General features: G+C 43.0%; 1 protein-coding gene across 2 annotated transcripts; it reads left to right on the top strand.

The window, feature by feature from the left end:
- The first annotated feature begins 10987 nt into the window (after positions 1 to 10987).
- PRAG1 (PEAK1 related, kinase-activating pseudokinase 1) lies at positions 10988 to 85833 on the top strand. Of its 2 annotated transcripts, none has more exons than XM_054498566.2 (6): positions 10988 to 11137; positions 15931 to 16347; positions 19658 to 21519; positions 60489 to 60646; positions 72901 to 73652; positions 82498 to 85833. In XM_054498566.2, exons 2-6 carry the CDS (start codon positions 16018 to 16020, stop codon positions 83614 to 83616), a joined length of 4221 nt encoding a protein of 1406 aa, XP_054354541.2. In that variant the 5' UTR covers positions 10988 to 11137; positions 15931 to 16017; the 3' UTR covers positions 83617 to 85833. The 2 variants fall into 2 exon arrangements, with proteins under 2 accessions (XP_054354541.2, XP_054354542.2); XM_054498567.2 differs by lacking the exon at positions 10988 to 11137 and adding an exon at positions 11174 to 11815.
- Positions 85834 to 144179: the final 58346 nt, after the last annotated feature.

The following is a 144179-nucleotide window of genomic DNA, read 5'->3' on the forward strand; positions in this document are numbered from 1 at the left end:
GACTACTCTATTTCAAGGATGAATAGGTCAAAGAAACATCATTTTTCAACAGGTGTTGAAACTATTAAAAATGGCAAATGACACATTCTTTTTAGATAAATAAAAACTTTCCTTTTCCTGCCACTAAACAGGCAGGCCTCAGGAAAACTTGATTTAGAGCATCGGTTTACCTTTGCAAGTAAATCGCCCCAAGAGATGGTCCATGTCATGACATTTTCACAGCTGGATTTTGGCACAATAGGTCTCAGAGGTAACATCACACAGAAGCCTTCTGGTAGAAGTCAACAAAAACCACCCAGAGGTCAGGACGGACTGAAGCCTACTGACCTAGTAAAACCGAAAATACACAGCTGCCTCCGGAAGGACAGAGAGAAAAGCAACATTCAGGGATGGGACTGTTGAGCCACAAGAAAACCTGTGACAATTTTTCATCTATGGTTTATCAAACAGCAATAGGCCTGAACTTTAAACAGTTTACTGACAGAAACATATGTGGCCTCTCTCTCTACAATTATAGTTTAATTATATTAACTACGATAGTAACTAATTGTAATTATGTGTGTGTGGACGCGCGTGTGTATATAACATAATAAAATTCATCATTTTAACCATTTAAGTACACAGTACATTGGCGCATTCATTAGTACATGCACATTTCGTGCAACCATCACCCGAATACTTATCATCTTCCCGAACTGAAGTTCTGTACCCACTACATGCACTCCCCACTCACCTCTCCTCCAGCCTCTGGCTACCAACATTCTGTCTGCATACATTTGTCTACTCTAGGTCCTTCCTATACATGGAATTATACAGTATGTGTCCTTTTGTGACTGACTTATTTCACTTGGCATAATATTCTTAAGGTTCATCCATGTTGCAGCATATTAAGCATGAATAATACTCCTTTCCCTCCCTTCCTTCCTTCCTTCTTCCTTCCTTCCTTCCTCCCTCCCTCCCTCCCTTCCCTTCTCCTTCCTTCCTTCCCTTCCTCCCCTCCCCTCCCCTCTTCTCCCTTCTCCTCCCCTCCTCTCCCCTCCTCTCCCCTCCTCTTCTCTTCTTTTCTTTTCTTTCCATGGTCACCCCTGTTGCCCAGGCTGGAGTACAGTGTTATGATCAGGGCTCACTGCAGCTGGGCTCAAGGGATCCTCCCACCTCAGCCTCCCAAGTAGCTGGGACTATAGGTGAGTACCACCACTCCAGGCTAATTTTTGTATTTTTTTGTAGAGATGGGTTTTCGCCATGTTGCCCAGGATGGGCACAAGTGATCCTCCCACCTCAGATTCCCAAAGTGCTGGGATTACAGGCATAAGTCACGGCGCCTTGCTGCATTCTCTCTCTTCTTATAAACGGTGTTATTGAAATATAATTTACATATAAAGTTCAACCATTTTGAGTGTACAATTCAATACTTTTCAGTAAGTTTGTCAAGTTCTGTAATCATTGTCAAAATCCAGTTTTAGGACATTTTTATTCTGCAGTAGGATCCTTTGTGTTCATCTCCAGCCCCATATACCTTTACCACCCCCAGCCCTAGGAAACCACTACTCTACTTTCTAGATTTGTCTTTTCTGGATATTTCCTATAGATGGAATAATACCATAAGTAGTCTTTTGTGTCTGGCTTCTTTTTCTTTCTTTTTTTTTTTTTTTTTTTTTTTTTCTTTTTTCGAGATGAAGTTTGACGCTTGTTGCCCAGGCTGCAGTACAATGGCATGATCTCAGCTCACCGTGACCTCCGCCTCCCGGGTTCAAGCGATTCTCCTGCCTCAGCCTCCCGAGTAGCTGGGATTATAGGCGTGAGCCACCATGCCCGGCTAATTTTGTATTTTTAGTGGAGATGGAGTTTCTCCATGTTGGTCAGGCTGGTTTCGAATTCCCGACCTCAGGTGCTCCACCCGCCTTGGCCTCCCAAAGTGCTGGGATTACAGGCTTGAGCCACCACGCCTGGCCATGTCTGGCTTCTTTCACTTAGCATAAGGCTTTTGAGGTTTATCCATTCTGTAGCATGGATCAGTATTTCATTATTTTTTATTTCTGAATAGTATTCCATTGTATGGGTACATCACATATTGTTTATTCATTCACCAATTGATGGACATTTGGGTTGCTTCCATTCTTTCGCTATTATAAATAATGCGGCATGAATATTTGTGTGCAAGTCTTTGCGTGGACATGTTTTCATTTATCTTAGGTAGGTACCCAGGAGTGGGGCTGCTGGGTCAGACCACAAATTTATGTTTAACCTTTACAAAACTGTCAAACTGTTTTTCCAAAATGGCTGTACCATGGAGAGGTTTTCTTTCGGGTAACTGAACAGATTCTTCAGATGAATTAGTTTTTCCCTTTGGGACCCTTCCTAATGTGAAATACTTTTGCTTCTTTTAGACTGTGACCTCAGCTCAGTCAGAAAGCCAAGCAGTGGGAGTCATGAATTAATTCCTTAAATATTTCTCATTTTCATATTCTTAACTCACTGCTGAGTTCATATTAAAACCAAACAACCTTGAAAGCTCAGAATAGTGTTGTGAAGGTGAAGGATCAGGGCCGGGTGCCGTGGCTCATGCCTGTAATCCCAGAACTTTGGGAGACCAAGGCGGGCAGATCACCTGAGGTCAGGAGTTCGAGACCAGTCTGGCCAACATGGTGAAACCCCTGTCTGCACTAAAAAGAAAATATAAAAATTACCTGGGAGTGGTGGTGGGAGCCTGTAATCCCAGCTACTCAGGAGGCTGAAGCAGGAGAATCACTTGAACCTGGGAGGCAGAGGTTGCAGTGAGCCAAGATCACGCCACTGCACTCCAGCCTGGGTGACAGAGTGAGACTCCATCTCAAAAAAAATTTAAATTAAAATTTAAAAAAAAGAAAGTGAAGGATCAGACCTGGATGATCCCTAATGTTTCCCCCATCCGTTAATGCATCTCTAGAAGTGTCTCTAGAAGTGTTTGTGGACCAAGAGTAGTCTCTTGATGGGCTTTGAGCTATGTCTCACTCCACACTATCTGAAAGTAGAGGTAGAGTTTCTAATCATTCACGTGCCCATTCAGCTAAGGAACCAGCCCTTTCTCCTGACCATAGACCCTAACATTTGAGGAGGAGGGAGCTGTAGATGAAAGGAAGACCATTCTCCTTGTAGGCCAGATCAAAGCTCCCATAGAGAGAATAAAGGGATATCCCACTTTCCTACTGTAGTGAACTGCCTGGCATTCCACCCATAGCAGCCACTAACATGTCTCCTGTATGCCACTTTCTTATGAGTTGATTTTTGGAAAAATATTAACTTTCTAACTAAGAGCATTAGTGTATATCAATCATTGGCATACTTTACATTTTTTTTTTTTTTTTTTTTTTTTTTGAGAAGGAGTCTTGCTCTGTCGCCCAGGCTGGAGTGCAGTGGCACGATCTTGGCTCAACGCAAGCTCCGCCTCCCGGGTTTACGCCGTTCTCCCACCTCAGCTTCCCAAGTGGCTGGGACTACAGGCGCCTGCCACCACGCCCAGCTAATTTTTTGTATTTTTAGTAGAGACGGGGTTTCGCTGTGTTAGCCAGGATGATCTCGATCTCCTGACCTTCTGATCTGCCCACCTTGGCCTCCCAAAGTGCTGGGATTACAGGCGTGAGCCACTGCGCCGGCCGGCATACTTTAATTTTAGTACCTTTACTCCTTTGCTAGGTTTTTTGTTTGTTTGTTTGTTTGTTTTTAAACAAGGTCTCACTCTACTTTCAGGCAGGAGTGCAGTGGCGCGGTCTCAGCTCCCTGCAACCTCCACCTTCTCAGCTCTCTGCAGCCTCCACCTCCCTGGTTCAAGTGATCCCCCCACCTCAGCCTACCAAGTAGCTGGGACCACAGGCAGTGCCACCATGCCAGGCTAATTTTTTTTGTATTTTTGGTAGAGATGGGGTTTTACCATGTTGCCCATGCTGGTCTCGAACTCCTGGACTCAAGCAATCCACCTGCTTCAGCCTCCCAAAGCACTGAAATTATAGGCATGAACCACTACGCCCAGCCCCCTTTATTAGTTTTTTAGGGCTACCATAACAATGTACCAAAAACTGCATGGCTTAAAACAAGAGAAATTGTCTTATAGTTCTGGGGACTAGAAGTCCCAAATCAATGTGTCAGCAGGGCCAGGCTCTCTTTGCCAACCCTAGAGGAGAAGGCTTCCTTGCCTCTCCTAGCTTTTGGTGTTTGCTGGCAGTTCTTGGTGCTCCTTGGATTGTACCTGCATCACTCCCGTCACATGGCTGTCTTCATGTCTCTCTACAGATGAACACTAGTCATTGGATTAGGGCCCATCCTAATGACCTCATTTCAACTTGATTACATCTGTAAAGACCCTACTTCTAAGTGGGTCACATTCTGTAGCACTGGGGGTTAGGACTTCAACATACCTTTTCTGGGGGGTTAGGTAGGGGGAACCACACAATTTAGCCCATAACAGTAAAATTTTGAAAAAATGACGTTTGCAAAACCTTAATGTATCTGTCACTGAATGCACACCTACCTATAGTTATATATTGATATGGGTTGGCTGTGTTCCCATCCAAATCTCATCTTGAATTGTAGCTCCCATAATTTCCACATGTCGTAGGAGGGACCCAGTGGGAGGTAATTGAATTATGGGGGTGGGTCTTTTTCATGCTGTTCTCATGATAGTGAGTAAGTCTCATGAGATCTGATGGCTTTTTTTTTTTTTTTTCAGACGGAGTCTTGCTCTGTCACCAAGCTGGAATGCAGTAGCACCATCTCGGCTCACTGCAACCTCTGCCTCCCAGGTTCAAGCGATTCTCCTGTCTCAGCCTCCTAAGTGGCTGGGATTACAGGCACCCACCACAATCCTGGCTAATTTTTGTATTTTTAGTAGAGATGGGGTTTCACCATGTTGGCCAGGCTGGTCTCAAACTCCTGACCTCAGGTGATCCACCTGCCTCAGCCTCCCAAAGTGCTGGGATTACAGGCATGAGCCACTGGGCCTGGCCCTGATGGTTTTATAAAGGGGAGTTTCCTACACAAGCTTTCTTTGCCTGCCGCCATGTAAGATGTGACTTCACTCCTCATTTGCCTTCTGCCATGATTGTGAGGCCTCCCCAGCCCCAGGCGGAACTGAGAGTCCCTGAAACCTCTCCTTTGTAAATCACCCAGTCTCAGGTACATCTTTATTAGCAGCGTGAGAACAGACTAATACATATACAAAAGGGGAAAAAAGTGTTTTTCTTCTTCACCACTGACATCTGTGCTCTATGGTGCTTGAGCACAAAAGAAAGATCATAACAACCTTGAACCTTTGGCTCTCAGTCCTGTGTGGTTTGAGATTCTGACATCTGCAGTTATTATTTAAATAATAGCTTTCAGTTTGGGCAAAAAAAAATCTATTCAGTGCTTGGAATATGATACTAGAAATTATTTAGAATGTTTTATCTTATGTAGCGCTTCCTAGAATTAACGTCTGAGAAGAATGGGATGTTGGATATGTTTTTCTTAAAAAAGGTGGGACATGAGGATGTGATTCCATAATCAAAGGACAGGGATTAACTGATAAGATATGTGAATTTCCACACCTCAGAGAAGAAAGAGATAGCTTTGGGGTGGCAAATGAAAGAGCCAATTATCACTCTGAGAGGAAAGAGAGGAGTGGGGCTGTGTGCATTTGCTAGACCAAGCTCTAACTGGCTTGCTGAGAATGTTATCTCCTAGCAGGACAGAAGGAAGCTAGAAAGGCTCATCACAGCAAGTTTTTGAAAGATCTTTTTCTTTCCCTCCCTACCCAGTCCTCTCCATGGTGGTTTTGGGACCCAAATTGCCACTAGGGCAGGCTTAGCTTTCAAGCCTGGAGCAGATGCCCAGGATGTCCAGGGCACCAGCCTCTCCCATCTGCAATTACCCTCCTCCCCTTGTGAAATACTCCCTTTTGTTTTGTTTTGTTTTGTTTTTCTTTTTGGAGTCAGTGTGTCACCCTTGCCCACAGTGCAGTACAGAGGCACGATCATAGCTCACTGCAGCCTCAACCTCCCAGGCTCAAACAACTCTCCTGCCTCAGCTTTCTGAATAGCTAGGACTACAGGCACACGCTACCTGTATGTGCCTGGCTAATTTTTTAATTTGATAGAGACAGGGTCTCACTGTGTTGACCAGGCTGGTCTTGAACTCCTGAGTTCAAGCAACTCTCCCACCTTGACCTCCCAACGTCCTGGGATTCCAGACATGAGCCACTGCACCTGGCCCAAATACCCCTTTTTTTCTATCAGCATCCCTATCAAGCCTACCTCATCCATTCCATTTGTCCTCCCATCTAATTCCTTTCTTCCATAGGGTCCTTTAGAACCTCCTGCTACTATAAACAAAGTCACTAAGAGCTTAAGCTTGTCTCAGACACTCCCTGGCTCATGCAATTAACTGGAACCTGGAATTTCCGTGATAACATCTCTTTCCTTTTTGTCCTCCACAAGAGATCTCTCTTTAGGCTGCTCTGCATTTAAAAGGTCTGGAAGGGAAGGGGTCATGCTTCTTTTTTTTCTCATGGCCTCTTCTGTATTCCTGGGTCCCCCTCTTCGCCTCTTCCTATCACTTTCGTGCCTTCTTCACAATACTCCTCCAACCCCTTCATTTGTTCTGGGGGCTCCAAACACCACTTCTGGCAGGATGACTTCGTTCACTGAATGGTGGCTACACATTTCCAGCCCAACAGACCACAAACTGAATTCTGTGACTTTCCTGTTTGTAATAATGATACCATCATTCTACCGGTCTCTAGGGGCTAAAACTCTGCTGGTCACCTTTGATTCCTTCCTCTCCGTCAGTAATAGCACCTACTCCAGTGTTTCTGCGAGGCTTACATGAGAAAAGCCAGGTATATCATTGAGCACACAGGGCGTGAGGCTGAGAAAGTGCTCCATAATGTAAGGCACTATTCGTTAATAGATTATTGCTCACAGTGAATCTGCGAAGTAACCAATCCCCATTTCTCCCTCTTCATGTCTCTCAAAACCACACACACCATCCATTCTTTCTGTTTCCCTCGCCATGTTCCTTATCAAAACACATCAACTGCCATCTGGACCAGGGATAGGAACGCTAAGCCAGACTCCTTGTCTCCAATCTCTTCTCCCACTTCCTAATCCATCTGGGATACAAGATCCAGAGAAAGCTAATGAAAAACCACCGTAGTGATGTCATTCTGCTGCTCGGAAATGTCAACATTTTCTTGATGGCTTACCTGGAAACCAAGTTCTTTCCTTCTAGTGCCACACTCCGTTTCCAGGCCTGTCTCCAATAACCACCATCCAGCCAGGCTAGAATGCAAAACCTCTGAAAAGTCTTCCGCCTCTCCCACGTCCATTCCTTTGCAGATACCATTGTCTCAGTCTGGAAAGTCCCCATCGTCCACAGATTGAAATCGTTCTCATCTTCTAAAGCTCCCCTCCTCTATAAAGCCACTTTCTGTGTTTCTTCTGTCTGTTTCTGCCTTGAACCCCCACAGCCCCTGCTTATCTTCCTCTGATAGAGCTTATTTTTTTTGGCTCTTACTCGTCTTTATTTTCCCAATAGGACCTCATGCAGTACTTATAAGTAGAAGGCACTCAATACATATTCGCTGAGAAAACTGAACATCTTTCTCACTTTTAGGTGAGATGCATGTCTCTATTATTGGAGATGTATTCTCTGGCTGAGGAGATAACATGCGTGGGATTTTTTCAGCTCAATCTTCATACTCTCTGGCCCCTCTCGAATACCCAGCTTGTATTTTTGCAGTATAATTTAATGGCATGCTCTTCCTAATCCTGCCATTTTGCCTAATTCCAAACTACCTTACTTTACTCACCCCAAAGCACTCCCAGACTTAACCTCTTGTCCCAATTTCCTAAAATATAACTGCTCTTGTACAGAATGGTGCCGCTGGACTAAAACTCTGACGAGGAATTGCTCTTCTTCAAGTTCTGGGCTGTATCAGGGAGCCCACGCCCTGCAGTTTAAAGTGTCATAAAAATGGACTGATAAGTAGCTAGAAGCAGAATGCTGTGTCTACACAAATTACACTGCATTGCAGGCTGCAGTTTGGAAGTTCAAGCAAGAATTCTTTATGAAAATGCATGAGCTTACCGTAGCTTGACTGAGGATATCATATACTTAACAGTCACTGGTAGAGCACTGCATAAGAGTGTGGGTATTTTACGTGCATCTCAGTGACTCCTTTGAAGTGTTTCTTGATTCTTTTCATTAGGCAAGATGAAGCCGTCTCTATGGCTATGTTGCTGACTTTTAAAAAGATGCACATTATATGTCAGCAACTACAGTATAATGCATTTACTTTGTGTGAGCACAGCAAACCACTTCAGAACACACTTTATTTTGTAGACACACTGAATTAACCCTTCAAGTACGGCCCCATGCCACAGAACTACAAGGCTTGCCACATTATGGCTTTCTCTTATAATTATGCTCTCTAGTCTGTTCATGTATTAAGAATAAATTAGGGGGTGGGTGCGGTGGCTCACACCTGTAATCCTAGCACTTTGGGAGGCCAAAGCAGGCAGATCACTTGAGGTCAGGAGTTCAACACCAGCCTGGCCCAACATGGTGAAACGCTGTCTCTACTAAAAATAGAAAAATTAGCAGGGCATGGTGGTGGGCGCCTGCAATCCCAGCTACTCAGGAGGCTGAGGCAGGAGAATGGCTTGAACCCGGGGAGTGGAGGATGCAGTGAGCCAAGATCTTGCCACTTAACTCCAGCCTGATCGAAAGACAAAACTCCATCTCAGGAAAAAAAAAAAAAAGAGAATAATTTAGGTAAAGAGAAGAAAATAAAGTGTAAAAGTAAGTGCCTCTTTTATGTGTTCAGCACAGCCTTTATTCTGTGAGGTCAGTGTCCCTCTTACAGAGGAAAGAAGTGAAACATTTAGCCTGAATTCTGAGAACCAGGAACTTCTCAAACATCTTAGTTTGCCCTCTCCCAGTGTAAATGAATTGCACACTTTCTGAAGTCAACTTTTGTATTTCTGCAGTGCAGACCACTTTGTACCTACCTGTTTAATCAACATCTTCCCCTCTTGAGTCTTGGTAGGGTCTGGATCCTTCAGCTCTGTTGGATGCTCTCGAAGTGTAACCAAAGTTTTCCTTCCTTTTTTTTTTTTTTTTTTTTTGAGACAGAGTCTTGCTCTGTTACCCAAGCTGGAGTATAGTGGCGCGATCTCAGCTCACTGCAACCTCCACCTCCCGGGCTCAAGCGAGTTTCCTGCCTCAGCTTCCCGAGTAGCCGGGATTACAGGCACCCACCACCACACTCGACAAATTTTTGTATTTTTAGTAGAGATGAGGTTTCACTATGTTGCCCAGGCTGGTCTTGAACTCTTGACCTCAGGTGATCTGCTAGCCTCGGCCTCCCAAAATGCTGGGATTACACGTGTGAGCCACCGTGCCCAGTATTTGTTCAAATGATTTCTCTTCACTTAGGGAAGAGAGAAAAATAGGGCTGGACTACCTGCACTTGGCAAGGGTGGAGTGGCAGAGTAGACTTGCCTACCAGCGAAGCCAGAGAGCCTTTGGTTCCAATCTTAGTACTACCACTTTCCCTGGCAAATTGTGAGGCCCCCTGAGCCTCAGTTTTCTTATCTGTAGAATGGGGATAATGATGCTCTCCTCATAGGATTGCTTAGCACTGGGTAGGTCCTTAAGGAATGTCCATTGCACTCCCATCCCTCTACAGCTTCTCCCAGATTCTATCCATCCTCTTAGGAGGCATGGGTGTCACTGGAACATGAGGAAGAATTCCCTGGATCCTTTTTTCCCTCTCCTCACACAGAAGCCAAATCTCAAATACACATCTTCCCTCTCTGTCCACACCCACAGCAGCAAAGAGGAGAGCCAGGGATCTGGGCATGGGGGTGGGGGCCCATCTTCCTCCTCTCAGCGGGTGGGGGCTCGCAGGCTGACTGGCAGAGGACTTTCATTGGAGTCACAATAAACTGCCTTTCTGGGGAGGGGGTAGAGGGAAAGAAGCCGCAGGTGTTGTGTTTTTGGGGGAGGGGGGTCCTCTTCCTGTTGCATTTCACTGAATTCTCCCCACCCGGCACGGCCCTGGGAGGTGACCGTAGCCCTGGCTCCCCGAGTAAACACCCAGGTCAAGCTACAGGACTGACTAGGTCTTAAGCTATTATACTCCCAGTTAAAATATTTTTTAGCCCGAGGACTATCTCGAACTCCTTCTAGCTCAGTGAATGACTCACTGGAGACGGTGTAAACACAGGTGTATTACTGGCCGGCGGAAGACTTGGATGTCCCAGCATGGTAGAAGGCCAGCTCCCTGCAGTGCAACGCTTGCATTCTACATCCAGAAAATTAAAGTTCAAAGAGGTTAAGCAATTTGCCAGAGGCCTGCAGTCCAGGGACTGAGCGGAACCTGGAATCCGCCACCGCGACTCCCAGCCCTGCTCCCTCCGGCGCCACCCTCTTCCCAGGGGTAGGGAGAGCTGAGGCTCGCTGTGCTCACGTGGCTTTCAGAGCCCGCCTCGGACCCTGACCTGTATTCCACTCCCGACCCCTCACTTCCTCGTTTCCCCTTCCTTTTCCCTCTCTTCCCAGGGTCCCGCAGGGCCGGCTGGATGAAGTGATGCCTGGCACCTATACACGCATGATGGCAAAAGGAGGATTGCAACGCCAGAGCTCGCCCCTGCAGGGCTGTGCAGGGTCCCCACTGAGGAGGGGGTGCAAACGGGTGCTGGGCTCGGGGGTCAGCCCGCGCCAAGTCTGGGGCTGGGGGCGGAGCCTGCCGGCCCGCGGCGGGAGGGTGGGCAAGAGAGCGAGGCCCGGGGCGTGGAGACTTTGGAGGAGTCGGGCCCCTGGGGGTAGGAGACCGCCGGGTGGGAGCGGCAGGCGCGAGCCGGGCGGCGGGGCGCGCGGGCCAGGCGGGGCCGGGCGGCGACAGGGACTGCGGAGGTGCGGCGGGAGCTGGGGCGGGCGGCGTCACCGGAGGCGGAGGGGGCGGAGCCGCGCTCGCAGCTGCCACCCGGCCGCCGGGCCCAGGCAGACGCCACCCGCCCGCGGCCGGGCACGCACCGCGCGCAGACCTTCAGCGAACAATGCTGCGGCCGGGCGGCTGGCGGCTCGGAGACCGACGGAGGGGCCGTGGGAGCGCAGCCCCCAGGTGAGCCCGCGACGCGCTCTCCAAATGCGGCCTCTTTTTGTCTGGCGAGCGTGGTCGCAGAGGGGAGCTTTGGAGGGGCGCTGCGATCGCCGAGCGGGCGACCCCCCGGGTGACAGGCGGCCGCTCGGGGAGTGGGCAGCGCCGGGGCCGCGTGAGCCCAGGGTGGTGCCCGAAGGTGCAGGGAGGCGCCCGGCCGGGAGGACCGAGGAGGTGGAGGGTGTTTTTGATTCATTCGAGAATCGCGCTCTTTAAAACGGGGAAACTTTCCTACGAGTTCCAGGAGGGAGGACCGACTGTTAGGTTGGTTTCTCTGGTCTTGCTGCTCTGTTTGCGGCCGGAGGCTGAAGCGCTTTGAGGACTGCTTTCCACCGCTAGAGTATTGTCAAGGGGCCGAGACGGAAGGCCGCCTGGCTGCTGGGACCAGGACCCGGGGGGATGGTTTGGGGGTCCAGGATAGCTCCCAGGTATGCAGCAGCGGGGCTCCAGAGGCAACGAGATGATGCCCTTTTCCCCGAGCCCTGGCTGAGCCCTCCGAAACGCATGCTGTGAGCACGTTCTTAACCTTTGCTGGTATCCGGGGACACACACACTTAGAACATAGAATCCTCTGCTGGGCATGGAGGCGGCCGGGCATTCGCAGAGGAGAGCGCCAGCTCACGGTGTGTGCGTTTCTCTCAGGTAAGCTCTCCCTGCACATGGTTTTGCAGAGCCGATAGCAAAGCCCAGTGGTCTAGGGGCGAGGAGTTTTGCGATGCATTCAGTGTGGAGTCAGGTTCAGAAGGCTTTCCTGATCACTGGCCTGAACTATCCTTAACAACTCCTCTCCCCTTCCCTTTCTGAGAAGAAAATTTGACAGGAAGCCCTAGGGAATTCCGCAGTTATTTTTCTCTCCTGAGGTCTGGTTGGTTTCGACTGTAGTGGGTGCAAAACCACATTCCTCCCTCTGAGATTTTCTTTCCTCCAGCACTGGAGGAAGAAAAAAGAAAAGGAAAAGTTGGGTGAATATCATAATTTACCCTCTGCGTGAGTAGGGAGGTAGGGGGCTAGTGGGTGGTAAAGTTGTCACTTTCTCCTTTCTGCCTGGTCAACCCTGGCCAGTGGAGTGTGCTGAAGTTCAGACACTTTCCACACATATTTCTTTCCTTTTTCTGGCGTTGCATTAATTTAACTGTAACCTACAGAAAAAAATTTTAGGTGAATGTTTTCTGCAATTCTGTCACTTCAGGATAAGGCATAAGCAACTTCTGATGTAAGTCTGAGGGGGTATTTTGGGCCAAAATATTTAATCTTAAAGATCTGGCCACCTTGATTCTTCAGATTCTTTTTTGAAATGGGGTGGGAGTGTATCTGACAGCTTCAGTCTTGCAAACTGTAGCCACAAATCTAGTGCAGGAGTTTGCAGAGGCAAAGACATTTTTTTTCATGACTTGGATCAGAAAGAATGCTGAGCTCTTTTTTCTGATCTGACACTGCAGCCTCCTACTGAAATGGGGGGATTTGCATAATTCTGGGGGCTGCCTCCCCTCAGAGGTAAGGAATGTGGGCTGGGAAGTGCCTTCCCCATGCTGTGGAGAGCTGGCACTGCTGCACCAGGCAAGGGGAGGCAAGGCTTTGTGGGTGCCACTTGTGTTTCTCACCATCTTTTACTTAAAACAAATAGGAGATAATTCCAGGCACAGAAGTGCAACAGGAAAAGAGTTTTGTTTTGTTTTGTTTTTTTTTGGCTCCACACGGTGGTAAATTCTGTTTGCTGCAACTGAGAAACCAGTTTTAACAGGATGCAGTGAGTCAATGACAGTGGGAAGCCCAGGGCTTCATTTGTTCTTTTCTTATTCAATGACTTCCCTTTAAAAATCTTTGCGTCTGTCCGTCCCCGGCAGTCGTGTGATGAAAGTTGCCTGTCTAAACATCCAAGGATTTCAGAGCTGAGGATGGAAGCAAAGAGTGCTCGTAAACTGATGAGACATTCTCAAGGAAACTTCCCCCACGCTAGCAATCCAGATCCTTCCACACTCCCAGGGCTGTGCAAAGGTTGGGGAATCTTAGAAAGTAGGGCCTCTGGTACCAATGTCACCCCTTCCCCAAAAACGAGTGTGTGTTCTTACTTGCCTGTTAAGGAGGCAACATGTCGCCAAGCAAAACTGCTGCTTTGTGAATCTGTGGTAGCCCCTGAGGAAGTGGTTGGGCACCCACCTCCTCAGATAGCCCAGTGTCAGGAGGAGCTGTGGGAACTTGCAGAGCCCACACAGAGCTGGTTTCCAAGCTGTCTTCCTCCATCCCACGAAGCAGGCATGGGAGCATCTGCCTGCAGTGGAGGTGGGCTGGACAGTGTCCTTTCTGTGGCCTAGAAGGTATAGGCAGTCTTTACCCATCAGCGTCCCAGGAAGGGACCTACTGCCTATTCCTGAAGGCTGGAATACTTCCTCTGCTTTTTCCCCCTCCCAAAACTTAGCAGCAAGCCTACAGTTCTCTGTGGCCTGAGATTATAAGAGAAAGACAAAACCTGGCTCTTTCCTCTGCTTGTTGACGCCCAGTGACCTCTTCTGGAGAACTTGGCAAAGAAGGAACCTGCTACTTGGGCGTATTTGGAGGAGGAGAAGAACCTAGCTAACAGTCTTCTTAAAGAAAAGGACCTGTGAGACCCTAACAATGACTGCTAAAAGATACTTTTCTTTTATTTCAGAGGATTTATTTGGCTTAAAGATGCAGTGGGCTTTATTCTTAACTTTTTTTGTTGTTTTTTAGACAGGGTCTCACTCTTGTTACCCAGGCTGGAGTGCAGTGGTGTGATCATGGCTCACTGCAGCCTTGACCTCCTGGGCTCAGGCAATCCTCCTACGTCAGCCTCCCAAGTAGCTGGGACCACAGGCATGCACGCCTACACCTGGATAATTTTTTTAAATAATTTTTATTTTTGTAAAGACAAAGTGTCTCTGTGTTGCCCAGGCTGGTCTCAAACTCCTGGGCTCAAGCGATCCTCCTGCCTCGGCCTCCCAAAGTGATGGGATTATAGGTGTGAGCCACCACTCCCAACCGATTTTTTTTTTTTTTTTAAGATGAAGTTTCACTCTTGTTGTCCAGGCTGGAGTGCAATAGCGCAATCTCAGCTCACCGCGACTTCTGCCTCCTGGGTTCAAGCGATTCTACTGCCTCAGCCTCCTGAGTAGCTGGGATTACAGGCATGCGCCACCAGGCCCAGCTAATTTTGTATTTTTAGTAGAGACGGGGTTTCTCCATGTTGGTCAGGCTGGTCTCGAACTCCTGACCTCAGGTGATCCCCTCGCCTCGGCCTCCCAAAGTGCTGGGATTACAGGTGTGAGCCACTGTGCCTGGCCCCCAACCCATTTTTCACTTTGGAGGGAAAAGAGGCACATGTAGCTTAAGCACTTGTTGAATGAACACCCCTGTCTATGAGTGTGGAGATAAGAGAGAGCACTTCCCACAAACACTCTGGAATGATTTTTGGGGTACCCGGCTCATTCCACCTGGTTAGTCCTGTTGACAGTTTAGAGATTATCAAACTTAAGGCAGGTCCTTATGGGAGGAAAGTGGAGAGAAAACCCTAAAGCAAAATGCCCCCTACTTAATGAGAACCTGTTCACCCTTATGTTCTTAAGGAAGATTTTTCTCTTGAACATTCTTCTTATGGGAAGTCAGTTTATTTTAAATAGGCTAACAAGAGCCAGGAGCAACGCGCAGATCACCACTGCAGTGAGGAGCCACCTGCAAAGTTGGCTTCTGTTTCTAGAATGGGCAAACTCTCTGCGTCTATGGGCTGGTCCAAGTTATTGTTTTTGCCGTAGTTTCCCCACCTGTAAAATTGGGACAACAGCTACCTGATGGAATGATTTCAAGGTAATTTGTTAATGGCTGCAACCCTTTGAGCTCCTTCTCAGTGGTGAATTTACAAGGGACCATTGTGCAAATTATCACTTGCAGTTTTACTCTCAGAAGCAATGAATTTTTTGAGCAAGCCAATTGCCTTCTCTTCAGAGCCATCACTGGGAAATAGCTCTTCGTTAATCTCTTCTCTCTCTTATCATCTATCCAGCCACCTTTGACCATGAGTTTGTCTTGCTACTGGTTTGCCCCTTTGGCCTATAACACCCAGCATTGTGGACCTCAGCAGCACAGGGTCAAGTAATGTATATTAAGGAAGGGATATTTCTCAAGATGCCAGACCTTTCCATAAGGTCTAGAGGACAGGCCAGCACCCCACTTCTCCCCTTTCCCAACCATTCCTATCTCCACCTGGTTGGAAGTGTGGATTACACTGCACCTTTCAGGGCCTAAACCTGCCTCCCCTCTCACACAGTTCTTGGTCAAAAATTATTTTCCAAAAGCCATCGTTTTTATTTGCGTACTACTTGACAGTTCTTGTTTCTCTGGGTCAGCGTCCCGGACTCTAGGCCCCCGGTGTTAGGGAATACATGGATGAGGTACCGGCTTCTCATCTTAAACCCTATGTGATTTCTTCCCATAACTGCCCCAAACCTCCAAGGATTTTAGGGGACTCCCCACTCAGGATTTTAGGGGACTGAAATGTCTTTTATGTACTCTTTTAAAGCAACAAGGCTATGTTTAGTTTTTACAGCTTCTGATAAGGCCACACCACCAGAGAATGTTTAAGAGCCTTGTGGCAAATGGGCGAGGGTCCCAAAATAAACAGGATCCTAATCTTTACCTTTTTCTCCTCCTTCTCCTCCCTGATCAGATAATGAGACTCTAATTGATAATGCACCCATTGTCTGGCATGGCAAATCTCTAATCAGGAAAGTTTCCTGCCTTTCTAGGAAGCCGCTCTGTGACCCACCTCTGAATCCCACAAGACCACACCAGAGAGCCGGGCGCAAGATGAACCAGCACCCTGTGGGCTCAAGATGCACCAGACCCTCCGCCTGAACCCCGAGAGCCCGAAAATGTCTGCGTGCAGTGACTTTGTGGAGCACATCTGGAAACCCGGGTCCTGCAAGAACTGCTTCTGCCTGCGGAGCGACCACCAGCTGGTGGCCGGCCCTCCCCAGCCCAGAGCGGGCAGCCTGCCCCCTCCACCGCGCCTGCCTCCCAGACCTGAGAACTGCCGCCTGGAAGATGAAGGTGTGAACAGCTCACCTTACTCCAAGCCCACAATTGCCGTGAAGCCCACCATGATGAGCTCCGAGGCCTCTGATGTGTGGACAGAGGCCAACCTGAGTGCCGAAGTCTCGCAGGTGAGGCTGACTAACACTCGTGGTATTTTAACAGGGGCTGCTCCTGTTTGAACACTTGGTGACTGGCTGGCAGCCAGGGAGGGCTGTTCCAGCAAGAAACCTGCAGGATGGCTTCCTGTCAGTTTGCCCTGAGATGGCTCCTGCCTGGGATTCGCTGTAGCTGCTCTCCTTTCTCTCTGTCCCTTTAGGCTAAGAGCCGTTAATCCAGTCCCCCAGAATTTCCTCCTGTGATTTGCAGACTGTGTAGGGCAGACAAAAAATGAAGCTTTTTTTAAAAAAAAGTTTTAAGTTTTCTTAGTTGATCATTTTAAATATATATACAAGTAGCAGTAATTGCAAAGTGAATCGCGTGCACCCAATACCCTTCAATATGAACTTCAGCAACCATCAACTCCTGACCAATCTTATTTCACCTCCCCCATACTGACCCCTCTTCCCTATGATTTTAAAGCAAACCCCAGATATCACATCATTTCAATATATACCTTTCAAAGATAAAGTCTTTATGAAAAACATAACCACAATACCATTATCACACTTAATTTTTTTTTTTTTTTTTTTTTTGAGACGGAGTCTCGCTCTGTCTTCCAGGCTGGAGTGTAGTGGTGCGATCTCGGCTCACTGCAACCTCTGACTCCCTGGTTCAAGCGATTCTCCTGCCTCAGCCTCCTGAGTAGCTGGGATTACAGGTGTCCACCACCATGCCCAGCTAATTTTTGTATTTTTAGTAGAGATGGGTTTCACCACGCTGGCCAGGATGGTCTCGATCTCTTGACCTTGTGATCTGCCCACCTCGGCCTTCCAAAGTGCTGGGATTATAGGTGTGAGGCACCACTAATTTTTTTTTTTTTTTTGTCACTCAGGCTGGATCTCAGCTCACTGCACCTTCCGCCTCCAGGGTTCAAGCGATTCTCCTGCCTCACCCTCCCAAGCAGCTGGGGCTATAGGCGCATACCACCACACCAAACTAATTTTTGTATTTTTAGTAGAGACGAGGTTTCACCATGTTGGTTAGGCTGGTCTCTAACTCCTGACCTCAAGTGATCCACCCCCCTCGGCCTCCCAAAGTGCTGCGATTACAGGTGTGAGCCACTGCACCTGGCCTATTTTTTTAGTTTTTAATTTTTATTTTATTTTATTATTTTTTTTGAGACAGTCTCACTGTTGCTCAGGCTGGAGTGCAGTGTTGCAATCTCGGCTCACTGCAATCTCCACCTCCCAGGCTCAAGTGATCCTCCTGCCTCAGCCTCCTAGGAAGCTCTGACACTAGAGGTACATGCCACCATGCTTGGCTAATTTGGCCTTTTTTTTTTTTTTTTTTTTTGGTGGAGATAGGATCTTGCTTTGTTGCCCAGGCTGGTCTTAAATTCCTGGTCTCGAACTCCTAGGCTCAAGTGATCCATCTGCCTCAGCCTCCCATAGTGCTGGGATTATAGGCATAAGCCACCATGCCTGGCCCCACACTTCAAAATATTAGCAGTAATTCCTTAATATTATCTAATACCCAGCCAGTACTCCTATTTCCAATTTTGAAGCTTGGATTTTACCAGCTTTTTTCTAGGGTCACTAAAAACAGTTACACCCTAGAGGCTAGACCATTCTGCTCATTCCACAGGTGACCTTTACGAAGTCAGAGGGCACATAGCCCAGGTCTGCTGGCGTCTGCTGTCTTTAGACACATTTAGGAAGCTATGTGGCTAAGACATATTCCAGGAACTGCTTGCTACCTGTTTGACCTCTTTGCCTGTTCTAGTTTTCTTGACCACTATGGTGAGTAGGTCAGGAAGGCTGTGTGAGCATATATGAGAACTAAGGTCAATTCTAAATCAGGGGAGGTTTCATTGAGGAGAGGCATTTCCTTTGGTTGCAATGAACTTGATGTCCCCTTCCTGGCTGCTCTGTTTTTTCCTAAGCTGGTTACACACATTCTCCAGGCCATTCTCAATACCTTCAACCTTCACCAACCTGAGCCAGGGACTCTTTAAACTCAGAACCGCCTGGGAAAGAAGCCAGAGCCAGGCCCTGCTTTGAGGCTGCTTCTAAAAGTGGGGGTAAGGGAGGACTTTAGACCAGAAGGAGGAGGAAACGGTGACTTCAGGGATGGTAATGACCAGTCCACATCTCTGTCTCATAGCCCAACGAGTCCAACTACTCGCACAGGCTCAGGCTGAGGTCACTGCTGTAGGTGGGAGAAAGAGGGCCTCTGACATAGTGGGAAGCAAAGCACAGAAAGAAGCGAGGAAGCCCAGATCCAGTTCAGAAGCCACCCCTCACCCTGATCCAGCTCAGAAAACACCCCTCACTCTGATCCGGTTCAGAAGCCACCCCTCACCCTGATCCAGCTCAGAAACTACCCCTCACTCTGATCCGGTTCAGAAACCACCCCTCACCCTGGTCGGGTTCAGAAACCAGCCCTCACCCTGATCCACTTCAGAACCCACCCCTCACCCTCCTGTTCTGCCCACACCCACCCACCCAATGTGTTTCTTTTTTCTTTATTATTATTATTATTATTTATTTTTTTTTTTTGAGACAGAGTCCGGCTCTGTCGCCCTGGCTGGAGTGTGGTGGCGTGATTTGGGTCACTGCAACCTCCGCCTCCTGGGCTCAAGACATCCTTCCACCTCAACCTCCCAAGTAGCTGGGACTACAGGCGCACACCACCACGCCCACCAAGTTTTTGTGTTTTTTTGTAGAGATGGGATTTTGCCATGTTGCCCAGGCTCGTCTTGAACTCCTGGGCTCAAGCAATCTGCCCTCCTCGGCCCCCCATAGTGCTGGGATTACAGGTATGAGCCACGGCATCTGGCTCCAGTGTGTTCAGTGTGTTTTAAAAACACTTAAGACTTCGATTTCTTCAGGCATGCACTGTGATTGGGTTATCAAAAAACCCACAAACTCAAAGCAAAAATTAAACAAAACCCCAAGCTCCATTTTCCAATCCAGTGGAACAACTTCTCTCACCCAGCAGCTAGTTGTAAGGGAGGAAGAAGGCAAAGTGTTCTTTTTCAGAGTTATATTTTTCTTTTCCTACTTCACAGACTTAAGCCAAAAGCATTACAATCCATGGGTGGGAAGCGCAGCTCAGTGTCTGGGAAGACAAATGGCTCAGCGGGTGCCCCAGCAATGATCACAGGGCCGTGGGGAGATGAGAAGGTGGGCGTGCACTGAGTCCCCGGCCCCAGCGCCCCTGCACTGCACTACAGAAAACAATCTACAGTATCATTGCCCTTCCCTCTCACTTTTCCTCTCTCTCTTTTTTCTATGACAAGTTCTAATATAAGTCTTTTTGCGTTGGCCTTGTGTGTAGGTCATCTGGAGACGTGCCCCCGGCAAGCTCCCCCTCCCGAAGCAGGAGGATGCCCCCGTCGTCTACCTGGGCAGCTTCCGAGGTGTACAGAAGCCTGCTGGTCCCTCTACCTCCCCTGATGGCAATTCTCGCTGTCCCCCAGCTTACACCATGGTTGGCCTGCACAACCTTGAGCCCCGCGGCGAGAGGAACATTGCCTTCCACCCAGTGAGCTTCCCGGACGAGAAGGCTGGGCACAAAGAAAAACCTTCATTTCCTTATCAAGACCGGCCCTCCACCCAGGAGAGCTTCCGCCAGAAACTGGCTGCCTTTGCTGGGACCACATCTGGCTGTCACCAGGGCCCTGGGCCCCTGCGGGAATCCCTGCCCTCGGAGGATGACAGTGATCAAAGGTGCTCGCCCTCTGGGGACAGCGAGGGTGGAGAGTACTGCTCCATCCTGGACTGCTGCCCTGGGAGCCCTGTTGCCAAGGCTGCCTCCCAGACTGCAGGTTCCCGGGGCAGGCACGGTGGCAGGGACTGCTCACCCACGTGCTGGGAGCAGGGGAAGTGTTCCGGGCCCGCAGAGCAGGAGAAGCGGGGCCCGAGCTTCCCCAAGGAGTGCTGTAGCCAGGGCCCCACTGCCCACCCATCCTGCCTGGGCCCCAAGAAACCGTCCCTCACCTCGGAGGCTGCCATTTCTTCCGACGGCGTCTCTTGTGGCAGCGGCAGCCGCAGCGGCAGCGGCGCCAGTAGCCCATTCGTCCCCCACCTCGAGAGTGATTACTGCTCCCTCATGAAGGAACCTGCCCCAGAGAAGCAGCAGGACCCTGGCTGCCCAGGGGTGACCCCTAGCAGATGCCTTGGGCTGACGGGGGAGCCCCAGCCCCCGGCCCACCCCCGGGAGGCTCCACAGCCTGAACCCATCTATGCTGAGAGCACCAAGAGGAAGAAGGCAGCTCCGGTGCCTTCCAAGTCACAGGCCAAGACAGAACATGCAGCGGCTGCGCAGGGCCAAGGCCAGGGTCAAGGCCAGGGTCAAGGCCAGGGCCAGGTATGTACAGGTAATGCCTGGGCCCAGAAAACAGCATCTGGCTGGGGCCGGGACAGCCCAGACCCAACTCCCCAGGTGTCAGCCACCATCACAGTCATGGCGGCCCACCCGGAAGAGGACCATCGGACGATCTACCTGAGCAGCCCTGACTCTGCAGTGGGGGTGCAGTGGCCACGAGGGCCTGTGAGCCAGAACTCCGAGGTGGGTGAAGAGGAGACTTCCGCTGGGCAGGGGCTGAGCTCCAGGGAAAGCCATGCTCACAGTGCCAGGGAGAGCAAGCCCAAGGAGAGGCCCGCCATTCCCCCCAAGTTGTCCAAGAGTAGCCCTGTAGGGTCCCCGGTGTCACCGTCTGCCGGAGGGCCCCCAGTGTCACCGCTGGCTGACCTCAGTGATGGGAGCTCTGGCGGCAGCAGCATTGGGCCCCAGCCTCCATCCCGAGGTCCTGCTGACCCCGCTCCTCCCTGCCGAACCAACGGTGTCACTATCAGTGACCCATCCAGGTGTCCCCAGCCTGCGGCCTCCTCAGCCTTGGAACAGAGGCGGCCCAGGTTCCAGGCAGGCACCTGGAGTCGTCAGTGCCGGATAGAGGAAGAAGAGGAGGTGGAGCAGGAATTGCTGAGTCACAGCTGGGGAAGAGAGACGAAAAATGGCCCCACGGACCATTCAAACTCCACGACCTGGCACCGTCTCCACCCCACAGATGGCTCCTCTGGGCAGAACAGCAAAGTTGGGACCGGGATGAGCAAATCGGCCTCTTTTGCCTTTGAGTTTCCCAAGGACAGAAGTGGGATTGAGACATTCTCACCTCCTCCTCCGCCTCCAAAGTCGAGGTGAGTACCATTGTCTGCCTGGGACTCTGTCTACAGGGCAAAGGGCTCTTCCAGAAACCTTTGCCCTCATCAAAGCTTTCAGACCCAGGTCCCAGAATCTGCCCAAAGGCCCTTGTGCCTTTATGTAAATTTCCCAGGGTCCCAGTGCAGCCCTCGGAGAGCAGGAATTGTGGCCGTCTTTGTACCCAGCAAACAAACCTACATGTGGGGCCCTGCTTGGGATTGGTGATTTGAAATCCATCTTTCACCAAGCTGTTGCCATTTGTTGGTGCCTGTATTTTTATAATCTGGTCGTCTTTTTATTCCCCAGTTCTCTGAAGTGTCTTCAGTGGGCTTTTTTCCAGGAAGTCCTGAATATTTTCATTTAATTTAAACATGCAAAAGAGGGCAAAAGGAGGTTATGCTATAAGATTTAGGGAGGGCTGGGTATGATGGCTCATGCCTGTAATCCTAACACTTCTTTGGGAGGCCAAAGCGGGAGGATTACTTGAGCCCAGGAGTTTGAGACCAGCCTAAGTAACATAGTGAGATCCTGTCTCTATTTTCTTTAAATAATAAAATTTTTAAAGTTAAAGTTAAAAAAAATTTTTTTTAAAGATTTGGGGAGGCAAACAGTTAATGCCAAATAAATGTGTGCCCAATAAACTGTTACCACAATGGTGATTAGGTCTTGGGGCCAAAAGCAGAAAAGAGGAAGCTTTACACATGGTTAGGAACCCTCAGATGTGGGGTTTTAAGGAAAAAAATGGGGCCGGGCGTGGTGGCTCACGCCTGTAATCTCAGCACTTTGGGAGGCCGAGGCGGGCGGATCATGAGGTCAGGAGATTGAGACCACCCTGGCTAACACGGTGAAACCCCGTCTCTACTAAAAATACAAAAATTAGCTGGGCGTGGTGGCAGGCGCCTGTAGTCCCAGCTACTCGGGAGGCTGAGGCAGGAGAATGGCGTGAACCCGGGAGGTGGAGCTTGCAGTAAGCTGAGATGGTGCTACTGCACTCCAGCCTGGGCGACAGAGCGAAACTGTCTCAAAAAAAAAGAAAAAAATGTAGTTTTGTGTTAGCATGTTGAAACTCAGTTTTCTCTACTGCTTCCCTGCTATCTCCTATCAGTTTAAAGTACCTTTTAAAGGCTCGAGAAAAATAAATTTTTTTTTAGTTATTGAGCTGTGCATGGGATTTAAATGCTGGGGAAAAAAATTTCTCTCGATTAGAGCAAAACTGATTCCTGTTAGGAAAAGGAGAAACCTACTGTTTTTCAAAAAATTACAGCCTTTCTGAACAGACTTTCTCAAGTCATGTCATTTCCAGTGGTTCTGTTTCAGCTGATGTGCCTCTGGGCTGATGTCAGAAACAAGGAAATTGACCACAGAGAGAAGCAGTCAGGACACTTGACTTTGAACATCAAGGCGTCTCAGGCATTGATATGATCTAACGTGGGTTTTTTTCTCATGACCACTACTTTGTTCTGGTATTGCATTGGCCGCCCACCATGGAGAACAGACATCTTCTAGATCCTGAAGTGATTGCAGACTCTTTGGCAGCCACGTGAAGTCCCCGAATGAATGAGGGATTCAGCAGCTAAGATGAGCTTCCATTTATACGGCACTCACTATGGGCCAGGCATGGATTTAAAAGAGTTAGACATAACAACTCATTTCACCCTCAAAACAGCCCTAAGAGGTAGGAATTGCCAGCCCCAATTTACAGATGACAAAGCAGAGATAGAGAGCTCGAGTAACCAGCCTAAGCTTCCTGCGGTACCTGCAAGGCTCCTAAGTCTGCGCTCCTTCTGAACCTACAGGATATCAAGGAGCATGGAAATTGAGCAGGGCGTGAGAGTAAAACATCCGAATTGTATCTGCCTGCCTCAGTCCTGGGTAAATTAGTGGAAAGCACAGGTATTGGCACTAGAAAACCAAGTTCCTATTCCCTCTCTCACAAATGGAGTGACCTTGTATAAGCCACTCACTGTGGCTGAGTCTCCAGTCCCTTCTCTAGAAGAGTCGGTCTCTAAATAGAGAGTCTGGAGTCTCTTCTCTAAAATGAGAGGATAATAGTACTTTGATAACACTCTGTTATTGTAAACCTCTAATGAGACAAACAATGGAATCCAATGCAGAGGTTAGTGATGATGTAGGCAGAAGCCACCCGGGCTGCTGATTGCGCAATGACACCCACACCCTATGGGAACTAGCATGGCTCAATCCCAGGAACGCCACTCTGAGCCTTGGAGAAATAACTAAAATTTACTCCTTTAAGAATCTCAGGGCTTGGAGAAATCCCAGTAACCATAGCAACATGACTCAGGTAGGGTTTTAATTAGCATCTGGGTTGAGATCAGAGTTTTTTCGGCCCAGTTTGTTATGATAAAACCCTTAGATAGCTCAAGCTTGATGGGAATCTTGGAGGTTCAAGGTTTCAGCTCTTAAAAAATAAACAAGTTAGAGGAGAAAAAAGAATTAAAAAGAAGGGCCGGACTTAGTGGCTCATGCCTGTAATCATAGCACTTTGGGAGGCCAAGGCAGGTGGACTGCTTGAGCCTAGGAGTTTGAGACCAACCTGGGCAACATGGTGAAACCCAGTCTCCACCAAAAAAGATATGAAAATCAGCCAGGCATGGTGGCACATGCCTGTCATCCCAGCTTCTCTGGGGGCTGAGGTGCGAGGATGGCTTGCGCCCAGAAAGTGGAGGTTGCAGTGAGCTATGATTGTTCCACTGTACTTCTGCCTGAGCAACAGAGCAAGACCCTGTCTCAAAAAAAAAAAAAAAATCTAGAAAATAAATTAGCTTAAGAGAACACAGAAAAACAAGAGCATCTTATATTATTTAAAATAAACTAGAATATATTTTCATTTGGGGAAGCATTTTCATTTCTCAAGCATTACTGACATTATCTTTCGAATCTCCCTGTGAGAAGATAAGAGGGCAGGCCTGGGAACATATGCTGACTTTTAATTCTGGAACTCAGTACCTCCTCTGGGGATAGTGCCAGGAACCCCAGAGTCTTCCAACGTAGTAGGTCAGAGTGTTGGCAAATCAGAGTGTTAGTGAGAATGCAGCCAACAGTTGATCCAGCACCAATTCCAGTACACACTGGTAATTATGGCAGGCTGATGTCAGTTTTCCAAAATGGAAAAACGTGGAAGGTCTTCAAGCAACATACAAGGTCAACTTGATTTCTTCACATGGGCCCATTTGTGAAATAGATCCTATTTCTAATGATCAGCTTCATTATGTGCATTACCTATGCTCACACCTCTAGAAAAAGGGCTTGCTTCATACAGGACACTGTTCCTTTCCACTTATATGGTGTGAGAGAGACAGATCATCTGCTTCCTTAGGCCATTATGGAAGAACAGGGAATGATTTTCTCTTTTGCCTGTTGTTCTGTTTATCGCCCTATTTTACAAAACTGATTCTGACCTGGAGGAAAAAAAATAGATGTTAAGAATGACTTGGCTTTCCTGTGGTCCTGTTTTGAATGTTTGGCAGTAGCTTATCTGTCTTTTTGAGATATTGTCCTCTGTAAACTCCCATTCGTGTTCCTGAGAAACCTCTTGCCGGAGTGCCCTGCAGGACAAAGGCTCTCCATGCTCATTTTATGCACAGAACAGTTCTTCTGTGGAGGAGTTTAAGTGCGTGCCCAACCCTCCTCCTCAGGCGGGTACGGCAAGGCCTGGATACTTTCTTCCTTGTTGCCATCAAGGCAACTTTTATACCCGCAAAGTCACACTTACTAAGAATGATGGATCTCACAGAGTCTCTGGGTCACCCCTGTCCCAATATAAGCCAGAATTATAAGATGAGGATCAACAAGTACCGCTAGTTAGGGAACAAAAATACTTCAGGAAAGAAGGGTGAACTCTTAGTTTAGCTTAAGACTTAATGGCAATTTGGCCAGGCATGGTGGCTCACGCCTACAATCCCAGCACTTACGGAGCCCAAGGCAGGTGGATCACTTGGGGTAAGGAGTTTGAGACCAGCATGGCCAACATTAATGAGAATAGCAGAGCTGGGGAAACAATTAAGATGAGAAAGAACCAAACTGCTTTCTGCCTTTTGCTTTTTCACGATGCAAACCCGGTTTTAAATGACTTAACGACTTTTGGGTGACCAGGTCAGTTGAAAGAGAATCATCTGGTTAGTGCAGATAAGCGTTTCACAAAGAAACCTCAAATTAGGAGAAGAGGCCTGAGCCCAGGTGGAATTGAGGATGATAGGCGACTAAGAAATAAGACAGATTTATGTGGTTTCAGTGTCTAAATGTTCTGGCCCCAGGTGAGACTAATCAAAAGAAAAGTTACCCCAAGAAAGTGGGTGACGTCTTTGTTTTCTGTGTGTTTTGTTTTGAGACAGAGTCTCACTCTGCCGCCCACGCTGGAGTGCAGTGGTGCCATCTCACTGCAGCCTCCACTTGTCAGACTCAGGTGATCCTCTCACCCCAGCCTCCTGAGTAGCTGGGACTTCAAGCACGTGCCACCATGCTCCGCTAATTTTTATATTTTTGTAAAGACGGAGTTTCACCATGTTTCCCAGGCTGGTCACAAACTCCTGGGCTCAAACGATCCACCTGCCTCAGCCTCCCAAAGTGTTGGGATTGCAGGCATGAGCCACCACGCCCAGCTGATGTCTTTGTTTGAAAGTTATCACTCATGGTCGGGCGCGGTGGCTTACACCTGTAATCCTAGCACTTTGGTAGGACAAGGCGGGTGGATCACGAGGTCAGGAGATCAAGACCATCATGGCTAACACGGTGAAACCCCGTCTCTACTAAAAATACAAAAAATTAGCCAGACGTGATGGTGGGCACCAGTAGTCCCAGCTGCTCAGGAGGCTGAGGCAGGAGAATGGTGTGAACCCGAGAGGCAGAGCTTGCAGTGAGCCGAGATTGCACCACTGCACTCCAGCCTGGGCGACAGAGCAGAGCAAGACTCCACCTCAAAAAAAAAAAGAAAGTTTTCACTCAATTGAATTTGAATTTTAACCCACAACTTGCTAAATTCACCCCTTTTTCTGTGGGGCTGCTGGGGAGCAGAGGTTAAATCTATTCTTGGGCTTTTGCTCACTCTTTTTTTTTTTTTTTTTGAGACAGAATCTCTGTCACTCAGGCTGGAGTACAGTGGTGGTACCTTGCCTTGCTGCAACCTCCGCCTGCTGGGTTCAAGCGATTTTCCTGCCTCAGCCTCCCAAGTAACTGGGATTACAGGTGCGCCACCACGCATGGCTAATTTTTGTGTTTTAGTAGAGATGGGGTTTCACCATGTTGCTCAGGCTGATCTTGAACTCCTGACTTCGAGTAATCCACCTGCCAAAGTGTTGGGATTACAGGTGTGAGCTACAGCCCCCGGTCTTTTGCTCACTCTTAATTCTCCTCCTTTGCTGCTTCTCAGTAGACAGGTAGTGACAAGTGTCATGAGTGAAGTTCGTTTCTGTCCACAGAGGCGGCCACATCACTAACCAGAGGAACTGACATGACTTCACCGTGTGGTCTCTCCTGTAACATGATCTCTGGGTATGAACTGGGAGGATGAGCATAGGATGAGTGAGATTGGTGTTTGTCTCCAGTGTCCACATCCAATCTGATTAGAGCTTCCAATGTGTTCTTCTAGAGGCCCTTTCTGCTATAATGGATGACAGTTGGGTGGCAACATTTTACTAGGAAATCCCATACTCTTGATGCATAATGGCCTTTTCTGGGTGGCATTTTGAAAATCACAGTTCGTATTAGGAAGCACCGTATTTAGAGAATCTACATGGACTGTGTTTAGCCTTTTTGACAAAACTTAAATAAGTAGGCTAAAGGTCAAGCTCGTCAGCGGAGAATGAATACTGGCCGTATTTCAGTGACCCCTACAGATACACAGTTTGGCAAACAGAACAAAGCATGTGTACCAACAATACATGTTTATATTCTGTCCCATGCCAGGGGCAAATTCATAGTTGGCCTGTTTCCGTAAGTATGGGGATGGAACCTTGAAACACAGGACATCTCATAATGCTGTAAGCAGGGACCACTGAAATTGATTCCTAGAGTCTTGTTCTACAATTTCTTTAAAAATTACTGATTTGACGCAGTATGTATTCAACATTTAAGACTTTCTGTCTAATTTTGAGCATACATTCTGGACTAAGGCTAGCAATTAGAGATTCTTTCTTTAATTTATCAGATATCTATTAATTGTCTACTTTTGATTGGGCTCTGTGCAAGGTGCTAAAAAGCCAGTTACTGGGGTTCTGTTCCTTAAGGATCCTGAGAATTGAGTAGGTAAGAATTAAATCAGCAGGCGTGCAATATGACTGTCAAAGCTTGACCCCTGCTTTGATTCCCTTTGTTGAGACAGATTCTTATAGGACCTGGATTCTCACCACATCCTGTGTTCTGTTTAGGGAACACAAAGGTAAGCTCAGCTCTGTGTCCAGGAGTACCTTATAGTCCTCTCCCTTAACTGTGTTTGTTTCAACTTGATCCAAGATCAGGATTAGTACAAGCTTATTAAAAAAAAAAAAAAAAAAAAAAACCGTTTACTTTTTTTTTTTTTTTTTTTTTTTTTTTCCTTTTTTTATTTTTATTTTATTATTATTATTATTATTTTTTTATTTTTTTTTTTTAATTTCTGAAGTATTTATTGATCATTCTTGGGTGTTTCTCGGAGAGGGGGATATGGCAGGGTCATAGGATAATAGTGGAGAGAAGGTCAGGAGATAAACACATGAACAAAGGTCTCTGGTTTTCCTAGGCAGAGGACCCTGCGGCCTTCTGCAGTGTTTGTGCCCCTGAGTACTTGAGATTAGGGAGTGGTGATGACTCTTAAAGAGCATGCTGCCTTCAAGCATCTGTTTAACAAAGCACATCTTGCACCACCCTTAATCCATTTAACCCTGAGTTGACACAGCACATGTTTCAGAGAGCAGGGGGCTGAAAACCGTTTACTTTTTACAAAATAGACCAGATGCACTTTGAAGGTAAAGCGCATGCTTAACCATCTGCAACTCCTAAAGTTGAGCTCAACGCATCACATGTAGTAGGTGCTCAAAAAAATGTTTGTTAAATGGACAGTTGTAAACAGAGACAGTGCCGTGTTTATTTCATTTTCCAGAAAGGCACCTGACTCCTTGCTTTGCACATAACAGGTGCTCAAGAAATGTTGAAGAAAAAAGCAAATTGCTTTGAATGCAGTGTATCCTAAAACCAGATTTCCAGGTTGCCCCAGTACTCTGTTCAGGCCTCTGTTTTGGCTGTTAACACAGTGTATCTTTTGTTACATTAAAATGGGTCCACGTTTGCATCTCCTCAAGAAATTATATAAACTCCTGGGAGTGCAGGGATGTGTCTCATACGTTCTTCCTTGACTTCTCTATAGCATACCTTAGCACAGAGTTGGATATGTAGTAGATATTCAATGGCAAATTACTGAATTTTCTTTTTTTTCTCTTTTTTTTATTTTTTTTCTTTTATTATTATTATTAGTATTATTATTATTATACTTTAGGTTTTATGGTACATGTGCGAAATGTGCAGGTAAGTTACATATGTATACATGTGCCATGCTGGTGCGCTGCACCCACCAACTCGTCATCTAGCATTAGGTATATCTCTCAATGCTATCCCTCCCCCCTCCCCCCACCCCACAACAGTCCCCAGAGTGTGATGTTCCCCTTCCTGTGTCCATGTGTTCTCATTGTTCAATTCCCACCACTGAGTGAGAATATGCGGTGTTTGGTTTTTTGTTCTTGCGATAGTTGACTGAGAATGATGATTTCCAATTTCATCCATGTCCCTACAAAGGACATGAACTCATCATTTTTGATGGCTGCATAGTATTCCATGGTGTATATGTGCCACATTTTCTTAATCCAGTCTATCATTGTTGGACATTTGGGTTGGTTCCAAGTCTTTGCTATTGTGAATAATGCAGCAATAAACATACGTGTGCATGTGTCTTTATAGCAGCATGATTTATAGTCCTTCGGGTATATACCCAGTAATGGGATGGCTGGGTCGAATGGAATTTCTAGTTCTAGATCCCTGAGGAATCGCCACACTGACTTCCACAAGGGTTGAACTAGTTTACAGTCCCACCAACAGTGTAAAAGTGTTCCTATTTCTCCACATCCTCTCCAGCACCTGTTGTTTCCTGACTTTTTAATGATCGCCATTCTAACTGGTGTGAGATGGTATCTCATTGTGGTTTTGATTTGCATTTCTCTGATGGCCAGTGATGATGAGCATTTTTTCATGTGTTTTTTGGCTGCATAAATGTCTTCTTTTGAGAAGTGTCTGTTCATGTCCTTCGCCCACTTTTTGATGGGGTTGTTTGTTTTTTTCTTGTAAATTTGTTGGAGTTCATTGTAGATTCTGGATATTAGCCCTTTGTCAGATGAGTAGGTTGTGAAAATTTTCTCCCATTTTGTAGGTTGCCTGTTCACTCTGATGGTAGTTTCCTTTGCTGTGCAGAAGCTCTTTAGTTTAATTAGATCCCATTTGTCAATTTTGGCTTTTGTTGCCATTGCTTTTGGTGTTTTAGACGTGAAGTCCTTGCCCATGCCTATGTCCTGAATGGTAATGCCTAGGTTTTCTTCTAGGGTTTTTATGGTTTTAGGTCTAACATTTAAGTCTTTAATCCATCTTGAATTGATTTTTGTATAAGGTGTAAGGAAGGGATCCAGTTTTAGCTTTCTACATATGGCTAGCCAGTTTTCCCAGCACCATTTATTAAATAGGGAATCCTTTCCCCATTGCTTGTTTTTGTCAGGTTTGTCAAAGATCAGATACTTGTAGATATGTGGCATTATTTCTGACGGCTCTGTTCTGTTCCATTGATCTATATCTCTGTTTTGGTACCAGTACCATGCTGTTTTGGTTACTGTAGCCTTGTAGTATAGTTTGAAGTCAGGTAGTGTGATGCCTCCAGCTTTGTTCTTTTGGCTTAGGATTGACTTGGCGATGCGGGCTCTTTTTTGGTTCCATATGAACTTTAAAGTAGTTTTTTCCAATTCTGTGAAGAAAGTCATTGGTAGCTTGATGGGGATGGCATTGAATCTGTAAATTACTTTGGGAAGGATGGCCATTTTCATGATATTGATTCTTCCTACCCATGAGCATGGAATGTTCTTCCATTTGTTTGTATCCTCTTTTATTTCCTTGAGCAGTGGTTTGTAGTTCTCCTTGAAGAGGTCTTTCACATCCCTTGTAAGTTGGATTCCTAGGTATTTTATTCTCTTTGAAGCAATTGTGAATGGGAGTTCACTCATGATTTGGCTCTCTGTTTGTCTGTTATTGATGTATAAGAATGCTTGTGATTTTTGCACATTGATTTTGTATCCTGAGACTTTGCTGAAGTTGCTTATCAGCTTAAGGAGATTTTGGGCTGAGACAATGGGGTTTTCTAGATATACTATCATGTCATCTGCAAACAGGGACAATTTCCATAGCATACCTTAGCACAGAGTTGGATATGTAGTAGATATTCAATGGCGAATTACTGAATTTTCTTAAAAAAAAAAAAAAAAAAAAAAGCAAGGCAGAGTGAACTACAAATGTAATAGTTCCTGGCCTGATGTTTCACTGGGGACCCAGTCATGATTCTGCAACTATTCTCGCTCAACAGAAGATTACCACCTTGAGTTGAAGAGGCTAAGAGGCTAAGGTTAATCATTATTAATGATTCAAGGTGGGCAAACACCATGTGGGCACAATGCATCCTTTCATGGATTACTTACTCTCCAATGATTGTACGTTTCACTCTTGCTACTGGTCTCTATTACCCTGCTTTTTTTTTTCAACCTGAGCAGGTGTGTAGAGCCAGCACTCTCTTGCCAAAATAATGTTTTCTCAGGTAGTAATCATCTAAACACTTTCTTTTCCACCAGAGAGTTACAAGGAATTTTAGGGTGTGGTTTTGCTTCTCTGAGAATAGATTTTCCGTGCTTTCTCAGGTGCATTGGAAAATACAAGCTTAGGCAGTGTGGTCATTCCCCCTCTGTCCCTCACGTCGTCAGAGGGCCTTTGTTCCTAGAATGGCCAGCCTACATTTGATCTGCATAATTGATTGTGAAACTCACCAATTGGTAGGAAATTTTCTCTGTTAGTGGCCGAAGGAATTTTTTGTTGTTGTTTTGGGATTGTTAATGTCCTCATTAAAGATCTTACATTTCCTTCTATCAGGGTTGATAGACCAACTACAAAGAATATCCTGTGTCCCTTTCTGCAGTAATAAGTTTCAGAGTTTAAAGATCAGAGTCTGCATCCTCTGTGCTTGCATTGCTCATTATTTCTTTCTATTGACTTTTGGGCAGAGCCTTAAAAATGTTGGGCGTTAGGAGTGTTTATACTGTTCCCATACAACTCTGTAAAATTCCCTGCTTTAATTAGCTTCAGTCTGATGCACTGGACAGCTTCTCTGTGCTTCTCTGACAGGCTGACTTATATAAACAGCTGTTCTTTGTTGGATGACAAGGGGAGCTTCCAGGCCGAAGGCTACTTTAAAAAGTTGTTCATTTTTATTCTCAGATATTTTCTCTCCAGTAAACCTATCACTGTTGAATGTTCCCCCCAACTTCCCAGTAGTTTGGTTTTTAGCCATTTCATACCAATTTATACGTGTGCTATGATAACTTTTCTAAAGTCTAAAACCTAAACAAATAGCTGGTGGTGATATTACTTTATGTTCCTGAGTTGTAGAAAGCTCTTCAGAATAGCTTCTGCTGTTTGTGAGCTCCATATGGCAGTCAAAATTAATGAAATTAAAAAACACTAGATACGGCCGGGAGTGATGGCTCACGCCTGTAATCCCAGCATTTTGGGAGGCTGAGGCAGGTGGATCACGAGGTCAGGAGATCAAGACCATCCTGGCTAACATGGTGAAACCCCATCTCTACTAAAAATACAAAAAAATTAGCTGGGCATGGTGGCACGCACCTGTAATCCCAGCTACTCGGGAGGCTGAGGCAGGAGAATCACTTGAACTCAGGAGGCAGAGGTTGCAGTGAGCTGAGATCGCACCATTGCACTCCAGCCTGGGCAACAGAACAACACTCCATCTCAAAAAACAAAAAGCAAAACCACTAGATACATACAAGAACAGTTGAGATAAATTGACATAGTAGTAAGTAATATGACCTTATGACCTTGAAGGTCAGGAAGAAAAGGGCGTAGAGTCCAATTTTAAAAGCAGTCAGTGTGGTGGCATCATTTGACGTAATTCTTTTTTTTTTTTTTTTGAGATGGAGTCTTGCTCCTTTCACCTAGGCTGGAGTGCAGTGGCACGACCTCAGCTCACTGCAACCTCTGCCTCCCGGGTTCAAGCGATTCCCCTGCCTCATCTTCCCGAGTTGCTGGGATTACAGGAGCCTGCCACCATGCCTGGCTGATTTTTGTATCATTAGTAGAGATGGGGTTCACCATGTTGGCCAGAATGGTCTTGAACTCCTGACCTCATGTGATCCACCCGTAATTCTTATAATATGTGCAGATCAAAAGGATGGTAAGATTTTATGACTGCATATTCTTGAACCATGAGGACACTTGTGTTGCATCCTCCATGCCAATTCTGATCATTTGGAGCCCATGCATCAGAAAAGCTGGCCATGATCTGTTCGTGGTGTCTGCAGGTTGTAGGGAGGTGGGGGTGCAGATACATGTCATGTGCTGGATATTTGCTGATTCAGCCATAAAATCTAAAATTTGTCTTCTAAAATGCATACTGTGGCTGGGCGCAGTGGCTCATACCTGTAATCCTAGCCTTTTTGGGAAGCAGGAGAATCACTTGCACCCAGGAGTTCAAGACCAGCCTGGGCAACATAGCAAGACACTAACCTCTAAAAAAAATACAAAAATGAGTAGGGCATGGTGGCACATATCTGTAGTCACAGCTACTTGGGAGGCTGAGGTGGGAGGATTGCTTGAGCCAGGAGGTCAAGGCTGCAGTCAGCCGTGGTCACACCACTGCACTCCACCCTGGGTGACAAGGTCAGATCTTGTCTCAAAAAAAAAAAAGATATAAATGAAATGCAAAATCTCCAGTGGTTAATACCCATTTTTGTTAGTAATTCAAGAGTTTAAGAATTCCCGGCTGGGCTCAGTGGCTTACATCTGTAATCCCAGCACTTTAGAAGGCCGAGGCAGGAGGATCATCTGAGGTCAGGAGTTCAAGACCAGCCTCGCCAACATGGTCAAACCCCGTCTCTACCAAAAATACAAAAATTACCCGGACATTGTGGCAGACACCTGTAATCTCAGCTACTCAGGAGGCTGAGGCAGGAGAATTGCTTGAACCGGGGAGCTGGAGGTTGCACTGAGCCGAGATCATGCCATTGCACTCCAGCCTGGATGACAAGAGTGAAACTCCGTCTCAAAAAAAAAAAAAAAAAAGAATTCTCTTGCCTTTGGGTGGTGGAGGGACTCTGTCTAGCCACTTCTGTTTGGCAGATGACGGCCATTCTCTTTGAATACAGACTCTAATTTTAGACTGAAATGCCAAAATGTCTTGTTTCCTCTTAGTGAGTGATTATGAACGTCCCATGAATTTTAACCATTTGTGGAACTCTGCATTTTAGTAAATAACAGTTACTATTAAGTTTAGTACCCATTATTTAAAGGATTATTTTCCTTTATAGACCTTCAATTTACTGTTTCTATCCTTAAATCTTATTAAGCAATGTGTTTTCACTTAGCCTTATTTTGGTTGGTTGGTTGTTTGTTTTCAGACAGGGTCTCACTCTGTTGCCCAGGCTGGAGTGCAAGCGCGATCTCAGCTCACTGCAAGCTCCGCCTCTTGGGTTCAAGAGATTCTCCTGCCTCAGCCTCCCAAGTAGCTGGGATTACAGGGGCATACCACCCTGTCCAGCTAATTTTTGTGTACATATATATATATAGGGTTTCACCACATTGGCCAGACTGGTCCCAAACTCCTGACCTCAGGTGATCCACCCTCCTTGGCCTCCCAAAGTGCTGGGATTACAGGTGTGAGCCACTGCACCCAGCCCACTTAGCCTTATTCTCTTTGGCTTGTTGCATGTATTTATTTATTTATTTATTTATTTATTTTTGAGTTGGAGTTTCACTGTTGTTGCCCAGGCTGGAGTGCAATGGCGCGATCTCAGCTCACCACAACTTCCAACTCCTGGGTTTAAGTGATTCTCCTGCCTCAGCCTCCCAAGTAGCTGGGATTACAGGCACCTGCCACCACGCCGGGCTAATTTTTTGTACTTTTAGTAGAGACAGGGTTTCTCCATGTTGGTCAGGCGGTCTCGAACTCCTGACCTCAGGTGTCCACCTGCTTTGGCCTCCCATAGTGTTGGGATTACAGGTGTGAGCCACCGTGTCCAGCCGTTGTATTGATTTTCAGTGTCCAGGATTGGGGAGTGAGGTGGCAGATGCAGGAGCTGTGTCAGAATCTTTGGGAGGGATAGTTTAACAATGAAAGTTCAGTGATGTAACATAAATTTAAATTGGGAAGATGAAAACAAAACTATTGTTTTCCTAACACATACTACTTATAGTTTTTCTGAATCTTCTCCACTGGTGAAAAGATAAACCATCGTTTTTATACAGATGCTTGATTGAAAACAGGTCATGTCTCCCTAGGAGAAAATAGAAGAAAACCGGGACAGAGATATTTGCTGATCTGTCATATTTCCTTGGTATCCTTTCTTCAAATCTTTCAAGATATCTTCTCTATATTCATGTCATCTTCAAGACGTGAAACAGGCCCTTGATCCCAAACACTCTCGATGCTTGTCTGTGTTTCCTACAAAAAGCAGAAACCTGAGAAAGATAAGGAGTACTTTGCACGAAGAATAGAGAAGATCCTTACAGTTCAGGGTCTGAGATTCCATCTTGACATTCATTTGATTGCTAAATATTGAAGACTTGTTGTAGGTAGAGCCGTGACCATACATTGGTAGGAAAAGTACAGATTGCTTATGAGATGATTTTGGCACACTTGTTGACCATATGGAGAAAACAAAAAAAACAACATTGAAATCCTACCATATAGTGTCATATAGTGTATGTAAAAGTGGACTGCAGATGGAATAATGATCCAAATGAGAAAAATAAGACCAAAAAGCAAATTTAAAAACATTCACAGCATTTTTAAGACCCTAGAAGAATAAGCCATAAAATGATGGCTTTGACTTCATCAAGTTAAGGATTTCTGTTGAACTGAGGATGCCACTGGCAGTTAATAGATGGGTGAGAAATTAAAGCAGTGTATCAAAGACTGACAAGGGATTAACATGTAAGGTGCTCTTGTAATTCAAGCAGAACAATATGTGGAAACCAGTAGAAAAACAGGCAAAAAACATGGATAGGCAGTTAACAGGAGGGAAAAGCTAAATGCAGGGCAAGAATTTGAAGAGCTACTTAACTTCATTAATAATCAGAGAAGCATAAAACAGTAAAATAGCACATTATGTCCATCAGATTGATGAAAATTACAAAGTGGGATAATACCAAATTTCAGCAAAAATACAGGAAAATGGCTATTAAACAGCTGTTAAATTAAGTATGAGACTACATCATGTCCCCACAACCTTCATTCCTGAGTATATATTCACACAGGTCAGTAAGGGGACATAAACAAGGAAGTTCATCATAACATTATAGTAGCGGGGAGTTAGAGCAAGTCCAGGTAGTCATCTCTAGAGAAATAGGTAAGTAAAATGTTATGATTATGAAATAAACTATTTAATAGCAGTCAGAAGCAATGAACTGGAAATATGTCCAGAAACATGGGTGAACCTCATACTGGTATTGACGGAAATAACTAAGAGAATGAAATCTGTAGCTCAATATATTTAATATAAATTAAATATAAACAGATTCATAAAATAACACTATGTCTCTTTTTAAGGAAAGTTGCATTCTTAACCTTTTATGTAGTTTTTAAAAAATAAACATACACATAAAATATGTATATATGTTACCTATAACATAAAATTCACCATAGTAACCATTTTAAAGTATAAAGTTTAGTAGTAGTTTCCATTTGTTGTATATTAAATCAGTCTCCAAGGAAGTCTTCATTTTGCAAAATTGAAACTCTCCACCTTTAAACAACTTCCTATTTCTCCCTTCCCTTAGCCTCTGGGAACCACCATTACTTTCTGTCTCTGAATTTGACTACTCTAGGTACCTCATATAAATGGAATCATCCAGTACTTGTCTTTTTGTCATTTGCTTGTTTCACTTAGTATAATGTTCTCAAGATTCATCCATCTTGTAGCATGTGTCAGAATTTCCTTCCTTTTAAAAGTTGAGTGATATTCCATTGCATGTATATACCGTTGTACTATTGTGAAACACATATTTGGTCTTTTTCCAGTGTCCTGGCAAACAACTCCTAAAATTTTTGGTATCTTCAAAGTTGTGAAAAGTAAAAAGTTCCTCTTCAAAATTTCCTTTTTATTAAGGAATAAATCATAAGTGTTAGAACTAATAGTTTCTCTTAAAGACTAGCTTTTTGCAATAACTCTTTGTTAAACCTTATATAGTCATTAAGTGTAAAAGGATAAGTATATTATATATATGTATATATATATCCACACACATATATATATGTATATATATCTTTATACTTTAACTACAATATCAGTTTTGGCTTGCTCAGGCATGTCTCAGCATGCCCAGGCATGTTCCAGCTCACAGCTTATGTCTCTTCCTTATTTGGAAATGTTACTGCTTCTATAAGCCTTTACATAAGCGACTTCCTCTTTTCCTTTGTTCCACACAGTCTTTACCTATTTAGGAAAGTTTTAGGTTGTTAGTCAATCAGGCTAAGCTTAGACTGTGAGGTCCAGCTCCAGCCAGTAGAGATAGGACACAGCAATAGGGACTTTACGTGTAAGGGATAAATATTCCTGTGTCTCTTTGTTCAGTGTGCTCTCGTGGCAGGACTGCTGATGGGCAGCACCCTTTCTGCAGAAAGTACTGAGAAAACTTTTTATCTGACTACTGATTCTTCTTTGTGGCACCGAGGAATAAGCATTTATTTCCAACAGTTTGGGGGCTCATCCAGGATCACCCATTCTCCTCTGGGGCAGAGTCTCTGATCTTTCCCCCAGGGGAGGTGCCCCACTGCCTTTTTGCGGTGGCCTCAGGGGTTGGGAATCAGAACTCACCTGTTGTAATGAATAAACCCAGACTCTCAGCAACACAGGAAAGGATGGATAGGCTTGCACTGCTGTGGCAACCCGGTAAACTCTGTGCACAGATCAAGGTAAGAAACGTCACAAGGGTGTGACAAAGTACTTCCTTGGTGGTCCGGATACTCTGGAAGTTGAAAGTGTGTGTGAATGGTCTCAAGCCATGCAGTGTTGCTTGTGTGGATGGTGACAAGTCCTGCTGGATGGAGTGGGTGGGTCCTACCTGCGGTTCCATGGCCACCTCATACAGCTTAGGGCGGATCCTGCCATGGGTTTATATCAGCATGCCAATGCTAACAGGAGCCTAAATTTCCGTTAGGGAAGCAGCAAGGTAGGATGAAGTGAGTGAAGAGTGTAAGAAACCTCTGGGGGTGGGAGAAGAGGACTTAAGATCCTCCCCAGGGAAAATGAAACCTCAAGTGTGTGAGATTAAGAATTTAAGCAAGCCACGGAAAAACAGGATAGACAAGAAGTCTCTAGAATTAAGAAGTTAAGTCTACCCAGCATTCAATATGGGAAATGTTTCTAGTAAATCGGGAGTGAAGAAAGATGCAAGTGGTCAGATTCCCCCTAATAATCCTTTAGGGTTTATGTTAAAGATTGGTAAGATAATGAAATAACTAAATTCAAAAAGAAGTAGTAGATGATTAAGTATTGTTGCTTCCTTTGGACTAAAGAGCCAATCCTCCAGCCAGCAGTTTTTTGGCCAAAATTTGGATCAGATGAAGATTGAGTCTGTCAACTTTTAATAATGGATGTTAATGACAAGCCTGTAATTGAAGGACTTATTAAAGATGGCTGCTCGAACCTTGTATGTCCCCATCCAATACTCCAATTTTCCTGTATCACAAGAAGAAATAGATTATGCTCTATGCTGGTGGCAAAGACCTGTTCTTCTTTAACCTCTGAAAACAAGTGAAGGGGGACAGGAGAACAAGAAAGAGTCAGAGATTGCCTCATCTGATAAGAAATGGGACCCCCTAGACCACCTTCCCCCGTTTCTTAATAACCCACCGCCACCTCCCCAGGCAGCTGCTGCTGCCCTGGACCCCCTTCTGGGCCCGATCCCAGACCCGAATGCTGCTCCAGGCCCTTCCATGTTATTTCCCCCCCACCATATAACCCAGATTCTTGGGAATTCCAGGAATCTGGGCATTCTAAATATCCTTCTTTAAAGAAAGGACTTCAGCGGGAGATAGAGCAATGTAAAAAGGATATTCAGAACCTTCCCTTTCCTCCCCCTACTAAGAAGTCAACTTCAACGTTCTTTCCTTTAAGGGAAGTTCCTCAGTGAGGGGGACATTGACTTTGTAAATGCTCCCCTAACTGGGTCTGAAGTCCGAAGTCTGAAAAAGGAACTCAAGCTACTGTTAGATGATCCTTATGGGATGTCAGATCAAATTGATCAGTTTTTAGGCCCTCAGTTATATACTTGGGCTGAATTAATGTCCATCCTGGGTATCCTCTTTTCAGGGAAAGAAAGAAATATGATCCACAGAGCCACTATGGCAATTTGGGAATGTGAACATCCTCCAGGTCAAAATATTTGGGCAGCAGATTACAAACTCCCCCCTCAGGACCCACAGTAGGATAAAAATAATGCCGCCCACTGAGACAATATGAAAGATTTAAGGGAAATAATAATCAAGGGGATTCGGCAATCAGCACCCTGAACCAAAAATCTTTCCAAGGCATTTAACATACAACAAAAAAAGGATGAAGGACCTATGAGATTCTTAGATAGACTAAGAGAACAAATGAGAAAATATGCAGATTTAGACCCAGAAAGTCCCCTTGGGCAAGGAATGTTAAAACCGCACTTTGTTACTAAGAGTTGGCCAGACATTGCTAAGAAGTTACAAAAATTAGAGAATTGGAAGAATAAGTCAATAGAGGAGTTGTTAGGAGAAGCTCAGAAGGTATGTGTGAGGAGAGATGAGGAAAGACAAAGGCAGAAAGTGAAAATCTTTTGACAGAATTCACCAGGACAGATGATGTAGGGGGCTAAGTCTAGACCCACGCCTGTAGCATTTTCTAGAGGAGGCAAGAGGAGAAAGTTTGGTAATTCAGGAATGCAGAGAGAAAGAAGGCAAGGTCAGTATTTTAAAGGAGAAGGTAAAAGTAAGTGCCATAGGGGCTGTGGATGTGAAAATAAAGAGGAGAAGAAAAGGGGCCCTGGGCTTGGAAGACAGGGAGGGCAAGACAGATGTTACAGATGTGGGAGACCAGGTCATTTTAAGAAGGAATGTCCTGAATTGGAAAAAGCAGAGGAAGCTTTCCCATTTGTGACTACTTTTGAAGAAGAATAGCGGGGTCGGGGGCTCTGTCTTTTCTATTTCGAGTCCCACCAAGAGCCCTTGATAAATTTAGAGGCGGGACCCAAACATGAATTAATTACCTTTTTGATCGACTCAGGAGCAGCTCACTCATCTGTTGGTTTTCCTCCAGCTGATTTAGCTCGTTCCCCAGAGGAATTGACAGTTTCCAGGGTCAAAGGAGAAGGATTTAAGGCAAAAATTTTAGAAAATACAGAAGTTAAATATCAAGATCAATCGACTTGTATACAATTTTTATTAATTCCTGAAGCAGGAACCAATTTGTTAGGAAGGGATTTAATGTTAAAATTAGGTATAGGTTTACAAGTTGGTCCAAAAGGTTTTCTAACCTCTTTAAATTTGTTAACTGTGATAGATGAAAAATACATACATCCAGATGTCTGGTCAAGGGAAGGAAATTGAGGAAAGCTACGAATTCCTCCAACATATATCTGGTTAAAAACTCCACGGGAGGTAGTAAGGAGAAAGCAATACCCTATTCCTTTAGAAGGAAGAATAGGGTTAAAGCCTGTAATTGAAGGACTTATTAAAGATGGGCTGCTCGAACCTTATATGTCCCCATCCAATACTCCAATTTTACCAGTCAAGTAATCAGACGGGTCATACTGATTAGTGCAAGACCTTAGAGCTATCAATCAAATAGTCCAGACTACTCATCCTGTTGTACCTAACCCTATTTCAAATTGGCTAGAAGGATGGTTCGGTCAATAGAAACTCTAGCCTCAATTCTTACTTCTATAGCAACTATAATAGGCATACTCCTTCTTCTTGGGTGTTGTATTATACCATGCATCTGGGAATTAGTAATAAGATTAATAAAAACAACTCTTATTAAAACCCATCTTAACTCTCCTCCACCTTATTCTGAAAAAAATTCTCCTTTTAGAAACTCAATCAGAGCAATTAAGCCAAGAAATATTAAAACAGTTTGAAGAGGAAAAACTATAAAAAAATAAGAGGAGGGAATTGTGAAAAGTAAAAAGTTCCTCTTCAAACTTACCTTTTTTATTAAGGAACAAATCATAAGTGTTAGAACTAATAGTTTATCTTAAAGACTAGCTTTTAACAATAACTCTTTGTTAAACCTTATATAGTCATTAAGTGTAAAAGGATAAGCATTTTATATATATATATTCTTTAACTACAATATGAGTTTTGGCTTGCTCAGGCATGTCTCAGCTCACAGCTTATGTCCCTTCCTTATTTGGAAATGTTATTGCTTCTATGAGCCTTTATGTAAGCAATTTCCTCTTTTCCTTTGTTTCACACTGTCTTTGCCTATTTAGGAAAGTTTTAGATTGTTAGCCAATTGGGCTAAGCTTAGACTGTGAGGTCCAGCTCCAGCCAATGGAGGTAGGACAAAGCAATAGGGACTTCACACATAAGGGATAAATATTCCTGTGTCTCTTTGTTCAGTGTGCTCTCATGGCAGGATTGCTGATGGGCAGCACCCTTTCTGCAGAAAGTAAAATTGTCTTGCTGAGAAAACTTTTTGTCTGAATGCTGATTCTTCTTTGTAGCACCAAGGAATAAGCATTCCTTTCCAACAGAAATGATGTGTCTTTTTGAATGCTTATGAATTGACTGAGGGCTGGCAGCCCCTTGGTCACTTCAGGAGGTGAGTTGGTCACCTGAAAAACCAAGACAAGATTAGAGGGTTGAGACTTTCAGTACCACCCCAACCCATAGGGTTGGGGAGAGAGGCTGAAGGTTAAGTTGATCACTAATGGCTGATGCTGTAATTAATCATGACTATGTAATGAGGCCTCCATAAAAACCTAAGAGGACAGAGTTCAGAGAGTTTCTGAATAGCAGAACCTCTGGGGTTTCCTTGAGGGTGGTGTGCCCAGAGAAGGCATGAAAGCATCGTGCCCCTTCAGACATGACTTGTCCCATGCTTCTGTTCTTCTGTATCCTTTGTGATATACTTTATAATAAACTTGTAAGCATTTCCCTGAGTTCTATGGGCTGCTCTAACAAATTAATTGAACCCAAGGAGGAGATTATGGGAGCCCTAATTTATAATTGATTGATCAGAAGCATAGGAGATTATGGGAGCCCTAATTTATAATTGATTGATCAGAAGCATAGATAAAACAACCTGGGCTTTGGATTGGCATTGGAAGTAGGGGGAAGTCTTCTGAAACTGAACCCTCAACCTGTGGGATCTGACTCTACCTCTAGGTGGATAGTGTCAGAATTGAATTGAATTTGGTAGCAACCAGCTGGCGTTTGCTGCAGAATTAATTGCTTGCATGGTGTTGGGGTGGACAACTAACAAGATCTGAGGTCACAGAAGTATTTTGTATTGTGACAGTATGGGAGGAACTGAATTTGTTTTTCCCATACATTCACAGAACCATATTGTGTTTATTCATTCATCTGTTAATGGATACTTAAGTTGCTTCTACATTTTGGCTATTGTGAATAATACTGCTGTGAACACAGGTATGCAAATATCTCTTAGAGACCCTGTTTTCAGTTCTTTGGAATATATACCCCAAAGTAGAATTGTTGGCTCATTTGGTGATTCTATTTCTAATTTTTTGAGGAACTGCCTTACTGTTTTCCATAGCAGCTGCACCATTTTGTATTCCCACCCACAGTGCACAAAGGTTCCAATTTCTCCACATGTGTCTTCAAAACTTGTTTTGTTTTTGTTTTTGTTTTTTATAGTACCCATCCTAATGGGATGAGTTGTTGTCTCATTGTGCTTTTGATTTGTGTTTTCCAAATAATTATAGATGTTGAGTATCTTTTCATGTGCTTACTGGCCCTTGTGGGTTTTTGTTTTGTTTTGTTTTTTGACAAATTTAAGTTCTTTGACCAGTTTTTAATTGGATTGTTTGGTTTCTTGTTGTTGAGTTTTAAGTGTTGTTTGTTTATTTTGGATATTAACCCCTTATCAGATGTATGATTTGAAATATATTCTCCCAATCCATGCATTGCCTTTTTACTTTGTTGATTATGTCCTTTGATGCACAACATGTTTTTATTCTCATGTAGTCCAGTTTATCTATTTTTGCTTTCGTTGTCTTTGCTTTTGTTGTCATATCCAAGAAATCATTGCCAAATCCAATGGCATTAAGTTTTTTTCTTTTTGTTTTCCACGAGGAATTTTATAGTTTTAGGTCTTAAGTTTAGGTCTCTTACCCATTTTTAGATAATTTTTGTATACAATATTAGGCAAGGGTGCACTTTCATTTTTTTGCATGTGGATATTCACTTTTACTAGCACCATTCGTTGAAAAGACTGTCATTTCCACATTGAATGGTCTTGGCACTCTTGTTGAAAATCATTTGACCATATACATGAGGGTTTGTTTCTGGACTTTCTAGTCTATTACATTAGTCTATATGTCTATATGCCAGTACTCCACTTTTTTAATTACTGTAGTTTTGTATCAGTTTTGAAATCAGGAAGTGTGAGACCTCCAACTTTGTTCTTTTTCTAGATTGTTTTGGCTATTAGGATATGTTGAGGTTTTATATGAATTTTAGGATGTATGTTTCTATTTCTGCAAAAAATGCCACTGAGAACCTCTAGGCCAGTCGTGGTGGTTCAAGCCTGAAATCCCAGCACTTTGGAAGGCTGAGATGGGCAAATTGATTGAACCCAGGAGTTCGAGCCCAGTCTGGGAAACATAATGAAACCTCATCTCTACAAAAAATACAAAAAAATTAGCTGGGCATAGTGGCACATGCCTGTAGTAACAGTTACTTGGGAGGCTGAGGCAGGAGGATCACTTGAACCCAAGAGGTCAAGGCTGTGGTGAGTCATGATTGCACCACTGCACTCCAGCCTAGGTGATAGAGTGACCCTGTCTCAAAACAAACAAACAAAACAAAACAAAACAAAAACCTCTATATTTTTCATAATGATTTACATTTCCACCAAAAATGCACTAGGGTTCTCTTTTCTCCATACCCTCACTCACACTTGTTGTCTTTCATATTGATAATAGCCATCCTAATGGGTGCGAGGTGATATCTCACAGTGGTTTAAATTTGCATTTCCCTGATTAGTGATGTTGAACACCTTTTCATATATCTGTTGGTGAGTTTTATGTCTTCAGGTAAATGTCTGTTCAGATCCTTTGCCCATATTTTAGTATGGTTAGTTATTGCTCTGCTATTGAGTTGTAAGAATTCTTCATAAGTTTTGGACATTAACCCCTTATCAGACATGTGGTTTGCAAACATTTTTTCCCAGTTCCTAAGCTACCTTTTCATTTTGTTGATTGTTTCCTTTGCTGTGCAGAAGGTTTTATGTTTGATGTAGTTCCATTTATTTATTTTTGCTTTTGTAGTCTGAGCTTTTGGTGTGGTATCCAAAAAATCATTTCCAAGGCCAATATCAAATAGATTTTCCTATGTTCTTTTCTCATAGTTTTATGACTTCAGGTCCTACATTTAGGCCTTCTATCCATTTTGAGTTCATTTTTGTGTATGATATAAGATAAGGGTTCAGTTTCATTCTTTTTCATGTGGAAATACAGTTTTCCCAGCACAATTTATTAAAGAGACTATCTTTTCTATTGTGCCCTTTTGATGCTCTTGTCAAAAACTAGTTGACCATATATGTCTGGATCAATTTCTGAGCTCTCTATTCTGTTTTATTGCTCTATGGTTCTGGTTTTATGCCACTACCATACTTTTTTCTGATTACTATAGCTTTGTAATATAATTTAAAATCAGGACGTATGAAGGCTCCAAATTCATCTTTCCTTTTTTCTTTCTCAATATTGCTTTGACTATTTGAAGGGGTTTTTTTGTCATTCCATATGAATTTTAGGATTGTTTTTTCTATTTCTGTGAAGAACGCCATTGGAATTTTGACAGAGATTGCATTAAATCTGTATATCACTTTTGGTGGTGTGGACATTTCAACAATATTAATTCTTCTGATCCATGAACGTGGTATATATCTTTGCATTTAACTATGTCCTCTTCAATTTCTTGCATTTAATGTTTTATAGTTTTCAGTATACAAATATTCCACCTCATTGGTTAAATTTATTCCTAATTTTTTATGCCATTGTAAGTTGGATTGTTTTCTTGATTTTTGTTTTTTCAGCTAGATTGTTATTTGTGTGTAGAAATGCTACTGGTTTTTGTATGTAGATCTTCTATCCTGCAACTTTACTGAATTCATTTTAGTTCTTTTTTTGGTGGAATTCTTGGATTTTTTACATACAAGATTATGTCATCTGTAAATTCAGATAATTTTACTTCTTCCTTTTTTATTTGGATGCCTTTTATTTCTTTTTCTTGTCTGATTGCTCTTGCTAGTACCTCCAATACAATGATGAATATGAAGTGGTAGAAGTGAGTGTATTTGCCTACTACTGGATCTTAATGGAAAAACATTTAGTTGTTCCCCATTGATTATGATATTAGCTGTGAGTTTTTCATAAATTGCCTTTATTATGTTGAGGAACTTTTCTTTTATACCCAAGCTGTTAAGAGTTTTATCAAGAAAGGATGCTGGACCTTGTCAAATGCTTTTTCTATGTCAATTTAGATGTGGTTTCTATCTTTCATTCTGTTAATGTGACATATCACAATGATTTATCTGTATATGCCAAACCAGCCTTGCATGCCAAGGATAAATCCCACTTGGTCACATTACGTAATCTTCTGAACGTATTGTTGAATTCAGTCTGGAATACTTTATTGAGAATTGAATTAATATTCATCAGCAATATTGGCCTGTACTTTTTCTTTTCTTGTGGTATCTTTGTCAAGCTTCAGTATCAAGGTGATGCTGGCCTCATAAAATGTTTTTGGAAGTATTCCCTCTAGCTTTATTATTTTTTTTTGGAAGAATTTAAGAAGTATTGGTAATAATTGTTCTTTGAATGTTTGGCAGAATTCAGCTGTGAAGCCATCTGGTCCTGGGGTTTTCTTCATTGGAAGGTTTTTAATTACTTCTTCAGTCTCTTTATTTGTTACTGGTCTGTTCAAGCTTTTTATTTCTTCCTGATTCAATATTGAATCCAGGAATTTATCCATTTTCTCTCTGTCATCCAATTTGTTGGCACATAATTGTTCATAATAGTCCCTTATGATCATTTTTATTTCTGAGACATCTGTTACAATGTCCCCACTTTCATTTCTGATTTTATTTGAGTCTTCTGTCCTTATTTTCTTAGTCTATCTAGGAGTTTGTTGATTTTGCTTGTTTTTTCCAAAGAACCAATTGTCAGTTCTATTGACTTTTTTTTCCTTATGTGGCTTTTCTGTTCTTTATTTTATTTATTTTTGTTCTAATCTTTATTATTTCCTCCCTTGTGCAATGGGTGGTCTTCCTCTTCCTCTTCCACTACTACTACTACTTCTTTTTCTTCTTCTTCTTCCTCTTCTTCATCTTCTTCTCTTTTGAAACAGGGCCTCACTCTGTCACTCAGGCTAGAGTGCAGTGGATCAATCATAGCTTACTGCAGACTCAAACTCCTAGGTTCAAGCAGTCTTTCAGCCTTGGCCTCCCAAAGTACTGGAATTACGGGCATAAGCCACCACACCTGGTTTTGTCCTTTTTCTACTTCCTTGAGGTATATAATGTTACACTATTTATTTGGGATCTTTCTCTCTTTTTTAATGAAGGCATTTATTGCTATAAAATTTCCTTAGAACTACTTTTTCTGCATCTTATACGTTTTGATATATTGTGTTTCTATTGTCATTTTTCTCAAGATAATTTTTTAATTTCTGTGATTTTTTTCTTTAACTGCTGGTTGTTGTGGGAGCATGTTGTTTAATTCTTACATATCTGTTAATTTTACAAAATTCCTCATATTATTGTGTTCTAATTTCACCCTGTTGTGGCTGGAAACAATACTAGATATGATTTCAATTTTCCTGAATTTATAAGACTTGTTTTATGGCCTAACATATGGTCTATGCTGGAAAAAGTTCCATGTGTGCTAGAGAAGAATGCTGCCATTATATGGAAAGTTCTACATACACTTTTTAGGTCCATTTGGTCTAAAGCTTAATTCCAGTTCAGTATTTATTAATTTTCTGTCTGGTTGATCTATCACATTGTTGAAAATGAGGTGTTGAAGTCCCCTACTATAATTATACTGCTATCTATTTCTTCTTTTATGTTCATTAATATTTGCTTTTTATATTTAGATACTTTAATGTTTGTACATATGTATTTACAATTGTTATGTCCTCTTGATAAATTACCCCCTTTATTATTAAATGATCCCCTTCTTTGTCTCTTGTAACCATTTTTGACTCGGAGTCTATTTTATCTCATATAAGTATTGCCACCTCTGCTCTCTTTTGGTTATTATTTGCATGGAATATCTTCTTCCATCCCTTCACCTTCAGCTTATGTATGCCCTTAAAGCTAAAATGGATTTTTTGTAAGCAAGTACAAAATCTTTATTCAAAGAAAAACTCAAGATACACAACAAACATACAGGTATGCCAAATATAGTGTGTATACCTAGAAGTGAGATATTGGGAAAGTGGAGAATTAGAGTAGAGATAGAGATGAAGGGAAAAACTAAAATAATGCAGACCAATGTAAAAATGTGTCATTAATTAGGCATATGATCATCTCACTTCTCTGCACTTAAGAACTAACAGGAAGAGAAACTGTGAGTCATGGAGAAATAGAGAAAGGACTTACTTGAGAGAGATGAGTATGGTGACTAAGAAGATGAATAAAAGTGATGAATGCTTGGAACAGCTGATTTGGGTCAAGTACAAGCATTACCAGGGAGCCCTGAGAGCTAGTATGAATTAACTGTGGCCCCAACCTGCATAGTTGTGGACTTTCCTGGAGAAGCACTGGGCTGCCTGGTACAGGAATGAAGATGGAAAATGCTTGGGGATATCCAGAATGGGGAGGTCAACTGAGTCTGAAGACAGAGAGCTGGACCTGTTGAGATGCAGGTAAGAGAGTGAAGAATTGATCAGGGAGTGTGGAGAGAACCTGTGATGGTGTCTGCTCCTTATTGGGCAAAAGGCTGTCCCAGCGTGAAGAATGGGGAAGTAGCTCATCCTAAGAGCTTTGGTCCAAATAACCTCCCAAGCTAGGAGGGCAGAAAAGAAGTCTAGTATAAAATACACTGAAGCTGGGTCAACAAAGTGAATTTGAAATATTCACCAAATCAAGAAAATTAGGGTCACCAAAACCATTAGTCTAGAAACACAAAGATTCTGGTCAGGCACAGGTGATCTTGGTGGGATTTCAATAGGATTCGATCAAGCCCAGAACTGCGATGACTCCCAAGTGGGTAACAACTCACTAGTGTTTTTGTTTAACCAAACACCAGAGGTAGGTGTGTGCTGGGGGATGAGGAGATGGTGTGAAGGGAGAAAGGAAAGTTCTAGGAGGCTAAGGGTACTCATGGGAGATTCTTTTTTGCAAGGGGAAGGCAGGCTGATGTAATAAAATAGGTTGTTCTCTTTCTAGATCTTTATATACTGAAAGGGAAGTGATAGAGCTAAGCAATCTGATTAGCTGAGGAATATGTCAACTCCTGGATCTGGGGCTATACTATAAATTATCTAGTTCTTGAACACACAAATTCAAAATGAGGTCTGGTCAATGGACAAATCAACTCTTTCTCATGATTTTAGAATAATGCATGTCCTCAAAGCATCATTCTATTTATCTTTCCTTGCAGATCTTCTAAATGTTGTAGTAAAAGTAGAGACATCAAAGTAGGGTGAACCTCTAGACTATCTGAAGATTTCTGCTTCTGTCGACAGCAAAAAGAATTACTCAGTCATATGGTTTGTATCTGTGTCCCCACCTAAATCTCATGTTGAATTATAATCCCCAATATTGGAGATGGGATCTGGTGGGAGGTGATTCGATCATGGGTGCGAATTTCCCTCTTTGGTGCTGTTCTCATGATAGGGTTCTCATGAGATCTGGTGGTTCAAAAGAGTGTGGCACCTCCCTCACTCTCTTCCTCCTACTCTTGCCATGTGAAGTGCTCACTCCCCATTTGCCTTCTGCCATATTTGTAAGTTTCATGAGGCCTACTCAGAAGCCCACCATATGCCAACATCATGCTTCCTGTACAGCCTGTGGAACCATGAGCCAATTAAACCTCTTTTCTTTATACATTACCCGGTCCCAGGTATTTCTTTATAGCAATATGAGAACAAACTAATACACTCAGTTTACTGGAGACTGCAGAAGTCCTCTGTTTGCCTGTTTATCCATCCATTGATCTATTCATCCATCCATCCATTCACCCATCCATACATCCATCCATCCATTTAACCAGCACTTTCTATGTACATCATGCTGTTTTTAGCAGTTTATAAATATTAACTCATTGAATCTTTCTAATAACTGCATGAGGCATGTATTGTCATTATCCACATTTTATAGATGGGAAGCTGAAACAGAGAGAGATTAAGGGCCTTTTCCAAAACACACAGCCAGTAAGCAGTGAGTCAGGACCCGAGCCCAGGCTGTGAAGCACCAGTGTTCATGCTCTTAACTACCACATCACTGGCCATCCTTGGTGACTGAAATCCATCTAGGAAGTTATTCAACTGCTAGCATTATTGTTCTTCCCAGTAGCTCCTGAGGGCCCTGGGATACTGTGCTTGCCTATAGGCAAGGCAGCTGGTAGGAGAGGCCCTTTTGTGGATTGCAGTTACTCTGTCTTTAGTTCCTACTTTTTCTCTTTCGGTCTCCTTCTCTTCCCATCTGCTCCTCTTGTGTGAACAGATGTGAGTTTCCTCCTTGACTTTCCAGGCCATGAGTTGGAACACGTTGTTCTTAGGTGATCATTTTAGAGATGAAAGTGTAGTGTACAAGGGTGACGGAGCCAAGCTATGAGTTGTTCATCACTCTCTTACCTGCTCATCAGCAGCTCCATCTCCCTGTCTGCAGCCTCAGCTGAAACCTCTGCACCTGGATACCCCCAAACATCTGCCATCCTCACTCCTGCAGCAGGCAGCCCAGCACTTCTTTGGAAAAGTCCACAACTATGTAGGCTGGGGCCACAAATAAAAGACTTGCTTTTCTGAAATCTGAATGGTCATCTTTAAAAAATGTTTGTATCTCTCATGCTAAAGTATATCTGTATATAATCAGGGTAGACTTCCATCTGACCAATTTGAGAATTTTTATCCTTGACTGAAACCAACTAGTAACCCAAATGTGTGTGTGTGCATGTATGTGTGTTTGTGTGGTGTGTGTGTGTGTGTGTGTGTGTGTATTTTCCTATCTTTTAATGTAACTATGACTTTATTCCTGTGTCAAATGGTTTCTACTGAATATGAAGTTAAAACAAAGGGCTTTTAAACTTGTAGAGCCCCAGAAGAGTCACTAGTGCATTAACTGAAAATGCAGATTAACAGGCCTGCACCGTGGGGACCACAGAGGTCATCTGACCAAAGATGAAACTGATTTCCTATATTTATGCATGCTAATAAATCAGCAGGGGGAAAACATGCCCCCAGAGAAGACTGACCCTATCAGTTTTTTCAGGTGGCGTTTAGGCATTTGCAAAATAGCTTCCTTAGCATCTCATCAAAAAGCTCCAACGATAAAAATAATAGAAACTGGCCAGGTGCGGTGGCTCACGCCTGTAATCCCAGCACTTTGGGAGGCCAAGGCAGGTGGATCACGAGGTCAGGAGATCGAGACCATCCTGGCTAACACGGTGAAACCCCGTCTCTACTAAAAATATAAAAAAATTAGCTGGGTGAGGTGGCAGGCACCTGTAGTCCCAGCTACTCGGGAGGTTGAGACAGGAAAATGGCGTGAACCCGGGAGGCGGATCTTGCAGTGAGGCGAGATCGTGCCACTGCACTCCAGCCTGGGTGACAGAACGAGACTCTGTCTCAAAAAATAAATAAATAAATAAATATATAATAGAAACCTCCCCAGCTTAGTTATCTGCCTTTCTCATCCTATTTTCTGGATAAACAAGCATTTAAAAACTACAAGATTTGTGAAAATTCAGAATATTTTAGAACAGGTGTATTTTGTACTAATGGCAAAAAACACAATTACTTTTGCACCAACCTAGTAGATACAAGAAAGTTTCAGCTATGGAATCTGGTATTCTTGATGGTTATCAGTTGCTCTGTGTTCCTGCCTTTTGCAAGTTTTGCTGGGCAAGTGTAATTCTTTCTTAAAGGAAACATTTATTCTCCCAGATGCCACTGTGGCCGCCAAACAGGGGCAGATAAACTTAATCAAGAACTATTTAATAATGACTCTGTGTTCCAGCACGTCTCAACTGTGACACAGCTCCTCAAACCATTTATAATCTTGGAATGGTTACAAGCCTATTTCACATCAAACAATTAGAATAATTTAACCAGGATTATAACCAAATTCTCAGTGATATGATTCAGACTCAGTGCAGTGTGAGTTCCAGAAGGATGGGAAGGGTCAGAGAAGACTGAAATAGTTTGGGAGGAATTTGTAGGTAAGTGAAACTGATGCTGGGTTTTAAGGATGGAGATTGTTTGAAAGGGAGAGAGGAGCATTTCCTCTGAGCCACAGTTAGGAGAAGAGAAGGAGCACTTTGGTGCTTTGGAGACAATCAGAAGACAAAGACGAGCCTGCTTGGAACAGAGGATTTAGGAGAGGAAATAGCAGTATGTTAACCAAAATGATGATACTTTGTTTTCTAAACCAGAAGTCTAGGAGTGTGTTGGAATGTGTACAATGGAATAAATAGACTATGGGCGGAATATTTGAAATTGAGATTGTCAAAGAAAATTTGAGAGGCATGTTTCTGTCACTACAGAGGACCTGAGTCAATCCAACATGGTGGCTAAGATAGAGAGAATCCTTATAGGAGTGCCAGGTAGGACTCTTTCAGGATTGTCCATCATTATGAGAACAGTATTTTACAAAGATTTTGAGTCAGGGTGCTTTTACCAAGGTTGCAAATATTCTCTGAAGATGTGAATTGCTGGGTGTGTGGCTCATGCCTGTAATCCCAGCACTTTGAAAGGCCGAGGCAGGTAGATTACTTCAGCTCAGGAGTTCGGGACCAGCCTAGCCAACATGGAGAAACCCTGTCTCTATTAAAAATACAAAACTTAGCTGGGTGTGGTGGCGTGCACCTGTAGTCCCAGCCACATGGGAGGCTGAAGCATGAGAATCTCTTGAACCGGGGAGGCAGAGATTGTAGTGAGCCAAGATCACGCCACTGTACTCCAGCCTGGGTGACAGAGGTTGTAGTGAGCTGAGATCATGCCACTGCACTCCAGCCTGGGTGACAGAGTGAGACTTTGCCTCAAAAAATAAAAAAAAGATGTGAATTGATCTCTCACTAGAGGAGCTTGATAAATATTTCTCTTCTAGGTCTGCAGGTTTGTTCAAGTACAGGGATCTTGTCAACTCTATTAACCGTTGTATCCCCAACAACTAACAGCACTTGGCACAGAGTAGGCTTAATGCTGAAAAGCCTGGGAAAGGTATTCAGGATAGACAAGGAGGAAGATCCACTGCAGGTAACACAGGCATATGATAAGTTAAAAACAGGGTGTTCTTATCCACCAAGAAAACTCGAATTGCTTAATGATTTCGACTTTAGTAAGTGGCTAAATAGTAGAGAATAAATGAAGAGAAACTTAATGTATTTTAGAGCATATTTGAATTGCTTTGAATCATGGAGCCAAATAAGACAATTGGAGATTGAAAGCTGCAGGTCAGAGAGGCAGAGCCGTCTCTGTTTTCCTGTGCTTTTGCAGGAAGTGCATTTTATAGAAAAGTCAGAGAGGAACTGAGGGGAAACAGAGAGCTCTGAGCTGGTGAATTCACAACAGCCTGGAGAAGCATTCCAGCAGCCTGGAGAAGCATTCCGGCTGCCTCTGAAGCTGGCTCTTCACACCCAAGGGGTGCCCCTTGGGAACCTGAAGTCACTGTCCAGCTAGTCACAAGGCCGGGGAGGCCTCACTGATGAGGACAGCACTACGGGCCCAAGTCTAGAATGGTAAGAGGCTCTCAGTCTTTGATTGAGACAATTATTGGTTGTTTGAGTTTAAAACGAGTCTTTTTCTTTCTTCTTTGTAATTGAAAAAACGTGTATAGACTTTTTAAAAACTTGTTCGTGCTTTCAGAACATTTATTTGATGCTCTGAAACTTTCCTTTAGATCTTCTCCAGATCATTACTAAACTTACTAGTGTATTTGACCAATCCCAAGAGCCAGCGGTGTGAATGCATGCTGGGATTTAGAGAGCCAGTCTGAAACTGCATGCTGGCACTATGTGGGTTTTCAAAGATTCCGCTCCAGTGGCAGAAAGCTCTCGGCCAAATGTATGTGAACCAAACAAAAGTCAGGGGCAGTGAGAATGAAAACTGGCCTCAATCACACTTTGAATATTGCTGTCATATGAGGATTCTAACAGCCATGGAAAGTCTGAGATTCACTCTCTGCTGCACACTGGGCCCCGGCATCCATTAAGGATTGTGGGCATTCTGAAAGCTCTCATTCTGAAAGCTTCGGGGGTATTTTTAGATGAGGCTTGTTCCTACGAATGAGGAAGTCTAGCAGATGGCTCTTCCGGCTGGAGTCTTTTTTTTCCAGCTTTCCACCAACATAGTATGGAGACCACTCTGGCAAGACCTCTCTCTCTCTAAGGACAATGGAGGGAAAAGCTATTCTCAAAACACTGGGCAGCAGCTGCAGGGCTGGGGCTCTGAGGACACTGTGCCACTGGCCTGTACATTTCACCCTGCCCGCCTGGACTGTATGTAATCAACAGTGGGAGGCAGAAAGGAAGTTTGAGGTTAAGCACAAGATGTCTTTTATCACACTACGTGAGTGAAGACATCTGTGGAGACTGTACTCTCACTGTAGATGATAAGACTGTTATTCACCAACCAGACAGAAAAGACTGGAGTATGAGGTTTTTGTCCATGGAAGTATTTTGCAGATGGTTTGCACCAGTTTTGTGAAAGACAGATCAAATTATTATTAATGAGGGAAAAGTGCCTTTAAAAAAACTAAGTAGTCTTGCTATACCGCATTGAGTACACTCATTGTCATTTGGCCTCACATCTGATAGAACAATCCATTAGGGCTCAGAAAAGTCACCTTTGCAATAGTAAGCCTTTTCCAGGGATTCTTAAGAAGTCTATTTTACACACAGTGTAAAGACACAAAACAACTTGATTGTAAGTCTGTGCTTTGATGGCAAGCTTCCTTTTCATTTTTAAATTTGATGTGGTTTTGCTCATGCCCTAATTAAAGTGGCAATTCTCAAAAAGTACAGATTGCACAGGTTTCCAGGGCGGATGCTTTTTAATGCAGTTCATAAGAAAGAGTCATCAGTCCTAAGGTTTTGTTTTATTTTATTTTATTTTATTTTTGAGACAGAGTCTCGCTCTGTCACCCAGGCTGGAGTGCAGTGGCATGATCTCAGCTCACTGCAACTTCCGCCTCCTGGGTTCAAGCGATTCTCCTGCCTTAGTCTCCTGAGTAGCTGGGACTACAGGCATACACCACCATGCTCAGCTAATTTTTTGGTTTGTTTTTAGTGGAGATGGGGTTTCACCATGTTGGCCAGGGTGGTCTCGAACTCCTGGCCTCAAGTGATCCACCCGCCTCTGCCTCCCAAAGTGCTGGGATTACAGGTGTGAGCCACTGTGCCCAGCCTTAAGATTTTGCTATTAAGCAAAAGGGTCACCTACTTGTGTATTAGAAGACCTGTTATATCCCCATTTACAACTGAGCATTCCAAATACCTACTGATTTCTGATTTTCTTTTTCTTTCTTTCTTTTCTTTTTTTTTTTTTTTTTTTCAGAGACAGGGTCTCACTGTGTTGCTTAGGCTGGTCTCAAACTTCCAGGCTCAAGTGATCCTCCCACCTCGGCCTCCTAAAGTGCTAGGATTACAGGTTTGGGCCATCATGCCTGGTCACCTATTGGGTTTTAGCGACCTGGCAGGAAGCTGGATTTCTCAAGCTTTTCCAATAAAGAAGCAGCGGTTAGATCCCAAAAGCCATGAAAATTCCACTTGTGGCTTAGAAACTAAGATTTACCAAAGTCCATTTTGGGAGGCTCCCTTCCTCCCTAACACACACACACACACACACACACACACACCCTGTGGATAATTTATGCTGTAATCACAAGGATAGACTAATTTTGTCTGCATCCACTTGTTGAGAGTTTTGACAGCAGTGACTTCTGCCTCATAGTAACTATAGACAGAAGAATTAACTCCCAAGTCTTAAAAGAGTAGTTAGGTCTATGATGCAACTGTTTCCAGCCACAGGGGTGCTCTGTGGTAGAACCAACCCTCGTTGAGACTGCCTGTTCCCGCTGAGGGGTCTGATGGAAATCCCACTGTGTTATTTTGTGTGTTCCTTGCCTCCCAGGGGCGCAACAACAGATCAACAGGAGCAGCCACCCCCTGCCCTCATTCAGGCCCTGTGATTTGCTTTCTCACTAGAAATTTTCATTTTTAGTGTATCAAATATTCCAAGCATGCAATGAAGTTCAGATAATAATTTAACTGACCTGCAGGTGTTCCCTAAGATTTTTCAAATATTAACATTTTGCCATTTGCTTTAGATTTTTTTTTTAAATAAAATGTTACTGCTACTGTGGAAGATCCCTCCCTATCCAATTCCCATTTCAACCTCCCATACCCAGAGCAATCACTGTCTTGAAGTTGATGAGTATCATTTATATTTTATTATGTGCTCCATAAAACATGTATATATCCTTATATGTTTTTAATCTCTATACAAATGGCATCACACTTTACTTGAGCCTTTTGTAAATTACTTTTAATACTCAGCATTTTAAAATATTTTTTCATATTGCTACCCTAAAATCCAGTTCATTTTTTTCTACTGCTATAAAGTATCCCACCAAAAGACTATACCACAATGTTTTCATTCCTTTGTGGAAGCACGGTTCAACAGTTTACAAGATTATTTGCTATTTGTAACACTGTGAACACCTTTCTCCACTTATAAGAGTTTCTCTTAAGCTAGTATGGAGCCACTAGCTTAAAATGCGGTTAGTCAGAATTGCAACGTGAGTAAATATAAAATGTATGCCACATTTTAAGGACTTAGAATGAAAAAAACATATGGAATATATCAATAATTGATATAGGTTATACTGATTACAGATTAAAATGACAATATTTTGAATACATTATGTTAAATAAAATATATTTATTATTTTAAATAAAATATATTACTAAAATTATTTTTTCCCATTTATTTTACATTTTTTAAATGTGGCTACTAGAAAACTTAAAATTACATATATGGCTTGCATTATAATTCTATTGGACAAGGCTGGTCAAAACCAGCCAGTAACTGATTGCCCACATGCAAGCAATCATGTTTTTGTAAATAAAGCTTTATTAGAAAACATGCCACTAATTTCTATGGCGGCTTTCCAGCTACAACAGCAGAGTTCTGTAGTTGCAACAGAATCCTTATGGTCCACGAGCCTGAAATATTTACCATCTGGCCCTTTAAGGAAAAGTTTGTTGACTCATATTCTAGAGCAGTAATTTTTAACCTTTTTTAAAAACCATGACCCACAATAAGAAACATATGTAATATCATGACCCAACAAACACACATCTGAAACAAAAATTTTACAAAACAAAGTTTCACAAATCCTTTCTATATATTTTCATATTTTCTGTTCTGTTCTATTTTGTTAAAATAAACTGTTGGTCAATAAACTGCTAGCGACCCACTCAAGTGACTTAGCCATTCATTCATGACTAGTTATTTAAGTAACATTGCTCAAGGACATATACCCGAAAATGGAGTGACTGGATTATAGTAATGTGTGTATTTAACTTTACAAGATTCATCACATTGTTGTAGATTGTGAGTTTACCAATCTACAGTCTCACAAACAGTGTGAGAGAGTTCCTATTTCCCTATATCTTTAACAAAATCTGATGTTGCCAGTCTGATCTGATGGGTATGAAATGAAATCTTGTTTTATTTATAATCTGATCATTCATAAATTTAATAATCTTTTCATGTGTTGAGTGGCCTTTTGTGTTTCATTTGTGAGTTGCCTGTTCATTTCCATTTTTAAAATGGGGTCATTTGTCTGTTTCTTAGATTTATAGGCACTCTTTTTCTATTCTACATACCAATACTTTATTAGTTACGTGGGTTGCAAAGACGTGAGTTGGCCACTCCAAGGTTTGTTTTTTTTTCACTTTTTAATGGTGCCTTTTATGTTATCAGGTAGAAGTTTTAAATGTTAAAGTAGTCAGATTTATCTTTTTCTTTATATTGCTATTTTTTAGTCCTTACTTTAAAAATGATTTCCTACCCCAAGTTCATAAAGTTTTCTCTGTTATTTTTTCTGATGAATTTAAAATTTAATGGGTGTTTCTTTTCTGTTGAAAATTCGTGTTTCTACATGGTATGAAATATGGCTCTACTTTCTTTTTTTCTTCACATCATAAATAGCTGGTGTGAGTACCCTGAATTGACTTGTTAATCCTCCAGTCTGTTTCTTGGGTCTCTGTCCTGGAAATGTTGGGCCTAGATTTATCAGAACCAGATCTTTACCGATCTCATTTATACAGCAACTGGTCCTCGATGGTTTTATAAGCAAGTTTTTGCAATCTTTCAGAGAACACGTAATGTTTATCTTATAAAAATTACATGAGATAAGGCCGGGCGTGGTGGCTCACGCCTGTAATCCCAGCACTTTGGGAGGCTGAGATGGGCAGATCACGAGTTCAGGAGATCGAGACCATCCTGGCTAACATGGTGAAACCCCGTCTCTACTAAAAATACAAAAAAATTAGCCGGGCGTGGTGGTGGGCGCCTGCAGTCCCAGCTACTCGGGAAGCTGAGGTAGGAGAATGGCGTGAACCCGGGAGGCAGAGCTTGCAGTGAGCTGAGAGCGCGCCACTGCACTCCAGCCTGGGTGACAGAGAGAGACTCCATCTCAAAAAAAAAAAAAAAAATTACATGAGATAATTGAAAAAGTGAAAGTTACTCAGTTTATTTTATAATTTTTTTTTTTTTGAGACACAGTTTCACTCTGTCACCCAGGCTGGAGTGCAGTGGCGCCATCTTGGCTCACTGCAACCTCCGCCTCCTCGGTTCAAGTGATTCTACTGCCTCAGTCTCCCAAGTAGCTGGGATTACAGGCACACACCACTATGCCTGGCTAAGTTTTTGTATTATTAGTAGAGATGGGGTTGGCCTGTTGGCCAGGCCAGTATTGAACTCCTGACCTCAAGTGATCTGCCCGCCTTGACCTCCCAAAGTGCTGGGATTACAGGAGGGAGCCACTGTACCCAGCCGTCATTTTATAATTCTAATTTAACCTTTATATCCAAATTGGACAAGGACAGGACAAGAAAGAAAAATTATGGGCTGGCCTCTATTTGAATGTAAATGTAAAAATCTTAAACTAAATATATTAGTAAAACTGAATACAGCAATGTGTAGTAAAATAAGTTCATACAACATGTGCAAGTATGGCTTAATTAAGAAAAGCTATTAACATAGCTCATCACATTCACAGAGTAAAGGAGAAACATGATATGATTTTTTCCCATAGATGTAGAAAAGGCATTTAATAAACCCTAACAGCCAAAAATGATTTTGAAATACAAAACCTTAGAAAACTTGAAATAGAAATAAACATCCTTAGCCTGATAAAGAGCATCTACTGAAACCTATACTAAACATACACTTAGTATTGAAGCATCCCTTGTACTGCCTGTGTGTGGAGTTCCCTCTTTGTATCTGTCACCTGAGAATTGTTCTTTCTTTTAATCTTGGCTGTTACTTTAAATAAGTATGTATGTGTGTGTGTGCATATGTATATGAATATATATATGCTCATACATACACATATTTATGTATTTTTTAGTTTTGTCTATTTAGATACATTTCATGAAGTTTGTGGAGTGGGAAGCTGTGCCAGCTCTGTAGCCACGGTGCTGGAGTTTCTCCCTTAGTGATTTTCTGGGCCTGAAGACCAAGAAACTCTAGAGACCACTTTGGAAGGGGCAAAGTAGGGGATAGCCACAGAGCTGGCTCTGGCTTCTCTCCTAGACTGAGGAGTTGTTCTGCATGACTTCATGTCCTGGCTGCCCGTGGAGAAAACTATTAGTGATAGATCTGATGTGGATATAAGAATACTGTATGAAACTGTCTTTGATTTTATTTTGCCAGGAGATTAGATAAGGATCAGCTACTGCCATAGCATTTCCTAAGGAATTGATACTTCCAAGATTCCCACAGCGATGCTAAGATACAAAGATGAAGATAAGTCGTAACGTTGCCGTCACTGTCACATTTTTTTTGACAGCTTTAACACAGTTTAAAAATACGATTCTAAGGATTGGGAGTGGGGAGAGGGACATGTCTTCTAAGGAGCACTTTTTGTGGTAGCAAACAAACTTTAAACCCTCCTGTTAATACACAAGGGATTCCTGTGACTATGAAAATTAAAACAGGGCCTGGCAATGTTGAACACAAAGAACAGCCGATAAATTCTTGACTGTAAGGCCATGTGCATTGAATAAGGCAGTTCTGATGCCAAACCAATACTCTATTGTGTATTTCCCGTAGCAGATATTGAGATATGGATCTGCCGTAGTAGGAATAGGAATGTCATCGGGAAATATCCGTTCAGACAAATGTGGGTTTCCACCAACAGGGAAAGAGCTGGACCTGGTGTGATCTGTCTGCCTTCATGGTGAAAATGTCAGATCAGAAATGAATATTCATGTGGCTCTTGGAAAGTGGGAAGGAGGAATCAATAAGCTAAACACCCAACCTAATAATAGAACTGTTTTCTCCAATGGGAGTGTTTTTCTCTTGAAGTTGGTATTTCTGTCCTTGATCTGTTGGTGATGCTATTTAGTGATGCAACAAAAGATTTCATAGAAAAGCAAAAGGTTGGTTCCATTGTTCTGGAATAAGGGTTATGTCAATTTGGTTCTATCTAAGCATGTCACTGGAAGTCTGGTTCACATTTAAAGTTTTCCTTAATTCCAAGAAACAATCTAGACCCTTTGAAGCTTTGGCAAAAGAGTACCAGGTAAAAAAAGAAATCCCACTTGTAAAGGCCTAGTTTGCAATTCATTTGTCCTGGGATCTTGCACCTAAAACAACCCAATCTCTGTATATCTCTATACATTGGTGTGTATGATAATATCTTTATTTTTCTTTGTAGAGATTTTACACAGGATATAATAGGTGACACAATTGTTTTGGCAGATGGGGTCAGAATATGAAGGCAATTCCTTCCATGTAAGAATTTTGGTGCTTGTTTAAATGTAACAGACTCACTTCTCCTAACCACACTCCGGAAGTCTCCTGTCATTCATGCACATAAGAACTCAGAAGAGAACCTCTACTGTCTCCCCAAAATCTTTTTTTTTTCTTTTAATAAACTTGCTGACATTGGCCAGGTTTCAAGAGCGTGGTAAGTTCATGGTCCATCAGCCTGGTTTCTGAATGGAAACCGAATGAGTTATTTGTATTGTTTGTTCCTACCTCTTCCAGGCACCTTTTAAAAATGAACAAGAGCAGCTCTGATTTGGAAAAAGTGAGCCAGGGCTCTGCAGAAAGCCTCAGCCCATCCTTCAGGGGTGTCCACGTCAGCTTCACCACCGGCTCCACGGACAGCCTGGCCTCAGACTCCAGGACCTGCAGCGATGGAGGTAACACACTTGACCTTGATGGAGAGGCTTAGATTCTCCTGGACCTTCAAGACCAGTCCTGCGTTGCTTGTGGGATTGGAAGGGCTGAGCAAGGACTACTGTCCTGGTCCTGCTTTCTCAATGAAGTAGACTCTTCCAGGGAGCTGTTGAAGTCAATTTATCTACTGAATATATGGCAAGCCAGCCCATCCGTATTGCCCTCTCCAAATTATAAGAGTGTGGACGTGGCAACATAGTGGGAGGAAGATGAGGTTGAAAGGCCCCTATTTGCTTGGGTAATGAGCCATCTATGTACAGGCCTGCTTTCTACTTCTGTCCTCAGGATGAGTCCTAAACCACACATTCTCACTATCTCTTTCTCTCTCTTTCTCTCTTTTGCATCTACATGTACATGTACGCACATGCACACACCTACTGGACACAGCAGATGTTTACATAATGTTTGCTGAATTAAGCATGAAGACTTCATTAGGCCACCATCTAGCCTGCTTTTTGGATTAAGCTCTAAGGCCTATGGGTGGGTCTGTCCTCCACTGGGCATGTCCCTAAAAAGGAACTCTTGTTTTTCCATAGTTGTGGCCTGGATGGGTCATATTTAAACCCTCTCACCCTTTCAGCATTCTTTGTGTATGTGTCCTCTCCTGTGTTTCTCTTAGACATGCGTTAGCATGTTGGATTTAGACTTGTACTCACATGACTTCCTTTTTCACTCCTATGGAAATATTTCTTCTCAGTAGGCAATGACACAGTAGAGGGTTCCATTGCAAATTTACTGTCAGCAACATGATTCTACCTAAACGGTAGGTACTGGCTGAGACAAAAGTGTGTGTTATAAGTCAGTCTGTGGTGTGTTCTGGTGAGAAACCTCTGACAGTTCTTACTTAAAAACAGGAAATATCTTAGTCTTGATTTGGGAGGAATGTAGCAACAACAGATTTTCTTTTTCTGTAGATTTTTCTAGGATCTTATCTTCTTCCTTTTCCCAGCCCATTGTACAACAAATTCAACAAGGCAGATTATTCCATAGAGGGCAGGGCATCTCGACCACGAGCCCCTGTGCTGATCAGCTCTGATCCACTCTCTTGGAGACTGTAACCAGTTCTGGGGAGTGATCTACAATGAACCATCAGCCACCAGCCAGCGGGTGTCAGGCGAACTGGACTTCATGGCTTCACCACTTTGTTTCCCAGAACCAGTAAATCATGACGTCCGCTCGCAGGGTTCCTAATAACTGACTAGGAAAGATAAGGTTAAAACACATGGCACATGGGTGGATGGGATACGGTAGGAAATTGGGCAGCCCAGAACATGAGTGCTTCTTATAAAGGCTTCCAGAAGAGAGAGAAATCAATGAAGGCTGTTGGAGGATTTAGGGAAGACTTTATGAGGACATGGGACTTAGAGATCATATCTGAAATGTGGCCAGAATTGGGGAGGTAGCGGGGTGAGGATGAGAGGGCTTTCCAGGTTCAGAAAACAATAAAAGAGAAACAAAGCCACAGGGATGGCAGTGCACGTGGGAGAAGGATGAGACCAGTCTGACGTGCTTCAATAGACACCGGCAAGGGGAAATGGGACATGAGCTTGATGGGAAGCAGGGGCTGAATTGTACACGGCTCTCACAGCAGTCTGCGCATGTGGGAGACAGAGAGCTGCTGGAGGTTTGTGAGTTCAATGCTGGAGGTTTGCGAGTTCAATGGGGAACCTATTGAGACATTTTCTCATGTTTGTTTCTGAATAACGTGAATTAAAATGAATATATTGTCATGGTATCCCTTTATCACAAGCTAGTTGTTCAGTAGAAATGCACTTCAAAACTTGGACTCCCAGACCAACAAGAAGATATGTACCTTGTCCCTGGACTCTGGCCCCTGAGAGCCAACCATTCTATCTGCTGCCCCTGGGCATGCCTCTGTGTACGCGGAACCATGTTTTGAAACTGGCAAGAGACCAAAGGCATGACATTCTCTCTCTCTCTCTTTCTCTCTCTCTCTCTCTTCTTTTTGACATCTTTTAAACATTAATCATTAATCTGGAGAATATACAGAACTACTGGTCATGTAATATGAAAAATCCTTCATTCACTTCTAACCGCTTACCAAGGCAGCTTAGATCTGTTATTGCACAATTATCTTCCAATCCCGTGGGTCCTTAACTCACTTTTATCTTGTAACTGAAATATTTATCCATTGCAAATTTAGTTACTGTTTGGCATGCAGTACCGAAGCTGAGAGATTAGATCCAAATAGAAGAAAAACTAGTTCACACTGAAGTTCTTTGAAACTTGAATGTAGTGTCTGCCTTTCTAATATTATACATTAAGCCAAAAGATACCATTAGACTCTACATTTATTTTGTCAGTAAGAATCCGCTAGTGAAAACTATGCATTTCATTGACTTTTTCCATCCACAGTATAGGCTGGCCTGAATGAATGGAGGAAAAAGTCATTCCAGGGCATATCATGATAACAGTTTGTATAAACCTCTTGGAAATGTATCAGCATTAATGGCTCAAGTTAGTGATTCAGGTTTTATGGTGGGGGTGGGGGGGCGGGGGGGGGGCTGGGGGGAAGATTTTAGTTGTATAAGGAAAACCTAATCGAAATCTCTAACTGTTACATTTTTAAAACCGGTGTTTATTCTAAATGTTTCAGTGGCAAAATGCCACTTTTGTATCAATGTTAATTTCACCTTTTTATACTTTTATCAGGGTTAATGGCTAAAGTTAGTGATTCAAGTTTTATGGGGGGGGGGGGTGTGGAGGTTTTAGTTGTATAAGGAAAACCTAATGGAAATCTGTAACTTTGTTACATTTTTAAAACAGGTGCTTATTCTAAATGTTACAGTGGCAAAATGCCACTTTTGTATCAATGTTAATTTCACCTCTTTATACTTGTATCAGATTACATATTCCTCCAGTGCATCTGTTATCCCATTTGTCCAATTCAATTGAACAGCCAGTCAACTCAGTGCAAGGAAAATTTGTCGAAGCAGTTGTTTGGTTTATGCTTGGTTTAGGAGGGACAGACTGCATGTGTTAGGACAGATCCATGAAGGCTGCCAAGGGGAAGGTTTTTGCAGGGAATGGGTCGCTGGATGTGTGAGGGAAATGATGATCAGAAATGGTCATCAGGAGACCTTTTTGCTTTAAGTGGTTACTTGTAAATTAGCAAACCTAATGTCTCATTGAGATCATTTCCCTCTTTGATGTAGGATACCATTAAAATTCAGTTCAGCAGTTCAGCAAACATTTCTGAATGCCTGGAGATTAGAGAAGATTAGAGAGTCCTCTGTTGAACTGAAACCATTGGCACCAGCGATACATAAGAATTCTGAAAATACAGTTCATATAGATATTCTCACTTGCATGAATACATGTACCAGGGCAGTGATATCATTCTTATTTTTATAGCTGGCAAACCAGAGATACAGAACACTAATTAAATATATTGACAGTAGTCAGCTTGTTTTTCTCAACAAGCTGACTACTAATGGCAAATTTTTTAAAAATGTATATTAATTCAGTCATTCATTTGATAGAAATTGTTGAGTGCAAACTCTGTGCTGGGTACAATTCTAGATGCTGAAATTTCAGCAATGGAAATAATTCCCAGTCCCTTCAAGTGGCTTACATTCTGGTAGGAGAGATAGGCAATAAGAAAGATAAGATGTAAAGTAGCTACTGGTCAGAAGGCAGCGAGTGCCAGGAGAAAAATCAAGCTAGGAACAGGGTGGGGAGGGGTGGGAGTGCTCCAAAGGAAAAAAACATTTATTTTTAAAAATTTTCTGGGCCTGAGCCATAATATCACTGAAGTGAAGCTTCAACTTCATTTAAACCTTCCCCGTTAAACTGAATTTTAAATAATATATTATTGCTCCAATAAAGTTAATACTTTTTTTATAAAAATTCAAACAACGGAGAAAGGAATAAAATGAAAAGTCAGTTTTCTGACACCCCATCCCAGCTCCTACCATCATTTTTAAGATTTTTTTCTGTATCATCCCAAAAATGTGTATCCATATGTCAAATATAAAATTCAGTTCTACAGATTTTTGCACTTAATATATCTTGGGGCCTTTCAAATCAGAACCCCTAGGACTGCCTCATTTTTTGAAATTGCTGCTTATTTTTTCATTGTATGATTTGGTTATAAATCCCTCTCTTGCTGATGCATGTCTAGGTTGATTTCATTGCAAGACTTACAGTAAGACTCTGTGCCATACATTGGTGTGATTTGGTGAGCAGACCTATAAGATAAATCCTTAGAAGAAATGGAACTGACATATCAAACTGTATGTGTATTTTAAATAAATATTACCAAAGTATCCTCTAAAAATGTCAATTTACTTTTCCTCACAGCAACTGAAAAGTGCCTTTTTTTTTGAGAGAGTCTTGCTCTGTTGCCCAGGCTGGAGTGGCACAATCTCTGCTCACTGCAAGCCCCACCTCCAGGGTTCAAACAATTCTTCTGCCTCAGCAGCTAGGACTGCAGGCGCGCCACCATGCCTGGCTAATTTTTCTATTTTTAGTAGAGACGAGTTTCGCCATGTTGGCCAGGCTGGTCTCAAACTCCTGACCTCAAGTGATCTGCTCACCTCAGCCTCCCAAAGCGCTAGGATTATAAGCATGAGCCACCGTGCCTGGCATGGAAAGTGCTTTGAATTAACTTTTAATTTTACTAACTTGGAAGAAAACCCTTAATGCTTATGTTATAACAGGAGATTGAAAGATCACAATTCCAGGACCACATGTGAGCTGTAGGCAGGGCATTCGAGGTACTTAGAGCCTGTTTTCCAAAGTGAGACAGAGCTTTCTCTTCTTTCGCATGTAAATCACATTCACATCTTCATTATTGTTTCCTGGGATGATTAAGTGGTCTGGAGAGACTCCTCACAAATGCCACATTTTCCATCCAGTTGTAAAGTGCTAATAACGTGCTTCCAGTTTCAGAACACGTTTATCTTCTTGAAAAAAGCAAAGGTTTCTTTTAAAGAAATGCTTTTTTTTGGAGATGGCGTCTCACTCAGTCACCAAGGCTGGAGTGCAGTGGTGCAGTCTCAGCTCATTGCAACCTCCACTTCCAGGCTCAAGTGATTATTGTGCCTCAGCCTTCTGAGTAGTTGGGATTACAGGCACACACCACTATGCCCAGCTAATTTTTGTATTTTTAGTAGAGACAGGGTTTCACCATGCTGGCCCCTCAAACTCCAGACCTCAGGTGATCCACCTGCCTCAGCTCACCAAAGTACTGGGATTGCAGGCATGAGTCACTGAGCCCAGACTGCTTTGCTTTTTGTTTTTGTTTTTTCTTCTACATTTAATGTTGAGGCTGCTCTGACTGTGGAACCAAACAAGAGATTGCAAAACTTACCTTCAGAGGAACAAGTCCATGTGAAGCCAAAGCATTCCTCTGCCCCACCCTTCATCCTCTCCAATGCAGGAATAGTTAATGGGGGTTGGCAGAAACCTGCATGACAGCCACTTCCTGGGTGATATTGGCAAGGTGCACACGCAAATGGCTTTAGTTTTCTCACCTCTCACATGAGAGAATTGCACTAGGGCCACAGGGCACAGGGTATGGCTGAGGTTTTCTCCATCCATATTCCACTTGCTTTACCTTACTCAAAGTTGGAGAATGGTCAAACACAAAAGGTAAGGTTTGGGGAAACTTAGTTGGGACGCTGCCCTTTGCTTCTGCATTTGTTCTGACCTAGCTGCTATCAGACAGCAGAGCTGTGCAAAGAAAGAGCCAAAACAGGACTGACCACTTCCTCTGTCAGCTCAGCTCTCATTTTGACTGCAGAGAACAATGAAAGTGCCTATTAAAACCCAGCAAGAAGAGAGGACTCTATAATAAGGAAAACCTCAGAGTACCATGTTTGAACTTCTGGCCTGCATTTCTGCAGAGAGGTTAAGCTGTTCTTCCCATCCACTGAAATCCTGATTTCTCATCTCTGCTTTCTAAATATAATGACACCAAACTAGTGCACCTTCCCTTGGTCTTTTTAAGATCCCATCCAGTGCAGCATATGTGATATGTAGCTTCCCACTAGAAATGCTTTCTCTTCCCTGAAGCACATTCACTAAAGGCATGGAGCGTGTCGTACTCCATAGCCAGGAACTTCCTTTATATGCAGAATTGGAAATCGGAAGTAAAACTTAGGACCTGGGGTTTGGAGCCCACTGGCCCAATTAGTATGCAAAATTATTAAAAACCAACAAATGAGGCAACTGAGACATAGGCCAAGGTCCCAGAAAAATGTTCTCCCCTCTCACCCCTTTTACACCCTTAATTGTAAGGCAGAATTTGGTAACAGCAATCCAACACCAGCATCAAACCAGGATGTGTTTGAATTAGTCTCATGTCCCTTGGGATCCAAGTCTGGAGAATATCGGCTGTTGGCTAAAGTCATGGAGGATTTTTTAGGCAGACTTTTCTGAACCAGTGGTTTGCCTGTGAATTCAGAACTATTTTAGGTGTCAGGATATATTTGTTCCCTGTTATTTCCAGCTTTCCTAATCCAGAGTGTGGCAGCTGTTGCAAACAGTAAGAACATAGCTGCTGTGTTGCCTAAGACCGTGTTTATGGAGAGATAGTTCCCCAGGTAAGAGTCAAGAGAATTAGCCAGAGGAGGTCTTTAGGAGTGCCTTCAGATTCCATAGAAGACAGCTACCATTTGCCATGTAGTGGAGAAATCAGTTTCATGTACAAGGGCTGCATGTTAGCATCTATTTCAAAGTATCCCCAAGAATATTAACACCTGAGAAACTATAGGATCCTCAGAGGCCCGGAGTGGCCTGGAGGTGGTGGGGTGGGGGTGGGGGCTCCAAGAGTGAATTCTGACCTCTCACCAGCTGTAATTCCACACCTGGAGAGATTTAAGGATCTGTAAGCTCAGAGGAAGGATGCATTAGGTTGGAATGTAGTATGCTTGTCATAGAACCAGGCACATCTTTTCTGAATACAAAAATCATAATAGGCCAGGCACAGTGGCTCACACCTGGAATCCCAGCACTTTAGGAATCCGAGGTGGGTGGATCACCTGAAGGTCAGAAGTTCAAGACCAGCCTGGCCAACATGGTGAAACCGCATCTCTACTAAAAATACAAAAAATTAGCTGGGCGTGATGGTGGGTGCTTGTAATCCCAGCTACTTGGGAGGCTGATCCAGGAGAATCACTTGAACCCAGGAGGCAGAGTTTGCGGTGAGCCGAGATCCCACCATTACACTCCAGCCTGGGCAACAAGAGCAGAATTTCATCAAAAAAAAAAAAAAAAAATCCTAATATGTGTAGATAATGCCCAGTGATCCAGGAGAATCACTTGAACCCAGGAGGCAGAGTTTGCAGTGAGCCAAGATCCCACCATTACACTCCAGCCTGGGCAACAAGAGCAGAACTTCATCAAAAAAAAAAAAAAAAAAAAAAAAAAAAATCCTAATACGTGTAGATAATGCCCTGTGAAGTCCACATTTCAGGGGAGCTGTATTTCACTTGATGAGGTTTGTGTAGCTACAGGCCTTTACTTCTGCTGGGCAAGGGCATGGGTAGGGAATGTTCGGGTATGCAGTGCTGGCCTCTGATGAGTATGTGTATAATGCAGAGAGTACTGAGTTTGGTGCCCCAAACTCATAGCATCTAAGAAATAAAGAAAAATTAATCAGCGCGTGTGCTAATCCTTGATATCAAGCTTCTGTCCTAATACCTGGTACCCCTTGTCAGATTTACCCAAGTAGTGATAGGGTGTAGGTCTGATCAAAGTCACTGACTAACAGCTCCCACAAGAAAGCAAGAGAGAACAGAGGGAAGGACAAGATCACTTCCTTCCAGCTGCCTGAATACACGAAGTGTTTTTTGTTCTGGGACCTACCATATAGTCTAAAGCAGAACTTCCTGATTCTCTTTGGTCATCTAGGGAATTAGAAGTGTTACCGATTATGTTGCTAAAAGATCCCTGGTCTCCTCACAGATTGGAAAATGTACCAGTGGTAATTTGTGGGAACTAGAGATAGAAGGAAGAACAATTGAAGCAAGATGACGATCTGCCTAGAGCTATTTGATTTCAGGGGCAGCTTTGAGACAAAATGCATGTTTAGAGAGGTTGAAAATGGAGAGAATAGCTGAAATTATAGACTATTAGTGCCGTAAGGGGCCTTCCAATGATGTCATCGGTCATTTTCTAAAGGAGGAAACAGCCAGGGCAGGCCGACAGCCGGTGAAGTGTTCACTCCACTGCTCACTCTCAAACTGGAGCAGAATCAGAAAGGGGCATACTGGTGGCATCAGGAGAGCCTTGTAGTAAAGACAACGAAGACAAAACCAATAAACATGGAGAAATAAACCTAAGGCTTAAAGAAGAGACTAACCAGGAAACTGATCTGTTATGAACCTCCCTGGCCGCCTGGACTTGGGATGGGAAGGAGTCCTGACCGTAGGCAGGTTGTTCTTGTCTCTGAGGGCACTGATGACAGCATTGACCAGGGTTCTGATCACACCCCACTCCCATCCCCCAGCCTCAGCTTCTGTCATGTTGATGATAAATTGAGAATCAAACGCCTTGCTGGTGATGGTTTCTGCTGCCCAGAATGTAGAAAGGTCGGGAAGTGGATGTGTGCTCACGGCTCCCGGTCCTCCTGCTCATCAGGCTGGAAGTTTGGTGGCTGAGGCTTACAGTCATTTGAGAGCCCCATAAGTAGGTGGTCTTGCCCTCCCTTTTTTATCCAGGAGGCGGCAAGTGATCCTCCTCCTCCTCCTCTCAGCCTCTTCTGCTAGAGGGAGGAGGGAGAGGAAGTGAATCATTTGCCCTAGCCTCCGTCTGTCCCCGTTGCTTTCCTGGGGAGCGTGGGATTGGGAGACCTGTGGACTGCAGGATTTCAGCACCTGCTGAGATCACTGCCATCTGGATCTTCCCTCTTCTGGCTTGCTATTTCTTGTGCGCCCTTCATTCTGACTATTGAGGGGGAAATTCGTGGGCATGTAAAAGTGACTGGTCCAGACTGCACCACCACTGCTTGATTTATTATTAACTTGAGCCCTCCTGGAAGGGGTATAAATCACTCACTCAGCCTTGCTGCCAGGGGCCCCACCTATCATTAGCAAATGGGAAGGACAACTCCCTATGATCTTGATAAACCACAGGGAAACAAGGATTGCTTACTACAGATGGGAAACTGGGCAAGGGAAGCTTAAGAAACACAGTGCTCCCTCTTGAATTTCTTTTTCACTTGTGACAGTCTCATTCTGTAGCCCAGGTGGGAGTGCGGTGGCACAGTCTCGGCTCATGCAATTTCTGCCTCCTGGGTTCAAGCGATCCTCTCCCCTCAGCCTCCTGAGTAGCTGGGATTATAGGCGTGCACCACCACGCCCAGCTAATTTTTGTATCTTTTGTAGAGTTGGGGGTTCGCCATGTTGCCCAGGCTGGTCTTGAACTCCTGAGCTCAAGTGATCCTCCCGCCTTGGCCTCCCAAAGTGCTGAGATTACAGGCATAAGCCACCGTGCCCAGCCCCTGTTGAGTCTTATGATAGATGATAGGGCCCAGGAGGATATTGGTGCAGGGACCCCATAGTCTTGCTCAGCTGCCCAGGGCTTTTCTTTGCATGAACCCATTGGTTCTCAGCTCCTGTGTTCAACAGGTTGCATGCACTGAGTTTGTCCTCCCGTCAGCGTTGCATTCAAGGTTGTGCCCTGCTGTCGCTCACTAATGCTGCCTCGGTCACTGAGGCTGGGGCATGAATGTCAGCCCATGGCCATCCATCTTGCCCCCTAGAGAGACCCTCCTCCTTGTGGAACAGCAGAAATAAAGAGACCCAGTCTTGATCTGAGTGGCTTGCAACTGGTGTTTGAGCCTCAGGGGTCTATTCTGCCCCCTCTTGGGTTGGAGAAAGCAGAGAAGGGCTCAGTGTGAGCTAGAAGGTTATTAACTGTTCAGGAGCAGCCCTAGAAATGTCCTGTGCACCTGAGTGAGGTGACACAAGACTCACAATTTGCTTCCTTTGGGGCCTTCTACCCCTTGTCTGCTCCTATGCTTTTGTTCTGCTTTTTTTTTTGTTGTTTTCTGGTCCCACTGCCAAGATGTAGAAAGGCATAGAGACACTCCATGCTCTTCCCTTAGGGTGATGTGGCATGGAGAACTCAATGAGGGGTACACATCCTAAGTACGCATTTCCTTAGGGCTGCAACCCATTATTATTATTATTATTTTTAGATGAAGTTTCACTCTGTCACCCAGGCTGAGTGTAGTGGCACAATCTTGGCTCACTACAACCTCCATCTCCTGGGCTCAAGCGATTCTCCTGCCTCAGACTCCTTAGTAGCTGGGATTATAGGCACGCGCCACCACCCCCAGCTAATTTTTGTATTTTTAGTAGATACGGGATTTCACCATGTTGGCCAGGCTGGTCTCAAACTCCTGAGCTCAAGTGATCCATCCACCTCAGCCTCCCAAAGTGCTGGGATTACAGGTGTAAGCCACCACACCCAGTCTGCAAGCCATATTTCTTTCATATTTCAACCCTCAAGATAATAGGATGCATTTTACAAACTATAAATGTGATTTATTATTTCTTTTATCTCCCTAAAAGCTGTTATTTAAAATAGCAGATAACACCTTAGAGCTGTTCTGAGAATATAGGAAATGAGTATTATTTCAGTTTGCCCTTTGCTCTAATAGTGTATATCTCTTTTATATATGCATATATATATATGTATTTTTTTCTTTTACTTAAACTCTTCTTTCATTGTGAAGCCACCATTTTATACCTTGATGCCAAGAGTGAGGTCAGCCCTCACCTTTGTAGAGACTGGACCTTCATCTCACCATTTTGTGTGCTACCTAGAAAGGTTTTCTGATTGTCCCCATGCCCTGCAGACACCTGTGGCCCTGAGTGAGCCTTTGCCCAGGCAGACTCTTTATCCATATGCACCACTCCAGAAACTGTGGGGCCTTGAAAAGACTCACTTTTCTTTAAGATCCATTTCCTCATTTCTAAAATCATTACCTTCCTGCCTTCTAAAATCTCTGTGGGCTCGCCTTGCCCACTAAGCCAGCAGGGTATACGGGAAATCTCCAGGGACTGCATACTAAAAAGGGAGAATTTTTTTTTTTTTTTTTTGAGATGGAGTCTCGTTCTTGTTTCCCAGGCTAGATTGCAGTGGTGCAATCTCAGCTCACTGCAACCTCCTCCTACAATGTTCAAGTGATTCTCCTGCCTCAGCCTCCCAAGTAGCTGGGATTATAGGCATCTGCCACCATGCCCGGCTAGTTTTTGTATTTTTAATAGAGATGGGGTTTTGCCATGTTGGCCAGGCTGGTCTCAAACTCCTGACTTCAGGTGATCCACCCACCTCGGCCTCCCAAAGTGCTGGGATTACAGGCGTGAGCCACTATACCCAGCCAAAAGGGAGAATTTTACCATTGGCCAGTTACACCCTCTATAAACCTGACTTTTAAAAAATTCCACTCAAACCACACATGTTCAAGTTTATTATTGCTGTTGCAGCATTGTTTGCAAAACATTGGAAACAATTTAAGTGTCCATCAAAAAGGGATGGTTAAATAAATTATGATACTTGCATATGGTGATCTATTATGGTAAAACTGTTTAAAATAATTAAATAGATCTGCATATTTGATTTAAAAATCTCTCCAAGATGTGAAAGAAAAGCATTATTCCACACAGTAGCCACTGTTTGCTCTTTTCAATGTAATTTTGTGTGTGTGTGTGTGTGTCTGCATGCGCACACACGTGCACATTTGTTTGGATTGTTGGAGGCATACATGAAACACTACTGGCAGTGGTGTGGTATCCTCTGATAAGAGAGCTGAGTACTGAGGGACAGGGTAGGAGGAAGACTTAGTTGTCAATCTATACCTTTTTTGCATTTTGATTTTTTCCATTGTGCATATATTGTCTATTTGAGAAACAGAAAAGAAGTAAAATAAAATTAATTGCTTACAAAAAATTAGCCGGGCGCGGTGGCGGGCGCCTGTAGTCCCAGCTACTCGGGAGGCTGAGGCAGGAGAACGGCGTGAACCCGGGAGGCGGAGCTTGCAGTGAGCCGAGATCGTGCCACTGCACTCCAGCCTGGGCGACAGAGCGAGACTCTGTCTCAAAAAAAAAAAAAAAAAAAAAAAAAAAAAAAAAATTAATTGCTCTGAACAAATAAATAAATAAATAAAGGGGAAAAAGTCTGCAGGACCCTGGAATTGAGTGGCATTGCCCTTGGTCTGATGGTTTCTGTCTCTCCTCTTCAGGTCCCTCGTCTGAGCTGGCTCACTCACCCACCAACAGCGGAAAGAAGCTCTTTGCTCCCGTTCCGTTTCCTTCAGGCTCCACTGAGGATGTGTCCCCCAGTGGCCCCCTGCAGCCCCCTCCACTCCCCCAGAAAAAGATAGTGAGCCGGGCAGCCTCTTCACCGGATGGCTTCTTCTGGACCCAAGGCTCCCCCAAGCCCCGAACAGCAAGCCCCAAGCTGAACCTAAGCCACTCAGAAACCAACGTCCACGACGAGTCTCACTTTAGCTATTCGTTGAGCCCCGGGAACCGCCACCATCCTGTCTTCTCCTCTTCTGATCCTCTGGAGAAAGCTTTCAAAGGCAGTGGCCACTGGGTTCCAGCAGCAGGGCTGGCGGGCAACAGAGGCGGCTGTGGGAGCCCTGGCCTCCAGTGCAAAGGGGCCCCCTCCGCCTCATCCTCCCAGCTGAGCGTGTCCAGTCAAGCCTCCACTGGGAGCACCCAGCTTCAGCTGCACGGTCTCCTGAGCAACATCAGCAGCAAGGAGGGCACCTATGCCAAGCTGGGGGGACTCTACACCCAGTCCCTGGCCCGCCTTGTAGCCAAATGTGAGGACCTCTTCATGGGCGGCCAGAAAAAGGAGCTCCACTTCAATGAGAATAACTGGTCGCTCTTCAAGCTGACTTGTAACAAGCCCTGCTGTGACTCGGGGGATGCCATTTACTACTGTGCCACCTGCTCTGAGGACCCCGGCAGCACCTATGCTGTGAAAGTAGGTACCACTCCCTCCTTGCATTCCTCTGTGCCACTGGCTGGTGCTGGCTTGGGCAGAACTATGGCCTGAGCAAGTCATTTCACCTGTCTGGGCATTAGGAGGGGAGTTGATTCCTAAGCATTCTTTTTTTTTTTTTTTTTTTTGTAAGATAAGAGTCTCACTTTGTCCCCCAGGCTGGTGTGCAGTGGCACAATCTTGGCTCACTACAGCCTCCGCCTCCCATTTTAAAGCAATTCTCCTGCCTCATCCTCCCGAGTAGCCAGGATTATCTGTGTGCACCACCATGCCCAGCTAATTTTTGTATTTTTAGTAGAAATGGGGTTTCACCATGTTGGCCAGGCTGGTCTTGAACTCCTGACCTCAGATGATCCACCCACTTCGGCCTCCCAAAATGCTGGGATTACAGGTGTGAGCCACCACCCCTGACCCCTAAGCATTCTTTTAACACTTAGTGCTCAACAACTTCACTCTCTCTCTGCCCCAGGACATGGTGCAATGAGATTTGTAGTATGAATATAAGACACATTCTGTGCTTTAGCTGAGTTAAGAAAACAGTTGCCTTTTAGTGCAACAGAGAGTTTATTCATTTATTGACCAGGTTTTTACTGAGTGTCTACTATAGGCCAGGTACTTTGCCACAATCTGAGTATATAGGGGTGAATATAAGCTTCCCTATAGAGCTATGATGTAGTGAGGGAGATGGATAATGAGGTCATTCTTCTAATGTTAGATCCAGAAGGAGCATTCGACTTAGGAATCATCTTGAACAATAATAGTAATAATATCATTTGTGTGAGCATTCACTCTACAACTAGACTCTTACCTCTAATCCTAACAGTAATCCTACAGGTTAGGCAGGTTTTACAGATGGGGGATCTGAAGCTCAAAGTGGTTAAGTAATTTGCCCATAGCTAGTTGGTGGCTGGAACGGATTTGCACTCTGGTATGGCTGTCTCCAAAGCCTAAGTTATGTCCCTACCATTTAAGATAAATGAAGTTCAGAGACATTAAGTGACTGGCTCAAGGCAGCACAGCTCTTTAACCTTTGATGCTGGATCAGGCCTCTCGCTACCTGCACTGCATTGCACTGTCAGAGTGCAGCTCTGTGTGAGCTAGTTGAGCCATCGGCACCCATTTGGGCCACTGGGGTCTGTACCATGAACTCCAGTCCTTCCTGTGGCCCTGTTTCTCATCTTCTTTTGCTGTTCCTTGATTACCTATTGAGACCCTGGCCCTTCTATAAAGGTAGGCTTTTAGTGGGAGTCAGGAGGGAGACCCTGAGCTGTCTTCTCTCATCACCTGCCCTAAGACATCCCTTTTTTTTCCAGTTAGAAAAGTGCAAAGAATAAGCTAATTTGAAATGGCCTTGGTGGGGTAGCTTGCTTACCAACAATTTTTAAAAATAATATTGCTAACATTTTAAAAATAATATTAAATAATATTTAAGTAATATTATTAATAACAATATTATTCAGTATATATAAATAATATATAGTAATTATAATTAATAGTAGTAATAATACTAATATTCAGTATGTATTATTTATAATTATTATTTATATATACTGAATATTAATAGTAGTAATAGTATTATCATAAATAATATATAGTGAATAATATTATTCAGTATCAAGAGACAGCTGACCTTTCTGTTTTGAGGAGGAAAAAGCCTGGTGGAAGAGATTGAATTCCTCTTGTCCATGGTATAGAAAGTGAGGTGACCCTTCTGCAGGAAGTAAGGGGCCCTTGGGACAAATGGTTTTGCTTTTATTTTATTATTATTTATTTATTTATTTAGAGACAGAGTCTTGCTCTGTGGCCCAGGCTGGAGTGCGCGGTGTGATCTTGGCTCACTGCAACCTCCACCTCTCGGGTTCAAGCGATTCTCCTGCCTCAGCCTCCTGAGTAACTGGGACAACAGGCGCCGCCCCCCACCCCCACCACACCTGGCTAATTTTTGTATTTTTAGTAGATACGGGGTTTCACCATATTGGCCAAGCTGGTCTCGAACTTCTGACCTTGTAATCCACCTGCCTCGGCCTCCAAAAGTGCTGGGATTACAGGCATGAGCCACCTTGCCCCGCCACAGTTTTGTTTTTCACAAACATAAATAATTGTGCTGTGCAGCTTGGATTCTAGGGCCCCATATATTAATGCAGAATTAGCCGTATTCTCTAATAAACAACACAAAAGAAATTTAACTTTCCTTAAGAATGTTAAAAACAAGTGTTGCTCCTTATTTCATTAGAAATAGAAGCCACACAGAAACCAAAAGATAAGCCTTAGCCCTCTAAACAAGAGCCGCAGGGGTTTCCTATTTGACTTTCCTGGAGACGTGGTAGCTCAAGGACCGTCTCTGTGCCACGTGAAAAAGGAAAGTTGGAGACTGGCATCCATTATGCAGGGGATGGTAATTCTTGGAACAAGGTTACCAGGAACAATATTAATTTGCAAATGTGCCTGGCCTGGTCATTGTGGGGGTGGGCCGTGGGGGCCCTGGAGCATCATTTCGCACGGGCAGCTGTTCCACTTCATTAGCTCTCCAGTCTAGACGAAATACAGTCATCTGGGGATCCGCAGGAGGGGGAGTGGGTCTCCCTTCCCAGCCAGCGAGCTGCCTGTCTGAGGCTGAGCGCATTTCATCTGCACATGTTAAACAGGGAGTCGGCACTGAAGGCAGACGGAGCCTCATTTACGGAGCCTCGTTTGCGGAGCCTCGTTTGCGGTCGAGGAGTCCCAGTTAACAATAGCAGGCTCACACCTGCTCCTTGCTGATGCTGGAACCTACTACTTTGGGCTCAGCGCCCTGCAGCAGTGAGGAGTTAAAAGCTGGTTCTTGTAGCTCCACCGCATGAATAGGTGACAAGAAAAAAAAAATCATTAGTTGTGTGTGCGTTTTCGAAGCAGTTTCATTTCTCAGCCATCTAGAGAGAATTCTAGTTTGGTAATTAGGGCCCCGTTTTCAGCTGCTGGGCCTTTTTTATTTAACAGACATGATTTAGCCCAGACTTTCGCCCGTGAATGAGGCCCTGACTCCAAAGTTTAAATGAGTCCTGGCTCAGCAAAACGTTTGAAACTTGAGCTGAACCAAGAGTCTATGTAAAGTTCTAGAGCTAAAAATCCGAGTGCAGGGCCCCCTGAAAATGAAATGAGGGTAGGGGCAGGGAGTAGGGAGATGGAGATGGAGAAAAAGCCACTCCCTCCCCCACAGCCCCTTCCCCCATCCAGTGCTGTAGAATGATCTCCGGCGCGGGTCCAGAGCTCACTCACAGGGCTGGTTAGCATGCGCCCAACGCAGCCCTCTCCCTTGCTGGGCTTTGAGGAAGCTGCGGGTCTTGCCAAACGCCCAGTGCACTGATTTTGAAATGCATCCAGCCCAGTTGCCATTTACTCTGCTCCTTCATTTACATCTCTGTGCAAAATGTCAGCAGCCTGACTGGAGCTCCAGGCCTCAAGTGTTTGCTGGGCCCAGGCTTTTCATACCCCTGAGAAAAAGGAGCCTTGGAAACTCTTCCCAGGCCCCTGGGCAGCTGTGCTCTTCGGGTTTGCACAATACCTGCAGGCCAGCTCTGGATGCCTCTGCATCACCAGAGGGCTACAACCCAGATGGCAAGAGCAGTCACCATAGCAACCCTCCCCATTGTGCTTGCCCTGGGCTGGGCCTAGGTGCTGAGAGCCATGCCTGCATCATTTCATCTGATCCTCACAATGGCCCTATGAGGAAGGACTATCCCTGTCATTCAGATGAGAAAACACGCTTTGAGATAAATACCGTCCATCTTCATTATTTATGGATTCTGTATTTGCAAAATCATCTACCTGCTCAAATTTATGTGTAATTCCAAAATCAATACTTGAAGCGCTTTCCAGTGATTTCTGGATATGTATAAGGCAGAGAAAAATTTGAGTCACCTGATGTTAGTTCTCACACTGCTAATAAAGACATACCGGAGACTGGGTAATTTACAAAGAGATTTAATTGACTCACAGTTCAGCATGGCTGGGGAAGCCTCAGGAAACTTACAATCATGGTGGAAGGGGAAGCAAACACGTCCTTCTTCACATGGCGGCAGCAAGGAGAAACCAAGCAAAGGGGGAAGAGCAGCCAGGTGCAGTGGCTCATGCCTGTAATTCCAGCGCTTTGGGAGGCCAAGGCAGGTGGATCATGAGGTCAGGAGTTCAAGACCAGCCTGGCCAACATGGTGAAACCCCATCTCTACTAAAAAATAAAAAATACAAAAATTAGCCAGATGTGGTGGCAGGCACCTGTAATCCCAGCTACTTGGGAGGCTGAGGCAGGAGAATCACTTGAAGCCAGGAGGCAGAGATTGCAGTGAGCCAAGATGTGCCACTGCACTCCAGCCTGGGCAACAGAGCAAGACTCCATCTTAAAAAAAACAAAAGGGAGGGAAAGCCCCTTATAAAGCCATCAGATCTCATGAGAACTCACTCACTATCATGAGAACATCACCAGGTTCCTCCCACCACACATGGGGATTATGAGAACTGCAATTCAAGATGAGATTCGTTTGGGGGCACAGCCAAACCATATCACCCAATGTACAAGTTTCCAGCTGAAGGGGAATGCGGCGACAGTCTCCCATCTTGTTTCAGCCCTCATCCTGGAAGCCAGGGTCATTTTTTGCAGTCTATTTAGTGTCTGGTTTTTCACATTTGTGTGCTTTTTGTTTGTCAATGAAAGAGTCCAACTCTGTAAAATATTAGAAGAGATCTATTCTGAGCCAAATATAAGTCACCTATGGTCCATGACACAGCCCTCAGGAGATCCTGAGACCATGTGCCCAAAGTGGTCAGGCCACAACTTGGTTTTGTACATTTTAGGGAGACATAGTTATCAATCAATACATGTATGATGTACATTGAAGTTGAGGGGGCCTGGGGAGCTTCCAAGTCATCGGTGGATTCAAAGATTTTCTGATTGGCACTTGGTTGAGAGTTATTATCAATAGAAAGGAATGTCTGGATTATGAGAAGGGGTTATGGAGACCAAGGCTTTATCATGCAGACGAAGCCTCCAGGTAGCAGGCTTCAGTGAGAACACATTGTAAATATTTTTTCCAGACTTGAAGAGACTGCCCTATCAGTAATCCCAACAGGGAGGAGGGTAGCATGAGGCATGTCCAGCTCCCCCTTCCCGTCATGGCCTGAACTCATTTTTTTATGTTCACTTTGGAATGCCCTTGACTGAGAGGAGGGGTCCATTTCAGATGGTTTGAGGGCCTTCGAATTTTATTTTTGGGTTTACATGTTGGTGATTTTGTCGCCAACATGTGGTGACAATGGCCCAAGCTGGATCACCTGAGGTCAGGAGTTCGAGACCAGCCTGGCCAACATGGTGAAACACTGTCTCTCCTAAAAATAAAAAAAATTAGTCGAGTGTGGTGGCAGGCACCTGTAATCCCAGCTACTCAGGAGGCTGAGGCAGAAGAATCACTTGAACCTGGGAGGCAGACATTGCAGTGAGCCGAGATCGTGCCACTGCACTCCAGCCTGGGCGACAGAGAGACTCCATCTCAAAAAAAAAAAAAACTATATATATAATATATATAATATATTATATATATTTATATATAATATATATAATATATTATATATATTTATATATAATATATATAATATATTATATATATTTATATATAATATATTATATATATTTATATATAATATATATAATATATTATATATAAATATATAATATATTATATATATTTATATATTATATATAATATATTATATATATTTATTTATATATAATATATGTTATATATAATATATATTATATATGTTATATATATAATATATATTATATATGTTATATATATAATATATATTATATATGTTATATATATAATATATATTATATATGTTATATATATAATATATATTATATATGTATATATATAATATATATGTTATATATATATTATATATATATAATATATATATATATAAAAAATAAAATAAAATGGCCCAAGCATAGGGCTGAAGTGCTGTCTAGTGTTCCTAACCACCACGAGGCTGGGATGTGCCTCATGGATAAAAACATATGTGTTAGATAAGCTTTGTTCAGGGATGAGCTCTAGTGCTGTTGCCTGTGAGTTCCTGTTAATGACTCAACAAGGTATGTTAAACAAGCTAGCTCTAAACAGAAGCATACATGAAACAAGGTTGAATACTGGTGGGTTAATGAAAATATTGTGACCAGAGGTTCCCAGGAAACTTACCTTGTATTTCCCCTAGGAGCAATGGTTCACTATTCACTAATTCAGTGTTTATGGCTTCTTCACAGAACATAACCCCTGCAAATAATGAAAATCCCCTGTAACTTGCCAAAGGTTACAGAGCTAATACTTAAACCCAGGCCTTTTTTCACTCCAGAGCCCATGCTTTTGACCTCTGCAACACTTCTCGGTTGTATAGTCCTGAGCAAATAATTTAACTTCTGGAAGCCCCAGTTTCCTCCTCTGTAATAGCATCTTCCTCCTTGGATGTAATGAGATTGAATGAGATGCTGCATGAAACCCTCACAGTTGGCACAGTCCTTGCACATGCAAGAGCCCAATCTGTATCTGTTAGGGGTGAGACAATAACAGTGATGTCCTCCCACATCTCCACTGACAACACAGCGTATATGCAAGATGCTTTCTTTGAGGACTCCCCCCACCACCATTGCTGCAAATTTCCTTTAGTTTAATAGTGCTCCAGAAGCCTGCCATTTAAAAACCAAGTGCAGGCCAGGCACCGTGGCTCACACTTGTAATCCCAGCACTTTGGGAGGCCAAGGTGGGAGGATCACTTGAGCCTAGGAGTTCAAGACCAGCCTGGGCAACATGGCAAAACCTTGTCTGTACAAAAATTCCAAAAATTAGTTGGACGTGGTGGTGCGCACCTCTAGTCCCAGCTACTCAGGAGGCTGAGGCAGGAGGATTGCTTAAACCTGGGAGGTCAAAACTGCAGTGAGCTGTGATTGCACCACTGCACTCCAGCCTGTCTCAAAAAGTAAAAATTAAAAACCGAGTACAGTTGGGTAGTCCAGAATAAGAAAGAGCCTGAACAATGCCTTTTAGACATGTATTTCAAAATCATTTTTGTTAGTGTAATAGGAAGTAATGTCTGGGGTAAATGTCTTTCCCTTTTATTACCATTCTGCTTTTATAATAGAGAGATTACTAAATTAATGTGTTACCCACCATTCCCCACAATTAGCTTTAAAAACATCTCTTGGAGGCTGAGCTCTTGTATGCCAGGTTTCATGCTGAGAAGATTTGTACAGCTGCAATATAAATAAATCTCCGTGAAAAGGTGCTTGCAATAGAACTTCTAAAAGTATCGCCTGTAAGCATTGAGGTACTTCAAAAACACTGCTTCATCATCATTCCAACACTGCAGCCTGAAGGCAGGGTTATTTTGGGAGTGATTGCAGGATAATATTTTATAGGTAGATGTGAGACGCCTTTCTTCTCACATCTGATCTTTGTCTTTCTATATTACACATTGATCTTTGTCTTTCTATATTACCCATTGATCTTTGTCTTTCTACAAAGCCTGGGTGAGGTTGCATAATATTCATTTGAGAGAGGAGACTTCAGTCCCTTTCAGGGTAATGACAGGGAGATTGAGACCTGACAGAGGGCCATTACGGCTAGTTCAAGACTCTCTAGTTGAGTGGCAGCCAGATGAGGACTAGGATTGCTAGAGATCCCCAGGTGGCTGGCACTGCCATTTGTACAACGAGAGGAGGTGAGAAAGATTGTGTGGATCCCCAGCTATGCTTCCCACAGAGAAGCCTGAGACCTTCCATCTTGTTTTTCCTACCTTCATCTCAGATGGTGCCCGGGGGTTCCTCTGAGGGTTCCTTCTGGTTCCTTCTTCCCCCGAGAGCTTTCTGGTTTCTTTCAGCTGCTGTGACTCACCTTGAAGGAAAAGTATGTGGGAAGTGAGGCTGCTTTCTTATAAACACTATTTGCCTTCTTGAGAATTTGTCCACACTGTGCACAGAGGGATGTCTTCCTACCAATACCTCCTGACCACACTGTGTTGCTTGGCAGGGACCCCACTCACTGGGTCATATGGTCATTTTATGTTTAACTTTTTAAGAAATTGACAAACTGCTCCAAAGGGTCTGCCCCATTTTACATTCACATCAGCAGTGTCTGAGGGTTCCCATTTCTGCTCATCCTCATAGACACTTGGGACTGTCTTTTATTAGAACCCATTCTAGTGGGCATGAACTGATATCTCATTGTGCTTTTGATTTGCGCTTGCCTGATGAATAATGATGTCCAACATCTTTTCACATGCTGTGGCCATTTACAAATTTTTTTTGGTGAATTGCCTATTCATATCTCTTGCCCACGTTTTTTTTTTTTTTTTTTTTTCCCTCCATGCCATGATTCTGTATCCTTTTTTAATTGGGTTGTTTGTATTATTGAGTTGTAAAAGAGTGTTTTTTAATATAAATTCCAGAAACAAGTCCTTTATCAGATACATTTTGGCAGATATTTTCTCCCAGTCTATTACTTGTCTTCCCACTTTCTTAATGGTGTCTTTTGAAGCACAAAAGTTTAGAACTTTGAGGTTAAGTTTGTGATTTTTTTCTTTTGTGAACGATGCTATTGGTGTGATATTTAAGAAATCTTTGCCCAACCCAAGGCCTCAAAGATTCTGTCCCATGTTTTCTTCTAGCATGTGCATAGATTGCTCTTACCCTTAAGCCTATGTGGATAGGCTTATTGCACGTAGATACTCAAATGTTTCCACGCTCTTTGTTGGACAGAACCATGGGCCCCACTCTTGATTTCACTTCTCCTTCTCCCCACAGATCTGCAAAACCCCTGAGCCCAAAACAGTCTCCTACTGCAGCCCGTCCGTGCCCGTGCACTTTAACATCCAGCAGGACTGCGGCCACTTCGTCGCCTCGGTGCCCTCCAGCATGCTCACCTCCTCCGACGCGCCCAAGGACCCTGTGCCTGCCCTGCCCGCACACCTCCCTGCCCAGGAGCAGGACTGCGTGGTGGTCATCACCCGAGAGGTGCCACATCAGACCGCCTCCGACTTCGTGCGGGACTCGGAGGCCAGCCACCAGGCGGAGCCTGAGGCGTACGAGCGGCGCGTGTGCTTCCTGCTTCTGCAACTCTGTAACGGGCTGGAGCACCTGAAGGAGCACGGGATCATCCACCGGGACCTGTGCCTGGAGAACCTGCTGCTGGTGCACTGCACCCTCCAGGCCGCCCCCGCCCCCGCTGCCGCCGCGCCTCCCTGCTCCTCTGCCGCCACGCCCGCTGGTGGTACTCTCAGCCCCGCAGCCGGCCCCGCCTCCCCGGAAGGGCCCCGGGAGAAGCAGCTGCCCCGGCTCATCATCAGCAACTTTTTGAAGGCCAAGCAGAAGCCGGGCGGCACCCCAAACCTGCAACAGAAGAAGAGCCAGGCCCGGCTGGCCCCCGAGATCGTGTCTGCCTCCCAGTACCGCAAGTTCGATGAGTTCCAGACAGGCATCCTCATCTACGAGCTGCTGCACCAACCCAACCCGTTCGAGGTGCGCGCCCAGCTGCGGGAGCGGGACTACCGGCAGGAGGACCTGCCGCCGCTGCCCGCGCTATCCCTCTACTCACCCGGCCTGCAGCAGCTGGCACATCTGCTGCTGGAGGCCGACCCCATCAAGCGTATCCGCATCGGCGAGGCCAAGCGCGTGCTGCAGTGCCTGCTGTGGGGGCCTCGGCGCGAGCTGGTGCAGCAGCCGGGCACCTCGGAGGAGGCGCTGTGCGGCACGCTGCACAACTGGATCGACATGAAGCGGGCCCTGATGATGATGAAGTTTGCAGAGAAGGCGGTGGATCGCAAGCGGGGCGTGGAGCTGGAGGACTGGCTTTGCTGCCAGTACCTGGCGTCTGCGGAGCCCGGGGCCCTCTTACAGTCGCTGAAGCTCCTGCAGCTTTTGTGAGCCAAGCCCCAGCCTGCACTGTCGCTGCCCCTTCCCTGCCTAACCCTTTCCTGTCTTGCCTTGGAGGCGCCCATGTCTCCCTGGGAAATGGTACAGATGACTGGTATACCTGGATGTAAAATATATAAATATATATATAGAAAATACATATACCATATATAAATATGAAAGACTAAGGATGCCGTTGCCCGCTCACACTGGTTTCCTCTCTGCACCAAGTCCTCCCTGTTTTCTTCTGTAATTATATACATTTCTAGTTCCATGCAACGTCCTGAGGACAGTTCTGTGAACAGAATGCAGCCTGGACACTGGCCTCAATACCTTGTTTAGGATTTCTTCACCCTTTTGTCAAATTGTTATTTAAAGAAAAAAAAAAAGAAGAAAATTCCATTAAATTTTTTTTTGGTTGAGTCATGAGCAAAGCTCTTTATCCTTAAGTGCCTGAGTGCATTAATATGTTTGGTGGGTCAAACGGACCTGTCTTTGGTCTTACGCTTTTCAGGAGATAGAGCAGCAGTCTACAAAGGACCAGGCAAGTAGGTACCAATTAATCTTCCCTGTTTCTCTTCCCACCTGGCAGCCTCCTGGAAAGAATCCAGACACAGCCGCTATGATCCCAGTGGTTTGGAATTCAAACCCATTTCCAGTTTGCTAAAGCTGGTTGTCATTTGTATCATTCAGAGACGTGCCTGAAAACAGAGTCCACCCCAGATGGCTCAGATGAAAAGACCTTAAGGGGACCACTTAGCTAGGTGTGATCAGGGTTATGAGAACAAAGGGTGACAAGGCCAAAAGCAAGGGCCAGAACAGCAGGACAGGGGAACATACAGGAGGTATTTGCACTGAGATCTCTACAGCCGGAGATGGGAGTCTCTGTTTCCCATCTGTCATCTCCAACCTAATAGGATGCCAGACAGCAAGGGACCTTGGGTGATGCAGTCTGAAGGATCAGCCTCCCGGGACAGGGAGGAGGTAGAGAATGCATGAGACGCCAGGTGGCAAACGGCCCACTCTTCCTACCATACTAGATACTGGCAGGGCAAGAATAGAATTCAGGTGTTTCACCTCCCAGGCCAGTACTCCCTCTGCTGTTCGAGCCTCCTTCAAGTCTCCTTTTCTAAAACCTCATTTAACACGTCTATTGGCACCTACAACTTATTGTAGTCAATATTTGTTACTATGCCTTTAAAAGCACACAAAGAAAATTAGGAGGCATCAGATCTTTCCTTCTCAGAACTAGACACACGCACGAAAGTCAAAAATTACCTATTTGAAGAGAAATAGCCCCAAGACTCTTGTATTTTTACCTAACGGGTAATCTTCCAACTACAGAACTAATTAATTTCTAAAACCTTGTTAATAACTCCGGACAAATTAAAACAAATACAAAGATCTGAATGGATGTATTAGAAACCTGGGGATGCGCTTAGCAGGAAGGATAGGGAACTCTCCCAGGTTCTCTTCTGCATATTAATTTCAATCCTTTTGTGAGTTCCACCTTCCAGCCCCTGACTACATGTAAACACATTCATCTTTCCATGCATCGGTGGTGAGGACAGCACCTGGGGCGCATTTGTAATTTCAATTGTTTCCTGAGCATTGAGGAAAGAACTGAACCAAAACCAGCTCCCAACCCATTTGTACAAGAGAAAGAGTCTACAAACATGGAAATCATATTTCTCCCCAGGACCTATCTGTTTCAGTGGGGGTGGGGGGGGGCATTATTTGCCAGTTCTTTCTTTGTTTCTCAGAATTTTCCAGGCAAACCTTCTGCCATCAGTTTGCTGTCTTTTGCTTTTTTGTCCTTTTTCACTTCAAGTAAATAAACAATGGAGAGGGAGGAGCAAATATTCTGCCAGAGGAATGCAGTGCCATTAGAAAATAAGGCCCAGTGTGGTGGCTCATGGCTGTAATCCCAGCACTTTGGGAGGCCAAGACAGGTCAATCATGTAAGGTCAGGAGCTTGAGACCAGCGTGGCCAACATGGAGAAACCCTGTCTCTACTAAAAATACAAAAATTAGCCAGGTGTCGTGGAGCATGCCTGTAATCCCAGCTACTCGGGAGGCTGAAGCAGGAGAATCGCTTGAACCCAGGAGGTGGAGGTTACAGTGAGCCAAGGTCATACCACTGCACTCCAGCCTGGGTAACAGAGTGAGACTCTATCAAATAAAAGAAGAAAGAAAAGAAAAGAAGAAAGAAAGAAAGAAAGAAAGAAAGAAAGAAAGAAAGAAAGAAAGAAAGAAAGAAAGAAAGAAAGAAGGAAAGAAAGAAAGGAAGGAAGGAAGGAAGGAAGGAAGGAAGGAAGGAAGGAAGGAAGGAAGAAAGGAAGGAAGGAAGAAAGAAAGAAAGAAGGAACGAAAGAGAAAGAAAAAGGAAAAAAAGAAAGAGGAAAGAAAGAAAGAAAGGGGAGAGAAAAAGAAAGAAGGAAAGAAAGAGAAAGAGAAAGAAAGAAAGAAAGAAAGAAAGAAATGTCTTAGGAGCCACGTTTTTAATTCCTGAATTAATTGCAACTTTTTTAATGCCACCCACTTCAGAAAAAAAAATGAGGTTGTAAAAATTGTTCTAAGAACCAACATGAACCAAAAACTAAAGGATAAAGAAGAAACAATAGCAATAAATTCTGAATGAGAGGAATAAGAGCAATTAAACATAAAAGTTACTTCTGAGCTGCCCACCAACCTATAAAAAGAAAACTGGTTGCAGAATTCTTTTTTGTGTGCAATTTTAGGAAACAGTTCATCAGGAGGAAGGAATTTTTGCCCAGTGCTTGGTTCTGAAGGAAATTTATCGAGGATTCTTTGTTTGAAGACATTGAATAATGCCCCAATAGCAGTTATAAAAAGAAAAAAAAAAAAGAATTTTTTGAAGATAGGTGTCATGAGCGATGCCAGGTTAAAAATAACCAGGTCCACACATGCTTGTGTCTTCCCACAATGTCAGGCTTTTATTGATGCTAATTCAGTCACAAAAGCCAGAAGTTACATGGAGTTCCCAAGGAGACAATTCTCTTAAGTACCTCCTGTTCTCTTGGTAGTCAGAGCCGCAGGCACACAGGCTTGAGCCACTCCACAAGTCAGTCAATACGGCAAACCATACATAATAGTATGCTTAATCAATATACATATGTTACAGATTAAACATTCCACAATAAACAAAGTAGCACTGAACATCAAGAGGAGGAAGAGATAGGAGAACGGGTTAAGGAACCAGTCCAGTGGGAGCAGGTCAGTCTTGCAAGAAAGAGTGTTTGAGGTGGCAGAAGCAGATGCCAAGTTCTTATCATGAGTGACTGCAAGAGAGTGTCAGTTGAGACAGCCCCGTTTCGAGCTGCTGAAGACCTGACATTTTAAAGTCAGAGTCCTCTGGTGAGAACTGATCTTGGACAAGTGTGCTTGTTTGTGTCTTTATCTGATTGGATGCAATCTTTATCTTTTTTATTTATTAAACAAAACGTCTTATCCTTGTTGGCAAAGTGCCCTCTGAAACATAAAATGAAGTCTTATTCTAAGATGGAGTTTATTATGTCAAAGGTACTCTATACAATAGGGCATTTTTTTATCGCTACCATTGGTGAAGTTTAAATATGGAGTGTTAAAACCTAGTTTCCTCAAGTTCTCTGGAAATGATTGCCACTCATTCCTCTCCATGGATTGGCCTTTTCCATAAATGATTAGTCATATGGCTATAAATATTAGATTTAGCAAACAACTTCAGTCGCACTAAATTCAGAGGTTCAATATAACTGGTTTTTTGTTACTTCAAAATACACCCAGGCTGCATGGCTTTATCTCACAGAAGACTCTAGCATGAAATCCATTATGCCCAGAAACAATAGTTTGTTCTGCAGGACTGAGGTTCAGAAACAATCAGGGACTTTTGTACGAGGACAGTTGCAGGATCTGGCAATTTAATACTCCTGTTATCAGTGAGTTCATCTCCCATTTTTCTTGGCTCTAAACTCAACTACTGGTATTTAAATCTCCAGTTATTCTTCTCTCCCACTGAGTCAAGTCACCCGCATTATGCTTTCCACATATGTAATTTTTGTTGTTTGTAAGCCATTCTCATTTTCATGCCAAGAAGTGGAATTGTTTTTCTTCTAATTTTTTTAATTGTAGGCGTTATAAAGCCTCATATCTAAATAGTTATATCCTTGCCAGAAGCCAGATAAGCGCTTTAGGGATTATTTATTTATCATAACATATGGCTCAGATCTGAAAAGACTGGTTCTGGGGAACTGTAGTTACCACTTTATATAACACTTCATGGTTTCCAAGAGCTTAGAGCTGAAAAAACTCTTTTGAGATGTACGCATGTACACAAAATAATTATAAAGATTTTTTAAAAAGAAGACACATGTTACTTTAGTGAGTTCTAAATTTGCTCTTAAAATACACAGTCAATAAATGAAGCAGCCCTTTTCTGCTCTGTTGAATATCTGAAAACCTTTGGAGATCTAAAGATTAGCTTACCAAATCCCACTAAAAGTAGTAGATTTGTAACATAAAACCAACTTGCCATTTTTAAGAGAGGGTGATGTGAATGGAATTTATTTATTAGAAATCAAAGTTTAACCCAGCTGATGTCATTGCTGGGAAAAAAAAAAAAAAACTAAAAGCAAGAATAAAATGGTTGGAACAAGTACCTGGGATGACTGTCTTGACAAATTACCCTTTCTTTCTTTTTTCCAGTGCTAATTAATGCAGGCAATGGGGCAACCTCCATGTAAAAGGTGTCCTGGGGGAGGAATTGCACCCCAGGAAAGTGGTCATGAGGTAGCCCGATGGACTCTAGGGTTCCAGAAAAAGAGTCCAAATTCACTCAAAAGTGACATTGTTGGTTTAGGGGACTCTGGGGTTGGGTCAGAACATCTGTGACCAGTGTGGATCCTTACCAGATCCAGGATACTCAGTTTTGTCTGATCTGGATCTTTTCTCCCAGAAGTTGACTACATCCATGCCAAGCTTATGGAACTGGGGAAGGAAAGTCAAGTTCACTCGAGATTTTTCTGCGTGTCAGCAGGCTGACTTTTTACTGCATTATCCCCGGGGAGTTTGAACATAGACGTTGATCACATATTCTAAATGTTAGATTCAAATATTTCCAGCTCCTATACCAGAGGTGATTACAGCTATTCCCTAGAAAAATACTGCCCTAGACACCAGATGGGCTTAGATTGTTAAGATGTTTGTGCACTGTAACAAACTTAAAGGTTACTCTGCAGACTTCTGCTTTACTGCCTTATTAGGGCAAAGCAGACATGGAGACAGGTTGAGGGAATTGAATGTGGAGGTCTAAGGAGAGAAGACAAGGCAGGAATTGAGAACACAAGATTCAAAGACAAACTACCTGCTCTATTCGGTTGGTGCAAAAGTTATTGTGGCATTTGCCATTACTTTTTAATTAATTTTAATGCAAAAACAGCAATAGCCTTTGCACCAATTTAATGTCATATGCATGGATCCAGCCCTGGTGACTTTCCACAATCCTGAAAGGGTAATCACGCCTTCACTCCTTTACTAGGATTACACAGACATTTGTATGTCTATTCTTTTCTCAAAGATTTCCAGGAATGAGGAAGCTGTAACCATTTCCTCTTTTCTAGATTGTGTAGAGTTCCATTTCAGAACTTACAGCAGATTCCTTAAAAAGTCAGAAAGACTTTAACAATTGAGCCTTTTATTTAAACCCTTTATTTACTGGCCATTCCCACCACCACAATGACATAAGCAAGTTCTGGTTTTCCTAAAAGAGAAATGGATTTTCTTTCTCCTACCCCTCAGCTTTGTTGGTTTTATTTATTTGAGTAGGCAAGCCCTAACATGGCACTCAAAGATAAAACTATCCAACAGGTATACTCAGGGCTGGGCACAGTGGCTCACGCCTGTAACAGCGTTTTGGAAGGCCAAAGCTATAATCCCAACACTTTGGGAGGCCAAGAATTGCTTGACGTTGGAGACCAGCCCAGGGAAATATTGAGAGACTCTGTCTCTACAAAAAAATAAAAATAAAAAAATTAGCCAGGCATGGTGGCACACACCTGTAGTCCTAGCTACTCAGGAGGCTGAGATGAGAGGATCACTGGATCCTGAATGATCAAAGCTGCAGTGAGCTAGGATGGTGCTACTGCACTCCAGCTTGGGCAACAGAGAGACAGAGAGAGGCTGTCTGAAAAAAAAAAAGAAAAAAAAAATGATGCTCAGAGCACTCAGAGCAGATATCAATCCTCCATGCTTTCTCCTCCATGCCATTCTCCCCTCTTTTCCCCTGTGAGCACCCACCTGCTGTGGTCACCAAACTCACCAATTTCTGCTTGATCCTTCCTGTGTTTGTTCACAAATGAGCAGATACAAGTATATCCTTCTTTCTTACACCGAAGTTACCATGCCTGAGATGCCAGAGCGCTTTGCTTTCCTCACTTAGCAGTATGTCAACAAGAACTTTCTTTCTTTTCTTTTCTTTTCTTTTCTTTCTTTCTTTCTTTTTTTTTTTTTTTTTTTTTTTTTTGAGATGGAGTTTCACTCTTGTTGCCCAGGCTGGAGTGCAATGGTGCAATCTCAGCTCACCGCAACCCCCTTCTCTGGGGTTCAAGCAATTGTCCTGCCTCAGCCTCCCGAGTAGCTGGGATTACAGGCATGTGCCACCACACCCAGCTTATTTTGTATTTTTAGTAGAGATGGGGTTTCTCCATGTTGGTCAGGCTGGTCTCGAGCTCCCATCCTCAGGTGATCTGCCCGCCTCAGCCTCCCAAAGTGCTGAGATTACAAGTGTGAGCCACCGTGCCCAGCCGGAACTTTCTTAAAGAGAAGTGACTTGATTTCTTTCCTGAGTCAGGGAATTGACAGGTTTCATCACCTTTTCCCCAGGCGTTAAAACATCATTTGCACTGCTTGGAGAGCATTAACTCATCAAAAATTTAATGATCTCTTATTGGTATTGCTCCTTGTTTTTGGTCTTAGGACAACTCATTTAATTTCCATTGGGAGATACAGACTCTTTTTCTTCCCAGATGGAAATCCTGAGGCTTGCTCAAAAATGCAGTTAACATTGGCAGCAGAGCCCTGAGTTAATGATAAAATTCACCCTCAGGCCCTTACTAGTCCCTGGAGTGACTCTGCTAGTCTTTGCACTTGCAACTCAACACTTCTTTGACAAGGTCTGTATTGGTCCCTTGTGGCAAACCCAACCTGGTGGCTATGGCCGGTTCTCCAAGGAAAATGCTTCAGGATGATCTTTCAGAGATAGTGTTTAAGGAAGAGCAAGGTTGTGGTACTCTGTGCCTTGGCTTTTCTGTGCCTCCAGTGTGGTCATTTCTTTCCATGACTTTAGAGAGCTGCAATGTAAGCAACAAGGACTCCACTCATTGAAATCGTTCGTGGAACTTGGATTCAGTTCTTGAACAATAGAAGCCTGATGCTGTTAGTCTTGGCTGAGTGCAACATGAGTCATGTGCTGTTTCAAGTACCCAACTGAACACGGGTAGAAAGAAGGGGCTCCCTGAGTGACAGCCAGTGGAACAATTCCATGTAGAGATAGGGTTGGGGGAATGAGGTGGGGTGGGGGCTGCGCTCCCAGCACAGGAAGCAGACAAGGGTGCAGATCAGCACGCCTTCCTGGCCAGTGCCGACTGTGCCCTGCAGCCGGGGTTGGCAGCCGCCTCCCAACTATGAGTCACACATTTGATCGCAGCGTTCATCCTGCAGACAGGCCTCACTGGAGCCAGCTGCTGGGCCCTGGCTTATTACCCAACAACCCCCTTTGTTTCATCTCTGAAAAGGCAACAGTTCATTGGAGAAAGAGTCAAAATGAAGAAAACCAAGGGCGATGTGAAATGGCGAAGGCAGCCATTTATTCTTTTGGTAGGATGTTCACTTCTATTTTTTCTTTCAGAGATAGAGCCTTGCTCCATTGCCCAGATGGAGTGCAGTGGTATGATCATAGCTCACTGCAGCCTCGGCTTCCTGGGCTCAAGTGATCCTCTGACTTCAGCCTCCCAAGTAGCTGGGGCTACAGGTTCATGCCACCATATCAGACTAATGTTTTGTAGAGATGGGGGTCTCACTATGTTGCCCAGGCTGGTCTCGAACTCCTGGTTTCAAGCCATCCTCCCTCCTCCATCACCTAAAGTGCTGGGATTGGAGGTGTGAGCCACCACATCCAGCCCAAGATAACCATTTCTAAACAACACCTGTCACAGGTGCTCTCATAAAACGGCTTTTCACTGGGGCACAGGCCTCTGGTAGCAGTTTGATGGAGGGTTGGAATCATGACCTTCAGTAGGACAGGCCTGGTGAGGTCTGGAGTGTTTCCCTTGTGGTAACTCTAAAGTTATTGGGAAGGGAAAGAAATAATGCAGGAGACAGACAGTGAATATTCCTGCAGTGATGTTAAGAGCATAATACAAGCCGTAATAATGGCCACAGCTTGGCTCTGTGGGGTATCTGTGTTTCTGTAAATGGACACTACTCAGTTTAGCAAACAGAAAGTGGCATTACATCCGGGTCCTCTGTCTCATTTTCATTCACAGATCCTTGTGGGCTGAGCACTGAGAAAGGAATTCATTAATGCCCCTGACCTGTCATTCAAAGACTCCCTGGGTTGCTTGAACAGAAGATTTTAGTTTGGTGTCTGATGACAATGTTGGAAAACTATGAATGACAGAAAAAGAGTGTCTTTGTTTACCTGACTTCTCTGCTCCAAGATTTAAAGTCTTGTTATTTGAAATATTATTTTACCTTCTTAAAACATTCCTCTGATATATGGAGAAATCTAGACAGATAATCTCTATTTTAAGAGAAAATTAAGCTGTGGAAAAGTAAATTGATAAGTGAAGTGTAAATTCAGGACTAGAGTCTAGGCTGTATGCCTTCCATTCTCTACTAAGTACACTGTACCTCCATGTGTATACCCCAGTGTTTACTGGGTACCCATTAGCGTCTTGCCCTTCCTTCAATTTTTTTTTTTTTTTGAGATGGAGTCTCACTCTGCCGCCCAGGCTGGAGTGCAGTGGCATGACCTGGGCTCACTGCAACCTCCGCCTCCTGGCTTCAAGCAATTCTCCTGCTTCAGCCTCCCAAGTAGCTGGAATTATAGGTGCCTACCACCATGACCGGTTAATTTTTGTATTTTTAGTAGAGATGGGGTTTTGCCATGTTGGCCAGGCTGGTCTCGTCCTGACCCCAGGTAATCCACCCACCTTGGCCTCCCAAAGTGCTGAGATTACAGGCCTGATCCCCCACACCCAGCCAGTCCTTCAGTGTTTGACTCAAGCCACACCTAATTCAAGAACATAGAGAGTAGAAGGATGGTTACCAGAGACTGGGAAGGGTAGCAGGGGGCTTAATGGGGGGAGGTGAGGATGGTTAACGGGTGCAAAAAAATAGTCAGAAAGAATAAAATCTACTATTTGATAGTACAACAGGTGACTATAGTCAATAATAACTTAATTGTACATTTTAAAATAGGGAGTGTCACTGGATTGTTTGTAACTTTAAGGATAAATGCTTGAGGGGATGGATACCTCATTTTCCATGATGTGCTTATTTCACATTGACCATAATATTTATCTCACGTACCCCATAAATATATACACTTACTATGTAGTCCCCAAAATTAAAAACAATAAAAAAGAATAACTAATTAAAAAATAAAAAAGTCCTCCCCTTCTTATGAAAGCTAGTGTCCCTTTCTCCTCTGCAATTATCCACTACTGCATCCCTCCGAACCTGGGAGGCAGGCAATTTTTTAAAAATCTGAACATAAGTATATTCTTTCTCACTGAGTAGACTGTAGGACCATTGAGAGCAGTGACAATGTCCTACACTGCTTGCTTCCTCATTCCCTCTCCCCCTGCATTGTATGCAGTAGGTGCTTAATAAATGTGTTGAGGACGTTTATGATGACGCCTGGTTTTTAGTTAATGAGTGTGTCAACCGCTTAAGAAGAATGATGTTCCACAAATGACACAGAGCTTTACAGTTGGCAAAACACTTTCATGTTCCTTATCGCCCAACAACACTCTAAAGTCATACAACATCCTCACCTACAGATCATGACAGGGAGCCTCTGAGAGACAAAGCAACTTGCCAGAGAGTCCTTACGACTGGCTGGTGACAGGACTCAGATTGCAACAAAGGTCTTCTGTATTCAAACCCAATGTTCTCTCCACCCCAGCACAGCCTCACCTCTGTTTCTGATGAATGGTGCCCCGGCCATCACCCCGGAATCCACACAGCCTCTGTCTTTTACACTAAAGGTGGTATTTACTTTCCTATATTGAGTGGCTTCCACTGCAAGAGTGACTATGTAGTGAGTGCTCTATTGGTGACATCAAAACTTGACTTCATGGAGACAGTTTCTATTTTCTTGGGCATATCATCCAAACACTATCTACCTCTCTGCAATGTGTAGCAATGAGGGGTGTCACAGATGCACACAAACTTTGTTAAAACCATTTTCAGTTGCAATACCCTAAAGGCAATCCCAGGGTGATGAAGCCCCTCCAGTATCCTGGAAGGAGAATATTCTTTCTTGGTTTATCTGCTCCATCCGACCCTGGACTATGCCAAGCTGCCCCACTGCTTAGAGGCCTTGTGGAGCTAGTCAGGTGGGCATGTGGGGGATTTCAAGGTGCTTGCCCCATTTAGCCCCTGCCAGGCCCTGCCGCAGGCTCTGTTCCTGCCCACCTGCCGCACCCCAAATCCTCCTAGGCAGCAAACCTGCAAGCAAGTGGCTGTGTCTCCACAATCACCTTCCCAAGTGACCCCGACCTCAGGCTTGTCAGTTTGGTGTCCAATTTCTAGCAGGACAGGTGGACAAAAGGCGTAGTACCGTTCTGCTGCCAGACTGCTACGAAACATCACATTCCGTTTTCTACTAGGACAGAAAGGGAGCAAGAGTCCAGAAACCTCCCAAGCTGCTTATTTTTCCCACTGTATTGTAAGATTTTTCTCCTTAAAACTGAGGCTGGGCTGAGTGCAGTGGCTCATGCCTGTAATCTCAGCATTTTGGGAGGCCGAAGTGGATAGATCACCTGAGTCAGGAGTTCAAGACCAGCCTAACCAACATGGCAAAAACCATCTTTACTAAAAATACAAAAATTAGCCAGGCATGGTGGCGTGTGCCTGTAGTCCCAGCTACTCAAGAGGCTGAGGCAGGGGAATTGCTTGAACCCAGGTGGTGGAGGTTGCAGTGAGCTGAGATTGCACCATTGCACTCTAGCCTGGGCAACAAAGTGAGACTGCGTCTCAAAAAAAAAAAAAAAAAACTGAGGCTGAGTGTTAATGAAATGCCAGCCTGATGAGCCACCTCAGGTTTATGCTGAGGCTGTCCCTACACTACCAGGAACTGAACCTCTTTCGGGGGTCTCAGGTCAGCAAGATTTGGTGCTGAAAGGCATTGATATGGTTAGGCTTTGTGTCCCCACCCAAATCTCATCTTGACTTGTAATCTCCAGGTGTTGAGGGAGAGACCTGGTGGGAGGAGATTGGATCATGGGGGCGGTTCCCCCCATACTGTTCTCATGATAGTGAGTGAATGCTCATGAGATCTGATGAAGCATCTGGCATTTCCCCCCCTTGCACTTCTCTCTCCTGCCACCGTGTGAAGAAGGTCCTTGCTTCCCCTTCGCCTTCTGCCATGATTGTAAGTTTCCTGAGGCTTCCCCAGCCATGTGGAACTGTGAGACAATTAAACCTCTTTCCACTATCAATTATCCAGTTTCGGGAAGTATCTTTATAGCAGCGTGAAAATGAACTAACATAGGCATGCTAGACACATAAGATAACTTAAAAGTTTGTCAGTGATTCTTAGGGAATATTGACAAAATTCCATGAGCAAAATGTTCCATGTATGTAGGGTTAAATGCTCTCTAGGTTTCCCCAAATTTGGATCGGCTTTAAAAGACACACTTCTATTTCTTGGCTATGGATCATAGATGCCTTCTTTTTGGGATGTTTCCTAATGTTATGCTTTTATAGCAGGAATTTGGTTTTCCAAAATAATTCCTGAGAACTTATGGAAACTACTCCAGTGTCCCTGACAGTTATAGTTGGCAGGGTCCAGACCTTGGCCTAGTTTCTTTCCTATTTCTGGTCAGAAGGGTCTGTCAAAGTGAACTAAACCCTGGGCTGATTATTTCATCAGCCCCAATAAAGGCATGTCTGAGTTCTGCCAGGAAGAATCTGGTTTCTGAAGCAACTTTCCTTTTAAAGTCCCAGGGTAATCACTTCTGCCCAGACTCATGAAGCTTGCATTGCAGGAAGTAAAAATGTGATAGCACAGCATCTTGGCAGAGAAGCTTTTCCCTGTCTCCTCAGCCTCCAAACAAATAGCTCTCTGGGGGAGTGATGTCTACATCAAAAGCTACTTGTTGCTCAGTGGGCCTCCCAGATGGAGAACTGTTTATTTTGGCTGTGACTGACAATGTTTTCTATGTCCAGAGCTGGGGGCTGCCTGCAATGGACTCTTTCTGGCAGCAACAGGGCAGATTCGTGGTTGCCATGCCTTTTCCCTGGCTCCCATTATCCAAAAAGATCAGAGGAAGTTAAGACAAGAAATCCAACCATCTCTCCAAGGGCCATCAACATGAACTGAAAATCTCTGAAAATGGGTTGAGGCTACTGGGTATGGCAAAAGGCCATAGAACCTCTTCTTAGTCCTCTGGCTAAGTTGGTAATATCTGGTTCTGGGTAAAATCTGGGATCTTGAGGTCGGCTAAAATTTGATTTTTTAAAAATAGCACATAAAAGGTAGAAATATGTAAGTCTTACTATTTGACTTGTTCTCCTATCCATAGTCCTCCTCAGGAAATTTGTCTGCATTCAAAAGTAAATGAAATGTGACAAGCCAGAATCCTGGAGTGAGAAGTCATGCTTTCTCTTTGTCAATTACTGAGCTATAATGTGATCACTGTTTAATGTCCCCAACCATAAACAATGTCCTCAGTCATTGCTTTTTTCACTGATAGAAATCTGTAACCTTGTGCAGTTATTAAGAGCTATGATAACCTCAGAAATTTTTCTCAAATCACTTTTTACAGCCAGCTAAGACTCTCACTCTCAGTTTGCGTACCACCTGTCCAGCCTCCTTTAGTAAGGAACAGGGTAGCCTGTTGGTCCATTCATCAGTTGATGGACCTCTGGGTTGTCTACTCTTTGGCTGTCATGAATAAAATTGCTTTGAACATTCACATACAAGTGTTTGTATGAACATCTATTTTCGGCCAGACACAGTGGCTTACACCTGTAATTCCAGCACTTTGGGAGGCCAAGATGGTCAGATTGCTTAAGACTGGGAGTTTGAGACCAGCCTGGCCAAAATGGTGAAACCCCATGTCTACTAAAAATACAAAAATTAGCCAGGCGTGGTGGTAGTTGCCTATAGTCCCAGCTACTCAGGAGGCTGAGGCACAAGAATCGTTTGAACCTGGGAGGCGGAGTTTGCAGTGAGCCGAGATCACACCACTGCGCTCCAGCCTGGGTGACAGAGCGAAACTCTGTCCCAAAAACACAACAACAAAAAATCTATTTTCATCTCTTTTTGGTATATACCTAGGAAAGGAATTACTGGGGCATGCCTTAGGTTTTTAAAGTATTTTCATCTTGTAATCCAGACAGCAAGTTCTGCTGTCCACATTTAAAAGATGAGGAAATTGAACTTCAAGGGGTTGACTTACCTGTGTAAGGTGCGATGGTCTAGTCCTGTCTTTTGACTTTTAGTTCATTAGACTGGTAGCTGGAATAATTGAAAGAGAATAAGTTAGTTGGTCTTTCCAAGATCACCCAAAAGATTTAGTTTAATGAAGAAAAAGAATGATCTTGAGTTTACAATATTCTTTCTCCCAGTCCTAGAGTATAACTGGAAGCCTCATAGAGTTCTTTGGCTTTTAGACTGAACTAAGTCAGAAAATGAAGTGTTTTATAACTGTCAATTTCCAATCAATGTTTGAAGTATACAAGACGGTCTGAAGGGGAGCCACTTTTAAAGACAATCACACACATACACACACAAAAAAACAAGAACAAGACAAGGTCTCTTTATTCCCTTTGCTGTTTTGCTAATTAAATTGCATGGTTTCTTCTGCTTTCTGCCAGGCATTACAAGTTGATGTCTTGAGGGTTGCCTTTAGTAAAACATTAACTTTAAGCATTTCTTTAGGACTTATTTATGAGATTTCTGTTGTACCTTTCCGCTTAGAAGCTCAAGGTGCTTGTCATATAATCTTTAGGATGTTATTTTTATCCTAAACTTTTCTAAGCATCTTAATGCTGATGGGAACATCAACAGGAATGGTTCTAGTGTAACTAAAAAGAAAAGGCAACAAAAAATTATTAGTGACTTAAATATGAGCTATAATGGAAAAATGATCTAAGGTGCAAGGAGAGTACACAGGAAGAAAAAGCTAATTTTGGCTCGTGAGGTGGATAAGAAGAGGAACTGGAAAGGTCGCAGAGGGAGTTGTATTGAAGGTGAATTTTGTTGTTTGTTGGTGTTGTTGCTTTTGAGACAAGGCCTGGCTCTATCGCCTGGGCTGGAGTGCAGTGGCACAATCTCTGCTCACTGTAACCTCCACCTCCTGGGCTCAAGCCATCCTCACACCTCAGCCTGCCTAAAGAGTAACTGGGACTACAGGCACTCACCGTCATGCCTGGCTAATTTTTTTCTTTTTTTGTAGAGACAGAGTTTTGTCATATTGCCCAGGCTGGTCTCAAACTCATGAGCTCATGCAATCCTCCCATCTTGGCTTCCCAGAGTGCTGAGATTACAGCCATGAGCTACCTCACCCAGCCTTGAAGGTGAATTTTGAAGGATAATTCGAAGTCTACAAGATGGACAAGATTGGGAGGGACTTTTTATTTCTAACAGCTAGTTTGAGGTATAATTGATTTCCATAATAAACTGCATATGTGTAAGTGTAAATAAACTTGACAAATAAAAAGTTGATAAGTTTGGACATACATATACTCCCATAAAATCTTTGCCATAATCAAGATGATGAACATTTTCTTCTTCTTCTTTTTTTTTTTTTTTTTTTGATGGAGTCTCATTCTTGACGCCCAGACTGGAGTGCAGTGGCGCAATCTCAGCTCACTGCAACCTCCACCTCCCCGCCTCCCGATTCAAGTGATTTTCCTGCCTCAGCCTCCCAGGTAGCTGGGATTACAGGCACCCACCAGCACACCTGGCTAATTTTCATAAATGGTGAACATTTTCATCACCCACAAAGATTTCCTGTGGTTCTCTATAATTCCTCCCTCCTGTCTTGCGGCCCACCCATCCCCAGGAAGCCACTGATATGTTTCCTTTCCCTATACATTAATTTTTATTTCTCTAGAATTTGATATAATTAAAATAATAGAATATATATCCTTTCTGTCTGACTTCTTTCATTTGCATTAAACATTTTGAGACTGACCTGTGTTGTTATGTATATCAGGAGTTTATTCCTTTTTATTGTTGAATGGTATTCTGCTGTATGGCTATACCATAGTTTGTTGTATTCATCATTTTTTGGTGGATGTTTGAATGCTGTCAGTTTGGGGCTACTATAAATAAAACCACTAGGGACACTTACATACAAGTCTCTGTATAGGCATGCCTTGTTTTAATGCATTCTGCTTTATTGCTCTTCACATATATTACCATTTTTACCAATTGAAGATTTGTGGTAATCTTGCATTGAGCAAGTCTGTTGACGTCATTCTTCCAGTAGCACATGCTGACCTCATGTCTCCGTGTCACATTTTGGTAGTTCTTGCAATATTTCAAACTTTTTCATTATTATTATGTCTGCATTGAAGTCAAAATAAAAATGTAGAGACAAATCTCTAAATTTAAAGTTTTATTGGGGAAAAAAATTGCAATTTGGGGCACACACACAGACTAGGTAGTCTCCAGGATGTCCAAAAAACAAAGAGAAGGTTAGAAGTTTTATAAAAAAGAAGAAATGTTACATATTGCTTTTTCACAAAGTTTATTGGTGCTAGTAAGTGTTTGGGGAGATTGCAAACTCTGATTTGTGAGCAATGGCAGTGGGCAAAATTAGTCCTAGAGTTGCAGCAAGTTATCACCAAAGGTATAAATAATATCGGTTTCAGGTTACCACAAGCAGTTACAGCAGTCAGGCTTGCAGAGAATTGCGTTCTTTAAACAGTCTTTTGCACCCTGAGTGCCGTTTCCTCCCTGGCTTCTGGTCTCTGTTTTAGTTGGGTATGACAAGTATCACCCAATTCTTATGATCAACTTTTACATCTGTTACGTGATCTGTAATTGGTGTGATCTTTGATGCTTTCGGTTGTAATTGTTTTGCAGCATAACAAATCATGCTCACATTAGATTATTAATGGATAAATGCTGTGTGTGTTCTGAGAGCTCCACTGACTAGCTGTTCCCCCATCTCTCTGCCTGTCCTCGGACCTCCCTATTCTCCAAGGTGCAACAATATTAAAATTAAGCCAATTAATAATCCTACAATGACCTCTAAGTGTTCAAGTGAAAGAAAGAGTCACATGTCTCTCGCTTTAAACCAAAAGCTAGAAATGATGAAGCTTAGTTTCATAATAAGAACTTTCAAGCCTTTTTATTTAAGAAATACATTTAATAAGGCTACATACTGCCATAGATAGAAGAAGGTATGCTGAAAGCCAAGATAGGCCAAAACTGGGCCTCTTGCACCAAACATCCAAGCTGCGAATGCAAAGAAAAAGTTCCTGAAGAAAATTAAAAGTGCTATTCCTGTGAACACACAAATGATAAGAAGTGAAACAACCTTATTGCTGGGATGGAGAAAGTTTAGTGGTCTGGATGGAAGATCAAACCAGCCACATTTCCTCAAGCCAAAGCCTAATTCAAAGGAAGGCGCCATCTCTCTTCAGTTCTATGGAGGCTGAAACAGATGAGCAATCTGCAAAAGAAAAGTTGAAAGCAGAGGTTGGTTCATAAGGCTTAAGGAACTAAAACATCTCCATAACACACAAGTCCAAAATGAAAGCAACAAGGGCTGATATAGAAGCTACAGCAAGTTATCCAGAGATCTAGCTAAGATCATTGATGAAGGTGGCTACACTAACAACAGATTTTTAATGTAGATGAAACAGCCCTCTCTTGGAAGAGATGCCATTTAGGACTTCTATAGCTAGAGAGAAAAAGCTGTTGCCTGGCTTTAAAGCTTCAAAGGACAGGCTAGCTCTCTTGTTAGGGGCTAATGCAGCTGGAGACTTCAAATTGAAACCATTGCTTATTTACCATTGCAAAAATCCTAGGATCCTGAGAAATTATGCTAAATCTTCTCTGCCTGTGCTCTATAAATGGAACAGCAAAGCCTGGTAACAACACATCTGTTTACAGCATGATATATTGAATATTTTAAGCTCGCTGTTGATATCTACTGCTCAGAAAAATATTCCTTTCAAAATATTACTGTTCACTGACAATGCACCTGGTTACCCAAGAGCTCTGATGGAGATGTCCAAGGAGATAAATGTTGTTTTCATGCCTTCTAACCCAACATCCATCTGCAGCCCACAGATCAAGAAGTAATTTTGACTTTCAAGTCTTATTATTTAAGAAACACATTTCATAAGGCTGTAACTGCCATGGATAGTGATTCCTCTGATGGATCTAGGCAAAATCAATTGAAAACCTTATGAAAAGGATTTGCTATTCTAAATGCCATTAAGAACATTCTTATTCATGGAACAGGTCAAAATATCAACATTAACAGGGGTTTGGAAGAAGTTGATTCCAACCCTCATAGATGACTTTGAGGGGCTTACATCTTCAGTGAGGAAGTAGCTGCAGAGGTGGTGGAAACAATAAGAGAACCAGAATAAGAAATGAGCCTGAAGATGTGACTTAATTGCTGCAATCTCAAAATAAAGTTTGAACAGATGAAAAGTTGCTTCTTATGGATGAGCAAAGAAAGTGGTTTCTTGAGATGGAATCTACCGCTAGTGAAGACACTGTGAACATTGCTGAAATGACAACAAAATATTTCGAATATTATATAAATTTGGTTGATAAAGCAGGGGCAGGAGTTGAGAGAGTTGACTACAATTTTGAAAGTGCTATTATAGATAAAATGCTATGCAACATTCTTACATGCTACAGAGAAATCTTTTGTGAAAAGAAGAGTCAATCAATGGTGCAAACTGCATTGTTGTCTTATTTAAAGAAACTGCCATAGCCACCCTCACTTTCAGCAACCACCAACCTGATCAGTCAGCAGCCATCAACATCAAAGCAAGATCGTCCACCAGAAAAAGATTACAACTCCCTGAAGACTCAGATGATCCTTAGCATTTTTTAGCAATAAACTATTTTAAAATTAAGGTGTGTATATTTTTTTCAGACATAATGCTATTACACCCTTACAAGAGTACAGCATAGGGTGAACATAATTTTATATGCACTGGGAAACCAAAAAAACCTTATGACTTGCTTTATTGAGGTCTTTGCTTTATTGAAGTGGTCTGGAACTGAACCCACAATATCTCTATGGTATCTCTGTGTAGACATGTTTTCTTTTCTCTTGGGTAAATACATAGCAGTAGAATGACTGGGTCATAAAGTAGGTGTTAGCTTAACTTTTTAGAACCTGCCAAATAGTTTTCCAAAGTGGTTGTGCCATTATATATAATTGCCTGCGGTCTATGAGAGTTCCAGTTCTTCTATGTGACTTGGCATGACCAGTCTTTATCATTTTAATTTTACACATTTGTGTGTGTTTTGTATGTGGGGTTGGGGGAAGGATTTCTTGTGATTCTTTTGGGAGAAGAGTCATTGAGGTGATACGAACATTTTAAATCTTTTGTTTCATATCGTAAATTGTTTTTCACAAAATTCTGCTTTCTGTTTACCTTCCTACCAAAGATTTCATCTTATTGGCCTTCGCATCTAAAATCCCCTTCATTTCCCTCCAAATTCCTGTACCTCAAGGCCCCATGTACCATCCTTCAGTTGGGGTAGTGTGTGTGGAGAAGAAAGGTTTTGGGGGGTTTCTTGATATTATTGTTGGCCTCCACTATGGCCCCCTGCTCTTCCTCGAATCTTTTCAGGGGTAAAGATTTCAAAGCATAAGGTAGGATGGAGTTGATGATGTAGAGATTGAGGAAACGCAGGCTGTGGTGGGAATGGGAAGGTATTGTTATGAGCATCCAAGGCTGATTTCCAGACCATGAGCTGGCTTTTGCCCAAGAGTAGGATTTAAATGGAGTTCCTAAAAGCCTGATTAGAACTGCAGCTTTTATTTTTCTGTCCCTCGAGCACCACTTCACTATTTGTAATCACTTATGGATACGCTTTTTTTAATAATTGCTCCATCTATAATATCTTTTTGGAAAAATTCAGCCCAGGGGTTACATTAGAAGGTCATCTTTCATGTCGTTTCCAGTTTTATGGTTCTCCTAAGGCTATTTTCCCTTAAAAAAAAATCAATGACTACTGCATCTGTCTCTTTCGCAGTGATGGTTTCTGCCCTTGCACAGATGTTAGAGAACTTTATCATGGCTGCAGCCCCATCATCTTACCTGAGCACTGAGCTTGGGGATCCACGAATTTATTTTTCCTGTCAAGTTTTAGCCCGTTAGCATTCCTCGTATGGGCAGTTTGGCAGAATGTGGAGGTTTATCTGCTTGGACAACTGGCTCGGCCCAACCTCTAAGGGACTGGATGGGATTACTCTTTTCAAACCCCAGCCAGACCCAGCTGAGGGCCTGCACCAAGGCTGATCCCTTCCCAGCCCGGCTAGCTCACATTGGGGTCTAGGCAGGGGACTCTGACGTGCCCCCTTGTTTTGATGGTCACAGGGTGGCATCTGAGTTGGCTTTTTCTGTGCTTTGTAGGAGATGTGAGGGTCTTGACTTGGGGGAATATGGGAAGATACAGGACGAACTATTAATGACTGGATGCAACTGTTCTTTTAACTTAAAATTTAAGTTATTTATTTATTTATTTATTTATTTATTTATTTATTTATTTTTAGAAGTGAGCATCTCCCTCTATTGCCCAGGCTGGAATGCAGTGGTGCGATCATGGCTCACTGCAGCCTTAGACCCCTGGGCTCAAGTGATCCTCCCACCTCAACCTCTGGAATAACTGAGACTACAGGCACATGCCACTGCACCCAGCTAATTTTTAAAATTTTTTGTAGGGATGGGGTCTCACTATGTTGCCTGGGCTGGTCTTGAACTTCTGGCCTCAAGAGATCCTATGGCCAAATAGATGAATGAGTAAGATCTTCAATAACCACTATTAGCAATCAAGATTACTGAAGAGTCCCTGTCATGTTCTTCTTACCACCATCCTTCTGAAATATCTATTGGGTTATCTCAGTCTATTTAGTATTGCTATGAAGGAAGGCCTGAGACTGGGTAATTGATAGAGAAACATGTTTATTTGGCTCACAATGCTGGTGTCTGAAAAAGTCCAAGTTTGGGCATCTGCATCGGTGAGGGTCTCAGGTTGCTTGCACTCTTGGTGGAAGTTGGAAGGGAGCCAGCAGGTGCAGAAATCACATGGAGAGGGAAGAAGAGACAGAGAGGAAGTGCCAGGCTCTTTTAAACAACCAGTTCTTGTAGGAACTAGTAGAGAACTCACTCACAACCCCCTACAGGGAGGTTATGAATCTATTCATGAGGGATCTGCCCCCAGGACTCAGCACCTCCCGTTAGACCCCACGTCCAACATTGGAGATCAAATTTCAACTTGAGGCTTAGACAAACATCCAGACTATACCAAGTCTTTGTATTTAGCTAATACTTTGCTTCCAGAGGCTAAGCCTTTCTCAAGATGGCCCAACAGCTTACTTTAGGAGAGGTTTTCTTGAATTTTGGCATGAGTTGTCCCCTGACAATGAACCCTCTGCTATAGATAGTGGTCCTTTCTTCTTTCCTCTTCTCATATTATCTTTCTCTCTCACCCTCTTTGGCCTTCTCTTGATTTCCACCTGTTCTTTGTTTCAACCCATTATTCCATGAGTGGAGAGACATTTCCACTTATTAAAATCCCTCCCCCAGAGTTCCCCTAATCCAGAGGAATTATCCAGCTAAGCCAGCCACCCTGTCTGGATGGCCAGCCCTCAAAGGGGGCTGTGCATTTCCCTGAGCCTGCTCACCTTCCTAAGTAAAGCTTTGAACCAGAAATCCTAACCCCAACAGCTAAAGTCTGGAGAGGAATTTATTTCCCACAGTTGGTCTTTCCTGGCCATTTATCAGGTCATTCCAAGTCTTGCTTTAGCAAACTAAACCCTCGTGATTTTTTTTTACTAAGATGCCACCAACACTTCAATGTTTATATTTCCTCTGTGTCCTTCTGGGAGGTGGCAGGAGATACCATTAGCTCCATTTCAAATCAGAAAGAAACTGGAGGACATCAAAGTCCCCACATCATCTGGTTTATACAACTCAGAGGCTAAGGAAAGACCTAAATTTTAAGTGTTCTATTCAAAGCATCATCTTAAATCAGTAGGCTTCACTGTGTTATTTGAACCAATCTAAGCTTTTCCATTGCCCATAAGAGGGCTCTTTTTTCATATCTGTACTGGGATTTTCAGCACGGACCCATGAACATGGAGAAGGTCCCCACCACCACCTTTTGCTTTCCTGGTGTTCTTCCAAGCCTAGCTGAAGGCAGAGGCTCCCTTGGCAGCCCGTTTTCAGCACACAGGGGCCTGGGAATAAGAAAATGTCCTGTTGCTCTACAGAGGATGCAAACAGTGGATCAGGATCCCCGTAGCCTTGCTCCGATGACACACCCTTCCGGGTCTGTGGGTGCCTCTGAGTAAGCTTTGTCTTGCTGCTCTGCAGAAGTCTCTGAGAAGGTATGACTTGCTGAGTTCCTAGGAAAACAGCCCACCCTTACAAAGTGGATGTAAGAAGGAAAGCAGCAAGCAGGGAGCTGTCACGAACTGGTGTCCCCAGTGCCCTTGCGGCCCAGGGCGGAGGTGACTGCTGAAGTCAGCCTCCTGGAATGCCTCCAGGTAGCCCTCCCTCCCTATCAAGGTCGATGAGTCAGAGGCTAGGAGAGAAGCCGTGAGTAAAACTGCACACCAGGTGAAAGAAAGGGAGGAAAGCCGCATGGGCCCTCCACTCCCAGCAGAGAACAGGGGGTGAGTCACTCAGCTCTGCTCTAGGGCACAGGGCAGGACTCTCGGTGCAAGGCTTCATCCAGCGAGTCCAGCACATTCTCCTCTTCAAACAAATGGAAACTTTCTGCTGCTCCATGATGGGTTCACTCTTTCTGGGCTCCTTGGGAGCAAGTGAGAGGAAGAAGCCCTTACCTGCACCAGCAGCCTCCATAAGGAAGGGAGCATCCGATCAGAGGTAGACAACGTGAGGCAGTGTCTTGCTCCTGGCACATGGGGTCAGTCTACAAATATTGATTCAGGAACATGAAAAATGGGAGCTTTGCACGGGAAGCACTTTCCAGAGATCTCACTCTCCAGTCTTTGCAGAGTCACATTTTCTCAACAGAATGGGTTAGAACTAAAAAAAAAAAAAAAAGTGCTTGCTCAGAAATGGCACTGACGGCTCAGCACTTCCATTTATTTTATTTTATTCTGTTTTTTTTTTTCTTTGACCTCACCTTTCCTTTGAGGTACGTCCAAAGGGAAGACTGGCAGCTGAGAGAAGATGATGGTGACCCTGATGGTGGAATATGGTTTGTGACCCAAAAAACAGTAGTTTCTACAGAGGTGGCACAGCCCTTCCTAAGTGGGCTCCACGGCCATGGACCTGAGGCCACAGGCCAGGGTGAGGCTGTGGGGGTACCACACTGCAGCTGAACAGTGAGGCTGCCTGGAGCCCTGGCATGGTGCCCAGGGTTCTAAAGCCACTGCTGTGAACAGGGTAGATCATCTGGGAGAGTGCCCAGAGGTGGGGAAACAGGCCTGCAGCAGGCGGGGACATCAGCTGGGCTTGCTGGCCTTTGATTGTCACAGTTACTGCTTTTTGTTCAAATGTTATCTTATTTTTATTTTTATTTTTTTAGGGACAGGATCTCTCTTTGTCGCCCAGGCTGGAGTGTAGTGGCACAGTCTTGGTTCACTGCAGCCTCGAACTCCCAGGCTCAAGAGATCCCTCCATCTTGGCCTCCCAAGTGGCTGCAACTACAGGCGTGCGCCACCACATGTGGTTAAGCTTTTTTTATTATTATTAATTTTGGAAGAGTTAAGGTCTCGCTATGTTGCCCAGGCTGGTCTCAAACTCCTGGGCTTGAGCAATCATCCTGCCTTAGCCTCCCAAAGTGCTGGGATAACAGGCATGACCTACTGTGCCAGGTGTGTTTTTACATACTTGGGTCCACACCATACTCAGCGCCCCTCATTCTACTGGGAGATGCCAATTGCACAGTCAGGAAGGGGTGAGTGAAGAGTGGTGGACTTGGCCTCAGCCATGGTCAAGCGGTGGGGGGTTAGGTGGAGGAGGGCGCCAGCCAGGCAGAAATAGGTTCTCAGTGTAACGCCCAGTCAAGTGCCTCATTCACAGGAGGAAAGCCATTGAATTCCGCCTTCCCGTTGCCTCCTCCCACTCTCGCCTCTTACAACATGGAGCGATCTCACTACGCTGGACTTCACCGGCATCCCATTGCCCTTTCTTTTCACATTGGCAATCTCTCCTCTTGGCAAGTATCTCTTTATCTTTCTTCTTTCATTGAATCCAGCATGTAATTACCGCTGAGCAAGTACCATGTGCCAAACCCTTTATTAGGACAGGGGTGCGAAGTCCCAGCCTGCATGGGCTCCCAATGGCATTAGGGAAATGTCACCGCATCATCACAAGAGCCCAAGGTAAGTTCTGTGCTCCTGATGAGAGGGGAGCACAGAGGGCCAAGGAATAGGGACTAGACGGGAACACGGGGAAGGAGGGGATACTTCTTAGGGGATGGTTAAGCCCATGCTTTGAGCTGAGTCTTGAAAGGTGGAGTATGGTTTTCCCAAAGAGACAAGTGACGCTCAATCCAAGAAGAAGAAACAACTGCACAAAGGCTCAGAATTTGAGAAGCATGCGGCGTTTGGAGAGCCACGGCAGCTGAGGGTGCCCACAGCACGCTGAAGCCCAGTCTACAGAGTGAGCTCGCCGCAGAGCTGGCCTTCCCTTTCCGGACCCTCCACGGGGTCGTGCAAGCCTCATGCAGTCCGTGAATCTGGAGGAGGCTATGGGGAGCATCGAGAACTCTCTTCTCAGCCCCCTCCTCTTCTTCTTTTCCAGGATCATTTATTTCTACATCCTCTCACCTGGATCCTGACTCACTCCTGCTTGTCCTTGATTTGACCCTGAAGCACCACCCACGCTCCCATTCGCACAGAGCACGGAGGAAAAATGAATGAGATCAGCAGCTATGTGAACGGAGAAACCAACCATGTCAGGAATCCTAGCAAAAGTGCTCAACAAAAGCAGGAAGGATGCAAAAAAAAAAAAAAGAAAAAAAAAAGAAAAAAGAGTCCTCACACAGGAAGTAGGGAGGCAAAAATTAGAAAGAGAAAAACAAATTTAGGTCACCTGTGGAAACTACTAAGTTCTCTAATGAAATCCAGGATATGACAGCATGAGTTAGAAAAAGCCGGGAAAATAATAATAGCTAATAATTACGTAGTAGTCGCTATATAAATTTATTTCTAAGCATAAAACATTTGTTAACTCATTGAAGCCTCACAGAAGTCCTATGAGTTGAATACTATTATTAGCCCCGCTTTCCAGATGGGGAGACTGATGCACCGAGGAGAGAACCTATAGCTATATGCAATGGATTAGAATCAGTAATCCGGCTGGGTGTGGTGGCTTATGCCTGTAATCCCAGCACTTTGGGAGGTCAAGGCCAGAGAATCACCTGAGCCCAGGAGTTGGAGACCAGCCTGGGTAACATAAGCAGACCCTGTCTATACAAAAAATAATTTTAAAAAGCTGGGCACAATGGCTCATGCCTGTAATTCCAGCACTTTGGGAGGCCGAGGCAGGCGGATCACTTGAGGTCAAGAGTTCGAGACCAGCGTGACCAATATGGAGAAATCCCGTCTCTACTAAAAATACAAAATTAGCTGGGCCTGGTGGCACATGCCTGGAATCCCAGCTTCTCGGGAGGCTGAGGCAGGAGAATCGCTTGAAACCGGGAGGCAGAGGTTGTGGTGAGCCAAGATCGTGCCATTACGCTCCAGCCTAGGCAACAAGAGCGAGACTGCCTCAAAAATAATAATAAAATAAAATTTAAAAATTAAAAAATTAAAAAAATTAGCTGGTTGTGATGGTGCATGCCTTTAGTACCAGCTACTTGGGAGGCTGAGGACGGAGTATGACTTGAGTCTGGGAGATGGAGGCTGCAGTAAGCCATGATTATGCCACTGCACTACAGCTTAGGTAACAGAGCAAGGCTCCATCTCAAAAATAATAATAAAAATAAAAAAGAATTAGTAATCTGCATATAACACCAATTTACAATGAATAAGTATGTAAGGGGTTTGGGAATCTTCCCTCTCATTCTCTTCCTATATAACTTTCCTGCTCTTCTCACCAGCCAGCGTTGCATTATCCAGAGTATCTTGACAGTGTTAAGTCTGAATACATCAACCCTGGGACCCAGACGTGGCTTTGGCAAACAGCAGTCTATTTCCACGAAAACCCAAGTGACTCCCAGGGAAGAAAAATACACACATACGTAAAACTTGTCCTAAGGGGAAAGAGGAGCAGGCTGGCCCATGTCTTCCAAGACTGAAGAGTCAGTTATCCAGGAGAAGAATGGCTGTGTTTGTCTTTCAAATATTTCCCTGGTCCAGCCTAGTGGACTAATGCCTGAATCTTATTTTAAATAGAGTAGGGGCTGGGTGCGGTGGTTCACACCTGTAATCCCAGCACTTTGGGAGGCCAAGGCAGGTGGATCACTTAAGGTGAGGAGTTCGAGACCAGCCTGGCCGACATGGTGAAACCCCATCTCTACTAAAAACACAAAAATTAGCCAGGTGTGGTTGTGGGCACCTATAATCCCAGCTACTCAGGAGGCTGAGGTGGGAGAATGCATCGCTTGAACCTGGGAGGTGGGAGTTGCAGGGAGCCGAGATCGTACCACCATACGATACAAGCTTTATACCCAAACTTCTGGACCAGTTTAATGGAGCACAGCCCTCAAAGGGAGGCGAGAATCCTCTCCCACTTTTCCAAGGAATATTATGCAGCTCAGCATCTCCTCCCCAACCCTGAGGTTCCAGTACCTCAGCATCTGTTGTATGGGTACCAGAGTGTCTGCAGTGAAAGCAGCTAATTGGAGGCAGTGATGTCAAGCAGGGCCAGAGAGGGTGGCAGGGGCTGCAGCACCAGCAGCCAGGCAGTGCTCAGCCCGAGCATGGCAAATGCACCCTGTGTAGCATCCGGGAGAGGCAGCGCATCCCTACCAGAGCCGTGGTACCAAATACAAGCCACCTGGGTACCTGGAAGCGAGGGTGGGGCTTGGTAATAATTACTAAAGCATGCAGCACAGCAACAGCCAAAAAGAAGAAAGGGAAAAAAGTGAAATATGTAATCTTATTCACAAATAAATATAAGAACAAATTCCACGGAATCCCTGAAAACAAAATGTGGGGCGAGGGCAGTAAATGCAACTGACTACTGTAAATGCAACCTCACCTTAAAAGATTACCAACTAGCCAAGCATAGTGGCCCACGCCTGTAATTCAAGCACTTGGAGGCTGAGGTGGGTGGATCATTTGAGGTCAGGGGTTCGAGACCAGCCTGGTCAACATGGTGAAATCCCTGTCTCTACTAAAAATACAAAAGTTAGCCAGGTGTGCTGCTGCACATCTGTAATCCCAGCTACTCAGGAGACTGAGACAGAAGAATCGCCTGAATCCGGGAAGCAGAGTTTGCAGTAAGCTGAGATTTGACTACTGCACTCCAGTCTGGGTGACAGAGTGAGATCCCATTTCAAAAAAAAAATTACCAACTACTAGCCTTATGGAGCAATATTTAAGTTGTTTTTATTTTGACTTAGACTTTAGGCTAAATCTGTGTTTTAACGAAGAAAAAATGTGCTCATAAATAATTATTTTTCTCAGAAGAAAGAACATATTTTATTTTATCACGATGCCAGCCCAAAGGAGAGCTCATGTTTAAAAAATCACAGTGTTAGTTCACGACCAGCCTGGGCAACACAGCAAGATCCTGGCTCTACCAAAAAAAAAATGTTTTTAATTAGCGAAATGCAGTGGCACATGCCTGTAGCCCCCACTACTCCTCAGGAAGCTGAGGTGGTAGGATCACTTGAACCTGGGAGTCCAAGGCTGCAGTGAGCTATGATCACACTACTGCACTCCAGCCTGGAAGACAAAGCAAAAACAACAACAACAACAACAGCAACAACAACAGCAACAAAAAGCAAAAATCATAGTGTGTCTTAGGACTCATGTCCATTTTCATTTTTTTAAAGTTTTGCTATTTACTGATGAATGTTTTCTATTCCTTGTTGCTTAAACAATATTAGAATGTTTCTGTGGACAAAATCCAAGACTCAAAAACACAAAATAAAATTTGATGGCATTTAAGTAAAAATTTGTTACTCAACTTGTTTTTCCCCCCGATTTAGATTCATTGTGATGTTGGAGGTATGACCTTATCTATTCATCTGAAAGAATTTTGTTTCAACAAAAGGGCAGTGCTCTCAATGTCAAATAATAAGATAGAAATATTTAATCCCTTTAGTCCTTCTGTATACCTAGATCATTTTATTTTACAGTGTATGTGTACAGAGAGTATACTCAACTAACCCTCGTAGTGATTACACTGGTTATACCTAATGCAACAAATACTATTCAACTTTAACAAAATAAGAATTTTATACTGTCTGGCTTATTCTTAATTCTTCCCTAAGGGCCTATTTGGTTTAGCATCAAATACAAGATTAACAGACTCTAAACTTTAGCTGAACAGCCACTCAAGGGATTTAGACATGATCTCTTTACACAAAAGAGTTAGCATACATCTGATATCCCCTGCACAGAGAACACATGTTTATACATATAATAAATCTCCTTTTCCTACGGATGATTATTTATTTGAAAGCAAAATGAAAAACAACCTTATCATATCCTCAAAAAAATCTACGCCGGTAGTGAAAAATTTGGGGCAAAGTAAATGTCTATTAATTTACACTGAACAAAGCAAAAAAAGTAAATGAAGATTGTAGGAACTATATAATCCATTAAAATATGTGTGTATATCTACAAGTGTTTATGTGTGTATTTATGAGCATATTTGCATGTACCTTAAATTTGCATGACACAGATTAAATGGGTAAGCATGGAAGAAATCCTTAGGAGGCTAACTGACTTGTCAAACCTAGTAACAGCCTCAATAGGAATTCAAACGTTGATCTTCTAAGACCAATTCCAGTGCCCATTGCATTACCCTGTGCTGTAACCCAAACTGCAATAGAAACTTGTAGGGCAGAGAAGAAAAAAATGCAGGGTAATATTTCTCAGTCCTACCAGGTGGCTAATGATTCAATCTTTTTGCACATGTAGTGAACCACGATATGCATTTTCCTCATGTATTTAGATTTAATAAAATCATTTTAATGGTCTTAAAGAGATAGCAAGGGCAGAGAAACAGGAAAGGAGAGTCAGATGCTAACAGAGATAAAGGGAACCTCTCTCTTTCTCTCTCTGTCTCTTTCTGTGGAGCAGCTTTTCTCCAAAGAGTTCCAAAATTCCAAAATCTTACCCTATGAAGATAAAAACTGGAGAATCAGGCTTAGAAATAGGCAAGGGAAAGGCGGAATGCAACAGGGAAGGTCCAGGAAGGCAGAGAATGAGAGGCAACAGCGTGCAACTTAGCCAGACCTGGCTGAGTTGGAAAAGTGTTCAAGTCACTGTGACCGTGCCCCAGCAGAGCAAGCTCACTCTCCTAGTTTATTTGCATATGAGAGGAAATGTATTTTTTAAACATTTGACTATTGTTTTTGCTGAGTAAATGCAACTATTTGTATACATAAACACATTTAAACCATGCTGGTGTGATAGTTACGTTTTCTAGAATTCATTATTTCCATGTGTATAGTGCTTGGGTGCACATCAAATTGTCTGGTGGAGGGAGAGCACAAGAGTAGTATACCAATCCTTCATTTCCAGAGGAGGGAATGGATGTGGATAACACACATGGTTTGCATATCTATAGCTTACGTAAAGTTATATTCTTAAATGTGAGGGAGTTACTAAGCATTCAAAAATTATTTAGACTTTCTTGGCTTTCTTTCCTTCTCCAGAGCTCTAAGTTTTCTACAAATGGAATTAATGTAGTAGCCTTTGTTGCAACTTCATTTCCTCACCAATGCGTCGGCTCTTCCATTCAGCAGGCCTCTGGCCCTGGTAAGAAATGCTAATCCTATGGCAACAGCAACCAAATAAAAGATTAGGTGATGTGGGGGAATGAGTATTAGTCATGACTTGGTATACATCCTGTCAATGATCCCTCCTGATGAATAGTGTGTGACCGGAAACAGGGACGTGATAAAACACCTGGACAACCCCACCTCCATGGAGAAGGCAGGGCATTTGAGTGATTGCATACCGGGCACCTTGCCACATGCATGCTACACAGGAGGCGCTGGGTTCATTCATCACAGACTCTGCTGCACACAGGCTCTGCTCCGTGATAAAGTGCAGGTCTAAGAGGCTTTGATATTCAGGTCTGAATCAATGAGCCAAGAGCATAAAGAGCCCAAAAGGAATGTCTTGTCGCAAGCCAAAATATTAGTTAAGAGAGCAAGATGATAATTATGCAAGCAGAGAATACAGCATTGCTTACACTCGGGGTCAGGAGTTCAAGACCAGCCTGGCCAACATGGCAAAACCCCATCTCTACTAAAAATACAAAAATTCGCTGGGCGTGGTGGCGTGCGCCTGTTGTCCTAGCTACTCGGGAGGCTGAGGCAAGAGAATCACTTGAACCCAGGAGGTGGAGGTTGCAGTGAGCCAAGATCACACCACTGCACTCCAGCCTGGGTGACAGGGTGAGACTCCATCTCAAAAAAAAAAAAAAAAAGAAGAAGAAGAAAAATAGTCCTTTGTTCATTCTCATTTTCCAGTTTATAAATATCATGATCTAATCAATATACAATGAGTCTATTTTTCCACATCTCCAAATTTGTTAATGGAGAGTAAATAACTTAATTTTAGAATTCTGGCCAACCCAGAATTGCAGATATCCTGGTGGACCTCACATCTAAGTTCTCACCCAATGAAGGGACACCCTCTCTAATTCCCTGGATCCAGTTACTCCTAGAATATCACCACTATTGTGGGCAAACCATGACCTAACCAGCATGTAATTCTACTTTCAAACAGCTCTAATGATTAAAAAGGACTTCTGTGATAGGATAGGCTGATTTTGAGTATTTCTAAAATGTTGCATCTCCTTCATCAGGTATCTATGTGCATGAAGTGATATGATTGGAAGGTTTGTTCTGATCAAAATGAGGAAGAGAAACGGGAGACAGAGAACAGAGGCTACATGGTTTCGTATCTAGCCCTTTGGCCTGGTTGGAACCCCAATGGAAATAAGGATTAAGGACCAGAAAATGAAGGACTCTGACTGCAGGCACAGGCATGCTGCCTTGGGACTCAGTAACAAACTGGCCAAGAGGGAGTCTTTCCCTGCAGCTGTTCCTGGAGCCCGGCTCTGCCCAACTCTGTTGAGGAAGGGCGGCTTTGGGAGAACTGGGTGAAAGTGCCTTTGCACAGACATTGGGCCTTATTTGGGATTCTATCAGCTACAGCAAGAATGTGGCTCCTTCAAGTAGGCAGCTGACATGGAAAGAGGAGAGACTGGGAAATGAAGCATGTAGCTGATGTCTTGCAGGGAGAGAGTGGGAAATGAAACATGTAGCTGATGTCTTGGGGGTACTGATGTAGTCAGGCTTGTTTGGTAGCAAAGTGAACGTCTGGAAATTCCCAGAAATATTTTGGTTGGGAAGGAGAGGGACAGGAGTACTTTATGCAGGGAACTGCCTGTGTGGAGCAATGTGGGCAGAACAGGCTCCCTAAGTCACTGATGTTAAAGTATATCCAGGCTGGGGAAGAAGAGAAGCATTTGGGCTACTTCCTTTGCAACACAGGCTAATTAAATTATTCCTCACGTCTCCAGATGATGGGGATCAAATGTGCTACTAACTCCCCGAATAGTTTTTCTTCCAAGTCACAAATTGTTTTTGTTAATAGAAATAAATTGTGACTTCTATTTTTTTCCATAAGACACTCTCTAGTCTTAAGCCAGATAAGCAGAGAGAGGCACTGCAGTAAAGGCAAAAGCTGTCACTTAAAGGAAGAGTGACCGTATCATCCATCATCCAAACCAGGACAAGACTGAGACTGAAGGGGGATGTTATTACTCATTATGCTGGGACAAGAGGCAATAATAGGGACTGTTCTGGGTAAATGAGAACATCCAGTTACCCCACCTGAAGATTATGGGTGACAAGTACAACTGAAATCAACTGGCCATACTTGTATTTATCCAACAACGTGGAATGCAGCCTGAATAGAGAGGGACTGACCTGAAGCCAACCTCTGCCTGCTACAGGCAACCTTCCTAGCCAACAAGAATAACAAAGAAAGAAGAAAAAAATGCAGACTATTCCAGAAACCTCCAAGAGTAATGTAGATGTTTCTTTGAGGTTTTCTTGAAAGGGATTTAAATGAGTGCATTACACATACAGCCAAACACCCCAAAATTCTTCTTTTCTGCTCCCGCTCCCCAAAGTCTCCATTGCAACAGCCTGCCCTGTCCTCCCCATGCCTAAAGCCTTCCTTTTTCCCCACAGTTGTCTCTCTTGTTATTGTTCCCTCAGATCTGTCCTCTCCCCTTCTGCCAGCCTCTCCCTGCCACATAAATATGTGCGATGGGGGAAAGACAGAGATTGTGAATTTCATTGTGATAATGAATATGCGTGCATTAACTTGTGCTGTGTGTTTGTCACATTTTTTAGATTCTGGTTACAATAAAAATTAAAAGCTATGTTAGAGAGCTTGGTGGTCCCAATTTGAGACACAGGGAGCGGGGGCTGAAATTCAGATGGAGGTACGAGAAGCAAGAAAGCTGGTAGTTATGAAACACAGTCCTGTGATGAGTGCTTTACTCACGCAATGTGAAAATGGCACTTCCTGTCTGAGTTTGACTGAGGTCTGAAGACAATAGATGCCATGTTTCTCTCCCATGGAAACATTTTTATTTGATTTTATTATTTTTTAGAGACAAGGTCTCACTCTCTCACCCAGGTTGGAGTGCAGTGGCACAATCACAGCTCACTGCAGCCTTGAACTCCTGGACTCAAGCAATCCTTCTGCCTTAGCCTGCTGGCTGGGACTACAGGCATGCACCACTATGCCTAGCTAATTTTTTATTTATTTTATTTTATTTTATTTTGTAGAGATGGGGCCTCCCTATGTTGCCCAGGCTGGTCTCAAACTCCTGGTCTCAGATGATCTTCCTGCCCTGGCCTCCCAAAGTGCTGGGATTACAGGCATGAGCCACCACACCTGGCCACCTGGAAATTTGAAGCAAGTTAGAGATTCACCTACACCAAGGGTGAGAGGGATCGGGGTGTTGGAGACCGAAGAGGTTTGTGGAGATGATCGGGCAAAGGCTGCTGGAGTATAATGAGACCCATCATGCCTGCTACTTACTTCGAGCAGAGAGAGGATCCTTCAAAGGACCCCTCGGAAAATTCATGTCCCTGAATCTAGATGGACGCAGCTGACCTGGATTTGACTTGTGCCTGCGGATCTGAGATTCCAAACTGGCCGGCTAACTTGATGGCAAACTAAAGTGAATTCCCAGGAGAAGGATCAGCCAGATGCCCAGACTCTTTGGTTGGGGGGTCAAATAATTCATGAGAGTTTCTTCTAGACCTGATGTAATGAGCCCATGATGAAGAGAAGGAATGGGGATGCATTCCAGAACTTGTTCAAGTGGCTGTGAGAAAAACACCAGGCTCCAGCGGGGGAGAAGCTGGAGCTGCTCTTTCTTTCCCAAAGGGGTAAGGGGAATTCAGCAACCACGAACTAGATTCCACGTGCCCAAGCCAACGGACCTTGAATGCCCGAGACTGGATGGATCAGGGGTTGGCAAACTGTGGCCCCTGGGCTGGCTGGCTGTTACTGTAACTGCAGATATATTGGAACACAGCCACACCCGTTCATTGGCGTTACAAGGGCAGAGTTGAGTAGCTGCAACAGAAGCTGTGTGACCTGCAAAGCCTAAAATATTCACTGTCTGACCTTTTACGGAGGACATTTGCTGACCCTCAGGATAGGTTCTCGGAAAACCCCTCAAAAGTACTGGGGCAGCTGTGACAGATTTGGACTTAAAATAGTTTTCACACTCGGAGTGCATGAAACCATCTTAAAACATTACCATTCAAGTAGAAACTTTCCATCTCCTCCTACTTCTTGCTTTCCCTACATCAGCCAAATACGGTCAGAAACTTCTGTAGGAGGAGGAGCGAAGAGAGAAATGACCGGCCTTCCTTACCCACTGGAAGATTCCAGACCTCAGCAGACCCCAGTGTTGGGTGGATGAATGGGAGGAAAGACAGTGTGAGATTTTACTCTAAGTCTAATTTGAAACTTTGCTTATTCCATAGGACTTGCCACTAATTACCACATTGAGAAGCATCTGATTTAAAGGAAATATTTTTTTCATTCAGAGATCAGGAAACAACTTCCACCCCAGGAAAACACACAGGAATGGCGGAAGATGAAAAATAAACTTCGCTTTCAGATAACATCCCAAGACTCCTGCATGGTGTTTTGTTGTTGTTCTTGTTTTTTGTTTCGTTTTTTATTTTTGTTTTTGTTTTTTGAAATGGAGTTTCACTCTTGTCTCCCAGGCTGGAGTGAAGTGGCACAATCTCAGCTCACTGCAACCTCCGGCCACAGGTTCAAGCGATTCTCCTGCCTCAGCCTCTTAAGTAGCTGGGATTACAGGCACCTGCCACCATGCCTGGCTAATTTTTTTTTTTATTTTTAGTAAAGATGGGGTTTCACCATGTTGGCCAGGCTGGTTTTTAACTCCTGACCTCATGTGATCCACCCACCTCGGCTTCCCAAAGTGCTAATATTACAGGCGTGAGCCACCGCGCCCAGCCAAAGATCATCTCTTCTGGAGCTTGATTTTCTCATCTGCAATGTGAGTGTTGGGCCAGCACTAAATGATTCCTATCAGCACTGATATTCTGTGATTCTGAAGCTCAGCGTCTGTCCTTCAAGATGGTTCATGTGTCCGCGACTCTTGCAATTCTGCATGCCATTACTGCTGTAGCCTGTGTGTAGCTTGTACCCAACCATTGGAGAAATGATCCACCTAGGGGCCCCCACTCTCACCTTCAAGATAGTCCTTGAGTGCTTAGTGAGGAAGCTGCTCTCATTTGCATAGAGTACAAACAGCTGAGACAGGCCTTGAGTGTGAGCTTCTATGTTGATTTGGCCAGGAGTTAGGCTGTGTTTACTGTTTGCTATAGGTGTGGTGTCAGTGGCTAACATTCCCTTAGTGTCCTTGTTTTTGTCACCCCTGTGGTCTTCTAGTTTGTCTAGAGACTCCTTAAATGGGGTCTGAGGCTTGCAATTCTTTCAGCTATATTCCCCTGCTATTATATAAAACCTCTATTGATGTGGTGGTGAGGTGTTGGGGGGAGAAGAGGCATTTATACTCCTAAGATTAGGTCTCAGTCCTTTAATGAGCTTCACTTAGGTATTTTCCTTCTTCTTGATTGGTTAGACTCTGGCAAAATGTTTCTCTTGAGGGAAGGCCTTTTTAAAAAGAACAGAAGGAGCCAGGCACAGTGGTTCACGCCTGTAATCCCAGCACTTTGGGAGGCTGAGGCGGATGGATCACCTGAGTCAGGAGTTCGAGACCCGCCTGGCCAACATGGCAAAACCCTGTCTCTACTAAATATACAAAAATTAGCTGGAAGTGGTGATGGGTGCCTGTACAAGTCCCAGCTACTCGGGAGGCTGAGGCAGGAGAATCTCTTGAACTTGGGAGGTGGAGGATCTGCGTATATTTCAAATGGTTTCTATGCTTGTCCCGGCGGCAAGAAGCACTAGTGGATTTTTTCTTGATCTTCGCAGTGACAATCTGGTAGGGGTCCTGGAGGTAAAACTCTTGAAAGTGTGCCCCTCCCAAGACTGGGCCCCCAGAAATGTAACTCTCAGGATGGTCCACTGAGCCTCCAACAATTCATCGGTTACCAGTGCCAGCGTTTGGATGGATACTGGCTCCAGCCACAGGCTTCTTCTGCCCCTGGGCTTCTGTTCCAGGAAGCTGTGATTCTTTGTCTGCCTTTCTCTCCAGTTGTAGGGGTTGCGGTTGACCCTGTGGCCTCAGTTCTCTGACGGAACTAAGAAGAGTTGATTTTCACTTCGCTCAGTTTTTTCCCTTGTTGTAAAGACAGGATTAATAACTTTCTTTCCTTTTTTTTTTTTTTTTTTTTTTGAGACAGGGTCTCAATCTGTTGCCTAAGCTGGAGTGCAGCTGGAGTACGATCTCAGCTCTCTGCAACTTCTGCATCCCAGGCTCAAATGATCCCCCTGCCTCAGTCTCCCAAGTAGGTGGGACTACAGGTGCGTGCCACCACACCCAGCTAAGAAGCAATAACTTTCATGCTGTTTACATGTCAGACCAGAAACCAGAAGTCCTCTCATGTATACAGAAATTGTCTTGTATATGAAATTGTATATAGTGTACAATATGTTTCAAACAAACTGGCAATTTCATCTATTCAGGCAAATAAAAATAATTCATAGAGTGCAGGGAAATGGTGAAATTTGAGATTCAGAGCACATTTTCCAGGAGACTCTGGAATTATTTTAAAAATGTAATATAAAATTCTATCTTGGAAATTCAGTTATGTAAAACTCTAAAGCAATTTTTAACTATGACACCCCAGCACTGTTTCATACAGATTCTTCCTGCAAGTCCTTTAAATAATATGTGACACATATTTTATTTAAAAATAATAATTACTTCCAGCGCTTTATACTTTACACACATTTTCACATATATTTCCTCAAAGATGGGTAGAAATCTTTGTGCTTTGCAGGTATCTTTGTCTCAAGACCTTCACAACTTTCTATGACAATGGGGCCAGTATGGTGTGTGGCCAACCTGAGGATGGGTGTTGCTATTCTCTGACAGATATTTGTAGAGAATATGCATTTGCGAACCTAAATTCATGTATAGAAGAAATGCAATGATTCCTATATTTTAACTTAAAGTAATTGCGATTTAGGATTCCTATTCTGAAAGGGACCAGCAGAAAATTCCATTTCTATCATTACAAAGGCCGCTGTCCTCTCTGAGATACAGAGAGCCCAGGAAGTCTATAGGGTACTCAAAAGGAAGAAGGATCCACATGCGTTCTTCAACCCGGTAGAGCTGCCATGGTTACGCAATTCTCTGAGCCTGTGGTGCCTGGAAGTGAGCTGTTCCTCTTTCTCAGCCCAAGCAGAGTTACCTTTCTCCTTTGCCAAGGAGCCCAGGTGTCTAGTAATACATGGCAAAGTCTCCCTTAGAAGTGCTATCAGAGATTGGGGTATGGGTCTCCAGTGCACTTGGACTGCATGATCTTCCTACAGAAAAAAAAGAGAGAGAGAGAGAGAGAAACAGTAACAACAAAAAGTCTTTTCTTCCTTCCTTCCTTCCTTCTTTCCTCCCTCCCTCCCTCCCTCCCTCTCTGTCTCTCTCTCTTTCTTTCTTTCCTTTCCTCTTCTCTCTTCTTTTCTTTTTCTTTTTTTTCCCTGTAGGCACAGAGCATATTGTCCTCAGTGAGTTCCAATTTTTGAAAAAAAGAGGTAGCAATATTGTCCATTATTTTATGCTTTCTGTACTGCTAAAAGTGCTAGAGGCAAGGGATCAGCATACATTATCGCTAAAAGCTAGGGGAGAAAGAGAAAGAAGAAACACATCTTAATGTTTCAGTGAATTATCCTGACACACATTCAACACATCAGTTAAGAAATCAAAACTTGCCCAGAATAATTACATAATTTGATTTAATTCCTGAACAGTCTTTCCCTAATTTCCTAGATTTGAATATTAATTATAGAAGGCATGTGATGAAATGATGGAACGCAAATAAATCTGCAGAATGATACTCAATAAAACTCGAAGAAAAATTATAAATTTCTTCCGAATAAAGTCATCCAAAGACAAACACATTAGAACACGTGATTCAAGAAAGTAGAGAAAAGATAACAAATATTTCCTTGAAATGAAGACAGAGCTGTACACATAGAATTATATTTTTAAAAACAGATGGCACCATTAGCTTGATAAAAAGAAGACTCTGTTGTAGCTTTAGACAAAAAGTGACTGAAAATTAGAACATTGTGAAGAAACAATAAGAAAATTCAGAGTAAGGAACAAAGCCTTAAAGGTAAGTCAATTACTTTGTTAAAGAAATTATCGCTATTTTGCTTTAATTGCCATTGAGTGTGGGTCTATAGGAATTGAGAGACGTTTCTTGAATCCAATATGTAGCACATCTAGACAGAAGATTCTTTTCATTACTTAAAGTGCACATCAAATTTAAAGGAAATTTAAAGGAAAAAGACAAATTGAAACAATGACCAACTAATAAGAGATTACGAAAATTGACCAAATCAACTTGAAAAAGAACTGAGTGAATATCTAAAGATGAAAAACTGGAAATTGGAAACTTAATAATAACTGGATACATCACAGATTACGGAAAAACAGAACTGGTGAAATTACTCAGTCCATAGCACAGGCAAACGTGGAAATGGAAAATCTAAGCAGTTAAGCTTCATGGAGAGGAGAGTAAAATCAGTCAATATTAAAGCACGTCTAATGCTTCCTAAAGGAGAGAACAGAGAAAAAGGAGAAAAGGTAAGCGTTTGAAAGATAATGATGATTGAGCACTTTCTTGGACTGCTGGAAAAACAATATCTTAGATTCTGGAAGCCCAAGCAATCCCAAGTAGAGTAAATTAAAAGAAATTCAACACCAAGACATATAATAAAACTGCAGAACACCAAAGGTTATTAAAAAAAAAAAAACCTTAAATGTATCCAGAGGGAAAGGATAAATTGCTTAACACTTGGTTAACTATATAATTTATTGGCTTTATTGACCAAACCAGGATACCAGGATACTCTTTTTTTTTTTTTTTTTTTTTTTTCACGGAGTCTGTCGCCCAGGCTGGAGCGCAGTGGAGCAATCTCTGCTCACTGCAACCTCCACATCCCAGGTCCAAGTGATTCTCTTGCCTCAGCCTCCCTAATAGCTGGCACTACAGGCATGCGCCATCATGCCCAGCTAATTTTTTTGTATTTGTAATGGAGACAGGGTTTCACCATGTTGGCCAGAAGGGTCTGGAACTCCTGACCTTGCGTGATCTGCCCACATCGGCCTCCCAAAGTGCTAGGATTACAGGCATGAGCCACCTCACCTGGCCAAACCAGGATACTCTTGAGAATGAAAGGGGTGCTAACCAAACAGGTGAAGAATATCACAGAAATAAATAGGAATTATGGCAGGCAAATTAGGGCATATGTCAAAATCTATAACAAAATAATAATTCCATTGACAGGAAGGACAAGGAAGGTCTGGAAGACAATGCATAACATCTTTAAAGCACTGAAAATATATTCAGCTAGAACTGCATGTAACCAAACTCTCTTTTAGTAACAAGGGACAAAGAAAAACACATTTAGAGAAGCAAAAACTGAGAAGTCATGACGAACAGACTCCCTCCAAAGTAATTTCTTTCTAAGAGAACAAAAGAATCTCAGAAAGAGTCTAAGAGACATGAATGTGAATAAACAAAATTTATATGACGGATAAGGTTATGATAAAAGTGTTCAATGTATAAGACCACAAAAGTTAAGATATATACATAAATTTCTATACAAAAAATAGCATATATGTTAGGAGGAGAAGAAAATGGGAGAAAGGCCAACTGAGGCTCTTAAATTTTGGGGAGGAGGGTAAAGCTGTTCATTAACTTTACATTTTGTTAAATTAAACATGCATGTTATATTTTCTGGGTCATTACTACAAACAGAAATAATTTATCATTTAGAAAATACTAAGGAATGGAACAAAAACTTAATCCAAAGGAGAGCAAGAAAGGAGTAAAAGGGAGATAAACTTGGGAGAAAATTAGAAAATACAAAATAACAATAATCACATTAAGTATAAATGGACTAATATCTGCAGTTCAAAGATAAAGATTGTCAGACTAGTTTTTTTTTAGAAATCTAGTTATATTCTGTTTAGAAGAAGTAAACTTAACACTTTAGAACACAGTAAGGTTTAATTGGAAAAGATATATTTACAAAGATGAAAGTAGGAGGATTATTTTAATAATAGAAAAAATAAACATCAGAAATAAAAGCATTAATGACAATGAAGAAGATTACTACATGTTCATAAAAGTTTCAACTCACCAGAAAGATGTATCCGTTCTAAATTTATACAAATTCAATAAAATAGCTTCAAAATATATTTGAAGGTTAATTTGGAAGAATATAGGAAGAATTTTACATACAAATCGTGATAGTGGGGGATTCCAATGTACCTCTTTAGCAACTGATAGATCAAGCAGGCAAGACAACATAAGCTGGATCTAAAGGTCATTATATATAAAAATTACATTTTGGGCCAAATGTCAATGAATATTTGAAAAACCTATTTCACGTAGACAACAATCTCTGGCCATAGCACAATTAAATTAGACACCAATAGCAAAATGTTCATTCTACACACTCAAAAATCAAAGTTTTAAAAATTAAAAATAAGCTGAATCATCCAGGGGTCAAAAGAAGTTCTAACTTCCTTTTTTTTTTTTTTTGAGACAGAGTCTCACTTATCCCCCAGGCTGGAGTGTAGTGGCGTGATCTCGGCCCACTGCAACCTCTGCCTCCTTGGTTCAAGCGATTCTGCTGCCTCAGCCTTCCAAATAGCTGAGATTACAGGCATGTGCCACCATCCCCGGCTAATTTTTGTATTTTTAGTACAGACAGGGTTTCACTGTGTTGGCCAGGCTGGTCTCGAACTCCTGACCTCAGGTGATCTGCCTGCCTCAGCCTCCCAAAGTGCTAGGATTACAGGCATGAGCCACCTTGCCGGGCCTAGAAGTTCTACCTTCTTAGAAAATATTTGGAATTACAAAGTAAGGAAAATGCTGTACTGAACTCTTGGGTATTGCAATAAAAGCTGTACTTAGCAAAACAACAACAACAACAAACAAACAAAAAAACCACTCATAGCCTGAAATTTTAAATCTTTTTGGGTTTAAAATGTACCCAAATACTACAGAAGAAAGAAAACGTTAAATAAATATACCTCTCTTATTACTTTATGGCTGCTATTTAACATCGTTATTCCTCTGTTTCCCTTCTTATTTTTGTTGGTCTGCTTGTGTTGCTATATATTTTATCTTTATCTTGTTAATTTAGGAGTTCTATCATAATATTCCATTCAATTAATGACCTGCCTTTCTCCTGCTCTCTAAATCAGACCAAATGACCCTATTGTCCTATTATTTGGATGCTATCTCTCCCTCTGAGCTCCACTGTCTCCTCTACTGATTTCTTCTTGATTCCTTCATAGTTTGCTCACCACCTGATGGAATGAAATCTTCAGAATTCTTCATTTTCCCCTTTTCTGCCTTCTCTCATATCCCTCAGCCCTTAATTAAACTTTGAGATGATTTTACTTCCTCTTGCATTCTTAATTCCATTGTATTGCTAAAATAGTTTAATACATCAGATTTTCACTTACCATCTTTTTGTTCTCAGGGTCCACATTCGGGACTTACATAACACATTGTATCTTTATCCATGAACATTTAATGACATATTTATACAGCCAAGACGTTGTTCATCTCCCATTCTTTCCTGCTTACCTTCCCCCATCCAATGCTTCTGATCCAGTTCGTTCATTTGGTCCTTGGAAAGCTCCTTTTCTCAAGTATTTACCTCAGATGGGGTACTCTATGATTTATTCTCTGAATTAATGCGTGTTCTCAAATATCTTTGTGTGTTTCATGTTGCTATAACAGAATACCTGAGGCTGGGTAATTTGTAAAGAGGTTTATTTAGCTCACAATTCTACAGACTTGGAAATTCAAGGGCATGACCCTGGCTCCTGGCGAGGGCTTTTGCGGTGTGCGCAATATAGTGGAGAAGGTAGAAGGGGAAGCAGATACATGAGAAGAGGCAAAACCTGAGGGGCATTCTGTCTTTATAGCAATCCACTCTTCAGGAATTAATCCATTCCTATAACTAATCCAGTCTCACTAGAGCAAGAACTCACTCACTACCTAGATAATGGCACCAAGCCATTCATGAAGGATCCACCCCCATGATTCAAACGCCTCCCACTAGCCCACACCTCCCAACATCACCACTTTGAAAATCAAATTTCAACTTGCATTTTGGTGGGCACAAACCATATCCAAATCATAGCCCTTTCTCTCACCTTAACAGATAAACAACTGCCTAGTATAGAATTCTTGGGGTTTTCTCTCAGTTGCATGAATTTACAAATTCACTGTCTTCTAGTTTTCCGAGTTGCAGGCAAGAAGTCCAATGACAGTTTTATTTTTTTTTCTTCCAAAAAAGAAAGAAACCTGGAAACTTATTTTACCAGGATATGCCCACCTGCCTGTTTTTCTTACCAATTCAGCTAAGAATTCTGAGCTTTTCTTCTTTGAAGATGGGCTTAGGAAAACTTTCTCCTCCATTGTGTAAAATTATTTCTTCTACTCCATTCATTCTTTCTTCCTCTTTTACAACGTCTGTTATTCAAATGATAGGTATCCTGCTTCCATTTTCCAAATCTCTCACCTTTTCCATTATGATTTCTACCTCTGTATTTTGCTCTGTGATTTGTGACGCTGATTGTACTTGACCTTCCAGGCTACTCATTCCATTCTCATCAATCACCATCCATTTTCTTAATTCCTCTACTGAAATAGTAAGGTTTTCAAAAGCTCTAGGAAGTCTTTTTCTTTTACTTGCTGTTCTGTTGTTTTGTTCTTAAGGGTTCTTTTTAACTTTTTATTTAGGAACCTATTTGCACCACCAGGTCTGTGCCACTGCTTGTGTTATCTGATGGTTGTATCGATTTGTCCTCTCTTCGGCTTCCGAACAAAGTTAAATATACTGTTATTTTTCTCTGATGGCCTATTTGAGCTCAGGCTTTTTTTTTTTTTTTTGTACTACCCTAAAAATCAGGAAACTCTCAGGCAAAGGAATCTCCTTCTTGTGAGCCTGGGTGTAGAAAATGACACACCTGGGGACACATCCTCTCAATGGCTCAGGTGTCTCAGAGGCATTTAGAGGAAGCATCCCTGCTCCTAGGATTATCTTGGGCTCTCCTAGTGCTAAGGGCAGGAAAAACTTGTCCAAATCTTTATGTCCCTTGGGGAGTCCTGGCACACTCAGGTAGGACAGGGTTGATGCTCTCCCCCCAGAAGGGTGCACATGGCTTGGCAAGACTTGCTCTTGTCTCCAGCTCACCCAGCTCAACACCACCTCTTTCTGTGAGGGAGGGGAGCTCCTGAGAGCACAGGGCCTCGTTTATATCCACTGTGGGTCCTGAATCTTGAAAGGCACATATCTTGGATTTGGGTGTGGAAGGGAAGATAATTTCACTTAAAGGACCATTTTCTGAAAATTCCCTGCCCAGTTGTTTCTCCTGTAAAAATAGAAAATTTAGACTAGTGTTAGATAATACTCAAGAGCTCTTTTGGCTCCAAAAAAATCTATACATTAGACAGCTACAGTAATTGATGGGATTAGAACATGTCACGAAAGGAACATTTTAGGGCAGGCTCTTCTACTAAGAGAAGAGTTTTTGGGCTGTAATGCTGATAGGAAAAATCGGGAAACAAGAAACAGAGCTTGAGACTGGATGACAAATGCCTCCAGTTTTTATATCTTCAAATTCTGATCATATACAAAATATAAAATGTTTTCTTCCCATAACCTAAAGAAGAGATGGAGTCTTACTCTGTCGCCCAGGCTGGAATGCAGTGGTGCGACCTCGGCTCACTGCAACCTCTGTCTCCTGGGTTCAAGCAATTCTCCTGCCTCAGCCTCCCCCAGTAGCTGAGACGGGGTTTCACCATGTTGGCCAGGCTGGTCTCGAACTCCTGACCTCAAATGATCCACCTGTCTCGGCCTCCCAAAGTGCTAGGATTACAGGTGTGAGCCACCGCGCCCAGCCTGGAAGTTCTCAAATTTTAATGTGCACATGAATTCCCTGAAGTCACATCGCAGCGGGTTCTGATTCAGCAGGTCTGGGGTCAGGCTGGAGATTCTTTCTTACCCGTGAGGATACCCACATTGCTTGCCTGTAATCCCATTTCAGTAGCGAGGCCTGGAGTATTTGTAATGGTGCATAGCCCTCTGGTGGCCATAGCAGGAGCGTACAACCATTTTGTTACACACTGGTAAATTCTTTTTCTGCTAATGTTAAAAAAATATATCCCTCCCCAAAGCCAGCAACTGATGTAGCTGTAACCAGCATAATATTGGCAAAACCAACATAGTTTATTAATTTGGACTCTATTAGTTGGGAATTTGGAGTCATTCCAGACAGACCACACTGCCAGTGATGATTAACTAAAAGACATGTTTAGTCTACTTAAACGCTAAGGCAAATGCATATTTTCCAAAACAACATGAGAAACCAACCTCGTAGTAGCCTTTATATACAAATAATAAGTGAGTAACAAATGATTCATTTTTATTAGTTTTTTAAAAATTCTCTAAGGCTTTTAATTTGATTCCCCTATCCCTGTCAAGTGCTGCCGTAAATCGCATTTTTTATACAGTGTTCTCCAATTCAGGCCTGTCTCTATGAATCAGACTAGCCTACTCTTTAATTAAGAAAAATGAGGGCAGTTTTATAGTAATTTTAAATTTCTGAGACTTTTGGCTCCTCTCAGTCTATGTTTCTCAAACAGAAAATTAAAAAAGGGCTATACCACTTGACTAACTATTGTCAGTGGTTCAAATTAAACAAAGAACGCATAAATGTTTGGAAGGTATTCAACTTAGGAAACACTACTTTTTTCTGTTTGTTTTTTTTTTTGCTACAAATATGCTTTTTATTTTGAATGTTAATAGACACGTTTCCTGGCTTTGCCATGGTAAATAGATAAATGTTCCAGAAATCATTCAATTTTTTGAGATAACAAAATTATTATCATTCTAGGATGGAAAGTGAACATCCTACCCAAAGAATGTGCATATTCTCAAACTCGAAATCCACCTCATTGAAATAAACTTACAAACTAATGTCAGTATCAACTTGACGCTGACATAAACCTCTTACCTCATGTACCACCCGTTATCACTGGACCGTAGCCCTGAGCAGATACTGGAAAATCGTTCATTGGCTCAGGGGAACTTTCCTGAGAATAGTCATGACAGTGTCCCTGTTTGTATGTGGACGCTAAATGAGATCCCAAAATGGGCCTCTTTCCTTTGCTGGTTTTCCCTAGTATCATTATATCCCTTTATGCTACAAGAGTTACACAGATCTTGTACATTCTAGGAAGTTTTATATGTTGATTCAAACCTTTTATTTATCAGCCTTATAAAAACAACTGGAGTAATTACTACTAATGATCTGGGCTTGGCAATTATTGAGAGAACTGTCTGCATAAATAATTTCAAAGGCTCCTGTTTGGGGGTTTAGGAGTTAGGGTGACTTTTTCTGTAAAGGCTTGGTGGGAAGTACAGAAAAATGGTTATTTATAGATGTTTCCCTATCCTTAGAGCCTCTAAAATCAAACAAAAGTTTATATGCATTTCTGACTCAGGTTCATGTGGATCATGTATATAACCAGACATCACCTGTTAATGGCCTTGATAGTTGGTTTATTAACCTTGATAGTTTCATTACATTTTAAAATATCTATCATAGAGGTAAAGTAGGTGAATATTCCCCATGCTAGCAGCTGGTTTTGCTTATCCGCAGTTCATAAGTGTTCATTACATCAAGGTATAAGGAAGGAACAGAACCTGGATTGATACCTAAAATTCAAGACATCAGTCACTTTCTACTTTAAAATCTAATTGATCCCTTTCTTAAATTTAATTTATTTTTATTTTTTGTTTGTTTTTGGTTTTGTTGTTGCTGTTGTTGTTGTTTTGAGGTAGGGTCTCCCTCTGTCACTCAGGCTGGAGGGCAGTGGTGCAATCTCAGCTCTCTGCAACCTCTGCCTCCTGGGTTCAAACGATTCTCCTGCCTCAGCCTCCCAAATAGCTGGGACTACAGGCACTCACCACTATGCCTGGCTAACTTTTGTATTTTTAGCAGAGACAGGGTTTCACCATGTTGGCCAGGCTGGTCTCGAACTCCTGGCCTCAAGTGATCCACGCATCTCAGCCTCCCAAAGTGCAGGGATTACAGGCTTGAGCCACTGTGCCCTGCTTAAATCTAATTTTATTTCCCTCCATGTCTTTCATTCTATGGAGTTTTTCTACTAAGTGAAGCTGAGAAAACAAAAGTAATAATTGGAGGGATGTTTAAGCTAGAATTCGAAGCCAACAGTTCCATATGCCAGCTTTTTGCAACAACTTAAAGGAAATAGTAAAGAAGTAACATTGGTTAGAACAAATGTATATTTCACTACCCAAACCCCCAAATCACACAAGAAATGGGACACCCATGTTCTTCCATACCTTTGATGCCCATTATGACAACCACAAAAGCCACTGAAAAAAAAAATTAAACATTTCTGGGATCTGTGTATCCAGAAGTTGAGTAAGAAAAGAGGTGGGGACAAGACACAGCTCCCAGTGGATTTGAGGAGCTTCCATCTCCCAGGAAGGAGCGACTAACAACAGCTTGGGGCTTCTTGCACCCCAAATATTAAATATTTCATTCTGTATTGTTACATTTCCCGACTTCTAAAAATCAAACATATATTTAAGATATAACTTGAAGTGTTAAGTGGGTAATGAGTACCAGAGACAGAATCGGTTCACTCCGATGACCTCTCTCCTGCCTCTGCAAGACACTTAAGGAACAGCAGCTTTCACAAAGTAGAAGGAAAGGAAGGATGATTGTCGATTATGGACTTATCTGTGCCTCAGGTGAGGCTGGCCAGAGTACACACTCAGTCTGCAGGTAGGGTGGGGCAGAGGAAGGAGGTATTTCTCTCTGGGAGTCATGGTGCAATGTACAGATAGGTAAATACTGAAAATCAAGTCCCTGGAAGAATGCAAAGTCAGGGCCAAAGTAAACATTCCAAACTGGGACAGCAATCCCAGGAGCCAAACAATGAATGGGAAGCAAGGTAAGGAGCCAAATGGGTTAGAAAAACAAGGCAGAAGAGAACTGCTGAGAGGAGTATTGGGCAAGACCCAAAGTGGGGGCCATGACTGTGAAGTCATGCAGACCACATTTAGAAGAACTAAAATGGCTCAGAACTAACACCCGCCCCCCCACCCCTTCCCCAGCAGGCTTTCTCCTTTAGAATGTCTCTAGGTTTGCCTGGGAGAAGGCTCTAAAGAATTCTGGAGCCTGCATTTCAAAGAAGGAAGGCGGGCTCATTGTCGCGGTGGATCAGTTCCTGGAACTCCTGTTGGGTCCTTGGCAGGTGCTCTTGGTGTCGCAGGGAGGTCTGCAGAGAGGTGTGGATGTTTTCAAAAGAGGGAAGCTAGAGGCAGAAAGCCACAGGGTTGGTGGCCTCAGACACCTTGAAGGGCCCAAGAGGCCCTCTGGTTTCTGGAATGTCAGCTCTGCAACAATCTGAAGGAGACTCAGGCATCTTCCATTGAAATGTGTTCCCTGGGGGATGGACAGCTACCAGATTATGATTTATTTTGACCTTAGCACACCACAGGGTTGACTAGGGGTCTTTTGAAGTGGAACCCCCAACCTCTAGGTACCCATCAACTGCCAGGCCTATTGCTATAGAAAGGGACATTCTTGGGGAGGTACACAGGGCATTGTGACAGCAAAGGCCACTAAGTGGAGATGATGCACTAATTATTTTGGTCCCTGTAGAGCTGCAGAAGCTTCCTTTGAGTTTGCCCTTTTACCAAGCTAATGATTAATTATTTATATAAGTCAACACAGTAATAAGCAATTTATGTGCAATTCCCACTGAATCCTTCCCACACTCTATAGCAGACCCTCCCCAGCATCCATGACCCTGTTTTTCTCTCTACAGCACCCCAATTCTGTTTGGTTCTCCACCTCCACCCGCCTTGTACCCCAAAAGCAGGATGCCTCCTTCTCTGCTGTACAATGGCTCTGGTTTGTCTGAGGGGCCTCCCATTCCTTTGGCCAGTTTCTCTTTCAGGAACAAGCACATGACCAACTTTTGGCTAACAGGACCTTGAGGGGACGTGTACCAGAGATCTAGGATGCTTTCCTAGGAGACAGCTGTGAGAAGGGGAAGCTTCTCTTCTTTCCCTGTTGTACACTGTGCCTAAATCTAATTTTTAGAGCTGCCATCTTGCTACTTGCCTGAGGTTGAAACCTACACAGGAGAAAGATGGACCAAGAGGGCCACAGAGAAATGCAGCCAGGGATCTGCTATTCCATCCCTGGGGCAGATTACGTTTTCTATAAGATAATGCGTCTCTTTATTTTTTAACCAATTTAACTGTAGATTTCTGCTTGCTGCAGTCAAATCATCTTAACTGCCACAACAACATGAGGCACACTTTTTTTTTCCTCCCTATTCTATAGATGAGGAAATTGCAGCTTAGAGAGGTTGAGCAATATTTCCAAGGTTATACAGCTTCTTAGGTGGGGTCAAGACTTGAAGCCAAGGTGGCTCAACTCCTAAGCCTGTTTTCTTAACACACAATTCTGAACCCACACGATATCACACCTGGGTGATATGATTCATCTGATTCTGAGTCAGAAGGTCGTAGGCTATGGACACAGATGCAAAAGGCTTTGAGTATGCTGGTGGCTCCCAATTGAGGGTCGCTGACTTCTTGTCAGAGTGCTGGTCCTGGAGTTGGCCCGATGGGGATGGTGACAATGGAGGCCCAGGACAGCTGGAACCAGGGGGTCACATGTGAATAAGAGAGGAATTCATATGGATCGATAGGAATCTCTCTACGTTATATAAAGACTTTCATTCATCCTTCATGAGTCATCTTAAATGCCATTTCATCAGAGATGGTTTCTTTCTACACCCAAGACTTGGCCAATCCCGGCATCACATGCTTTTGGAGCACCCTGAATGTATTATATGAATCCCAATTGTAATTAGGTGATTGGTTCATATTTACCTTCCCTATAGACTATAAATTCCTTCCTTTTTTCCTTCTTTCCTCGAATCCCACCTAGGTCCAAGCCATTTATGTTGTTTTCACACCAAGTGTGAAGGGAGCATTTGTCAAAACGGACAATACATCTACAGGCAATGGGCCAGTCCTGAGTGCAGTGCTACATGTAGGCAAGGAAGTGGGGGTTCCAAGGTCAGGCTGCAGGAGAGGGCTGAATCCCTAGGGTCTAAAGAGAGCGTGCCACCATGACATATATAGCATGCATACATGACAGCATGGCAGAGTAAAGACAGGAAATCAAAGAAGATCAAAGATAACCCCCATCGGTTTCAAAACTTTGATTTTAAATTCCATATGTGGAAAAGAAGGAGCAGCATTACACAACCTCTTTACCAGACACACACACACACACACACACACACACACACAGAAAGGAACTTGAACTAGTTCTTTTGTAACTACAATCAAATTAAGATTTTGGGGACTGCTTTAAAAACTTAATTGTCATTTGCAATTTAATTCTTATTGGAAAACACTTTGAGAGTTCCTACAAATATGTGCTGCCTACAGAGTTCATAAAATCCAATTATTGCTTTGTGTTGAAGTGAATTTTGTCGATTTAAGCTCCTTCTAAAGACAAGTGTAATGCCTGGAACCTAGCAGATGCTCAATAAATAATTATTTAAAAAGGAAAGAAAATTGAGTATTGACTGTGTGTTATGTCTATACAGAAAATAAAAAGAAAGAAATGCATTTACTTTAACAAAGAGTGCATATGTTACTAAGGATATTGTTGCAGATGGAATTCTTTTCAACCAATATTGGCTGAAGAAGAAGAAAAAAAATAGCCAGGAAACCTCAATGTTGTTAGAAGCAAGAGGAAGCTGTAAGAAACTAAGGCCAGTTTAGGGCCTGCTGTTCCTTCCTTCATCATGAATAGTTGTCTATTCAGCACAATACTCATAGTACTCCTGTAGATATCACTTAATTGTGAAGTGCACATAAAGAGGTATAATACATGGTATAATACACCACAATCACACTGGCCTTTTAAAGTCATAATATGATCATGTTATTCTCCTGCTTAAAGATACCACATTGCCCATAGGATAAAGAGAAGAATCTTTAGTTTGCATGTTCAACCTAACTCCCCAGCCCCTTCTCAAGTTGTTCTCCTGCTCACTTTCTGCCTTTCAAACCTACTGGGCTTTGGGTCCTTTGAATGCTTCATTCTCCTTTCCACATACAGTACAGTTTCATGTACATGACATGATCACCCTCTCCCTTCACCTAGGTAATGCCTACTCACCCTTCAGAGGTCAGATGGAAACTTGCTTATGCAGGAAGACCTCCCTAAATCTCCTAGACTGCTTCCAGCTGCTCTACCATGACCTGTCATGCAAGCTCTGTGCCTCTTCATCCAAACAGTGATTAAGCAGATGGGCAAATTATGTGTTTAATATTTGTCTCCCCTCTAGAATTCAAACTCAAGGAGAGCAGGCATGTTTTTCCTATGTTTTTCTTATCTCTGTTGAATTTGCAGGGCCTAAAAATTGCTTTGTGCATTTTTGTTGAATGAATGAAAGAATGGATGCTGATTGCAGTTATCTGCTCATGCTCAAGCTTCTGTTGTGGGCTTCTTTTCTCAAAAAAGTCAGAGTTGTTTAGGATTCTGCCCTGAGTCCTTACTTTTCTCTCTTTAGTTAGCCTTCCAGTGAGATGCCAGGGCATCGTTCACCATCCTGATATTTATGTATTTATTTATTTTTGAGATGGAGTCTCGCTCTGTTGCCCAGGCTGGAGGGCAATGGCCCACTTGGCTCACTGCAGCCTTCGCCTCCCAGGTTCAAGCAATTCTCATGACTCAGAGTAGCTGGGATTACTGACACCCACCACCATGCCCAACTAAATTTTGTATTTTTAATAAAGATGGGGTTTTGCCACATTGGCCAGGCCAGTCTTGAACTCCTGACCTCAAATGATCTGCCTGCCTTGGCCTCCCAAAGTGCTGGGATTACAGGCATGAGCCACTGCGCCCGGCCTCATCCTGATGTTTATGACTGCAAAATGTGTATCTCCTGCCAAGACTTCTCTCCACAATTTCCCACCCTCAGAACAACCGCTTCTCGGACATCCTCATGTTGGTCTCACATACAAGTACCTACACTTCATTTTTGGTACAAGCCCCTTTGTGAAACTCTCATCTAGTTATTCCAGTAATTTCATTGTTCACTTTCTCCCCAAGCTTTCAGAACAACTGGCAACTCTAGAATGCAGCTCCTCCCTGTCACTGATGAGCCTTTGCACAGCTGTGTTCAAACACGCAGAGAGGAGTTGCAGGAACGGTGAAATGCAGGATATTTTGTAGGAGACTAGCATAAGGACAGTATTTCAGGCAGCTTTATTTCCCTTATTCTGGAATCTTAAGCATTATATTTCCATCAATGACTTGGATGATGAAATAGCTATATTCAGGAAGTTTGCAGAAAATATTTATAAGCTTTTAATTGAAGGACACTTCATGAATGGAAAAAATAACAAAAACATAATTAAATGAAATGAGAGGAAAAGCAGAGTACTGCAAAAAGGGGAGAAACTTAAGAAAGGAAAAAGAACATTTGCTCTAAGCAAGCATGGCTATCAAAGATTAAGAAAAGGAAAATGGGGTCTGATATTGTTTGGCTGTGTCCCCACCCAAATCTCATTTAGATTTGTAGTTCCTCTAATTCCCATGTGTCATGGGAGGGACATGGTGGGAGGTAATTAATCATGGGGGCGGTTACCTTCATGCTGTTTTTGTGATAGCGAGTGAGTTCTCATGAGATCTGATGGTTTTATAAGGGGCTTTTCCCCACCTTTGCTCTGCACTTCTCCTTGCTTCTGCATTTGAAGAAGGACATGTTTGCTTTGACTTCCACCATGATTGTAAGTTTCCTGAGGCCTCCCCAGCCCTGCGGAACTGTGAGTCAATGAAACCTTTTTCCTTTGTAAATTACCCCATCTTGGGTATGTCTTTATTAGCAGTATGAAGACAGACTAATACAGAGTCTTAGTAGAAAATGGCACAGCATCACACTTCCAAAGCTGATTTGCTTCTGGTTGTATAAACACAATGTAGGGAGGAAGGAAAAGGAGCTGATTGGTGCAATGAAAACATCCCTGATCCAGGAGCCTGAGACGAAGATAAATTTAAGTCCTAGTTCTCCTGTACGTGAAGCCTCAACAGAGTAGGAGCCCATTCAATTTGGGAGAAAACAGAGATCATCTAATACAAACTTCTCACTAAAGACAAGAAATTTGAGCCCACAGAGAAGGAACTTCCAGCGTCACACACCAGGAAGTTGTAGCAAGAGACCGTCTTTCTTCCAAACCTGGCTATCTCATAAACTTATACGGAAAAACAAATGAGATTCTGTTTGTGAGCAATTCTTTCAGCATGCAATTTCAATGAAAGTATTGTTGAAAGGAGCAGCCACTGGTAATCCTCATTTATAGAGTAACACTGGTCAAATTAAAAATAGCTGTCAACACTAAAATATACAACTGGACCTATTCCACTTCTCAAGGGCCAAGAGAGCACCTAAAAGAGAGCCAGAGAACTGAGGAGTAAGTGGTACAATAGAAAGCTAGGAGAAATAGTTAAGGACACCTATTTTTATTAGTGGATATTTATTAAACACTTATTAAGACATCGAGGTAGGTGTTGGGGATCCAAAAATGACAGGCACAGCTCCATCTCAACAGAACTTACAATCTAATAAGAGCAGGCAAATGTGTAACAAATACATTCACTAATGCAAAAGAATTAGGACAGAACTGTGCTCTGTGTCACAGAATTATGTTCTGGGACCAATGGGGGCACTAAGGAAGAAAGGACAAAGGTTCCCGTGAGTGGTGATCTCATGAGAGTAATTATTAAAAGAGAAATGTGTCCTGCCTAGGAGTGGCTCCTTTAGAGCGATGACAGATCTAGTTACCCTCGAAATTAGGAGAGAGGGGCCAGGTGCAGTGGCTCACAACTATAATCCCAGCACTTTGGGAGGCTGAGGCAGGCAGATCACGAGGTCAGGAGATTGAGACCATCCTGGCTAACATGGTGAAACCCCGTCTCTACTAAAAATAAAAAAATTAGCCAGGCGTGGTGGTGGGCGACTGTAGTCCCAGCTACTTGGGAGGCTGAGGCAGGAGAATGGAGTGAACCCTGGAGGCGGAGCTTGCAGTGAGCCGAGATGGCCCCACTGCACTCCAGCCTGGGCGACAGAGTGAGACTCTGTCAAAAAAAAAAAAAGAAGAAAGAAATTAGGAGAGAGGATGAGCTTTTGTTGTAGCATCAAAAGAGATGGGCAATAATGAGGAAAAATAGCTTTACAATGAAAGTTACTCCAAAAATTATTTGCTATAAATGGTGTAGAAACTTCTTTCTCAGAGAAAGGATACACTGTCATGTGACTGGGGTGGCTTAACTATGTTCACTAAGGTTCTCAAGACTCCTGAACTGTTATTTTTGCAAAAACACAATAACTTTAAAAATTGACTGTAAGCATGCCTACTTAAGCACTCTAAATGCAGACAATTACTGCTTATGTAACAGTGACTCATACCCTATGGTGTCTCCTAAAACCTGACTATTCTCCAAAGCTTTCTAGTTATAGATGGAAATTCTCATACTTAAAAACTTGTAACTTACAAGCCATCACAGGAGCAAAGCTGTTTTCCAGAGCAAAAACATATCAACTTCGTCTGCTAACAAGACATGCAGTAACAATTATGCACCATCCTTTTAGTTCGAATATACTTTTGCCCGAGGCATTAGCCATTATTCTAGTGTGTCTTTGCTATGTTTACACTTAGTTTTGAGGTACTTTATGAACATTTACTCCAGTGTCTCCAATAAATGCAAAAACAATAAAGCTGGTAAAAAAAATACTAGATTGAAGAAGCAGACAATCACAAATGAAACAAAAGTAGAAATATGGTATTAGAAAAAATTTTAAGAAAATGATATGTGCATAAGACGTTTCTCTTTGGCTCATAGGAATAATTCAGTATGACAAAGCAATGTGTAAAAACTGCTGCTCTAATCATCTTTAGCAAAAGATGAGAAAGAATAACTACCAAAATGGAAAAAAAATAAAATAAAATAAAAAACAGAACAAAAAACCACAGTGAGCGTGGCAAAATTTAATGAAGAAGTAGCCTGGAAGATTATCCAAAGCTTCAGCATGGTAAAAGTAGCCAGGCACTAGGGTGGCCAGCCACACTTGTAGGTGCCCAGGTCTTTTCAGAACTGCATAATGCAAAAGTCATTGGTGACATGTCCATCACAAGCAAAAGTCAGTGGCGACATGTCCAACACAGATGGGGCACTGGTTCTCTGCTGGTAGACTCCGTCCCACACAGGGGAACAAGGCTTAGTGATTAGAACAAGGGTGCAATCCAGCTTCCATTTGCCACCTCAGTTGGGTGGCCAACCTGCATCTACAAATTGCTTGCTAGAAAACTCCTCACAACACAAGTGGCACTCATCCTGAAGTGGGGATACCTACCCAAAATATTTTTGTTACAGTGAAAATCGATCTAGTTTGGAAACAGATGCCAAGTGGAACTTACAATATCAAGGAGGAAAAGACTCTGATTGTAAAGCTCTTAGAAGAACAATTCACTATCCTATTGGATGATAATGCACTGAGGAACCACAATCACAAGCCTCTTGTAGCCATAAGAACCTATGTGGGGGAAATTGGCTTATTTACAACTTTTTAGATATGGTTGGTGGTAGGCAAACATGTTCACCAGCAATTCCTTCTACCATTGGTTGCATGCGCCATTTCTTCCATTAAGAAATGAAATCTATTTCCTTTCCCCTTGAACCTGGCCAGATCTCGTAACTTGCTTTACTTTCTTTGATTTCTCCCCCTAAAAGAATATAACAGAAACAATACTCTGGAACTTCTGAGCCCAGGACTTAAGACAGACAGTTTCTTCTTTTTCCCACTTGGAAGCCAGCTGCCATGTAAAAAGTCCAACTACTCTGAGACAAATATGCTGCAAAGAAGCTCAGGCTACCAAAGGAAAGATCAAATAGAGGAGAACCAAGGAACCCCAGCTATGCCCCCAGCTCATCAGCCAACTAAATGCAGTTGCTCCAATGATCCCAGGCAAGACCATCAGGAAAACTTAACTAGTTAACTTACAAAATCATGAGATATAATATATTGCTTTACTTTTAAGCCACTAAGTTTTTTGGTTGTTTGTTTTGCAGAGCCTAATTAGATCATAAAAGTAGAGGAGCTTTTGTAATAACAGATGTGTGAGCCAAAAAAATATATAAACAGATGCCTCCACAAGATTCCATGGAAACCACAATGAGTGCCAGGATGGCAATAATCCACACATGAAGAAACAAAGGCAAAAAGAAAAATTTTCTATAAGAACCTCTGAAAATAGAAGGGCTACATTGTCACTGGAGGAACAAGACCAATGACCACTGATAAAGGCTGTTGGAAGAAGATTCCTACATGGGGTAGGAGGTTTGCATAGATCAGTGGTTTTCAAACTGTTTAGCAATGGAACCCCAATTGCAAAATTAATAAAATTATCTTTTATTAGTAAATTATTTTTAAGTTTAAAGCCTTCCTTTTACTTCTTATAAAAGCCACTGATATGGTTTGGCTCTGTCCCCACCCCAATCTCAACTTGAGTTGTATCTCCCAGAATTCCCATGTGTGTGTGAGGGACCCAGGGGGAGGTAATTGAATCATGGGGGTTGGTCTTTTCTGTGCTATTCTCGAGATAGTGAATAAGTCTCACGAGATCTGATGGGTTTATCAGGGGTTTCTGCTTTTGCTTCTTCCTCATTTTTCTCTTGCCACGACCATGTAAGAAGTGCCTTTCTCCTCCCGCCATGATTCTGAGGCCCCCCAGCCATGTGGAACTATAAGTCCAATTAAGCATCTTTTTCTTCCCAGTCTCAGGTGTGTCTTTGTCAGCAGTGTGAAAATGGACTGATACAGCCACCATCCATGAGATCAGTAAGTGCATTTCAATGCAAACAAACCAAATTTAATGGCAGTTATATTCTTTTTTTTTTTTTTTTTGAAACGGATGGTAGCTCTGTCACCCAGGCTGGAGTGCAATGGCATGATCTTGGCAACCCTTGCCTCCCAAGTTCAAACAATTCTCCTGCTTCAGCCTCCCGAGTAGCCGGGATTACAGGCACACGCCTCCATGCTTCGCTAACTTTTGCATTTCTAGTAGAGACAGAGTTTCGCTATGTTGGCCAGGCTCGTCTTGAACTCCTGACTTTAAGTAATCCACCTGCCTCAGCCTTCCAAAGTGCTGGGATTACAGTCATGAGCCACCAAGCCTGGCCTATAGCAGCTATATTCTTATTCCCACTCTCCATTTCATGTCCATATGTTGTTTTGGATGTAATGAATAGAGGAAATTCACATTAACCCAGAAGTAAGCTAAGGGGAACTCCAGTTCAGGGGCATGTCCCTCAGGCAGAGAAAAACACCCAAGACATGATGGGTGCCCAGTGAATACTTCCTCAATGTGCAAAAGAGAAGTAGGTTGCAGGAAGGGAGTTCCTGATCAGGTGCCTGTTTCCAGAAGTGGCCACTTGTGTGGCAGCTGGCAGTGATGAAGAGCCCTTTGGCTGGAACTGGTCCCAATCTGAGCCCCTTCACTTGCTGCTTAGTTCTGGAGCCACTTAAGGGAATCTGTGCCGCCTTTATCCACTCAAGGCATAAGGAGGTCTCAGCCTCTCTCCCTTCCTTTTTCTCCAGGGAGGATGCCTTCTCTGGTACAGGCACAAGATCAGCACTGTCTCCTTCTGTAATCAGCCTGTTTCTTTTTCATTCCTCTTCCCACTTTAATACAACCAATACAGCTGTTTTGTTATCTTTGCCATTTTATTCCCAAAGTTGCAGCTTATATTGGGTGAACCTTTCCAAAGTTGCAGCTTATATTGGGTGAAATGTCCATTTCATTCATTTTAAATTCATTCATTTAAAATTCAATTTCATTAATTTCCATTATGGAAGCTTAGGTGATGAACAAAAATCAGTGGACTTACTTTATAGCCTCATGGGTTAGTAGTCTCTGAATGGTGATTTTGTTTGATTAAGCTCAGCTGATGATATGAATTCCAAGCAGCAAATGATCATTGAGTACCTGTTTTGTGGAAGGAAGGCATTGGCGTACACACATGGAGGTTGTGGACTTCATATGTTGTACTTGGTTTCAGACTTTACTGAAACAAGTACGGACACTAAATTGCTATGGGGTCCCTTTAGCTGACTGGATATTCGCTACTTAGGCTATTTTTACAAGGACCGTTCTATCCACATCAGCACATGTAGTGCCCTGTGATGCAAAGTGACTCCATTGATGGAAATGCTTTTCTCCGCTTCCCGTGCCTTTTGCCAAGGCTAAGGGAGCTGAAGGAGACACTAGGTAAAGGGACCGAAGAAAATGTAACAGACAGCAGCTCTAAACAGAATGACCTCTAGGAGACTTGCTAAGAGGAGGTCCTTCTGGGCTGAGTCAAAGATTCCATTATTTTGGAGGTTTTCTGGAATCTTCTGCTTTGTCTGTCATTCTGCCCTCCCTCAGGGTCCATAGCAGTGTACACATTACCTTTTCAAAAGCCACTTATCACTTTGCATGGCCACTGTGAATGTACATGTCTTTCACACATATTGTGAACTCCTCGAGGGAAGGAACTCTGCCCTGGACATGTTTGTAACCCCTGTCCCTAGCTTGGTAGATACAAGAGGCCTTGCTTAAATAGGATTTTAACAAAGAGCCCTGTGTCCTATACAGTTATAAGACAAAGAAGAAAGCAGTTACAGTCTTGTGGAAAAGGTGGGAAAATGTGGGAAGATGGTAAAATCTGTTCCCTGATTCTTCTGGTGCCTGCTGGTACCTTCTCTGGGCTGATAAACAAGTGCCATCTCCAGTAAGGAAGGGTTGCTGTCCTGCTGTAAGGCACACAGACGCTGAGGCACACTGCTGCCCTGAGCTTTCCATCTTTTTAACTTAATAATCCTCAACATTTTGGAGAGAAATCTTTTGATTTCCTTCAAGGTGTACAGGGAAATTTTACCAAGATAGATCATATTCTGGGCCATCAATTACATTTCAATGAATATGAAAAGATTAAAATCCTACAAAGAATGGTCTCTGATCACAATGGAAATAAATTAGATGTAAATAAGAGAAAGATATTTAGAAAATCCCCAAGCATTTGGAAACTAAGTAATACAATTAAAATATCCCAAAAAGATATGGTAAATATTTGAAAAAGAAAATTTATGAGATGCAGTTAAAACAGTGTTTAGGGGAAATTTTATAGCACCAAACACCTATATTAGAAACGAAGAAACATCTTACTCAATATCTTCAGCCTCCATTTGAAGAAAGAAGTAAAAGAGCAAAGTAAACCCAAAGTAAGCAGAAGAAAGAAAATAATAAAGAATATAAATCAATAAGATAGAAAACGATAAAACAATGAGGAAAAATCAATAAAACCAAAAGCTGTTTTGTTAAGGAGAAAAATTAAAATGAGAATCTGTAGCCAGTCTTATTAGGAAATAAGAGAAAAGACACAAATTACTAAAGTCAAGAATAAGAAAGGTAACATCACTATGGATTCTATACATCCTAAAGGGATAATAAAAGAATGTTCTGGCTGTGTGTGGTGGCTCATGCCTGTAATCCCAGCACTTTGGGAGTCTGAGGTGGGTGAATCACTTGAGCTCAGGAATTCAAGACCAGCCTGGCCAATATGGTGAAACCCTGTCTCTACTAAAAATACAAAAATTATCTGGGCATGGTGTTGCGTGCCTGTGGTCCCAGCTACTCAGGAGACTGAGGTGGGAGAATCACTTGAACCCAGGAGGTGGAGGTTGCAGTGAGCCGAGATCATGCCACTGCACTCCAGCCTGGGAGACAGAGCGAGACTCTGTCTCAAAAAAAAAAAAAAAGAAAAACCAGAATGTTCTGAAAACTTCATGCTTTCATGCTAATAAACATTCAACAACTTAAATGTACACATTTCTTGAAAGACACAAATGAGCAAAGTTCACTCACAAAATATATAATATAAATAACTCTCTATTAAAGACTTTGAAGTTGCCATTAAAAACCTTCCTCAAAAAACAAAAAACAAAAAACTTCAGGCCTACATGGCTTCACTGGTGAATTTTACCAAATGTTTAAGAAGCAATGACACCAGTTGTACATAAACTCTCCCAGAAAAGGAGATACAACTCCTTCTTAACTCATCCTATGAGGCCCGCATTACCCTGCTACCAGACAACAACATGACTAGAAAGGGAAACTACCAACCAATGTCCCTCATAAACATAGATGCAAAAATTCTTATCAAAACTTTATTAAACTGAATCCAATAATATATAAAAAGGATACTAGATCATGACTGAGTTTCCCCGCCCAGGAATGCAAAGTTAGTTTAACATTTTAAAACTGATCAATGTAAGCAAATATATCAACAATTTAAAAAGTAAGAATCATACTATCATCTCAATTGATGCAATAAAAGCTTTTGACAAATCCAGCATCTATTCCTGATAAAAACTCTCAACAAACTTGGAATAGAAGGGCACTTCATCCACCAGATAAAGGATTTACCTTTATCAGATAAGAAAAACCTAGACTCACCCCTACTTAATGGAGAAAGACTGAATGCTTTGTTCCTGAGAATAGGAACAAGACAAAGATTTATGTTATCACTTCTCTTCATCATTGTCCTGAAGGTACTAATCAGTGTGATAAGGAAAAATAAATAAATACAATAAAAGACATTTAGATTTGAAAGAAAAAAATAAACTCTCAATTCACTAATGACATCTTGTTAAAAATGCGAAAAAAATCTACCAAAAAACTATTAGAACTACTATGTGCATTTAGCAAGGTTGCAAGATGTAAGGTCGCTATACAAAAATCAGTTACAATTCTATGTACTAGCAACAATTGGAGATTGAAATAAAAAAATGTCACTAGACATTTGACAAAAATGTCAAATACTTTGGGATTCATCTGTCAGAAGACGTACAGGACCAGTAAATTGAAAATGTCTAAATATTCCTGAGAGAAATTAAAGATCTAAATAAATGGAGATATATACATTGTTGGTAGATCAGAAGACTCAATAATATTATAATGTCAATTCCCTCAAAAAAAAATTTTTTTTGAGACAGAGTCTCTCTCTGTCGCTCCAAGCTGGAGTGCAGTGGAGCGATCTCGGCTCACTGCAACCTCCACCTCCCAGGTTCAAGCAATTCTCCTGCCTCAGCCTCCTGAGTAGCTGAGATTACAGGTGCACACCACCATGCCCAGCTAATTTTTGTATTTTTAGTAGAGACAGAGTTGCACCATGTTGGCCAGGCTGGTCTTGAACTCCTGACTTCAAGTGATCTGCCCACCTTGGCCTCCCGAAGTGCTGGGATTACAGGCCTGAGCCACCGCGCCTGGCCAATTCTTTCAAAACTGATGTAAAGAGTCAATGCAGTCTGCAGAAATTTTTGTTAAAATGTACTAGATTATTACATACTTTATAAGGAAATATAAGTTATCTTAAATAGCCAACACCTTTGAAAAATAAAGGAAGACTTACATTACCTGACTTCAAGGTAAATGTTAAAGCTAGAGTTGTCAAAACAGTGCCGTATTGGCATAAAAATAGACAGATCAATGGAAAAGAACAGAGTCCAGAAATAGGCCCACATACATACAGTCATTTGTTTTTTAACAAAGGTGCAAAGGCTATTTAGTGGAGAAATGATAGTCTTTTTAATAAACGGTGTTGGAAAAATCATATATTTTTATTTAAAAAAAATCTTATTTCATACATCACAACATATACAAATATTAACTCAAAATGAATGAGGCCTACTTGGAATGACATGTAAATGTAAAACAAAAACTGTAAAATTCCTAGAAGAAACCATGCAAGAAAATTTTTGTGACCTTGGGTTAGGCAAAGATTTCTTAGATATACAACCCATAAGTGAAAAGCTGATAAATTGTGCGTCATCAGAAATACCTTCTGGTCTTTGAAGAATGGTGTTAAGATAATGAAAATTATATACACAAGCTCAAAAACATAGCATTCAGATTATATAAAGAACCTCTAAAACACATTATTAGAAAACAAATAATGCTCTTTAAAAACGGGCCCAGATTTGAATGGACACTTTACCAAAGAAGCTATACGAATGGCAGATGAGCAAGTGAGCTGATTCTCAGCATAGTCATTTGGAA

This window comes from Pongo pygmaeus, chromosome 7 (assembly GCF_028885625.2).
Source record: "Pongo pygmaeus isolate AG05252 chromosome 7, NHGRI_mPonPyg2-v2.0_pri, whole genome shotgun sequence".
NCBI lineage: Eukaryota > Metazoa > Chordata > Mammalia > Primates > Hominidae > Pongo > Pongo pygmaeus.

What these genes read in the sequence shown, in the direction of transcription:
- PRAG1 (XM_054498566.2), top strand. Translation starts at nt 16,018, where the DNA reads ATGCACCAGACCCTCCGCCTGAACCCCGAGAGCCCGAAAATGTCTGCG. An exon ending in CCTCCGCCTCCAAAGTCGAG is followed by an intron (nt 21,520 to 60,488) that starts GTGAGTACCATT and finishes TACCTCTTCCAG; the next exon opens with GCACCTTTTAAAAATGAACA. An exon ending in GCAGCACCTATGCTGTGAAA is followed by an intron (nt 73,653 to 82,497) that starts GTAGGTACCACT and finishes TTCTCCCCACAG; the next exon opens with ATCTGCAAAACCCCTGAGCC.